This window comes from Myxine glutinosa, chromosome 5 (assembly GCF_964187855.1).
Source record: "Myxine glutinosa chromosome 5, kmMyxGlut1.1, whole genome shotgun sequence".
NCBI classification, from domain to species: domain Eukaryota; kingdom Metazoa; phylum Chordata; class Myxini; order Myxiniformes; family Myxinidae; genus Myxine; species Myxine glutinosa.
This window is the reverse complement of record NC_136265.1, coordinates 91368071-91512249: the sequence shown is the minus strand read 5'-3', so window position 1 is coordinate 91512249 and position 144179 is coordinate 91368071. Positions and strand designations below refer to the sequence as shown.

General features: G+C 44.8%; 1 protein-coding gene across 1 annotated transcript; it reads right to left on the bottom strand.

Moving 5' to 3' along the window:
* Nucleotides 1–36904: 36904 nt before the first annotated feature.
* Nucleotides 36905–133214, bottom strand: LOC144891973 (uncharacterized). The gene is made up of 2 exons (XM_078777092.1): nucleotides 133085–133214; nucleotides 36905–37940 (listed from the first exon to the last, which is right to left on the bottom strand). The coding sequence occupies exons 1-2, from the start codon at nucleotides 133212–133214 to the stop codon at nucleotides 37027–37029; spliced, it is 1044 nt and encodes a 347-aa protein (XP_078633218.1). The 3' UTR covers nucleotides 36905–37026.
* Nucleotides 133215–144179: the final 10965 nt, after the last annotated feature.

The following is a 144179-nucleotide window of genomic DNA, read 5'->3' as shown; positions in this document are numbered from 1 at the left end:
CATATCGTTTCCGAATTATCCACATCCCGGGAAAACGACACTGCGTACCAGATGCGATTTCACGACATCCGTCGGGTGCCAGACCATCGGAACGACTGCCACTGGTGGATGACATTTCCTCCATTATGGATGTGGCCACATCGACTACACTAAGACAGCACACCTTGACTGGGCTGTGGACCACAGATGACGACTCTGGCATGGAAATGGCTATTTCTATGGCAGCCATCAAGACACTCGATTCTGTGCGGTCCGTCACTTGGGACGATGTTCGGGACGAAACAGCAAGTGACACTCAGATGCTGCAGTTACTCAATTCTATTGAGCAGGGTCTACCTGCCAGTCGGGACGATTTCCCTGTGTCCATTTTGGAATACTTTCCCTTCCGTGAACACCTCTACACTATTGATGGCATAGTGGTCTACAAGGGGAGGATTATCATCCCACCGAAGCTACGGAAGCTTGTCCTTGAGAATCTTCATGCTGCTCACCAAGGAGTCACGGCTATGACCACCCGGGCCAGCAGCTCGATCTTTTGGCCTGGAATCACTCCCCAGATTCATGAGATGCGCAATCGCTGCTCACACTGCAATCGGATGGCCCCATCGCACCCAAGTGCTCCACCTACAGCCTCAGCTGAACCTGCCTACCCTTTCCAGTACGTTTGTTCAGATTACTTTCATCACAAGGGTCGGAGTTATTTGGTCACCGTTGATCGTTACTCTAATTGGCCAATCATTCAGCTAACTACTGGCGGGGCACAAGGCCTAGTGAAATGTCTGCGGTCGAACTTCGCCACTTATGGTATCCCCGACGAATTGGCATCTGACTGTGGGCCAGAATTCACGGCACATGACACCCAAGACTTCTTGCGTCGGTGGGGCGTTAACCATCGGTTGTCATCCACTGCCTTCCCACACAGCAACTGTCGTGCCGAGATCGCAGTCAAAACATCGAAAAGAATGATCACCGATAACACTGGTTCCAATGGTGAACTAGACACTGATCGGTTCCAACGTGCAATACTCCAGTACCGGAATGCACCGGATCAGGACACTAGGTTGTCTCCAGCCATGATCATCTTCAAGAGGCCAGTCAAGGACTTCATACCCATCATCCCAGGCAGATACTTGCCATCGGACACCTGGCGGGAAACACGCAACAATCGTGAGGAAGCTTTGCGCATTCGGCATGCCAGGGAGATCGAAAGACTCTCTGAACACACGACAAAACTACCTCCACTGGCCGTCGGGGACCATGTCCGGATCCAGAACCAGACCGGCCTGGAACCACGAAAATGGGACCGGACCGGAACCGTGATTGAGGTAAAACAATTCGATCAATACGTTGTCAAGGTGGATGGCTCCGGAAGAATCACTCTCCGGAATCGTAAGTTCCTGCGACGTTTTACGCCTTTCAGCATGACAACTCCCACTACGACTGGCAAAAGTGGCATGCTGCCAACCGTTATGCCAAGTGTTATGCCAATCGTACCGAAATACTTAATGTCTGGTACCCAACCCATCGCCGCTCCAAGAGTCTGTCTCAATCCTGTTACCACTCCCCAGAAGGGTGAACCCCAACATGTCATTGCGCCGGGCTTACCATCACAGACACTCCGCTCCACCACCGCGATGACACCACCCGCGAGAGTCGCTAACCAACCACATGTGCAGACCACCGCCACACCTCCACGGTCACTGCCTATTTCTGCCCCCTTGACGGTTCGGGTGATGATGGACCAGCTGGAGGGGACTCCGGCGTCGGACAGGGCGATAGTGAACCACCCACCGGAGACTCCCACAATGGACCAGGAAATTACGAACTGCCCTCAGAGGACTCCGACGATTGATCGGGTGGTGACGGGCCGCCCGAAGCGAATTATCAAACCACCAGCCCGATTCAATTCAGTAGAATATCAATTATAAACTCATGTGATCCTTTTTCTCGGTCTCCAGTTTCGTTCTATTCTGTGTCACAATTGAACGTTTTTGGGAAAGGGAGATAGACAACTCTTGTATGGTGCTGTTCTCTATTGCGTTCTCATCTTGTGTAATACTGCGCATTGTTATTTGCATATTCTGTATCTATTATCTTATTCTAATATCTACCATCGCTTTCTTTGTCTTGCAGATTGATTGTTCATCGTTGTTGCTAATAAACCTGCATTCAATTGATACATTCTTGTTTACCAGCAGCAACAGCAGCAACAAAAATTCCCTCGATGACGTAGCCAGTCACATGAGCAATCAAATCGCCGTTTTTTGGGTGGCGGGGGCCAATCAAGTGATATTTATTCACAAAAAAGGACGATTAAGTGTTAAGTGAAGCAATATCTATTAATGAAACCAAACATGATTTTCTGTGTCTGTGGCCCTTTAAACTTTCATGAAACACAAACACACACCATGTGACACCCCCAAAAAGAAAGTGTACATGGTGCAGATTCTTAAGACAACACTCTGATTGTATTACATGTTGATGTGAATGTTGATTTAGCCAAATATAAAACGATGTAAAATGAGAACAATGCGATTGTGTCACCAATATGCCTCCGCATTGTCCCACAGCGTGTATATGCCCTCGTTCACTGTCGTAAAAATAAACAAATTTGATTGAAATCCCTTCAGCTGTTTTCACATATCACATTTTCACCAGCCATGACAAGTTTCACATCGATTGGTGAAGCACTTTCAGAGAAGGGAATTTTTTAAATATTGGCTTTAAGCCTAAGATGGCTGCCATACCACGTGACATATGACCTTAAATTGTACACTCTGCATATGTGTGGGTCGGGGATAACGTTTGTGAAGTTTCATATTGAACGGATAAGGTGCGTTTTTCTATCCAAGATGGCTGCCAAATCACGTGACCTACGACATCATTTTCAAACTATGTGCGACAATGGTGTTAGATGATATCTGTTAAATTTCACATCAATGGGGTAAGCAGTTTCAGAGATGTAATTCTTTTATATTTTCCTTCAATCCAATATGGCTGCCACACCATTTGACCAATGATGTTTTCGTGATCATCTTTTAATCGCCATGCCCAGTCAATGACACACAAAAAGCCTTGTGTCAATCGATCTGGTGGTTTGGGAGAAGATGTTTTGTTCAGGTTTTAGGTTCAATCCAATAAAGCTGCCAAACCATGTGACCTATGATGTCATAAATTTAATATTTCAATACAAATGGCTCACAGATCATGTGCATGCAATTTCAGATTTTTCGGATAAGGAATTCGAATAAAATATTTTTGGCTGGTATACCACTTCACCAATGATGTCATCATTATCACACTTTTGTTTCCCTTTGGGAGGACCTGACAATGTGTGAAGTTTCAAATTTTTCCATTCTGCGGTAAATAATTTTTTAATTATTTGCTTTGAATCCAAGATGGCTGCCATACCACATGACCTATGACATCACAATTATCACAAAAATATTCTGCATGGGTGTCACTCCTACCCTGAAAGTTTCGTCTCAATCGGACATGTGGTTGCTGAGAAAAACGAGGTTTAGACCACACGGACGGACAACCCGAAAACATAATAGGATGAAATAAATAATAAAATAATAGAAATAAGATAAATAATAAAATCGGATGGAACAAAAACATTCCTCTGGGACATGTCCATGGGAATTCAGTTCAAGATCATCACACTGGGAAGTAGGACTGACTCACCTGTATTAAAGATTTTTAGGAAGAGCATTTGTGAAGTTCGATATTTTGAACGCTGTGGGAAAGTTAAGTTTTTTGGAAATGCAATGTGGAAAAATGCATAATTTATTATTATTATTAAATGCAGTATATTTTCTCAGGAAATAGGAAGAATAATTCTTCTCCTCGTCCTCTTCCCGTTGTAAGGGGGGAGGTCCAATGGCTCCAAGCTTCTGCCCTACCTTGACCACGATACACCTCCACTTCACTCTGTTATGTTCTACGCCAACTCTCTCCACTCCCCAGCAACTCCCACGTTACGGGTGGTGGTGGTTCATATGCAGTCTGTGGTTGCTGAGCTGCACATCACTTTCTGTGGGTGCGTTTGTACCACTGATGCAACACCCCCCATTACCAGTAGGCTGGTACTCATTTTGTGAACTTTAGAAGGATGACAGGCCCGCATGGTGATAATCCAATGCCATGACAGATGCTTGAACTCGGGACCATAAAGACCATCAAGCCAACCACCTTAACTGAAAGCCAACACCAGGCTCACACACCTTATTGATATACCGCTTCACACAATCCTCCCATCTCAACCGAAGTCTATCTCTTTTCCTCTTACCTTGCCCAGTCAACCTATCCGCTATCTTTGCGAGTCTCTCTTCCCCCATCAACACCACGTGTCCAGCCCAACTCTGCCGGCATTTCACCAATCTCCCCGTCAAACTCATCTGCACACCAATCTCCTCCCTCAGTTCATCCATCCTCTTTCTATCCACCCTCTTCACTCCCGCAATCCTCCTCACCGAGTTGTTCTTACAAACCTGCAGCCTCTGTTGTTGTCCCTCTGCCAGTGCCACCGTTTCCAGAACATGAAGGTAGGCTGGCATGACACACGGCATCAGAACTTTCCCTTTCAAACTCATTGACATCTTTCTGTCTGTCATTACTCCCTCTACCCTCATAAACACATTCACACCCACCTGGGTCCTCCTGTGCACCTATGCTTCCAACCCACCATCACTGGTAAGCCTGGTGTTGCCTTAATGGTTAAAGTGGCTGGCTTGAGATCTTAGGGTCGTGAATACAAGCCCCTGTCAGCCGTTGAATTAACACCAAGTGGGTTGACTCAGCCTGTCATCCTTCCGACGTCGGCAAAATGAGTACCAGCTGAATGGTAACGGGGGCATTGTATCAGCGGTACAGCCACACCCCAGAAAATGATGCAGCCAAGCAGCCGGAGGCACCACCACCACCATGTCCTGGTCACTGTTCCCCAGGTAATCAAACATATTTCCCCGTCTGATTTCCTTCCCCTCTAACCTGATATTCATTTCTTTTCTCTGCTGTTCTACCCACGTGACCTCAGTCCTCTCCATACTCATCTTCAGCTCATGTTTCTCAAATACCTTCCAATCCCCCAGGACTACCTGCATCTCCCGCCTTACATCCTCACGAGATCGTCCACATACAACATCCTTCCAATAATACCTGTCATGTTTCCCTTCCTGCTTACCAGCTCCATCACCATGATAAACATGAGTGGGGTGAGAGAGCATCTCTGCCTCAAACCGATGTTCACACTGAATTCTTCCGACATTCCATGACTAATCAAAACTCTTCCTTTCGTTCCCATGTACATCCTTTCACCAACCTAACTTCTGCTTCCGACACTCCCATCCATCTCACCATCTCTCTCGCTGTCCACTCATACAGGTAATCTTGTGGCTCTCCCGCTTTTGAAAGAATGACCCTGCTTTGGCCAACCTATTCCTCGATTCCAGCTCTACCAGCTCTTGAACCTCTTTATTTCTCATTTCCCAACCAAACTTCCCACACATTCCTCTTTACCCAGCTCCACAACTTCCACGTGCACGTTACAGTCTCTTGCAATGCACAGCATCGACTGCAGGTCAACCATTCCCATCATCCTCTGCAATGCGTCCCTTAATTGCACCTTCTCTGCCCCAGTCCTTCATGTTTGTGACCCACACAGTGATATAACACACACCATTTGCCTCTGTATCACCACCCATGCCATAACTATCTGTCTCTCCTATCTTTCCACTCTGACCACATCCTTGTTAATCTCTTCCGTTACTATTATTCCAAGGCAATTCCACCTGCCATCGTAACCCGCATTCAAGAACTTGCACCCTCCTCCCAACCTCCTCCCTCCGGTGGAGCTTAAAAAATTAAGAAAAACTAAAGTTTTATTTTCGAAAGTCTTACCCCCTTAATCTGTTCCATATAATATAGAAACACTGTATAAAAAGTTTGAGCACTACATTATTATGTTTAGGGGTACCTCAAGGGCCGCAAAGATTATGAAAATTATAAAAATTCAACGAATTACGAGTATATCAGACTATATCTTAATTTCTTTTAAACAACACACTTGAACACAGTATTTATTTTTGAACACATTAATAGTGAATTCTTTGTTCAGTTTCTGACAGAGTTCATAGTATCAGTCTGACAATGTCCAGCAAACCCCAAATTTATTATTTTCATGGCATCCCGGACAGTGTATGTTTTCTGCTATCAGGGTACATTCTGCGATGGTCCTCGACAACTTGCAGCAGGAATTGCAGCTGAGTTTCATCGCGGGTTATCAACCCACTGTACTCCTGAATGAGTGCCACTCCACGTTCAGCGTAGTCATTGACAACTTTTAGAGAGTTGACTGTTTCTGCAGCCTGCTTGTAGTCGTCTCTGTCATCCCACAAGTCCGGATCAACCGCGAGAAATCCATCTGGAAGTTCCATCATTCGCAGAAGTTTCATTGACCTTGCTGTGATGAAATCTTCCAAGTTCTTGTCCTTGAATGAATCAAGAGCAAAAGTGATTCGCTTGGAATGATCCTGATCTTGGTCTTCTTCATTCTTCATGGCACTCACCATCAGTCTCTTGGTTGCCGAACTGACCCGACTGTCGAAGAAAGCCAAGCTAACAAGTTCCTGTGACAAGTACCACACGTGATTGGAAAACTTGCGTGATGTTGACTTTGAGATGGCTGGATGGATTGATGAGTATTCAAGCAGTGACCTCAGCAGCAGCAGGTCACTGCAAGGAGCACCTAATGCTTGAGGTGCAGAGATCCAGGCTGTCAGGTAGACACGTACTGTGAATACACACACATCACGTAATCCTCTCTTTTCTGCAGGAGTCAGTTTGAATTGAGCCTTGAACATCCAGATCTTGAGACAGTATATTACTTTGGACATCCAGCGGGCGTGGTGCATTGCTCCGGGTGACATGAATCACACTCCTCTGGCAGGAGCAGCACCGAGAAAGACAATCACAAGTTCCAAGAATTCTTTATAATCATCTCTCGGCTGACTCTGTTCAAGATGCTTGTTGGCATAATCGATAGTGCCTTGCTTTATGTCTTCCACTAGACTTGCCACGTCATCAGCTGCAATCCCTGGTTCATACTTGACCGTGTCTATGAATCCCCAGTATTCCTGGAAGCGTTTGAAGAGTGGAACCTCGGGAGAAGATTTGGCTCCCAATCCCATACACACTTGGAACACTGCACCAATTATCAATGCCATAATGTGATGCCTGCAAGCTAGTGACAAGAGCTCCTTCTCAAGCTTCTGCTCTAGGAGGACACAGGCACTAGCGATCCAACCAGTGTTTGAGCTGGTCGTGTCAAAACACATAGCTCGGATGCTGTCGGCTACGCCCCAGTCTTCAATGGCTCCAAAGACAGCAGCAGCCTGAGCCTCGCCTGTTCCAGATGGAAGCTTGGCAACTGTGAGTAGCTGAGAAACTCCTTTCCCTGAAACCAATACTGGCAGGCGATCAACCTTCTCTTTTCCAATTAGATCAAGGATCAGTTTGCCGTCCCAGTGAACAACAAGGGGAACGTTTCCCTGAAACTCCGCCTTTATATTTGCAGATCTCTGGACTCGGTGTTGTACTCTTTGTCGGCGAATTGAGTCTCTGTTTAGAGCAAGTTCATCAATGTTCTGTCCCAAGCTTTTGGCAGTTTCTGCTATAACAAAAACGGCTTTGCGGTCTGACACTTTTGTGCGATCTAGAGCGGCTGCGAGTTCTTCAGTAACGACAGTTTTTCGCCCCCTCTTTCTTTTTCGTGTCTGAAATGTGATGCCTCCAGCAGCTCCCTCACTTGCATTGTCCCCAGTTTCCATCTTTTCACTATCTTCTGCTGAGCTGTTTTCAGATTCAGAACCAGATGAAATCAGTTCAGCTGTAGAAGCTGCTAACTGTTTCATTTGCTCCATTCGCTGTCGCCTGGCAAGCATTTCCTCCTCTCTTTTGGACGCCGTTTTCTCCTTCGCAGCAAGCTTTACATCTACTCCAGCCAGCGACCCCCTTCTTCCCTTTTCTCGCTGGGCTAACAAGAAATCCTTGTCTTCTTGTAATATTGACGTATTGGTCAGAGCATCAGCGTGAGCAACATCAAAAAGGTCTTCAAGCCTGGAAACAAAAGCCGACTCTCTCGCGAGTTGAGTTGGTGACGTTCGCGCTTTGTTCTTTTTCAGAAGACGCCATTCTTCAAATGTCTGCTCAAGCTTGGTTTGGCAGTTTTGATGAGCTCTCATCGGGATTCTAGCTTTCTTCCAAAAGTTAGCTATTTCCGTGATGGTAACATCTGACGATTGTCTTACGGTCTCCTTCAGATCGAGATGGTGATGTAGGAAGAATCCAAGAGCCATACGCAATGATGGCAACTTGCTGCCACTTAATTCAGTCACAGAGTCGCCAAGGAGATACAACTTGGTTTGAGATCTTGTTGCTTTTTCCACAGATGACATTTTCAATCAGATATGAATCTGAAAGAAATAGAACATAGCATTAAGAAATTAAGAATCAAGAAAATTCAAACAGTTCTATTAATAACTGAGCAGTGAGCACAATGCCTCAAGCAATTACACAAACATACTGCTGCAACAGTGTTGCAGCTGTTGCTTAGTCAGCATAGTCAGTCCATTGAGTCCAAACAGTAAACAAGTCTGAACATGTCTGGAATATAAATTCATGGAAAATTTGCATTATCAATTTATCAGAAAAACAATGGGATTCGGATGATTGGTTGGATAATAGATATGAACCAGTTGAACCACAATGATTATGCTTCTATAATCTGTGATAATATTATACCATGTTTATACACCCATTGTGTCTGTGATTCTCTGCAAAGCCTGTGATAACTTCGTTTTTATTTTCAAATAGTGTTCTGTGATACACCTATGTACAGTGTTTACTTTTAGATACTATGGTGATAAGCGTTCCCAGGTCAGCGCTACATCTCATTTTAGCATTTATTGTCTAGCAGACTCTAGCTCAACAAACATTTTACTCTTTTATTATAACAGATATTGTGTATGTACAATGTACATATTACTACTGTAATTATTTATTTAATGGAGCACAGAGTTTTATAACTTAAAGGTTTTATCTGTGTTCCCAGTAATTAATTTTACCACAATGATTGCATGTTGTGTGTATGATGATAGGAGAGAGTGTCAATTTACTTAGTAGTTAAATTTGGGTTCTTAATTTATCAACAGAATTAATCTATTATCAGTAGTATGCAAAATAAAAGGGCGGCCGCAGCTTTGGGGTATCAGAAACTTTACCATCATTGAGCTACCCCTAAATATTGTTCATTTGTGCTCATACTTTGCCTGAATTCTTATTTCATATATAGGAACACATTGAGAGGGTAAGAAGATCATATTTCAAAAGTTCAAAAATAAGCTCCACCCTGCTCCTCCCCTTGCCTCCTTTCCATTTGCTCTCCTGCACACACAACACTTTCAACCTCCTTCTCTGCATCTTCTCCATCATGTCCACCACCTCAACTCTTCTCCAACCCCCATTGATCCCACATTCAAACTACCAAGCCGACCTCACTTCAAAACCACTGCCTGACTGACAGCGATAGTGCCATCTTAAATAATTTGGGGGCATTCAGGTCATCAATCAGCAGCCCTGACCTGGCCGATCTACTGTCCCCATCATGCGTGCACACACTCACACCCACTTCCTATACCACTCACCCAACCCCTTCCCTCCCCCCCCCCCCCACCTCATTGTTGTCATTTTCACCCTCCACTCGATGTGCTCCACTCCTCCCTCACCACACCCACTTCTCCCTCACCTGACTCTCTCCTTCCTCACCAGACTCACTTCTCCCTCGTCTGACTCTCTCCTTCTTCACTCGACTCACTTCTTCTATGGCAAAATTTTCAAAGTAAACACAGTAAATGCTTTTCCCCGCCACTCAGTTCAACCCTTGATTCCATCGCGCAATCCTCCTAACCTCCCTCACGCAACCATCCTCCTTTTCCTCACACAGTCCTTGTTCAGAGTCTCTGCCAAACCTCACACTCTCGGTCCACAATTCCGAACCGTGCAGGGCCAACCCACAAAGGAAAACTGAACATAAGTCCACAGGCCCAAGGGTGAAACTCAACCTGCCCCAACACACACTTCACATCACCGCCAGTCAAGCTGAATCCACAGGCTCAAAGCCGAAACGCATCCCACCCACCCCGAACCACTCTACTGCACCTACTGTTTTTGTATAGAGCCAAGCCCACAAGCACAAAAATGAATTGAATGTTGTAAACAAACAAAAAATGAATGAATGATCGTTTTAAGGCCATTTTCACAAGCAGAGCGGGAGTTAGCCTTGCGGGCCCCATGACCTCATGGTTCCCTGTTTGAGGCAATGTTTTTATGGCTGGATGCCCTTCTTGACACCAACCCTCAGTCGCCTCTTACGATGCGCAGGGATACGGTGTACCTATTCTAAATCGAGGTACACACCGGGATCATTCATCCCAGCAAGCTGGTACTCAATTTGCCGACCTCGGAAGGATGGCGGGCTGAGTCAACCCCCCTGGCGTTATTTCAGCGATCGACCGGGATTGGATGGATCCCAAGGATCCCAAGCCAGCACCCTAACCGCTGAGCCAACACCAGGCTAAAAAAAATTAAAAAGACCAAGCCGAGTCCTCAAGGAAAAAGATGAAACTCAGCCCGGTCCAGCGAACCACTCCACTGCTCTGGGAGCTCAGATGAGTCCACAAGCACAAAGATGAAATTCAGTCTGATCTGCTGCACCACTCCACTGTTATGAGCGCTGGGCCGAGTCCAGATGCACAAAGATGAAACTCAGCCTGATCCACTGCACCACTCCACTGTCATTCAAATCATTGTCAAGAAAGAAGAATTATCAAAACCCAAAATTCTAAATGTTCAGTAACAGACAAATGGGCAGGATTGTGAGATTTTAACATTCATTTTAACATTTCTATCACCCAAAAATACCCCTCAGACACCAAAACTTTCTTGAAACACTTAATGACCCAGAAACCTTCGGGTCCCTTCTTGAAACAAAGCAAAACATCCCTCAGACACCTATCTTGCATCCAAGTACATTTTAGTCTGCTCGTGTCACTGCTATAAATTATAAACAACAACGGCCCTACTGATCTGTGAGGAACTCCATTACTTATAACTTTCCAGTCTGACATTGTCCCACGACCAACAACCCTTTTCTTCCTTTCCCCAATCCAGTTCTTGCTCCATTTAGCCTCTGTACTCAATGGTGGATTAACGCATGGGCACACAGGGCAAGTGCCCAGGGCTCCCAAATTCAATGAGGTCATGCAACCAATGCAACCCGAGATCACGAGAGCTGAGAGATAATGAGAGAGCTGTCTGTCTGTACGTTTGTTTGTCTGTGACCGCTGTTTCTCGACAACCACGGGTCCGATATACTTTTAACTTGCCAGGTATATTGCTGGGGACCCGAGGATGTGCCTTTTCAAGGTTTCATATTAATCGGACAATTACTTACCGAGCTATGTCCAAAAAACGATTCAACCAATCAGAGAGCAGCGAACGATCGCGTGTGCCGAACGTGGCGGGCACACTCTGCCTCGGATGGCACATTTGAGAGCGTATTCATTTATTTCACGTTTGCAAACTATGTTGGCGTTAAACTATGTTTTACAACTAATAAAAACGAATTTGCGATTCATTCGCTTTCCTGCGCGTTTGTGCACGCGATGGCGATTTCTTTACCAAACTCCGGAAGCCGTTCGCTTTGGACCAAACCATTGCATGTAAATAGAGGGGGGGGATTGTCACCACTCGCAAGCCGTTCGCTTTGGACCAAACCATTTCATGTAAATAGAGGGGGGGGGATATAATTTTAGATATAGATATAGTACGGGCATGCCCTAGTCCCAAAGAAAGAAAGCACTGTCACATGATGAATCAATGGGAATAACAAAGTTTCCCCTGATGTTTAACGAGACAGGACAATTAGAAAATTATGACGTGAGTTTTGTTTTCGTAGAAAAATCATGTTAAGTGAAATAACAACTCATTTAATGTGAACAAATTCAACAATAATCACAATAAAAATCATCTATTTCTTAAAGTTCTTGAAGTATTTACGTCAAGTAAATATTGTACGATCATAAAACAACTCTCATTAGTAAATGGAATAACATGTGAGTGTAAGTAAGTAAGTGTGAGTGACGTAAGTGGACCATTGCGCTTTTTAAAATCAAAGCACCTGTCCCAAGGATGAAACAAAACTACCCCAACGATGTGGAAAAGCAAAACAGAGCTCAACGAGGACTACACTCGGTGGAGATCATACCTCCACCAGGTGAACTGTTTGTGTCTTGTTTGGTTTTTGCAAATCTTTGCCGGTGTGTGCCCCGGTTTCGAATAGGTACACCGTATCCCTTCGTGTAAGAGGGGACTAAAGGGTTGGCGTCAGGAAGGGCATCTGGCCATCATAAACATTGCCTCAAAAAGGGAACCATGATGATTGTCATGGGGCGTGCAAGGCTAATCCCCGATCCCACAGAGTAAATGGCCTTAAAAAAGGGAATTTTAAAAAGGGAATTTGGTGAGACACTGATAGGTTGGTCTGGATTTGACTTGAACCAAAATCGAATCGCTTGTTCTAATCACTTACCCAACTCATAAACCAAGTTTCGTCCGAATCTGTCCAAAACTTTTTGAGATATCATGCCTTAAATATTGCTACGGTTTTGAGATTTGCACATTGGACTCATTAAAGGTTAAAGGTTGCCCCCCATAGTTAGTTCCACGAGCAACACGTAGGCCCCCTTGTAGTATAGTTATTTCTTAGTATGTGTAAGTATAGGCCATTTCCCCTATTAATATCTGCGTTGTGTAAAGACATGAGATTAGGTCCCATTCATTTGACGTCCACTGTCCACCCTCCCCCAACAGGCGCAATCGGTAAGGTGCAGTGGGGGACGGTAAGGGTCACCAACCAATCAGGGCTCGAGCGGCATGGCGTGACAGGGCGTGGCAGAGAACGGCTGGTGAGTTAGAGAAGGTTCGCAAGGCGGGGCTATACAAGCCCACCCACAAAGCCTTCGAAAGGACTAGCGCGGGAGGACTGGCACCAGTGGCACGTTACGAAGGACTGGGAGAGAATAAGCGCGTTGTGAAGGACTTGCTGGAATAGTGAGCACTTATATGGAGGGCATCGAAAGGACTCGTGGAGAGCACTTCGTGGCAATAGCGCTTTGAGGCTTTGAACTGTAAACTCGCCATATTACATACGCGCCAGAGGGGAAGAAGAAGAAGCGTTAGCGGTACGAGTATGCGGCCACAGCCAAACACGCCGGTGGCTAATAGCGCCTATTCCAGCCACGCGAGTAAACGCGGCAATAGCCGCCAGTGAGTTACCGTCAGCCGCGCCAAAGTCCGCCCCCCCCCCCCCCCCCACCGTGCGCCCGTCATAACCTTTGCGTCCAAATGGCACATTACGAGCTCCTGCCTGTCTTCTGTTCCATCCATCTTTGCGGGACGTGCCGGGGACCAGAGGAAGCTGCACGGGAGCCATCCCTGGACGAGCCACCGACCATCATCCTGCACCTGCAATCCCCGTGTGAGTGTGTGTGTCAGACGGGCCCGTGTCCTTGGGTATTAAGTTAAGACTGTTCTTAAGGATTGCTCTGTGTCCCTGCTCCTCTTCATTGTATCGTGTAAATAAACCATTTGTTCTTCCTGTCTTTCCTGATTCGATCGTACCTGTGATTTCTCCATTGACTAAGCGTGGTACGAATAAGACCACTTGAATCGGGTTCCACCAGCAACTAAACGGCTCGGATCACGTGTATGCTACCGCTCGGCGCATCCACCAACACACGTGGTTCGGGTGAAGCTTATCTCCTCGTTTCAGGGCAGCTCTAGTACTTAGGTAACAGCGAATTTGGTCCTGCAACCCTATTTAGCGCTGTCCGGAAATGACGTGATAGGTCTCGGATCGCGCCTGGTCAGTCAAAGACAAGGGGACTAACCCCCCCTTGGTATGGGGAGAAGGCCGGTGACAGATCCGCAACATTTGGTGTCAGGAGAGGGATTTGGAACCTGGGACCAAATTTGTTAGACAAAATTTTGGACACCAATTGTACATATTGGCCGCAACAATTGGTGTTGGGGAGTGGGATTTGGAACCCAACCAAATTTTTTTTGGACAAATTTGGCCAAAATTAAGAGCGACCAAAATTTAGTATTAAAACAAAATTGTATTCGTACCATGGATAGCCAAGACGGTTGAATGCCGGTGGGGGTAGAAGAGGAGGTATCTGATGAGTTAGAATCAACAACCCAGGACCGAGAAGGACAGCTAGAAGTGGAGGAGGACATTAATGAGGGTACAGCAGTAGAGGTAACAGGGGAAGAAAATGGCGGCGCCTCGCACGTGGCGGCGAGAGCCGAGCCCGTGGTGCCAGGGGACTGGGGTCTTTTTATGATTCAATTCGCGGCAAGCTTCGAGAAACTGAATGATAAATTGGACACCCAAAAGGACGAGATGAAAGCTCAGGGTGAGCGATTGGAAAGCAAAATGGGCGGCCAATTGAAAGAAATGGGGGACAAATCAATCCGGGAATTAGAGGAGGCAAAAAATGAATTGGGAAGAAAAATGGGTGACCAATATTGGAAGAGGTGAAAAACGGGTTGGAGAGCAAAATGGACACCCAAAAGAACGAATTGGTAAAAATGAGAATGGCGTCTAAGAAAGAAATAAAAGAAGCAGGGAAGGACATAAGGCGCAAGTTGAGCGAAGACGTCGCATTGGGACACGACGAGGTAACGCGGTGTGGGGAACGCGTGTGGAGCGAGGTAGAGCAGGGCACAGCTAAATTGACCGAGGGAATGGAAATCGCGACACGGGGTGTAGAAAAGCCGACGGCCGTCGAATTGGAAAAGCAAATTTCATGTGCGCCGGCGGTTGTCGAGGAAAAAGAAAAAGAGGTGGTTATAGTTGAAATTGGGGTCGAAGAGACGGCAGAGTTAGAAATTGAATCGCCAGAAAAAGAGATGGAATGTACTCAAAGTCTGCATTTGCATCGTGATGTCGGGCTGCCTAACCCCAATGAAAGTTTGCAGGTGGTGGTGCAGGAGAAGAGGATCCCGAAGGTGAGTAGGACCGTGTATGGCGCGAAAATGTTTGGCACGAAAAGATTTTTGGCGTGCTTGGGATCCCGACGAAGCCCGGGCGCTCGTGGAAGGTCCTTTGTGAGGTGTACGAGGGTGAATGACGCGTGTGTGCGAAAAAAGTGTGCACCGCAGCGAGATTGTGTTTCAGAGTGCGTTACGGAGAGTGAGGAAGAATGCACACCGGAATGTGTGTGGGAAGAGTGTGTCGAAGACGAGTGTGTTACCGAGTGTGCGATGGCCAAGGAGAGTGAGAGAGGATGCACACCAGAGCGCGTGATTGGGTGTGTACCAGAGGAGTGCACACCCATGGGTAAGTGTGCGCTGATTGGGTGTGTACCAGAAGAGTGTACGCGAGGGTGTGCGGTACAGGAGTGTGTGAAGGAAAAGTGTGTAACGGAGTGTGTGAGTGGTATGAGTGTGCCAGGATGTGCGCGAGGGAGTCTGATAATGGAGTGTGCGAACGGCGTGAGTGCGCCTGAGTGGTGTGAACCTGAGTGTGCAAGAGGACAGAATGCACGGAGAGAAAGTGCAGTAACGGAATGCAGGGAGTGTATGAGAGGCGCTGGAGCGCCGCGTTGTGTGAGTGAGGAACGGGTCGCGAGGTGCGAGAATGCGACTCGGGCATCGACGCAGACCGGGGGAGTAGTGTCTAGCGCGACGTATAGCCGACGCAAGTCCTCGGTGCATGGTGTGCTTTGTGTGCTGCGGGGGCCGGCGGGGATCGCTGCCGCGGCGGTTTCACAAGAACAGCCGTGCACGATTCGTGCCGGGCCCCGCCCTGTATGGTCAGTGCCGCGCCTTGGTGGAAAAGGCGATCGGCACGGTTCAAGGGGAGGTAGGAGAGTTCGGAACCGCGCCCCCTTGCGGCTGTGATGCTCCGACCGGGGCTGGTTGGGCCATCGTGCGTGGGACCGGAAGGCTCCACATCGAGATGGCGCCTTGAACCTTGGCCCGAGCATGCCTCCTCCACTGAATCGAAAATGCTGGACGGATCCAACCAACAGGAGACCAACCACCCGCATGCATCGCTCGGCTTTTCGAAGCCGAGCTGTGACGAAAATGTATTTCCGCACCAAGAGGCTCCAATGTCGTGGACGGATAGCAATGGCGTTGGCGAATGGTACCCGGTGTAGAGGGATGGTAGCTTCGCCATCCCTCACTTGGGGCAAAGGAGCGCTAGATTATGGGGTGGCAGTGAAAACTAGCCAGGGTGGGCTAGGGTAATTGTTAGGGATTTAGAGATGACAGTAGATGACAAGATTTAAGTAGTGACTTTGGTGCAGGTAAAGGGGACGTCGAGAGATTAGAAGGATGATAATGACGAGGGATGTGCTTAGTGTAAGGGAAAACGGGGAAGCACAAGTATTAGGGGGGAAAGCAGCTCAAGCTAGATGATGCTGTCTGTATGTGTGAGAATCTGCATGTCGGAGACGGTGGGAGGGTGTCGGAGACGGTGAGCAAATGAGCAATTGGTTGGGGATAACCAGAGGTGGTGTATTGATGTGAATGGAATTGTGTGGAAGTGTATTGACTTGCATGGTGTGCAAGTGGAAAAAGGAATGAGAGCACAAGAGGTGTGCCGGGAATAATTGGTGTGTGAAATAAATGGTGTGGAATGAGTGGTGCGGAATGCTTGGTGTGAAGTCAAAGGTGTGGAATGCATGGTGCGAAGGAGTGAATGGGGGAGATGGACCCATTCACGAATACCCGGGGTGGGTAGTTTAAAGTCAGGTAGAGGGTTCAGGTAAATTTTTGGATATTGACACCTGTGGTGCAGGTAGTAGCAAAGAAGTGCTTGGATGGGTGCATGAGTCTGTGGAAATGGCTGGGCGTGTGGGCCTGTTGGTGCGTATGGTTATTGGGGCACTCCGCCACTGGTAGTCTGTCGGCCAGGTGAGGCCGCAGTTAGGCTCTGGGAGCCAGTCAGAGAAGTATTCAGTGGGGCCTGAGGATCCAGGAGAAGGACCAGGGTAGCCCAATGCCAGAGAGGGCATCAGAGGGGTGAGAGAGCCAGGAGGGGCCTTCCCCAGTTCGGTAGTCGCAAGGAGCAAGGTAAGCTCGGGTGGCGACCTCAGTGGTGGAGGTGCGCAGGTAGGTAGACCTGCTGGTGGAGCCACAGGACCCAGCCCCGAAATTGTGCGAAGGCACAGAAAGAGAAATTGGGGAGTGAGACCCAAATTTGGATGGCATCACAGGATGGTCAATGGGAATTGGTTTTTAGAACCACATAGAGTAAAGATGGCCAATTGGATTGGCAGGGCAAGACCCCGGGTAGTGTAAAAGAGTTAAAGTCATTATAGGATAGTTTGGAATTGAGAAGTCTCTTCGCACCATCCACATCCACTCACCAAGGTGACAAAACTCCACACCAGAACCATGTGAACGATTTGAGTAAATGTGAGATGCATCACGACGTAAAGTGACATTGTGTGTGATTCCATCTCTTCCTTCTTGGGAGGGATTGGATGACGAATTTGGCAGAGAGGGGGATATGGGAGACAAGACGTAGCGACGAATTCGGTCTTTCGCTTATGCACGCACGTCCGCACGCACGGACGGACGGACGCACACACAGACAGAGGGGAAAACCATAGTCACCCTTTCGCTCAGCGGTGCGACGGGGGACAAAAACGTCGTGCATAATCCACCCCCAATGCCCCCAAAGAAAGTTGCCATGGAGACATCAAATTATCAATTTCATGAAGATTTAAATTGACAATCTTAATCAGAGCTCGCATCAATCAGATGAAAATTGATTTTCAGATGAAAATTTATGATTTTGAAGTTTTGAGTTGTCCTTCAACCTTTTGACCTCAAAAAAAGTTGATTTCCCAGTTCAGTGACTCAATATGCAAATGCTGTTCAACTTTCATCGCAATCAGATAAAGAATGACAATTTCATTAAATTTGACCTCAAGATGACCTTCAACCTCAAAATCAATGGGCTTCTCAGTTGTGACGACCTTTACAACTTGCTTATGTTTCATGGCGATTGAGTTTAGAATTGCTATCTGTAGACGAATGACATACAAACAAACAGACCAACCTGACAAACAAACAGACAGGATGAAAAATCAGTCAGACACCGAGGACTTGCCAGACTTTTACTTTTTTATTGGACATTTAGGACAAATATGGCGGCCGAACCACGTGACCGATGACGTTATCATTGACAAATTTTATTCCCCATGGAGTTCTTTTCAATGACCCATGTCTCAATTTTTTCTATTCAGCACTTTCGGAGATATGGAGGTGCAAAGTTTATCCGTTTTTCCGAGATGGCGGCCGAACCACGTGATCGATGTCGTCATCATGAACATATTTCATTCCCCATGGAGAGTTCTTTACAATGAGCCAGCTTTGGAGGCCAGCTTGGAAATGTGGTTTTCCCAGGAAAGATCATGACAGATAGTGAGACCCAAGAGCTTGAGTGACAGAACTTCTTGGAGAGGATTGTTGAGAAAGTAGATGGGAGGGTTGTCCATATGGTCTTTTCGGAGAGACATCGTGAGAGTGTGAGATTTGTCGGGATTGAAAGACATGTTCCACTTGTTTGACCAGTCTGTGATTTTGTCCAGGTCTGCAAAGAGTGCGGAGGCTGCAGACTGCCAATCTGAGGGACGAGGTATGGAGTGGCAGAGTGGAGTCATCAACAGAGAGAAAGAGAGGATTTTCCAGAGAGTCGGACAGATCATTGATGAAGACCAGAAAAAGCACTGGGCCCAGAACACTGCTTTGGGGAACTCCAGCCTGAACAGGAAGGGGGAGATGAGAGAAATCCATTCAGGGGCACATGTTAACTAGGATCAGAGAGGAAGTCCGCAAGCCATGCGTGGAGATTTCCATGGATATCATAGGAGGAGAGTTTGGTGAGCAGAGCGGGGTGCCAGACCGTATCGAAGGCACGTGATATGTCAAGGGAGACAGCTCTGATTTCCTGTTTGATATTGAGGACCTCCATCCATTGTTGAGACAACAGAAGCAGCATGTCCAGAGTAGAATGACGTGGTCTGAATCCAAATTGATGATCAGAGATCAAGCCATTGGAGAAGAGGAAGGATTTGATGTCAGAAGCGATGATGGATCCCATGACCTTGCTGATAATTGGGAGCCGGCTGATTGGTCTGTAGATGCAAGGATCTGTTTTTGCCCCTTTTTTGTGTAAAGCTGTGATGTTGGCTGATGTCCAAGCTGATGGCAGATGACCTTGCGCAAAAGCGAGGGTGAAGAGAACAGAGAAAGGGTGTGAAAGAGCGGCAGAGCAGGATTTTAGGACCCGTGGGCTGATGCCTTCTCGTCCAGTTGCAGAATCAGAGTCGAGGATTGACAGAAACTTCTCCATCTTGTCAGGAGAGAAGGACATAGAGTCCAGGAGCAGCTGGGTACGACTTGTTACGGTGGGCAGAGAGACAGACGGGTTTGGGACACAAGATTTTGAAGGAAACACACACAGAGTTGAGGCATTCAGCTTTGTCACGTGCAGTGTCAGCTGTGTAGCCATTTTAAGAAAGGGACGGGATGGCGGCGGAGCAAACACCAGAAACAAATTTGACCAGATACCACCAGGATTTCGAAGAGGGAGAGAGGTTTGAGAATTCACTCTTGAGAGTGGAGAGATATTGTTTCCTGGTTCTCCTGAGGGTGACACACACTTGTTCCGGGCTTTGTGAAAGGAAATTAGATTGCCTTCCGTTGGCTTTGCCTTCCAGGAGGCAAAGGCAAGTTGTTTCAGGGCAATTGCCTCACCCCAAATATTCCGTGTACCATGGACGGGAGGAGGGGTGTGACAACTGAAGATGAGATGGGATAAATCTGTGCATGAGAGAGAGCAGTTTGATTTGGAAGAATTTCCAGGAAGAATTGATGTCAGAGGCAGTAGAGATGGGAGACAAGTCCAGATGATTTATGGTTGCTTGAGTCCCGAGCCAGTTGTCTTGAGTGAAATGCCAGACTCGTCGATGCTGAGGAGGCTCTCTGAGAATGGCCAGAGAGATGTCCACTTTAACAAGCATATGGTCAGATGAACCGATTGGAGCAGAAGAGCAGCAGACATTTGCAGGGAAGTTTGTCATAACCAAGTGTAGAAGACAAAATAACTGCAGTCAAGCGCTTCCTATTGCCACAAATGAGCTTCCTACACCTCCCTACTGGCAGTTTGGCTCACTCTTCTTGGGCAATTTGCTCTAGTTCTCCTCGATTTTAAGGGTGTCTTCTCCCAACTGCTGTTTTCAGATCTCCCCACAGGTGTTCAATGGGTTTAGATCTGGACTCATTTCTGGCCACTTCAGAACAGTCCAGCATTTTGTCTTGAACCACTCCTGGGTGCTTTTTGAAGTGTTTGGGGACATTGTCCTGCTGCAAGACCCATGACCTTCAACGGAGACACAGCTTTCTGACACTGGGTTGAAAATTGCGCTCCAAAATGCCTTGGTAATCTCCTGATTTAATGATGGCACGCACACATTCAAGGCACCCCATGCCAGAGGCAGCACAGCAACCCCAAAACATCATTGAACCTCCTCCACATTTAACTGTAGGGAAGGTTTTTTTTTCCTTGAAGGCTTCATTTTGCTTTCTGTAAACATGGAGGTGGTGTGCTTTACCAAAAAGCTGTAATTTGGTCTCATCTATCCACAGGACATTCTCCCAGAAGGATTTTGGCTTGTTCAGGTGTGTTTTGGAAACCTCCAGTCAGGCTTTCTTATGTCTCTCTCTCAGCAGTGGGGTCCTCTTGCATCTCCTACCAAAGAACCTCTTTTCATTGAGTTGGTGATGGATGGTGCGAGTTGAAACTGTCATACCCTGTGTCTGAAGGTCAGATTGAATCTGTTTGGCAGTTGATCGAGGTGCTTTCTCCATCAGTCAAACAATCCTCCGCTGCAATCTTCAATCAAGTTTTCTCTTGCGGCCACGTCCAGGGAGGCTGGCTACAGTGCCATGGGCCTTAAAACTCCTGATAACATCGCGTACGGTGGACACAGGAACATCAAGGTCTCTGGAGATGGACTTGTAGCCTTGAGATTGTCCATGCTTGGCTACAATCTTGTGTCTGACCTCTTCAGACAATTCTCTCGTTTTATTTCTTTTCTCCCGACTCAATGCGGTGCACGCAGTGACACAAAACAGCAGAATGACTCCTTTTCTCTTTTCAAACTGGTTGAATGAGTGATTTTTATATTGCAGGCACCCGCAACTCACCTTGGGTCAGTTAAATTACAAAGTTAAGGAGAATCACCTGCTTTAATTCTAATTATTTATCACAACTTCCAAAAGGTTCCAATAATATTGACCGGCCCATTTTAGGATTTCTGTGTGGAATAAGCTAAGATTTCGTAATTTTTTCAGCCTTTTTAATTTTGTTCCACTGCAAACCAAAGAAATACATATGTGGACACCAAAATATTTTTTAATTTCAACTATTTTCCGGAACAAATGGTGTATGATTTGAAAAAAGTGCAAGGGTGCAAATATTTTTGGCCACAACTGTAAATGTAAAGGATAAGTTCCACAATAAATTTTGACACAGGAGACAACTTACTGCCTTTGCCCATCATGCCTCTGCTGTATTAACCCCACATTGATTGAATATACTGAAATCATTTTGATGGGAGATACAGAAAGAATAACAGCACAGAGACATGAGCAGGGTTTATATTGTGCGAAATATATTTCCGACATCGTGATTATGGGCTGGCAGCATTTATGTCTATTTATATATATATATTTAATTTTAAAGGAAAAACTATAACACTTCGTTGGAATTTGTTTTGAAAGCCATTAACTAGACCTATTGGCCGATGTATATTCCAAGTTTCAGCTAGTTTCAATTTATAGCCCTTGAGATATGAGCGCCAACACATTTTTGGCAGACAGACGGACAGACACCAACGTGATTTTGAGGGTTTTCTTAATAAAACTCAAGAATGCAGAAACAGACATTGGTGAAATTTGGAACATATTACCTCAACGAACAAAGCATTTACTTCTGAATTTTTTTTTTTTTTTTGTATGCTGAATCGAGGCTCGTGAAAGAGCTAACATTTATTTCACAAACAAATCAACCAGACAAACAAAATATACAAAAAGAGGGAGCGGAAGACAAGATGGGGAGAGAAGGGGAAGCACACAACCACAACATTTGAGAGCAGGGAGAAGTGTGGGAGGGAGAGGGCTTGGGGGCAGGAGGCGTGGGAAGGGGAGGGGGGCGGGGAGAGGTATAAAACACAAGGGGACCGAAATTAGCAGGGGTAGAAAATATCAAGGTTTTGGATGGGGGAGGATAAGAGATGGTGGTGAACAGCTGTTTTAAAGACCTGGAGGGTGGAGTGGGATTGAAGAGGGTGAGGGAGTTTGTTCCAGAGTTGGGAGAAAAGAGGAATGAAGGAGTGAAGGTGAGCAGAAAGTCTTGATTTTGGCAGTTTAACCATAAGAGGGTTGCAGGCAGATCTTGTGCGACCTGTAGGAATATTTGGGGGACAGAGCCGAGAGACGGCTGGGGGGGGGCAAGGCCAGAGAGGAGTCGGTAGAAGACGGAAAGATCACCAACCTGCCTGCGGTGAGTGAGTGAAAGGCCCTTGGAGTTAGCTTCATCGCGGGAGATTCCAATGATTCTGAACGCTTTGGTTTCAACAGCGTGAAAACGGGCTAGGTGTGAGGCAGGAGCACCAGACCAGAGGGGAGAGCAGTATTCCATAGACCTGCGGATGAAAGCCTTGTATGTGGTGAGGAGCTCAGTTGTGCCAAGGAAGGACTTCGCACGACGGAGGATGCCCAGTCGGCGACTGGCTTTGGAGGCCAGATTTGAAATGTGGTTTTCCCAGGAAAGATCATGGCAAATAGTGAGACCCAAAAGCTTGAGTGACAGAACTTCTTGGAGAGGATTATTCAGAAAGTGGATGGGAGGGTTTTCCAGTCTGTCTTTTCGGCGAGACATCGTAAGAGTGTGAGATTTATCAGGATTGAAAGACATGTTCCATTTGTTTGCCCAGTCTGTGATTTTGTCCAGGTCTGCAGAGAGTGAGGAGGCTGCAGACTGCCGATCTGAGGGATGAGGAATGGAGCGACAGAGAGTAGAGTGATCAGCAAAGAGATAGAGAGGATTTTCAAGAGAGTCAGAGAGATCATTGATGAAGACCAGAAAAAGCACAGGGCCCAGAACACTACCTTAGGGAACTCCAGCCTGAACAGGAAGAGGAGATGAGAGAAACCCATTCAGGGCCACACGTTGACTACGACCAGAGAGGAAGTCCGCCAGCCATGCGTGGAGATTTCCATGGATACCAAAGGAGGAGAGTTTGGTGAGCAGAGCAGGGTGCCAGACCGTATCGAAGGCACGTGAAATGTCATGGGAGACAGCTCTAATTTCCTGTTTGGCGTTGAGGACCTCCATCCATTGTTGAGAAAGCAGAAGCAACATGTCCAGAGTAGAGTGACCAGGTCTGAAACCAAATTGATGATCAGAGATCAAGCCATTGGAGAAGAGGAAAGATTTCATATCTGAAGCAATGATGGATTCCATGACTTTGCTGATAATTGGGAGAAGGCTGATTGGTCTGTAGTTGCTGGGATCTGTTTTTGCACCTTTGGTAAAAAGGTATTTGGAACATATTACCTCAACGAACAAAGCATTTACTTCTGAAATTTGGAACATATTACCTCAACGAACAAAGCATTTACTTCTGAAATTTGGAACATATTACCTCAACGAACGAAGCATTTACTTCTGAAATTTGGAAGATATCACCTCAACGAACAAAGCATTTACTTCTGAAATTTGCAGCCAATTTCGACCAGTCGAAGCCAAGAAACGAATTTCCAGTCCCCATGTTAAAGATGCATACAGAGAAACGATCCCATATAAAGGCAGGGGAGGTTTGTGCTTCCTTTGATTTCATTATGATCTCAAAAAGATCTGATGATTGCAAAAATAATAAACTAAAACAACACTCTTTGACGTCATCAAAAAAGGAAATATACACCATAATCCCTTGTGGGCGACGCCATCCTCCCCTACAGACACGAGTTTGAGTGGAAAGTGATTTATGCAATTCGGCAAAATAACAGGATTCAAGTTGAAATGTCACTTCTTCAGGTTGAGGTAAAAAGGTACTTTTATTACTCCTCCGTTCGGTCTCCCGTTGCTGTGGAAGTCTCAGACCTCAGATCTGTTGTTGGGCCATGGGCTGGTGTTATGAAATGTCTGATGTTACCATGTTAACCCTTGATATGACTTTCATGGGGGTGGATGTGCTTCTTTTTCTCCTTGGAGCGATATGAAGCCGGTTGCGAAGCAAGATCCTGTTGCTCGACAACAGAACCCTAAAACAGCCCTCACACGTAGTAGGATCCAGGATACCGACCGATCTCACAGTGAAGATTATGGTCCCAGGTTACTTTGTGAAAAATGTCATCTTTTTATCCCAAAATGTAATTAAAATAATAACAAGTACAGATACATTCAAAGTACACCGCCCCATGCAAAATAATTAAATATGCTGCAGCGCGGCATTGCCGGGGCGCCTCAGGCGCCCGGCAATACCGCAGTGCAGCTCATTGAGGCTGCATTGGGAGGGAGAGGTGTACACTAATTGATTGATTAATTGTATAATTAAAATCAATAAAAGATTATCACAAAATATTTTCATAATCAATTGGCTAATCGCATAACTAAACCACTAGTGCTTCATCCGAAGATGTATCTTTTAGAAATTTAATTAAATAAGTCATTTATAAAAAATTAAATAATTAATTGATTACTCAATAAATAATTAATCGATTAATCAATAAATAATTAATAGATGAAATGATTAATCAATAAATCAAAAGTATCCTTGATAGCCACATCACTTGGTCACTCATGTCCAAATATTAGCTTCCCAGCTCAAAAGGTGCCTGAGATATTGGCCAAATGAGAAAGAAAATAAATAAATGATTAATAATGAAAATAAATAAATAATAATCATAAAAAAAATTAAATTATTAATCAATTTGGTCAGAGAACACATAAACTACCACTATTTCATCAGAATCTGTAACTTAAAAAAACAAACATTTTTTGTAATTAATCGAATAATTAAATAATTAATCGATTAATTGATTAATTAATAAATCAAAAATATCCTTTGCAGCCAAATCACCTGGTCATTGGCATGTCCAAATATCAGCTTCCTAACTCAAAAGGTGCCTGAGTTGATGGTCAGAAGAGAAAGGAAATTTGATTAATTAAATAAGTACTTAATTAATCGCTAATAATTAAATAACTCCTCAATTTATTGATTAATCAAAAAAAAAAACTACAGTTTTTGACAAAGGACTTGCTCACTACTGTGCCAAAATTTCAGCTTCCTAGCTCAAAGGATGGCTGAGATATCGCCCGGACAAACAAGAAACAAGAAACCAGAGTGAAAACTGAGTACTCTCTTTCAGCGTGCGTCACTGCCGAGCCCCCTTCGGTGCCCAGCAATGACGATTTGCAATGCCTGGAGATGGCATAGGAAAGGAGCGGTGTACAATTCTTCTGTATCCTTGTACTTGGTTTTAACTGCCCCATTAAAAGCCCCCACTGAGCTACCAATGGTACACGCGACCTCTAAATGAAATAGACCGCCAATAGTCACGTGGTGAGGTGGTTCGAAAACATCGTCATCGCGGACCAAGTCACGAGCTCAACCTTCGCGATCGCTGATATCGAGTGAAGAAACAAGTTAAAATCTATCAGAACGGTATCTTTAGCGCAACTCACGAATGTGTTTAAAACACCAAATCTCCACAACATTTCCTCACCTCACAACTCGCTTTGGATAAAATGTTTCTTTCGCTGCTCGTTTCTTGGGAACTGCATCAATGCACGGATCTTCTTCTTCTTTATCGTAATAAATGATAGTATTAAAGCGCAGCGTTACGCGCGCTGCTTGCGAGCAAGGAGGAAGCGGACAAGCGGTAACTTATAAGCGTCTTTATTTCAGGAGCTCACTGTAACACTGGCGCGCTCCGGGCTGCGCGCCCGGTGTATATCATGAGGCCACGCCTACCCCTCGGGCGTGGCCACCGCCCACTTGGTGCGCGGAATGATGTCACCACGCCAGTGGGCTTTTGTGTCCGCCACACGCGCCCCCCCAGAATTCCCGAGCACCTGGAGGGCCAGTTTGCGGGGCAGACGAATGACCCGGCCGAAGCGCCCCGTGGCGATCGGCGGCGTCCGGGGTGCAGGGATGCCAGGTGGGATGCCCCTGGCTGCCCCTGGGATGGGTGCAGGACCCGGGGGGCGGCGTGGCTGGGCGGTGCCGGGGGTCTGCCCGCAGGGGGGCGGCCCCGACGTGGGGGTCGGGCCACTGGCGGTGGATGGTCCACGTCGAGGTGGGCCGGCTTGAGGCGGTCTACCGAAACGCGGTCAGGAGTACCGCCGATGTCCAGGGTGAAGTGCTTCGCCCCGGTCTCCAGCACGCGGAAAGGCCCGTCGTACGGGGGCCGCAGTGGTGTCCGGTGGGCATCGTGGCGGACGAAGACGTACTCCGCCGTGCGAAGCTCCGGGGCGACGTGCGTCGGTGGGTGCCCGTGGCATGCCGTTGGCACCGGGGCGAACCTCTGGGAGGTCTCTTGCAGAGCGGAGCACTGCTGTGCCGCGGACCATGGTGCCGTGGAGTCGGGGAGGAACTCGCCCGACACCCGCAGCGGTTGCCCGAAGACCAACTCCGCCGCGGATGCGCGCAGGTCCTCCTTGGGCGCCGTCCGGAGGCCCAGCAGGACCCAGGGAGCCTGTCGACCCAGCCGCCGTCGCGGAGGGTGGCCCGGAGCGCGGCCTTCAATGAGCGGTGAAATCGCTCACACAGGCCGTTAGCCTGGGGGTGGTAGGCCGTGGTTCGGTGCAGCCGGACCCCGAGCCCCTGCGCGACCGCCCCCCAGAGCTCCGAGGTGAACTGGGGGCCGCGGTCGGACGAGATGTCTGAGGGGGCGCCGAACCGGGCGACCCAGGTGGCGATGAAAGCCTGCGCGACATCGGCCGCCGTTGTCGACGCCTAGGGCACGGCCTCCGGCCACCGGGTGGTGCGGTCCACCATGGTGAGGACGCAGGTGAAACCCCGCGAGGGGGGCAGAGGTCCCACCAGGTCCACGTGGACGTGGTCAAACCGGCGTTCTGGCACCGTGAACGGGGCCAACGGGGCCTGGGTGTGCCGGTGCACCTTGGTGCGCTGGCATGCGAGGCACGTCCTGGCCCAGCCGCGGACGGCCTTCCGGAGGCCATGCCAGACGAACTTGTCGGCGATCAGCCTTTGGGAGGCCCTCGCGCCCGGGTGGGACAGGCCGTGGATGGCGTCAAACACCTGGCGCTGCCAGCCCGCGGGCACGATGGGGCGAGGACGCCCGAGGGAGACGTCGCACAAGAGGGCCGCGCCCGCGCCGTCGAACTCCACCTCGGTGACGCGGAGGCCCGTGACGGCGGTCCGCAAGGCCTGGACGTCGGGGTCAGCGGCCTGGTCCGCTGCCATCCGGGCATAGTCGATGCCGAGGTGGACTGCGTGGGCGACGGCCCGGGAAAGGCAATCCGCCACCGGGTTGTCCTTCCCCGCGACGTGCTGGATGTCCGTCGTGTACTCGGACATGGCCGAGAGGTGACGCTACTGCCGGGCCGACCACGGCTCGGTGACCTTGCCCATCGCGAAGATCAGCGGCTTGTGGTCGACGAAGGCAGTGAACGCACGGCCCTCGAGCAGATGGCGGAAGTGCCTGACCGCCAAGTGAAGCCCGAGCAACTCGCGGTCGAAGGTACTGTAACGGCATTCAGGCGGGCGAAGCTGCCGGCTAAAGAATGCCATTGGTTGCCAAGCTCCACCCAACCATTGCTCGTGCACCGCGCCCACCGCGTAGTCCGAGGCATCGGTGGTGAGGGCGATCGGTGCATCGGGCGCCGGGTGCGCAAGCATGGTGGCGTTAGCCAAGGCGAGCTTCGCGCCCGTGAACGCCGTGTCCATCTGCTCGGTCCAGGTAACGTCGCCTTTGCCCGGCTTACCTCGGAGAGCTTCGTGCAGGGGGCGCAGGAGCTGGGTGATACGGGGCAGGAACCGATGGTAAAAGTTCACCATGCCCAGGAACTCCTGCAGCCCTCTGATCGTGCGGGGGCGCGGAAACCCCTTCACCGCCTCCACCTTGGCCGGCAGGGGGACGGCTCCGTGCCTGGTGACACGGTGCCCCAGAAAATCGATTATGGTGGCGCCGAACCGGCACTTTGCGGGGTTCACAATCAGGCCATGCTGGCCCAGGCGTTCGAAGAGCGTGCGGAGGTGGCGTAGGTGCTCTTCGCGGGACGCGCTGGCGACGAGGATATCGTCCAGGTAGACGTAGACAAAATCCAAGTCACGAAGGTCGCTGTCCATCAGTCGCTGGAATGCCTGAGCCGCATTCTTCAGAGTTCAGACCGAAGGGCATGCGCAGGAACTCGAAGAGTCCGAATGGCGTGATGACCGCCGTCTTTGGGACGTCCTCTGGCCTGACGGGGACCTGATGGTAGCCGCGTATGAGGTCCACCTTCGAGAAGAAGGACATGCCCGCCAAACGGGCGGAAAAGTCCTGAATGTGGGGGACGGGGTAGCGGTCGGGAGTCGTGGCGTCATTGAGACGGCGATAGTCCCCGCACGGTCGCCATCCCCCGCCGGGCTTCGGCACGATGTGCAGCGGCGACGCCCAAGCGCTCTCTGAGCGCCGAACGATGCCGAGTCGCTCCAGGGTAGCGAACACCGCTTTTGCCACCGCCAGCTTCGTTGGCTCGAGGCGGCGTGCCCGGGCATAGACCGGTGGCCCGACGGTGGGGATGTGATGGGCCACCCCGTGTTTGACGGCCCCCACCGAGAAGGTGGGCCGCGTGAGGGCCAGGAAGCCGGCGAGGAGGCGGGTGAATGCGTCCGCTGCCGGAAGCGTACAGACCAACGTGGCCGGAACCGAACCGTTCGGCAAACCGCTTGGCAAGCCGCTCGTTGAGCTGGGCAACGCACAAGCGAGCGAGCTGAACGTCTCGGCCTGGACAAGACGTCTGCGCTTGACGTCGACCAGGAGCCCATTAGCGCACAGGACGTCCGTGCCAAGCAGTGCCATGGGCACGTCGGCGGTGACGAACGTCCATCGGAAAACCTGCCCTCCGAACCGCAGAGAGAGGCAGCGTTTTCCGTACGTACGGATGGGCGTCCCGTTCGCGGCAAGCAGCACGGGGCCCCCACCCGCGGCGTGCTTGTCTGACGTGCCGGCGGGAACGACACTCACCTGCGCTCCCGTGTCGCACAGGTAACAGCGCCCGGAGAAGGTGTCCATTATGAACAGCAGGCTGCTCGAACGGCCGGCGCTCATCGCCACTATTGAGCACCGGCCCAGGCGTTTCCCGACCTGTTGAAGGAGCATGGCGGATGACACTGCCGAGCTTCGCGGCCGAACTTGGCGTGGAACCAGCACCAGGTGGTGGAGCTGGAGGAGCGCGGCTGGCTCCGCCAGGCCGGTGGAGTTGGCGGGTTTCCCCGCGGTGGCGGTTTTCGCCGCGGCGGTGGGCGGGGCGTGGCGGCGGTCACGAGGTGCGTATCAGCATGCTGCGTATGCTGTATAAGCTGATGCTGTGGATCAGCAGCATCAGCAGCAGCATCAGCAGCATCAGCCACGAGGGCCGTGACGGCCACGCCGACTCTCGCCCACGTGTCCGAAGCGGCGAAGTACTTGTCCGCCTCGGCTGCCAATGCTCGGGGTTCCGTTAGCCCGGTCCCGGCCAACGCGAGGCGAACCTGCACTGGAAGTTGGCGACGGAAAAGCGCCCGGAATAGAGAACCGGGGGCTTCGTCGCCCAACAGTGACAGCATATGGTCCATTCGGACCGACGGGCGCGTGTCACCGAGCTCGGGGAGATCCAGGAGGCGGTCGGCCCGTGCGTCGTCCGTGAGGCCGAACGTGGCTAGGAGTAGCTGCTTGAGTGCCTCGTACTTGTGGCCGTCCGGTGGGTGGCGAAGGACGGATACAACTCGAGCGGCCGTGCCGGGCCCGAGGGAGGCGACGACGTGGCAATAGCGCGTGTCATCGCCGGTGAGGCGCCGAAGCTGAAATTGGGCTTCGGCCTGGACGAACCAGACTTCGGCCTGAGCCTCCCAAAATTCGGGAAGTTTGATGAAGTTGGCCATGGCAATGGCGTCGCGTGTGAAAGGATCGCTCCGGCAGATCCAACGTCAAGGGGGTCACCAGTAAAGCGCGGCATTACGCGCGCTGCTTGCGAGCAAGGAGGAAGCGGCCAAGCGGTAACTTATAAGCGTCTTTATTTCAGGAGCTCACTGTAACACTGGCGCGCTCCGGGCTGTGCGCCCGGTGTATATCATGAGGCCACGCCTACCCCTCGGGCGTGGCCACCGCCCACTTGGTGCGCGGAATGATGTCACCACGCCAGTGGGCTTTTGTGTCCGCCACAGTATGATACTTCCTTCGAATCCCGTTCTATCATTATCTCACCCCCAACAGCGTCTATTATGAGATCATTGTTTCCAGTATTTAATGTTGTTAAAATGTATTTCACACAAAAATATCCATTGTTGAAAGAAAAAGAGGAAAAAGAAGGTTCGACAAGCCACGCTGGAATATACACCCCTGTTGGATAATGCAAAAACCCTTTGGTGTTACACATGACGTATTATGTAACCTGTTTCCGTTTCCGGGTAGGCGGAGTCAGTTGCTCGATGATGCCGAATAGCGGAAGGTTTGCGTGTTCGGTCACTGTGTTGTTTGAATAAACTCACATGTTCATTTCTGCTTCCTTGAACTTTTAACATGGCGGAGTCGGGAAAAGGAGCATTGTGCGCAGCTCTGGGTGTGATCATCGGTTCCCACTTCCAATCCACGCTGATAACGGTGGATGGCAGCGGATTGACTTTCGATTCCGTCCGTCGTCATCGGTCACGGGAAGGGGATTTCTCACGTTAATGTCTGTTTCGTTGGTGTTTTCAGAGTGCGACGTCACTGAAAGGTTGTTGTTGTTTATTTGTGGTGCCCGTTTGTTCGAGGACCAGAAACCTTTCAACTGTTCCGCATTCCAGGGGTGTGTTGTTACCAAGCCGCTAACTATCGCTTGCCAAACCAGACGTTCCTTATCAACGGTATCAAATGGTGTGGTTTAGCCACTTGGTGAACATTCTCGAAGAAACTTGGTAACTGAACCCACCTCTTGGTAACTGAAGCCACCTCTTGGTAACTGAAGCCACCTCTTGGTAACTGAAGCCACTTCTTGGTAACTGAAGCCACCTCTTGGTAACTGAAGCCACCTCTTGGTAACTGAAGCCACCTCTTGGTAACTGAAGCCACCTATCCTGGAGAAACTTAAAGTCCCACAAGGCACGGTGGACATTTGGGGACAGGAAGAGTTTTACAGAAGGTTATCGGGTGGGTGAAAAAGAGATAGAAAGGAAGATTGTGAAGGGAAAAGAGCGGGAAAGAAAGGAACGAGATCGGGATTGGCAGAGTTGGAGTGAGAGAGTCGTGGAGTCCGACAAACACGTGACGAGACAGTAGAGATCCACACATTAAATAACGACAAAATAATAAAATATAAACATAAGACATGGGTACCATTTGAGAAAACATCGCTGCAAGTAATAATTGATAACAGTTGGATGAGACAAATACAAAATGGCTGCCTTAGCATTGAAAGTTTTTCTTTTGGAGCAAAAAGGAAATCAGAACACAAACAAAACCAGAACCACAAGTTCAGGATGAGCACGCGACATTTCCAGGATAGAATCCTTTTGAAGTGGGAAGATGACAATGTGAGAATTTCTTGGCTGTGGAGAACTCAAACTTTATAGGGGATTGGAGATGAAAGGACACTCATCACCAAGTACCATTCTCTATCTCCACACAGAGTGTCGGGGATTACAATCCTGGGTATGTCAACACCATCAGGTTACGAGATAGAATGAGCAGGTATTTGCAAGTTGTCCATGGTGTCCGTAATAACTCACTCATACTTCGTGAAAGACACCATGGCATGTTTAACATTCACTAACTAATGCTAAGAGACAGGACCCCCAGCGTAACCTCCATACGAGAAATGGTGCACATATTGATGTATTTCCTGTATGTAAAAAACCAGGATGGCAGTTTGTAGCTGGGCTGAGATTGAAACAAAGGTGAGATAGCTCAGAGCCGTGTGCACACATCCAGGGTGTCCCAGCAGCCCAAAAGGATGGTGATTGGAGGAAAATGATGATTGCATACCCGGAGAACATCAGTGAGACAGAAAATAATGTGGCTTCGTGTTCAGACACAGACCCTTTTTTTTTTTTTTGTATGCTGAATCGAGGCTCGTGAAAGAGCTAACATTTACTTCACAAACAAATCAACCAGACAAACAAAATATATAAAAAGAGGGAGCGGAAGACAAGATGGGGAGAGAAGGGGAAGCACACAAACACTTGAGAGCAGGGAGATGTGTGGGAGGGAGAGGGCTTGGGGGGAGGAGGCGTGGGAAAGGGGTGGGGGTAGGAGAAGTATAAAACACAAGGATTCCAAGACAGAAGTTGGTATTTCAAAAAAGTGGAATTGGGGTGAAATTAGCAGGGATAGAAAAGATCAAGGTTTTGGATGGGGGAAGATAAGAGATGGTGGTGAACAGCTGTTTTAAAGACCTGGAGGGTGGAGTGGGATTGAAGAGGGTGAGGGAGTTTGTTCCAGAGGCGGGAGAAAAGAGGAATGAAGGAGTGAAGGTGAGCAGAGAGTCTTGATTTTGGGAGTTTAACCATAAGAGGGTTGCAGGCAGATCTTCTGCGACCTGTGGGAATATTTGCGGGACAGAGCCCAGAGAGAGCTGGGGGGGGGAGGGGGGCAAGGCCAGAGAGTAGTCGGTAGAAGACGGAAAGACCACCAACCTGCCTGCGGTGAGTGAGTGAGAGGCCCTTGGAGTTAGCTTCATCGCGGGAGATTCCAATGATTCTGAATGCTTTGGTTTCAACAGCGTGAAGACGAGCTAGGTGTGAGGCAGGAGCACCAGCCCAGAGGGGAGAGCAGTATTCCATTGAGCTGCAGATGAAAGCCTTGTATGTGGTGAGGAGCTCAGGTGTTCCAAGGAAGGACTTCGCACGACGGAGGATGCCCAGTCGGCGACTGGCTTTGGAGGCCAGATTTGAAATGTGGTTTTCCCAGGAAAGATCATGGCAGATCGTGAGACCCAAAACCTTGAGTGACAGAACTTCTTGGAGAGGATTATTCAGAAAGTGGATGGGAGGGTTGTCCAGTCTGTCTTTTCGGAGAGACATCGTAAGAGTGTGAGATTTGTCAGGATTGAAAGACATGTTCCACTTGTTTGCCCAGTCTGTGATTTTGTCCAGGTCTGCCGAGAGTGAGGAGGCTGCAGACTGCCGATCTGAGGGATGAAGAATGGAGCGACAGAGAGTAGAGTCATCAGCAAAGAGATAGAGAGGATTTTCAAGAGAGTCAGAGAGATCATTGATGAAGACCAGAAAAAGAACAGGGCCCAGAACACTGCCTTGGGGAACTCCAGCCTAACAGGAAGGGGAGATGAGAGAAACCCATTCAGGGCCACACGTTGACTACGACTAGAGAGGAAGTCCGCCAGCCATGCATGGAGATTTCCATGGATACCAAAAGAGGAGAGTTTGGTGAGCAGAGCGGGGTGCCAGACCGTATCGAAGGCACGTGATATATCAAGGGAGACAGCTCTAATTTCCTGTTTGGCATTGAGGACCTCCATCCATTGTTGAGAAAGCAGAAGCAGCATGTCCAGAGTAGAGTGACCCGGTCTGAAACCAAATTGATGATCAGAGATCAAGCCATTGGCCTTGGACCAATGAAATATGACCTTGGAGAAACTATAGCAATTCCATCCTTTCCCAAACATCAATTTCCTTACCATTCTTGGGATCATTGCTCATCCCAGGTACGCACAATTACCAAACCACCAACACATGAATGAAAGGCCAACTTTTTAAATAAAGGTATCACGGGATATTCAACAACCATAACCGAAATTAAAATGTGGCAGGAAACTCTGAAATGCACCTCTCCTTGCTGACACAGTACATCAGAGTTACACGTGTTATCAGATTTGTTCCTTCAGTAATCAAACCAAAGACTGGTGATGAATCGTGAACACGACACCAACTAACATATCCTGCGACTCTTGTACACATTTTACTCTTATTTAAATAAACCAGTGTGGACATGGCTGCAAGCCGTCACTTTATTCAAACAGGTATTTTCATGACAATTCAATATCTTGATGAAAATATTTCTCAATTGAAGGGATCTATGTCCCTTTTTGCACTTCTTGGTAAGTCTGCGTTCATAAGTATGTCCTCCACAAAAGAGGGTTCACCATAATTGGGAAATCTTTGGTTGCAGCCAATCACGTGGCTTACCCCATGGGATGCTGGTTTCTTGATAGGGGTTAATGATATCACTCAGTGGAGTTGTGTCAATCATCATCAAACTATAATGGGGATATGGCCGATGTTTCATGTATAGAGGTACATATGTGTATATACGTAGACGAAACTCATTTCCTAAGTTAGAATTGCACATTTCCTGAGTTAAGATTTCACATTTCCTAAGTTGAAAGGAGATTTCATATCAACTGTTATGATGGATTCCATGACCTCTGAAGAGTGGAAGCGGCTGTGGTGTCATTTGAAGAGAACGATAGCGGAGGACCACACTCCTGAGAAAGACTAACAAGGCACCATCAGGTTTTCAAGAAGGGAGACAAGTTTGAAAGTTCATTCTTGAGGTTGGACAGATGTAATTTTCTGCGTATTCCTGAGAGTGGAACCCAATAAAAAGCATTTCACACAATGTACATTTCCACGGGTGTTTTCCATTGTGAATTTTTAAATCTATTTCGATGTCGCACAAATAAGTGGATGATTTGCTCAAACTGTGCATTTGTATGAATGTTCTTGTTGGTTATTATCTCCATAATTTGGGTTTGAGAAGGGAGAACAGAGCCTTCCCAGGTCTCAAAGTGTCCACCTCCACGTGTGTGTGTGCATACGTGTGTGTGTGTGTGTGTGTGTGTGTGTGTGTGTGTGTGTGTGTGTGTGTGTGTGTGTGTGTGTGTGTGTGTGTGTACATGTGTGTGCCTGTATATACATGTATGTTTGTATGTAAGTAGTTGTTGGTTGTTGCTATCTCCACATGTTGGTGGGCTTCAAGAGATGGAGCAGAAACCAAACAGTTCTCAAAGTATGCACCTCCATTGTGTTTGTGTGCTTATGTGGTATTTGTGTGTCTAATATGTAAAATATTGTAACGGTTTTGAGAAGTGGATAACGAATTTGAGAAGTGTAACGGTTTTTGAGAGGTGTAACAATTTTGGAGGAAGTGTAACGAATGTAAAAAGTATGGTTTTGTTATGTGTAACACCCTCGTAATGTAAATAATGGTCGCAGCCGTCCTCCTAGTTAATTCCATGAAACTTACACGCAGGCCACGATATATCTTTTTAAATAGTGTATTTCCTTATTCTATGTAGGCTAAATATGTGTTTCCCACTAGATTGACTTTGCATTGTATCAAACAAAATAGGCGTAGGCCCTTGCAATTTCCCCAAACATCTCCGCTCTCCAACGTTCCTTTTAAAAAGGGGTGCGAGTGGTGTTCAATCCCGCAAGCCGCCATTGCCCATGTGCTAACCTCGGAGAAGAAAGGCGTGTCTCCACCTCGTCATAGAGGGGAGGAGTGAGCCAACCCCACTTGGCCAACCAGCACCGCGGTTAGCGACCCGGTAGGCGTGCCCTCGCAGCCGGCGGCTTGATTCCGCCCGGAGTGATTCCGCCCGGACGGGAAGGGACTGCTTCAACAGATGACCTGGGAGATGAGCGAAGAGGCGACACCGAAAGGAGCGGTGAGCGGTGAGATGCGAGACGCTCCAAGCCAAAGAGGAGAGGTACTCGGAGAGGAAACCAGCTTTGGAGAGACGCGCTGAAAGGAGGGAGACGGCTCCACCAGAAGGAGAGGAGCAGGTGTGCCGAGCCAGCGCGTGATGTCTACAGCAGCGGATACGCGACGGAGGGTTTTCCCGCCAAAAGCGCGAGGAATTGAGAGCTGCTGCCTCCGACCCTGCCTCCCCCCTCCAGCAATCCACCTCAAGCCCTACCTGCCTGCAATATCCCCCGAGTAAGTGTGAACGTCGTCTGTCCTACTCGTTGTCTTGGGGTTAAGTAAAATGAATAGTATAAGCTAACGATGCACTGTGTGACTGCTTTTTCCATCCATTGCTTGTAAATAATTTTGGTCGTTCTTTCTTTTTGCTTGTGTGTGTATAATAAATCTGTTCTTCCTCCGTACTCTGTCTTCTTCTCTTTTCCTTCTCTTTCGGTCGCTTTAGAGGTTTCCCGATTGAATATCTGCGGTGCGATCTGGTCAACGTCGGGTGGAATCGGGTTCTAATCGGGGAGTAACTGTTCGGACGCGGTAATACCAACCGCTCGGTAAAATAACATCTTTAACCGCGTCTGTAACAATATATATATATATATATACCAACCCCATCCCCACTTTTTAGGCTTATCCCCCTTTTCTAGACTCGTGCTGCACCCTGCGGCTAATGCTCATGTGCCCCAATCTCTCATTGTGTATTCCCATGTGCATTTTAAGGGTGGATAGATGAATGAGAGACTTTCCACAAATTGTGCGTTTCTCCAGGCGTTCTCCATTTTCAATTGTCATGTGCATTATATTTAAGGGGAGGAGACTCGTTAAAAAATTTTTTCCAGTAATTGTGCACATACATACATGCATACAGGTGTTCTCCCGTTCGTTGTCATCTCCATTTGCGGGTTTTAGAAGGTGAGGAAGTTCTCTCAGAACTCAAAATGTCCCCCTCCTTTTTCGGTAAAGGATCGTTATTCAGGAACGTCCATTGTGAATCATCATGTGCCTTTTAAGGTGAGATGACTGATTAAAAGAATTTCCACAAATTGTGCATTTGAATTGGCGTTCACCATTGTGAATTCTCATGTGTTTTTTAAGGGTGGATGATCGATTAAAAGACTTTCCACAACTTGAGCAACTGTATGGGCGTTCATCATTGTGAATCATCATGTGTTGTTTAAGGGTGGATGATTGATTAAAAGAATTTCCACAACTTGTGCATTTGTATGGGCGTTCACCACTGTGAATTGTCATGTGTGATTTAAGGGTGGATGGCCGTATAAAAGATTTTCCACAACTTGTGCATTGGTATGGGCGTTCACCACTGTGAATTGTCATGTGTGATTTAAGGGTGGATGGCCGTATAAAAGATTTTCCACAACTTGTACATTTGTATGGGCGTTCACCACTGTGAATTGTCATGTGTGATTTAAGGGTGGTTGACAGATTAAAAGATTTTCCACAACTTGTACATTTGTATGGGCGTTCACCACTGTGAATTGTCAAGTGTGATTTAAGGCCGGATGGCCGTTTAAAAGATTTTCCACAACTTGTGCATTTGTATGGGCGTTCACTACTGTGAATTGTCATGTGTTGTTTAAGGCCGGGTGGCCGTTTAAAAGATTTTCCACAACTTGTGCATGTGGACGGGCATTCACCACTGTGAACTCTCATGTGTATTTTCAATTTGTCTGGGCGACGGAAAGATTTTCCACAATTTGTGCATTTGTATTGATGTTCAGATTTCTTTCTTTGGTGAGCGTTGTGAAAATTATTCTGTGCAAACATCTCCACATTCATTTTGTCTTGCTTGTAAAAATTCCTCTTGTTTGTTGCATCTGGTGATGTTGCAGTTGGTGCAGTCTCCCGTGTAGATTCAGTGGATTCACCTGTAAATACAACATCACATGATCTGTAAAAAAAATAAGATTCACATGACCAGACAAATGTGCCGAAACATGTACATCGTATTTGTTCCACTGCAGAAAACTAAAAATATATATATTGTTGTGTATATACAGTAATGTGCAAAAGTTTGGGTTTCCATGATAAATCATACTTTAGGTATCAGAGTTTTGAGTATGCACATGATCTATGACCAATTTGTGTTGAAATATTAAACTTATGACATCATCGGTCACATGGTTTGGCAGCCATATTTGATTTAACCTAAAACTTGAAAAAAACATCTTCGCCCAAAGCACCAAATCGATTGACTCAAAGCTTTACGTGATTCATTGACTCGGCATGGTGATTGAAAGTTTATCATGAAAACAACATTGGTCACATGGTGTGGCAGCCATATTGGATTGAAGGAAAAGATTAAACAATTATATTGTTACGGACGCGGTATAGATGTTACTTTGGGCCGAGCGGATGGTCCACCGCGACCGTTACAGGATCCCCGATTGGCCCGACTCCCCCAACGTTGACCAGATCGCACCACAGTTATTCAATTTGGAAACCTCTAAAGCGACCGAAAGAGAAGGAAGAGAGAAGAAGACAGAGTACGGAGGAATAACAGGATTTATTATACATACAAGCAAAAAGAAGGAGCGATCAAAGTTATTTACAAGCAATGGATGGAAGAAGCAGTCACACAGTGAATCGTTAGCTTATACTAGTCAATTTACTTAACCCCAGGACAACGATTAGGACAGACGACGTTCACACTTACACGGGGGATATTGCAGGCAGGTATGGCTTGAGGATGGATGGTTGTTTTGGGAGGCAATGGAGGGTCCAGCGTGGATTGCTGTCTGGCGCGTCCTTTTCGTGGCCTGCGGCCCCTTAGCTGCCCCCTTAGCTGCAGCGCAGCTGGTCGCACGATGGCTCGCACACACCTGCTCGTTCAGGCGTCTTCCTTCTCCCCAGCAACAACGAGCGACAGCAAGCAAGAGGACGGGGTCAGAGCAAGAGCACGGGGGCAGAGCAAGAGCAAGAGGAGCAAGAGGGTGGAGTGCGTCCCGCGGCGACTTATATTGGTTTCTTCAGCGAACCTTCGCGCACTTTCTCGGGGGTTCCCGCTCCGCCCTCTCTTAGCCAAACCCCTTGTTCTGGGTTGGATGAGCGGGGCCGCCTTACTCCTCCCTCATATGACGAGGGGGGCGACCCGTCTTCTCTAGCCACTCCCCTTGTTCGTAATGGCCGCAAATGGCGAAAACCGGTCAGCAGCTGCAGGTACTGCGCCGTCACGTTGCACAGCAGTTCAGTACTGCAATAAACGTTTGCTGTGAAAGCTCAAGTGGGGGAATCCCTGGCACTTGAGCTGCCATGGATCATCGGAGGGGCCTACGCTTTATTTCGTTTGATGCAATGCAGAGTCAATCTCGTGGGAAACACATATTTAGCCTACATAGAATAAGGAAATAAACTATTTAAAAAGATATATCGTGGCCTGTGTGTAAGTTTCATGGAATTAACTAGGAGGACGGCTGCGACCATTATTTACATTACGAGGGTGTTACACACAACAAAACCATACTTTTCACATTCGTTACACTTCCTCCAAAATTGTTACACTTCTCAAAACCGTTACACTTCTCAAATTCGTTACACTGCACCCTCCTTTCTTCAGGCCCGTCCTCGGGCCCACAAAACTTTAACTTAGTGTGACATGTAGGTGTAATTCCCTCTACAATTAACCTGACCCTGAGTGTGACAATCTTAAAACACAAATAAGTATGTCCCCCTATTGCATTGCACCCTGTCTAACAGACTCAAGCCCACAGCTAACCGAATTACGGAATTGTTCTCAAACTATACATTTACGGTGGGGAGCATTATTTACAGTGACGTTATTTCTTATTTACAACGCAACCCAGGACCTGTGTTTTTTTTTTCTTTTTAGGGAACAAGAAAAAGAAATTCCTGTTGGGAGGGAGGAGACAACACGCATTGCATCGATGCACCAGTACCAATACCACCAAAGCACCCAAAAGCACCACCAATCACCACAAAAGCACCACAAAAGCACCAAAAGCACCACTCGATGCACAGTCACCACTGTTCATAATAAACACAACAAAGCAACTGGTGGTGGTCTTCTCTTTCTCTGCTGGGCCGATGTTCTTCCCGACGTCTTCTGGCTTCATGCGGCCTACTTGGAAATAATAAAAAGCACAACTTGTGTTCATTTTTATTTAGGGCCGCAGGGGCCAACTAAGGGTGGTCCACCTGTTTGGCATAGGTGCCGCCTTACCGAGGTCCGCAAGCAAGATTCCCTGGCCACTATGGCCGGTCTCCAACAGAGGTGCCCTGCCCCAGAACCTGGGGTCCATCAAGTGGTACTTGGCCGCAGAACAGCGGTCCATAAAGTGGTACATCAACGCAATGCATGCTGGTTCTGAGAATCTCGTGCGCACAATGGCCATCTCACGCACGCTCCCCTCGGCACCCAATGGCGCACAGGTCCTCAAGTGGGAGACAAAAGGGGGGAAGACAAATGAGCGAGGGGTAAGGTCACAAGGGTACACGTCAATAAAGGCAATGCAGGGTCAAGTGCGTACGGAGAGCGAAGTGAGAAAAACTCGTCCCTACCGTACGTCACCCCCCCTGTCACCTACACTACCCTTGCCCTTACCCCATATTTACAAGAATTTACACCTTTACAAATTCGTCACTACGTCTTGTCTTCCCCATCTTTCCCTTCTACACCAAATTCGTCTCCAATCCCTCTACTTCAAAATTTGCCATCACCAATTCATCATCAATCCTCATAAGGAGGGAGAGATGGAATTACGCACAATGTCACACCCACGTCATGATGCGTCTCACAATCCAAAACATTTGCATTAATGAAAAATAATAAAACATGGCATGGTGTGGAGTACCTCATCTCAGGTGAGTGGATGCAGATGATGCGAGGAGACTCCAATCCTAACTATCCTCTAAATGACCTTAACACTCTTTACACTACCCGGGGTCTTTCCCTGCCAATCCATTGGCCACTTACACTATGGGTTCTAACAACCAATTCCCATTGACCAAACTGTGGTGCTTCTCAATTTGAGGTCTCACTCCCCCGATTCATCTCCCGGTGCCCTTGCACAATTTCTGGGCTGTGACGTGTAGCTCTCCCAGCAGGTCTACCCACCTGCACACCTCCACCACTGTAGTTGCCACCCGAGCTTACCTAGCTCCTCACCCTAACCTAACTAACTGGGGAAGACCCCTCCTGGCTCTGTCACCCCACTCGGTGCCCTCTGGCACTGGGCTACCCGGGTCCGTCCTCCGGATCCTCGGGCCCCATCCACAACAACTACTACCGGCTCCCAGAGCCCACCTGCGGCCTCACCTGGCCGACATCCTCACAGTGGTGGAGTGCCCAAACCAACTACACACACTAACAGGCTACACGCCCAGCCATTTCCACAACACTAATGCACCCATCCAATCACCATTCTTCCACCCGCACCACAGATGCCAATATCCAACCACAATTTACCTATACCCTCTACCTAACACTTACTCTACCTGCCCCGGGTATCCGTGATGGGGGTCCACTCTTCCCCCCTTCACACCTTCGCACCATCCACTCCACTCCACAATTTCCACCATACTCACTCCAAGACCATCCATTCCAATACTCCATACCATTTATTCCATTCACCTGTTCTCCATTCACCTGTCGTTGCACACCTGTGCAATCATACCTGGTGCCACCTGCACCCTCCTTTCTTCCTGGACCATTTGGTCATCACAATACACATCACCATCACTCACTCATACACTGCTCCATCCACCTGTCCAGTTGCACACCTGTGCAATCACACCTGTTCAATCACACCTGTTCAATCCTCACACGGCATCATCTAAACTACCTGTTGCCCTGCTAACCTAGTGCTCCCCGTCTTCCCTTTAAACTAAGCACATACCACGTCATTATCATCCACTCTAATCTACCTGCGTCCCCACTCCAGGTATCATTGTCACTAACTAATCTTAACGTTACCTAATGTCATCTTCTAGGGCCCTACACACAATATCCTAACCCACCCGGGCTAGTTTTCACTGCCATCAACCCCATAAACTAGTGCTCCTTTGCCCCCCCCCCCCCCCCCGTCTGTGAGGGATGACAGAGTTGCCATCCCACCACGTCGGGGAGGTCCTACTATCAATTTGGCACACCAAATTTCAGCCAATCAAAAATTTTGCCAATCATCTGCCAATCACTCACTGTACCATCATCAAATTTTGCTTTTTTTTTTCTAATTTCGGGGCCAAAACACTATCCTCATCACCCGTCTACTTATTAGATCCTCTCGGTGCGCCAATTCACTTCCACAGCCCGGCTTCGTACAGCCGAGCAATGAACGCGGGTTCTTTGGTGCCGGCGGCTGGATGCGTCCGGCACTCGGTGCAGGGACGGGGGCTTACCCGTGCCGAGATCCCACGCACCACCTCGGCGCGGAGCCATCCAATTGCCCAATCTCGACCTGCCGGAACGTCTCAATAAAAAGTGGTCGCCATGACGACCCTTCCTATCGAGCTGCCCGCTCCGCCTAGTGGAGCACGGACGCGGCTGTTCCAAGCGAGGCCCAGCGTGGATCGCGTACGGCGGTCCTTTCGAACCCGCCGTGGCTCGGATCCCCGCTGGTTCTCGCGGCACGCGAAGCCCGGCACGCACCGAGGGCCCGATTCGGCTAAAAGTCGCTCTAACCGCTAACCCGGTTACCGTCGATGCCTCACCTGCATGCTTACACGCATACGCTACCCCTTTCTTGCTCATACCTCCAGCTGTTCCCATGCTCCTCGTACCTTTCCTTACACACCTCGGTACACTCATTCCGCTCACAGACTTGGTCACACACCTGACCACCGAACACATTGGCACACATTCGTCGCTCGCACACCTCACCAACACACCTCTTCGCGCCCCTTCCTCGGTCACCTCCTCTGTGACAATTACAGGTGTGCTCTCACTCGCACACCCAACCACGTGCCTCACGACCAACTCAAGTGTGCATCCCCACACACGCTCTACAATTCCAGGTGTGCATCCTTCCATGCCAGGTGTACATCCTCGCTCACCTGTCACAACCAACTCACGCTCCGTGTCACTCTCACTACTTTCACCTCCACTCTCGGTCGCGCACTCACCCTTACTCTCGACAGCGCACTCTTTCCTCATGCACCTGTCTGTTACACACCTTTCTCGCGCACACTCTTGCGCACACTCTCCCATTACACCCTCTGTAACACTCACCACAGGCGTGCATTCCCCCTTACTCTTGACAGCGCACTCTTTCCCCATGCACCTGTCCGTTACACCCCTTTCTCGCGCATCCTCTTGCGCACACTCTTTCATTACTTCCTCCGTAACACTTACCACACCGCGCTTCCATGTACCCCTCGCACACGCGCTACGGCCGACTCACTCTCGACAGCACACTCACTGGTCGGCGCGCACTTTTTCCTCACACACCCCATGGTCGGACATTCTCGCACACCTCTTTTTTCGCACACCTGACCTGTCGCACACTTCACCAACGGCCTTTCACGAACACCCGGATTCAACCCAATCCCCAAGCCGACTGAATCTCCCCTCACATCATATACATTGCCACTCACCTCCGTACCTCGTCGTTGCACCTCCTCTGCCACCTGCAAACTTTTTATTTGGTTGGTGAGCACCTCATCATGATTTGAACACAGACCTTGTACATATTCCATTACTTCCCCCTTTATCTCCCTCTTAGTTTCTGTCCGTCCCTTCTTAATTTCACTCACCTCTTCTTCCACTTCCTCTAATTTTTGCTTCACCTCTTTTATTTCCCGGTGCGTCTCCTCAAGTTCGTCCTCTAAGGCTACCGTGACCGTCTCTATGTGCATCCTCACCTGCCGGTCCTTTTTCTCCATTACCTCTGTCACCTCGTCCAACCTCATTGTCAGTCCCTCACGTACCATCTGACATTGCCTCTGTGTCGCTATTAAGTCATTTTTAATTTCTTTTTGTGTCGCCTTTAACCCTCCTAGTACTGCAGTGTTCCTTTGAACCTGCTCCACTAACTCCGCTTGTCCCTCTGTCAGCTGTTCCACCTCCTCCGTCAGATCTTCTATTCCCCCTTGTAACCTCGCCGTATTATTTCTCACCTCTTTCTCCATACGCTTCTCACCTCGCTTTACCTCCTCGCGTAGCCCCGAAACCTCCTCACTTACACCTCGTCGTATCCCCTCTTTCATCTCCTCCATCTCTTTTGTAGATGCCACCCTCATCTGTCCCAATTCATCCCTCTGAGCATCCAGTTTACTTTCTAACCCGATTTTCACCTCCTCTATCTGGTTCCCCATTCGTTTGATTTCCCTGGCAGATTGTTCCCCTATTTCCCGCAATTTGTCCTCCATCCTATTTTCTAACCCCATTAACCCATTTTTCACCTCTTTTATCCCGTTGTCTAACCCCTCAAAATTATTGTCTAACTTCCCAAATTTCTTGTCTAACCCCTCACCGGTACCCCTCGCTTCGTCCCTCATTACCCACAATTGCTCACCCTGAGCATCCATCCGGTTCCCCATTCTGTTTTCCATCCCTTTGAAATTATCGTCTGTTTTTACCATAAAGGCCATAATCTGTTTCATAAACAGGTTCCAATTCATTGGCATCTCGGGTTCGGCTACCGCGACCATGGGCGTGGCTAAATTTGGTGCCGCAACAACCATGTGCGCGAGGACGCCATCTTGTGCGCCCGAAACCTCGTGCGCGAGTGCGCCATTTTGTGCGTCTGATACCCCCTCAACCACATCCTCCATATACATTTCCCCGAGGTCCTGGGTTACCCCAAACCCGTCTATCTCCCCCACCGACATCCGATCGCCTTGATTGTCCATGGCGCGATCTCAAAATTCGGGTTTTATAAAACAAAATTTCGGCAGCACGTAATTTTGACCAAAATTTTTTTTCCTACACGTTTTAAAAATTTGGTTCGGGCCTCGAATCCCACTCCTCGACACCAATTGTTACGGACGCGGTTTAGATGTTACTTTGGGCCGAGCGGATGGTCCACCGCGACCGTTACAGGATCCCCGATTGGCCCGACTCCCCCAACGTTGACCAGATCGCACCACAGATATTCAATTTGGAAACCTCTAAAGCGACCGAAAGAGAAGGAAGAGAGAAGAAGACAGAGTACGGAGGAATAACAGGATTTATTATACACACAAGCAAAAAGAAGGAGCGATCAAAGTTATTTACAAGCAATGGATGGAAGAAGCAGTCACACAGTGAATCGTTAGCTTATCTATCTATAATTCCAGTAATCTCTGTGTGTCTGTGTGTCTGTGTGTTTGTTTGTTTGTCTGTGACCGCTGTTTCTCGACAACCACGGGTCCGATATACTTGAAACTTGCCAGGTATATTGCTGGGGACCCGAGGATGTGCCTTTTCAAGGTTTCATATTAATCGGAGAAGTAGTTACCGAGCTATGTCCAAAAAACGATTCAACCAATCAGAGAGCTATCATGTGTGCCGAACGTGGCGAACAGACTCTGCCTCGGACGGCACATTTGAGAGCGTATTCATTTATTTCACGTTGGCAAACTATGTTGCCGCTATGTTGGCGTTAAACTATGTTTTAAAACTAATTAAAACTAATTTGCGATTCTTTCGCTTTCCTGTGCGTTTGTGCACGCTATGGCGATTTCTTTACCAAACTCCGCAAGCCGTTCGCTTTGGACCAAACCATTTCATGTAAATAGAGGGGGGGGGATTGTCACCGTACTCGCAAGCCGTTCGCTTTGGACCAAACCATTTCATGTAAATAGAGGGGGGGGATTGTCACCGTACTCGCAAGCCGTTCGCTTTGGACCAAACCATTTCATGTAAATAGAGGGGGGGGATTGTCACCGTACTCGCAAGCCGTTCGCTTTGGCTTTGCGAATGGACCAAACCATTTCATGTAAATAGAGGGGGGGGATATAATTTTAGATATATATATAGTACGGGCATGCCCTAGTACTAGTCAATTTACTTAACCCCAGGACAACAATTAGGACAGACGACGTTCACACTTACACGGGGGATATTGCAGGCAGGTATGGATAGGGATGGATGGTTGTTTTGGGAGGCAATGGAGGGTTCAGCGTGGATTGCTGCCTGGCGCGTCCTTTTCGTGGCCTGCGGCCCCTTAGCTGCCCCCTTAGCTGCAGCGCAGCTGGTCGCACGATGGCTCGCACACACCTGCTCGTTCAGGCGTCTTCCTTCTCCCCAGCAACAACGAGCGACAGCAAGCAAGAGGACGGGGTCAGAGCAAGAGCACGGGGGCAGAGCAAGAGCAAGAGGAGCAAGAGGGTGGAGTGCGTCCCGCGGCGACTTATATTGGTTTCCTCACCGAACCTTCGCGCACTTTCTCGGGGGTTCCCGCTCCGCCCTCTCTTAGCCAAACCCCTTGTTCTGGGTTGGATGAGCGGGGCCGCCTTACTCCTCCCCCCTATGACGAGGGGGGCGACCTGTCTTCTCTAGCCACTCCCCTTTTTCGTAATGGCCGCAAATGGCGAAAACCGGTCAGCAGCTGCAGGTACTGCGCCGTCACGTTGCACAGCAGTTCAGTACTGCAATAAACGTTTGCTGTGAAAGCTCAAGTGGGGGAATCCCTGGCACTTGAGCTGCCATGGATCATCGGAGGGGTCTACGCTTTATTTCGTTTGATGCAATGCAGAGTCAATCTAGTGGGAAACACATATTTAGCCGACATAGAATAAGGAAATAAACTATTTAAAAAGATATATCGTGGCCTGTGTGTAAGTTTCATGGAATTAACTGGGACGGCTGCGACCATTATTTACATTACGAGGGTGTTACACACAACAAAACCATACTTTTCACATTCGTTACACTTCCTCCAAAATTGTTACACTTCTCAAAACCGTTACACTTCTCAAATTCGTTACAATATCTTTGAAACAGCTTGCACTATTGATGCAAAATTTTACAAATATCATCGAACACCATTGTTGCATTTAATTTGAAAATGATGACATCGTCAGTGATGTGGTTTGGCAGCCATCTTGGATAGAAAAACAAACCTTATCCGATAAACATGAAAATTCACAAAAGCATGATACGCCACCTATACATATGCAGAGTGTACATTTTTTGAGGTCATGTTACGTGGTATGGCAGCAATACTAGATTGAAAGCCGATACACAACAACAACAACAACAACAACAACAACAACAACAACAGGCATTTTAAGGCCATTTTCCCTGCAAGAGCGGGGGTTAGCCTTGCGGGCCCCCTGACAGTCTTCTCCATTTTGCCCTATTTTCTGCATCTCCCCTTGTTAACCCCCTTGCCCGCATTTCTTCTTCCACCACCTTTAGCCAAGTCTTACTCGGTCTTCCCCGTCCTCCACTTCCTTCCACATTCATTTCCATCATTCTTCTCAACCAGTCACTTTCATCCTTGCTCAACACATGACCAAACCATCTCAACCTGTTTCTCTTCACAGCATCCATCACAGGCTCTATTCCAATCATCTTTCACAATTAATCATACTAGGGCATGCCCGTACTATATCTATATCTAAAATTATATCCCCCCCCTCTATTTACATGAAATGGTTTGGTCCAAAGCGAACGGCTTGCGAGTGGTGACAATCCCCCCCCTCTATTTACATGCAATGGTTTGGTCCAAAGCGAACGGCTTCCGGAGTTTGGTAAAGAAATCGCCATCGCGTGCACAAACGCGCAGGAAAGCGAATGAATCGCAAATTCGTTTTTATTAGTTGTAAAACATAGTTTAACGCCAACATAGTTTGCAAACGTGAAATAAATGAATACGCTCTCAAATGTGCCATCCGAGGCAGAGTGTGCCCGCCACGTTCGGCACACGCGATCGTTCGCTGCTCTCTGATTGGTTGAATCGTTTTTTGGACATAGCTCGGTAAGTAATTGTCCGATTAATATGAAACCTTGAAAAGGCACATCCTCGGGTCCCCAGCAATATACCTGGCAAGTTAAAAGTATATCGGACCCGTGGTTGTCGAGAAACAGCGGTCACAGACAAACGTACAGACGTACAGACAGACAGACAGAGATTACTGGAATTATAGATAGATGTCTTCCTCTCTCTCAACGATACTCCAGACATGCACCGAACCATTCGCATTTCCACCCTTTCCAGCCTTCGTTGTTGCTCTACGTTCATTACACATGTCTCGCTCCCATAAATCATAACACTTCTCACACATGCAGCATACACCTTTCCCTTCAGCTTCAACGACACTCCCCTCCTCGTCAGCACGCCACTCAGTTCCCGAAACTTCTTCCATGCACATCTCACTCGAGCAGCCGTTGCCGAGTCTGATCCACCTTCTCCATTCAACACGTCTCCTTGGTAACAAAATGTTTTCACACCTTCCAGCTTCACGCCGTCGCCAAGATCCAACTCAACATTTCCTCCATCTGCAACTCCCTCTGTGCACACCTTACACTTGAATGTAGCTGCCACACTGGTTAATGACCCTCTCAGACCACTACATTTTTGATGAACCCACTCTGCGCACATTGTACATTGAATGGAGTTCACTCCGACACCCTCCCTGCACACCGCACATGGCCATTTCCCAGTTCTTTCCACCTCACCACTTGCTTTACCATTTCCCATCACCCCCATCACCTTCATTTTTCCGATAATCACCTTCAGACCTTTTGTCTCCATACATTCCTTCCACTTGTTCATCTTCTCCTTCAGTCCATCCATACTTTCCGCAATCAACACCAGACCATCTGCATACAACAACTCCCATGGTAAACCCTCCTTTACATTCCGAGCCAGCACCTCCATCACAGCTACAAATAGTAGTGGACTTAGTACTGACCCCTTATGCACTCCCACCTTCACCTCAAACTCACCACTGTTCCCGTCCTTCGTCCTTACAGCTCTGCGCGCTCTTTCGTACATTGCCATCACTACTCTGATCAACCATTCCTCCACTCTTAACTTCCTCAATGCCCATGTCACCACTTCGTGTGGAATCCTATCAAATGCTTTCTCCAGATCAACAAACCCAAGAAACCACTTCTTCCTCTTCAGCATGTACTTCAGCAACTGCCTTGCAATAAAAAGTGTGTCTTCTTGTGTCCTTCCTCTTCCTTGCATAAATCCAAACTGCATTTCGTCAATCTTCACTTTCTTCCTTATCCTCCTCTCCAACAACCCTTTCCAATACCTTCATTCCATGCTCCAATAACTTTATCGCTCGAGACGAGCGACAGTCCAGAGGGTCACCTTTCCCCTTGTATAGAGGGACGAGGGTACTCAGTTCCCAATTCACTGGAATGCGGCCTTTACTTCTTTCACCACCAGATTGCAGATCTCTGTCATTCTCTTCACACCCCAACTTCCTGCTGCCTTCAACATATCTCCCACAACTCCCGTCGGCCCTCCCGCTTTTCTGCTCTTCATTGCTTTAATCGCTTCCTCAACTTCCTTCTCAGTTATCTTCTCTGTCGGTCCTAAAACTGGGTTACTCTCTATGTTGCCGTCCCATTTATTCTCTGCATTCAACAGCATTTCCATGTATCTCTGCCATCTTCCTTTAATTCCATCTGGGTCCACAACGATTTGTCCCACTTCATCCTTCAAGCTACTCACCTCCATCACATCACACCTCTCTTTCGCTATCTGCTTTGCAATCCTGAATACCGCTCTCTGACCCTCTTCCGAATCCAAGCGTTCTCCGAACATTTTCCTGCATACCTCCTGCGCCTTTGCTACCTCTTTCTTTGCAGCCTTCTTGGCTGCCTTATAACTTTCATGCTCTGCTTTTTCTGCCCCCGTACCCTTCGTCTTCTGCCACTCCTTGAACTTCTTCCTCTTCTCGTCAATCCTCTTTCCAACTTCATCATCACACCACCATGTTTCCGAGTGCCTCGGTGGTCCTTTTGTCCATCCACATACCTCACCAACGGCTCCCAACAGACTATCTTTCATTGACATCCAACCACTTTCAAGCTCAACCACATCAACCTCTCTTTTAATGCTTCCCTCACCGTCACCTCTTTCAACCTCCACACCTTTATTCTCGGTTGGTACTTCACCCGCCGAGCTCTCCTCACACCTTTCACCCTTAAATCGCATACAACCAAGTGGTGCTGCGAAACAGCCTCCTCCCCCGGGATCACCTTTGTGTCCCGGAGGTGCCCCCTATCTCGCCAACGCACCATTAGGCAGTCAACGGTTGTCGTCGACCCACCTGACGTGTATGTAACAAGCTTATTATCCTCTTTCTGGAACTGAGTATTACAAATCAACAAACCAGCTCCATCAGCAAAATCCAAAATCCTTTCACCTTCTCCATTCCTCACACCATATCCATAACCCCCATGAACTCCCTCAAAACCATCTAGACTCCTTCCCACATGTCCATTTTGGTCTCCGCCTACCACAACAACTTCCTCATCTTTCACGTTTTCCATCAGCTTCTCTATTGCACACCAGAACTTGTCCTTCTATTCATCGCTCCGACCGACCTGCGGAGCATACCCCGAGATGACGTTAACCAAGAGCTTTCCTATCATCATTTTCACCATCATCAACCTTTCACTCACTCTAGTCACACTCACCACACTGTCTACAAACCCCTCAGAAAACAGGACACCAACACCATTCACGCCCTCCAGGCACCCTTGCCACACAAACTTGTATTTCGGTCCCTGCCTACCCTTCACCATTCTCACACCATTTCCCTTCCATCTCGTCTCCTGCACACAACATATGTCCACTCTTCTTCTGACCAATACTTCCACCACTTCTCCTGATCTCCCTGCCATTGTCCCTACATTCCATGTCCCAAACCTCAGAAACCGATATCCACGTGGGGCATCAGACGTTTCGTCATCATAAATGGAGTGATTTCTACCCTTGCTTCGATCGGGTTCCCCACCTCGATTTTTGACGAGAGGGAGTGAGGTCCCTCACGGGGTACTTCGAGCTGTACCCTGCCCATATGTAGTTGTAATTGTCATGGTTCCCTTTTGGAGGCAATATTTTATGTCCGGATGCCCTTCCTGACACCAATTTTTTTTTTTTTTTTTTTTTTGTATACAAGATCGAGGCTCGTGAAAGAGCGAACATTAATCACACAGAAAGACAAACAGACACACAAAACAAATAACATCGGGAGCGGTAGACAAGATGGGGAGAGAGGGGGAAGGACACAAACACAACATTTGAGAGCAGGGACCGAGAGACATGGAGACATCGAGAGAACTGTGGGAGGGAGAGAGCTTTGGGGGGGAGGCATGGGAAGGGGGGGGGGGGGGATAGGTATAAAACATATGGACAATGCCAAGACTTCCAGGAAAGAAGTTGGAATTTCAAACAAGGTGGATCTGGGGTGAATTAGTGGGGGTAGAAAAGATCAAGGTTTTGGATGGGGGAAGATAAGAGATGGTGGTGAACAGCTGTTTTGAAGACCTGGAGGGAGGAGTGTGATTGAAGTGAGTGTGGGAGTTTGTTCCAGAGGCGGGAGAAAAGAGGAATGAAAGAGTGAAGGTGAGCAGAGAGCCGAGATTTCGGCAGTTTAACCATCAGAGGGTGGCTGGCAGATCTTATGCGACCTGTAGGAATATTTGGGGGACAGAGCACAGAGAGAGCTGGGGGAGCAAGGCCGGAGAGGAGTCGGTAGAAGACAGAAAGACCACCTACCTGCCTGTGGTGAGTGAGTGAAAGGCCCTCAGAGATAGCTTCATCGCGGGAGATTCCAATGATTCTGAAAGCTTTGGATTCAACAGCGTGAAGCCGAGCCAGGTGTGAGGCAGGAGCACCAGCCCATAGGGGATCCACCGTTCTACATACTTTTAGTCGCCTCTTACGACACACAGGGATACGGTGTACCTATTTTAAACCAGGGTACACACCCCGGTACTCCGGGACAGGTGCTGATATTGAAAGCCGATATTGAAACAAAATCCCTTCTCCGAAACCGCTTCACCGATTGATGTGAAACCTGTCCTGTCTGGTGAAAATGGGATATTTGAAAACAGCTGAAAGGATTTAAATCACCAGCTGTTAAATCACCAGGTATTTAAAACAGCTGTTCACCACCATCTCTTATCTTCCCCCATCCAAAACCTTGATCTTTTCTACCCCCACTAATTCACCCCAGATCCACCTTGTTTGAAATTCAACTTCTTTCCTGGAAGTCCTGGCAGTGTCCATATGTTTTATACCTCTCCCCCCCCCCCCCCCCCCCCCCGCCAAAGCCCTCTCCCTCCCATAGATCTCTCGATGTCTCCATGTCTCTCGGTCCCTGCTCTCAACTGTTGTGTTTGTGTCGTTCCCCCTCTCTCCCCATCTTGTCTACCCCTCCCGATGTTATATGTTTTATGTGTCAGTTTGTCTTTCTGTGTGATTAATGTTCGCTCTTTCACGAGCCTCGATCTTGTATACAAAACAAAAACAAAAAAACACTTGTTTCTTTTTAGGACAGCGAACTACGGCATCTACCCTGACATGCGGATGCATATTGGCGCAGAGTCGCATTGCTCTAGCTTTTTAGCTCAACTGGAACGGGGAGCTTATCAGATGGTGCGTTGTCCGTCTGTCAGTCTGTCCGTACCGTCTGTCCGTAAACACTTGAAACTTCTTCTCTGAAAACTGCTGATGGATTGCGCCCAAATTTGGCACAAATGATAGTTCTTGTGTTGTGACTAAAGTTTGTTCACGGCACTGAAAAAATCGGGGTTTAAGGGGGTTCACCGGGGTCAGAGTGTATCCAAGTTTGACCCCCCCAAAATAGGCTTTTTGCTTTTTTCCTCTGAATCTACATACAGTCATACACTATTTCGATGAAACCTGACCACAACCTTCATCACCCGTGATGTACCGATGTTTGTTCACAGCACGAAGAAAATCAAAGTCTAAGGGCGTCTACGGGGGTCCAGGTTTGACCCCCCCCTAAAATAGGTATTCGCTTTCTTCTCTGAAACTAGACACACAATTTTGATGACAGTTGACCACAACCTTCACCACCCGTGATGTACCGAAGTTTGTTCACGGCATTAAAAAAAATCTGCCCCCTTGGGAAACTAACGGGGGATTTCCCCCCAAAATAGGTATTTGCTTTCTTCTCAGACACGACACACACAATTTTGATAAAACTTCACCACAACCTTCACTACCCATGATGTACAAAAGTCTGTTCACGGCATGAAAAGAAAATGCCCCTTTGGGGGCCACGGGGAGGGTTCCCCCCAAAATAGGTATTTGCTTTTTTCTCAGAAACTACAAACACTATTTCGATGAAACTTCACCTCAACCTTCACAACCCATGATGTACCAAAGTATATTCACTGCATTAAAAAAAATCTGCCCCTTTGGGGATCTATGGAGGGTGGGGGAGGGGGGGGGGGGTTACCCCCAAAATATGTATTTGCTTTCTTCTCAAAAACTACACTTGCAATTTCGATGAAACCTCACCAAACCTTAATCACCATTGATGTACTAATGTTTGTTAGAGGCATAAGAAAAATTGTGGTCTTCGGACGTTTTTGGGGTTCGGGGAGGGGGAGTTGCCCCCCAAAATAGGTATTTTTTTCTTTGTTTGTTTAAAGTTTGATTCTGACTTATGATTATGTTAGTGTGATTGTACATGCTGCCCTGTCTTCTAGCAACCATTGAAATTGGTTTAAAATACCCTTAGTCAGTGCAGTATACTGTTTATTCTACCAGGTATTATTCTACCAGGTACTATACCAGGAGTATTGGCCCTATCTTTCTTAACAGCAGAGTTCATCATCAAACTGTTCAACTCAAAATGTATAGACATTGACAGAAACCTTCATGGGGATGGTTCTTGAAGAAAGAAGCTTCAGCATATTTGGGTTCGGGTCGATCCAGGTGAACATCAATGTCGTGTTCAGTTTTCGCTTCCACTTTCACAAATAAATCTGGAAAAGTAACTTTTATTAAATGCAGGCAGTGTTGCGTTACATGCATAGCTGGTTCCAGACTCTTAAAATAGCTAAATAAATATAAATATTGCATTAAAATCATTGATTTGAGGTCTTAACCCCACCTTTAGAGGCCATTTTTCCCCGCAAAGCAGGGGTTAGCCTTTTTCGGGCACCGTGGTTGTTGTTTTTTGGTCCCCTTTTTGAAGCAATGTTGTACGGCCGGATGCCCTTCCTGACGCCAACCCTTTTTTTCACCTTTTACGACAAACAAGGAATTACCAGTGAACTGGTACTCAATTTGCCGACCTCGGAAGGATGACAGGCTGAGTCAAGCCCCCTGGCGTTAATTCAGCGATCGACCGGGATTCGAACCCAGGATCCTCGGATCCCAAGCTGGTACCCTGACCGCTAAGCCAACACCAGACCTTTTGAGGTCTTACTTGAACAGAGAAAATAAAAACTTTCCCCAAGGGAATAGTGACGTGTCAAAGCATTGTGACATTGTGGGAGAAATTAGTAGCAGAATAATGATTACATCCGTCATCAAAGGTGGATGGAGGTTACGTTTTCACCCCTGTCTATCTGTGCCTGTTTGTTACTTGCCGGAAAAATTTTCCGGCAAGTATGTTGATCTGTTCGTTTGTTACTTGCCGGAAAAGATTCCGGCAAGTATGTTGATCTGTTCGTTTGTTTGTTACTTGCCGGAAAAGATTCCGGCAAGTATGTTGATCTGTTCGTTTGTTACTTGCCGGAAAAATTTTCCGACAAGTATGTTGATCTGTTCGTTTGTTTGTCTGTCTGTCTGTTTGTCTGTCTGTTTGTCTGTCTGTTTGTCTGTTTGCAGCACTGCGTCTACACCGTTGCACGGAGAATCGCCAAACTTTGCACACATAATGGTCTTGCCCTCTAATATACTGTGCCTCAATGATGACGTCATCGGTGACGTGGTTCGGCCGCCATCTTGGAAAAACCGAATAAATTTGCACCTCTATATCTCCGAAAGTACTGAACAGAAAAAATTGAGACATGGCTCATTGTAAAGAACTCTCCATGGGGAATAAAATATGTTAATGATGACGTCATATGTCACGTGGTCGGCCGCCATCTTGGAAAAACGGCAAAAATTTGCACCACTATATCTCCAAAAGTGCTGAACAGAAAAAATTGAGACATGGCTCATTGTAAAGAACTCTCCATGGGGAATAAAATATGTTAATGATGACGTCATCAGTCACGTGGTCGGCCGCCATCTTGGAAAAACCGAAAAACTTAGCACCTCCATATCTCCGAAAGTGCTGAATAGAAAAAATTGAGACATGGCTCATTGTAAAGAACTCTCCATGGGGAACAAAATATGTTAATGATGATGTCATCGGTCACGTGGTTCGGCCGCCATCTTGGAAAAACCGAAAAACTCTGCACCTCCACATCTCCAAAAGTCCTGAATAGAAAAAATTGAGGTATGGCTCATTGTAAAGAACTCTCCATGGGGAATAAAATATGTTAATTATGACGTCATCGGTCACGTGGTTCGGCCGCCCTATTTGTCCTAAATGGCCGATAAAAAAGTACATTCCGGCAAGTCCTCGGTCTCTGACCGATTTTTCATCTGTCTGTTTGTCTGTCTGTCTGTTTGCAGCACTGCATCTACACCGTTGCACGGAGAATCGCCAAACTTTGCACACATATTGGTCTTGCCCTGGAATAGACTGTGCCCAAATGATGACGTCATCGGTGACGTGGTTCGGCCGCCATCTTGGAAAAACCGAAAAACTTTGCACCTCTATATCTCCGAAAGTACTGTACAGAAAAAATTGACACATGGCTCATTGTAAAGAACTCTCCATGGGGAATAAAATATGTAAATGATGACGTCATCAGTCACGTGGTTCGGGCGCCATCTTGGAAAAACGGCAAAACGTTGCGCCACTATATCTCCAAAAGTGCTGAACAGAAAAAATTGAGACATGGCTCATTATAAAGAACTCTCCATGGGGAATAAAATATGTTAATGATGACGTCATATGTCACGTGGTCGGCCGCCATCTTGGAAAAACGGCAAAAATTTGCACCACTATATCTCCAAAAGTGCTGAACAGAAAAAATTGAGACATGGCTCATTGTAAAGAACTCTCCATGGGGAATAAAATATGTTAATGATGACCTCATCAGTCACGTGGTCGGCCGCCATCTTGGAAAAACCGAAAAACTTATCACCTCCATATCTCCGAAAGTGCTGAATAGAAAAAATTGAGACATGGCTCATTGTAAAGAACTCTCCATGGGGAACAAAATATGTTAATGATGATGTCATCGGTCACGTGGTTCGGCCGCCATCTTGGAAAAACCGAAAAACTCTGCACCTCCACATCTCCAACAGTCCTGAATAGAAAAAATTGAGGTATGGCTCATTGTAAAGAACTCTCCATGGGGAATAAAATATGTAAATGATGACGTCATCAGTCACGTGGTTCGGTCGCCATCTTGGAAAAACGGCAAAACATTGCGCCACTATATCTCCAAAAGTGCTGAACAGATAAAATTGAGACATGGCTCATTGTAAAGAACTCTCCATGGGGAATAAAATATGTTGATGATGACGTCATATGTCACGTGGTCGGCCGCCATCTTGGAAAAACGGCAAAACTTTGCACCACTATATCTCCAAAAGTGGTGAACAGAAATAATTGAGACATGGCTCATTGTAAAGAACTCTCCATGGGGAATAAAATATGTTAGTGATGACGTCATCAGTCACGTGGTCGGCCGCCATCTTGGAAAAACGGCAAAACTTTGCACCACTAAATCTCCAAAAGTGCTGAACAGAAAAAATTGAGACATGGCTCATTGTAAAGAACTCTCCATGGGGAATAAAATATGTTAATGATGATGTCATATGTCACGTGGTCGGCCACCATCTTGGAAAAACGGCAAAACTTTGCACCACTATATCTCCAAAAGTGCTGAACAGAAAAAATTGAGACATGGCTCATTGTAAAGAACTCTCCATGGGGAATAAAATTTGTTAATGATGACGTCATATGTCACGTGGTTCGGCCGCCATCTTGGAAAAACCGAAAAATTTTGCACCTCCATATCTCTGAATGTGCTGAATATAAAAAATTGAGACATGGCTCATTGTAAAGAACTCTCCATGGGGAATAAAATGTTAATGATGACGTCATCAGTCACGTGGTTCGGCCGCCATCTTGGAAAAACCGAAAAACTTTGCACCTCTATATCTCCGAAAGTACTGAACAGAAAAAATCGAGACATGGCTCATTGTAAAGAACTCTCCATGGGGAATAAAATGTTAATGATGACGTCATCAGTCACGTGGTTCGGCCGCCATCTTGGAAAAACCGAAAAACTTTGCGCCACTATATCTCCAAAAGTGCTGAACAGAAAAAATTGAGACATGGCTCATTGTAAAGAACTCTCCATGGGGAATAAAATATGTTAATGATGACGTCATATGTCACGTGGTCGGCCGCCATCTTGGAAAAACGGCAAAACTTTGCACCACTATATCTCCAAAAGTGCTGAACAGAAAAAATTGAGACATGGCTCATTGTAAAGAACTCTCCATGGGGAATAAAATATGTTAATGATGACGTCATCAGTCACGTGGTCGGCCGCCATCTTGGAAAAACGGCAAAACGTTGCGCCACTATATCTCCAAAAGTGCTGAACAGAAAAAATTGAGACATGGCTCATTGTAAAGAACTCTCCATGGGGAATAAAATATGTTAATGATGATGTCATATGTCACGTGGTCGGCCGCCATCTTGGAAAAACGGCAAAACTTTGCACCACTATATCTCCAAAAGTGCTGAACAGAAAAAATTGAGACATGGCTCATTGTAAAGAACTCTCCATGGGGAATAAAATTTGTTAATGATGATGTCATATGTCACGTGGTTCGGCCGCCATCTTGGAAAAACCGAAAAACTTAGCACCTCTATGTGTCCAAAAGTGCTGAACAGAAAAAATTGAGACATGGCTCATTGTAAAGAACTCTCCATGGGGAATAAAATATGTTAATGATGATGTCATATGTCACGTGGTCGGCCGCCATCTTGGAAAAACGGCAAAACTTTGCACCACTATATCTCCAAAAGTGCTGAACAGAAAAAATTGAGACATGGCTCATTGTAAAGAACTCTCCATGGGGAATAAAATTTGTTAATGATGACGTCATATGTCACGTGGTTCGGCCGCCATCTTGGAAAAAAATTGCACCTCCATATCTCTGAAAGTGCTGAATAGAAAAAATTGAGACATGGCTCATTGAAAAGAACTCTCCATGAGGAATAAAATAAGTTAATGATGACGTCATCTATCACGTGTTTCGGCCGCCATATTTGTCCTAAATCGCCGACAAAAAGTACATTCCGGCAAGTCCTTAAATCTGACCGATTTTTCATTACTTGCCGGAAAAATTTTCCGGCAAGTATGTTGATCTGTTCGTTTGTTACTTGCCGGAAAAATTTCCGGCAAGTATGTTGATCTGTTCGTTTGTTACTTGCCGGAAATTTTTTTCCGGCAAGTATGTTGATCTGTTCGTTTGTTACTTGCCGGAAAAAATTTTCCGGCAAGTATGTTGATCTGTTCGTTTGTTTGTCTGTTTGTCTGTTTGTCTGTTTGTCTGTTTGTCTGTCTGTTTGTCTGTTTGCAGCACTGCGTCTACACCGTTGCACGGAGAATCGCCAAACTTTGCACACATAATGGTCTTGCCCTCTAATATACTGTGCCTCAATGATGACGTCATCGGTGACGTGGTTCGGCCGCCATCTTGGAAAAACCGAATAAATTTGCACCTCTATATCTCCGAAAGTACTGAACAGAAAAAATTGAGACATGGCTCATTGTAAAGAACTCTCCATGGGGAATAAAATATGTTAATGATGACGTCATATGTCACGTGGTCGGCCGCCATCTTGGAAAAACGGCAAAAATTTGCACCTCCATATCTCCGAAAGTGCTGAATAGAAAAAATTGAGACATGGCTCATTGTAAAGAACTCTCCATGGGGAACAAAATATGTTAATGATGATGTCATCGGTCACGTGGTTCGGCCGCCATCTTGGAAAAACCGAAAAACTCTGCACCTCCACATCTCCAAAAGTCCTGAATAGAAAAAATTGAGGTATGGCTCATTGTGAAGAACTCTCCATGGGGAATAAAATATGTTAATGATGACGTCATCGGTCACGTGGTTCGGCTGCCATATTTGTCCTAAATGGCCGATAAAAAAGTACATTCCGGCAAGTCCTCGGTCTCTGACCGATTTTTCATCTGTTTGTCTGTTTGTCTGTTTGCAGCACTACGTCTACACCGTTGCATGTAGAATCGCCAAACTTGGCACACATATTGGTCTTGCCCTCTAATATACTGTGCCCAAATGATGACGTCATCAGTCACGTGGTTCGGCCGCCATCTTGGAAAAACCGAAAAATTTTGCACCTCGATATCTCAAAGTGCTGAACAGAAAAAATTGAGCCATGGCTCATTGTAAAGAACTCTCCATTGGGAATAAAACATGTTAATGATGACGTCATAGGTCACGTGGTTCGGCCGCCATCTTGGAAAAACGGCAAAACTTTGCACCACTATTACTCCAAAAGTGCTGAACAGAAAAAATTGAGACATGGCTCATTGTAAAGAACTCTCCATGGGGAATAAAATATGTTAATGATGACGTCATATGTCACGTGGTTCGGCCGCCATCTTGGAAAAACCGGAAAACGTTACACCTCCATATCTCCGAAAGTCCTGAATAGAAAAACTTTGGACATGGATCATTGTAAAGAACTCTCCATGGGGAATAAAATATGTTAATGATGACGTCATCAGTCACGTGGTCAGCCGCCATCTTGGAAAAACGGCAAAACTTTGCACCACCATATCTCCAAAAGTGCTGAACAGAAAAAATTGAGACATGGCTCATTGTAAAGAACTCTCCATGGGGAATAAAATATGTTAATGATGACGTCATATGTCACGTGGTCGGCCGCCATCTTGGAAAAACCGCAAAACTTTGCACCACTATATCTCCAAAAGTGCTGAACAGAAAAAATTGAGACATGGATCATTGTAAAGAACTCTCCATGGGGAATAAAATATGTTAATGATGACGTCATCAGTCACGTGGTCAGCCGCCATCTTGGAAAAACGGCAAAACTTTGCACCACCATTTCTCCAAAAGTGCTGAACAGAAAAAATTGAGACATGGCTCATTGTAAAGAACTCTCCATGCGGAATACAACATGTTAATGATGATGTCATCGGTCATGTGGTCCGGCCGCCATCTTGGAAAAACCGAAAAACTTTGCACCTCCAGTGCTGAATAGAAAAAATGAGACATGGCTCATTGGAAAGAACTCTCCATGGGGAATAAAACATGTTTATGATGACGTCATCGGTCACGTGGTTCGGCCGCCATATTTGTCCTAAATGGCCGACAAAAAAGTAAATTCCGGCAAGTCCTCGGTCTCTGACCGATTTTTCATTACTTGCCGGAAAAGATTCCGGCAAGTATGTTGATCTGTTCGTTACTTGCCGGAAAAATTTTCCGGCAAGTATGTTGATCTGTTCGTTTGTTACTTGCCGGAAAAATTTTCCGGCAAGTATGTTGATCTGTTCGTTTGTTACTTGCCGGAAATTTTTTTCCGGCAAGTATGTTGATCTGTTCGTTTGTTTGTCTGTCTGTCTGTTTGTCTGTCTGTTTGTCTGTCTGTTTGTCTGTTTGCAGCACTGCGTCTACACCGTTGCACGGAGAATCGCCAAACTTTGCACACATAATGGTCTTGCCCTCTAATATACTGTGCCTCAATGATGACGTCATCGGTGACGTGGTTCGGCCGCCATCTTGGAAAAACCGAATAAATTTGCACCTCTATATCTCCGAAAGTACTGAACAGAAAAAATTGAGACATGGCTCATTGGAAAGAACTCTCCATGCGGAATAAAATATGTAAATGATGACGTCATCAGTCACGTGGTTCGGTCGCCATCTTGGAAAAACGGCAAAAAGGTTGCGCCACTATATCTCCAAAAGTGCTGAACAGAAAAAATTGAGACATGGCTCATTGGAAAGAACTCTCCATGGGGAATAAAATATGTAAATGATGACGTCATCAGTCACGTGGTTCGGTCGCCATCTTGGAAAAACGGCAAAACGTTGCGCCACTATATCTCCAAAAGTGCTGAACAGAAAAAATTGAGACATGGCTCATTGGAAAGAACTCTCCATGGGGAATAAAATATGTTAATGATGCCATCATATGTCACGTGGTCGGCCGCCATCTTGGAAAAACGGCAAAACTTTGCACCACTATATCTCCAAAAGTGCTGAACAGAAATAATTGAGACATGGCTCATTGTAAAGAACTCTCCATGGGGAATAAAATATGTTAATGATGACGTCATCAGTCACGTGGTCGGCCGCCATCTTGGAAAAACGGCAAAACTTTGCACCACAAAATCTCCAAAAGTGCTGAACAGAAAAAATTGAGACATGGCTCATTGTAAAGAACTCTCCATGGGGAATAAAATATGTTAATGATGACGCCATCGGTCACGTGGTTCGGCCGCCATCTTGGAAAAATGGGAAAACTTTGCACCACTATATCTCCAAAAGTGCAGAATGGAAAAAATTGCGACATGGCTCATTGTAAAGAACTCTCAATGGGGAATAAAATATGTTAATGATGACGTCATATGTCACGTGGTTCGGCCGCCATCTTGGAAAAACCGAAAAATTGTGCACCTCCATATCTCTGAAAGTGCTGAATAGAAAAAATTGAGACATGGCTCATTGTAAAGAACTCTCCATGGGGAATAAAATATGTTAATGATGACATCATAGGTCACGTGGTTCGGCTGCCATCTTGGAAAAACCGAAAAACGTAGCACCTCCATATCTCCAAAAGTGCTGAATAGAAAAAGTTGAGACATGGCTCTTTGTAAAGAACTCTCCATGGGGAATAATATATGTTAATGATGACGTCATCTATCACGTGGTTCGGACGCCATATTTGTCTTAAATGGCCGATAAAAGAGTACATTCCGGCAAGTCCTCGGTCTCTGACCGATTTTTCATCTGTTTGTCTGTTTGTTACTTGCCGGAAATATTTTCCGGCAAGTATGTTGATCTGTTTGTCTGTCTGTTTGTCTGTTTGCAGCACTGCGTCTACACCGTTGCACGTAGAATCGCCAAACTTTGCACACTTATTGGTCTTGCCCTGGAATAGACTGTGCCCAATTGATGACGTCATCGGTGACGTGGTTCGGCCGCCATCTTGGAAAAACTGAAAAACTTTGCACCTCTATATCTCCGAAAGTACTGAACAGAAAAAATTGAGACATGGCTCATTGTAAAGAACTCTCCATGGGGAATAAAATATGTAAATGATGACGTCATCAGTCACGTGGTTCGGTCGCCATCTTGGAAAAACGGCAAAACGTTGCGCCACTATATCTCCAAAAGTGCTGAACAGAAAAAATTGAGACATGGCTCATTGTAAAGAACTCTCCATGGGGAATAAAATATGTTAATGATGACGTCATATGTCACGTGGTCGGCCGCCATCTTGGAAAAACGGCAAAACTTTGCACCACTATATCTCCAAAAGTGCTGAACAGAAAAAATTGAGACATGGCTCATTGTAAAGAACTCTCCATGGGGAATAAAATATGTTAATGATGACGTCATCAGTCACGTGTTCGGCCGCCATCTTGGAAAAACGGCAAAACTGTGCACCACTATATCTCCAAATGTGCTGAACAGAAAAAATTGGGACATGGCTCATTGTAAAGAACTCTCAATGGGGAATAAAATATGTTAATTAGGACGTCATATGTCACGTGGTTCGGCCGCCATCTTGGAAAAACCGAAAAATTTTGCACCTCCATATCTCTGAAAGTGCTGAATAGAAAAAATTGAGACATGGCTCATTGTAAAGAACTCTCCATGGGGAATAAAATATGTTAATGATGACATCATAGGTCACGTGGTTCGGCCGCCATTTTGGAAAAACCGAAAAACGTAGCACCTCCATATCTCCAAAAGTGCTGAATAGAAAAAGTTGAGACATGGCTCTTTGTAAAGAACTCTCCATGGGGAATAATATATGTTAATGATCACGTCATCTATCACATGGTTCGGCCGCCATATTTGTCCTAAATGGCCGATAAAAAAGTACATTCCGGCAAGTCCTCGGTCTCTGACCGATTTTTCATTACTTGCCGGAAATTTTTTTCCGGCAAGTATGTTGATCTGTTCGTTTGTTTGTCTGTCTGTCTGTTTGTCTGTCTGTTTGTCTGTTTGCAGCACTGCGTCTACACCGTTGCACGGAGAATCGCCAAACTTTGCACACATAATGGTCTTGCCCTCTAATATACTGTGCCTCAATGATGACGTCATCGGTGACGTGGTTCGGCCGCCATCTTGGAAAAACCGAATAAATTTGCACCTCTATATCTCCGAAAGTACTGAACAGAAAAAATTGAGACATGGCTCATTGGAAAGAACTCTCCATGCGGAATAAAATATGTAAATGATGACGTCATCAGTCACGTGGTTCGGTCGCCATCTTGGAAAAACGGCAAAAAGGTTGCGCCACTATATCTCCAAAAGTGCTGAACAGAAAAAATTGAGACATGGCTCATTGGAAAGAACTCTCCATGGGGAATAAAATATGTAAATGATGACGTCATCAGTCACGTGGTTCGGTCGCCATCTTGGAAAAACGGCAAAACGTTGCGCCACTATATCTCCAAAAGTGCTGAACAGAAAAAATTGAGACATGGCTCATTGGAAAGAACTCTCCATGGGGAATAAAATATGTTAATGATGCCATCATATGTCACGTGGTCGGCCGCCATCTTGGAAAAACGGCAAAACTTTGCACCACTATATCTCCAAAAGTGCTGAACAGAAATAATTGAGACATGGCTCATTGTAAAGAACTCTCCATGGGGAATAAAATATGTTAATGATGACGTCATCAGTCACGTGGTCGGCCGCCATCTTGGAAAAACGGCAAAACTTTGCACCACAAAATCTCCAAAAGTGCTGAACAGAAAAAATTGAGACATGGCTCATTGTAAAGAACTCTCCATGGGGAATAAAATATGTTAATGATGACGCCATCGGTCACGTGGTTCGGCCGCCATCTTGGAAAAATGGGAAAACTTTGCACCACTATATCTCCAAAAGTGCAGAATGGAAAAAATTGCGACATGGCTCATTGTAAAGAACTCTCAATGGGGAATAAAATATGTTAATGATGACGTCATATGTCACGTGGTTCGGCCGCCATCTTGGAAAAACCGAAAAATTGTGCACCTCCATATCTCTGAAAGTGCTGAATAGAAAAAATTGAGACATGGCTCATTGTAAAGAACTCTCCATGGGGAATGAAATATGTTAATGATGACATCATAGGTCACGTGGTTCGGCTGCCATCTTGGAAAAACCGAAAAACGTAGCACCTCCATATCTCCAAAAGTGCTGAATAGAAAAAGTTGAGACATGGCTCTTTGTAAAGAACTCTCCATGGGGAATAATATATGTTAATGATGACGTCATCTATCACGTGGTTCGGACGCCATATTTGTCTTAAATGGCCGATAAAAGAGTACATTCCGGCAAGTCCTCGGTCTCTGACCGATTTTTCATTTGTTTGTCTGTTTGTTACTTGCCGGAAAAGATTCCGGCAAGTATGTTGATCGGTTGGTTTGTTACTTGCCGGAAAAGATTCCGGCAAGTATGTTGATCGGTTGGTTTGTTACTTGCCGGAAAAGATTCCGGCAAGTATGTTGATCTGTTCGTTACTTGCCGGAAAAGATTCCGGCAAGTATGTTGATCTGTTCGTTTGTTTGTCTGTTTGTTACTTGCCGGAAAAATTTTCCGGCAAGTATGTTGATCTGTTCGTTTGTTTGTCTGTTTGTCTGTTTGTCTGTCTGTTTGTCTGTTTGCAGCACTGCGTCTACACCGTTGCACGGAGAATCGCCAAACTTTGCACACATATTGGTCTTGCCCTGGAATAGACTGTGCCCAATTGATGACGTCATCGGTGACGTGGTTCGGCCGCCATCTTGGAAAAACCGAAAAACTTTGCACTTCTATATCTCCGAAAGTACTGAACAGAAAAAATTGAGACATGGCTCATTGTAAAGAACTCTCCATGGGGAATAAATGATGTTAAGGATGACATCATCGGTCACGTGGTTCGGCCGCCATCTTGGAAAAACCGAAAATCTTTGCACCTCCATATCTCCGAAAGTGCTGAATATAAAAAATTGACATGGCTCATTGTAAAGAACTCTACATGGGGAATAAAATATGTTAATGATGACGTCATCGGTCACGTGATTCGGCCGCCATATTTGTCCTAAATGGCCGATAAAAAAGTACATTCCGGCAAGTCCTCGGTCTCTGACCGATTTTTCATCTGTTTGTCTGTTTGTCTGTCTGTTTGTCTGTCTGTTTGCAGCACTGCGTCTACACCGTTGCACGGAGAATCGCCAAACTTTGCACACATATTGGTCTTGCCCTGGAATAGACTGTGCCCAATTGATGACGTCATCGGTGACGTGGTTCGGCCGCCATCTTGGAAAAACCGAAAAAATTTGCACCTCTATATCTCCGAAAGTACTGTACTGAAAAAATTGAGACATGGCTCATTGTAAAGAACTCTCCATGGGGAATAAAATATGTTAATGATGACGTCATATGTCACGTGGTCGGCCGCCATCTTGGAAAAAAGGCAAAAATTTGCACCACTATATCTCCAAAAGTGCTGAACAGAAAAAATTGAGACATGGCTCATTGTAAAGAACTCTCCATGGGGAATAAAATATGTTAATGATGACGTCATCAGTCACGTGGTCGGCCGCCATCTTGGAAAAACCGAAAAACTTAGCACCTCCATATCTCCGAAAGTGCTGAATAGAAAAAATTGAGACATGGCTCATTGTAAAGAACTCTCCATGGGGAATAAAATATGTTAATGATGATGTCATCGGTCACGTGGTTCGGCCGCCATCTTGGAAAAACCGAAAAATTCTGCACCTCCACATCTCCAAAAGTCCTGAATAGAAAAAATTGAGACATGGCTCATTGTAAAGAACTCTCCATGGGGAATAAAATATGTTAATGATGACGTCATCGGTCACGTGGTTCGGCCGCCATCTTGGAAAAACTTTGCACCTCGATATCTCCGAAAGTGCTGAACAGAAAAAATTGAGACATGGCTCATTGTGAAGAACTCTCCACGGGGAATAAAATATGTTAATGATGACGTCATCGGTCACGTGGTTCAGCCACCATATTTGTCCTAAATGGCCGATAAAAAAGTAAATTCCGGCAAGTCCTCGGTCTCTGACCGATTTTTCATCTGTTTGTCTGTTTGTCTGTTTGTCTGTCTGTCTGTCTGTTTGCAGCACTGCGTCTACACCGTTGCACGTAGAATCGCCAAACTTTGCACACATATTGGTCTTGCCCTGGAATAGACTGTGCCCAATTGATGACGTCATCGGTGACGTGGTTCGGCCGCCATCTTGGAAAAACCGAAAAATTTTGCACCTCTATATCTCCGAAAGTACTGTAGAGAAAAAATTGAGACATGGCTCATTGTAAAGAACTCTCCATGGGGAATAAAATATGTTAATGATGACGTCATCATTCACGTGGTCGGCCGCCATCTTGGAAAAACAGCAAAACTTTGCACCACTATATCTCCAAAAGTGCTGAACAGAAAAAATTGAGACGTGGCTCATTGTAAAGAACTCTCCATGGGGAATAAAATATGTTAATGATGATGTCATATGTCACGTGGTCGGCCGCCATCTTGGAAAAACGGCAAAACTTTGCACCACTATATTTCCAAAAGTGCTGAACAGAAAAAATTGAGACATGGCTCATTGTAAAGAACTCTCCATGGGGAATAAAATATGTTAATGATGACGTCATCAGTCACGTGGTCGGCCGCCATCTTGGAAAAACCGAAAAACCTAGCACCTCCATATCTCCGAAAGTGCTGAATAGAAAAAATTGTGACATGGCTCATTGTAAAGAACTCTATGGGAAATAAAATATGTTAATGATGACGTCATCGGTGACGTGGTTCGGCCGCCATATTTGTCCTAAATGGCCGATAAAGTAAATTCCGGCAAGTTCTCGGTCTCTGACCGATTTTTCATTTGTCTGTCTGTCTGTCTGTCTGTCTGTTTGTCTGTCTGTTTGCAGCACTGCGTCTACACCGTTGCACGTAGAATCGCCAAACTTTGCACACATATTGGTCTTGCCCTGGAATAGACTGTGCCCAATTGATGACGTCATCGGTGACGTGGTTCGGCCGCCATCTTGGAAAAACCGAAAAACTTTGCACCTCTATATCTCCGAAAGTACTGAACAGAAAAAATTGAGACATGGCTCATTGTAAAGAACTCTCCATGGGGAATAAAATATGTAAATGATGACGTCATCAGTCACGTGGTTCGGTCGCCATCTTGGAAAAACGGCAAAACGTTGCGCCACTATATCTCCAAACGTGCTGAACAGAAAAAATTGAGACATGGCTCATTGTAAAGAACTCTCCATGGGGAATAAAATATGTTAATGATGACGTCATATGTCACGTGGTTGGCCGCCATCTTGGAAAAACGGCAAAACTTTGCACCACTATATCTCCAAAAGTGCTGAACAGAAAAAATTGAGACATGGCTCATTGTAAAGAACTCTCCATGGGGAATAAAATATGTTAATGATGACGTCATCAGTCACGTGGTCGGCCGCCATCTTGGAAAAACGGCAAAACTTTGCACCACGAAATCTCCAAAAGTCCTGAACAGAAAAAATTGAGACATGGCTCATTGTAAAGAACTCTCCATGGGGAATAAAATATGTTAATGATGACGTCATCAGTCACGTGGTTCGGCCGCCATCTTGGAAAAACCGAAAAACTCTGCACCTCCACATCTCCAAACGTCCTGAATAGAAAAAATTGAGACATGACTCATTGTAAAGAACTCTCCATGGGGAATAAAATATGTTAATGATGATGTCATAGGTTCCTCCATTATGACGTCATAATTCGCCAAGTACAAAACTTCATCCGATCAAGATGAAATTTCTTGAGCATCATCAAGGAATAAATTAGTTTAGAAAACAAGTAATGATGACTTCATCGGTCACGTGGTTTGGCCGCCATATTTGTCCTAAATGGCCGATAAAAAAGTACATTCCGGCAAGTCCTCGGTCTCTGACCGATTTTTCATTACTTGCCGGAAAAATTTCCGGCAAGTATGTTGATCTGTTCGTTTGTTACTTGCCGGAAAAAATTTTCCGGCAAGTATGTTGATCTGTTCGTTTGTCTGTCTGTCTGTCTGTCTGTCTGTTTGTCTGTTTGTCTGTTTGCAGCACTGCGTCTACACCGTTGCACGGAAAATCGCCAAACTTTGCACACATATTCGTCTTGCCCTGGAATAGACTGTGCCCAATTTATGACGTCATCGGTCACGTGTTTCGGCGGCCATCTTGGAAAAACCGAAATAATTTGCACCGCTATATCTCCGAAAGTACTGAACAGAAAAAATTGAGACATGGCTCATTGTGAAGAACTCTCCATGGGGAATAAAATATGTTAATGATGACGTCATCAGTCACGTGGTCGGCCGCCATCTTGGAAAAACGGCAAAACTTTGCACCTCCATATCTCTGAAAGTACTGAATAGAAAAAATTGAGACATGGCTCATTGTAAAGAACTCTCCATGGGGAATAAAATATGTTAATGATGACGTCATCGGTCACGTGGTTCGGCCGCCATATTTGTCCTAAATGGCGGATAAAAAAGTACATTCCGGCAAGTCCTCGGTCTCTGACCGATTTTTCATTTGTCTGTTTGTCTGTTTGTCTGTTTGTCTGTCTGTTTGCAGCACTGCGTCTACACCGTTGCACGTAGAATCGCCAAACTTTGCACACATATTGGACTTGCCCTGGAATAGACTGTGCCCAATTGATGACGTCATCGGTGACGTGGTTCGGCCGCCATCTTGGAAAAACCGAAAAACTTTGCACCTCTATATCTCCGAAAGTACTGAACAGAAAAAATTGAGACATGGCTCGTTGTAAAGAACTCTCCATGGGGAATAAAATATGTTAATGTTGACGTCATAGGTCACGTGGTTCGGCCGCCATCTTGGAAAAACCGAAAAATTTTGCACCTCCATATCTCCAAAAGTGCTGAATAGAAAAAATTGAGACATGGCTCATTGTGAAGAACTCTCCATGGGGAATAAAATATATTAACGATGACGTCATCGGTCACGTGGTTCGGCCGCCATCTTGGAAAAACTTTGCACCTCGATATCTCCGAAAGTGCTGAACAGAAAAAATTGAGACATGGCTCATTGTAAAGAACTCTCCATGGGGAATAAAATATGTTAATGATGACGTCATCAGTCACGTGGTCGGCCGCCATCTTGGAAAAACGGCAAAACTTTGCACCACTATATCTCCAAAAGTGCTGAACAGAAAAAATTGAGACATGGCTCATTGTAAAGAACTCTCCATGGGGAATAAAATATGTTAATGATGACGTCATATGTCACGTGGTCGGCCGCCATCTTGGAAAAACGGCAAAACTTTGCACCACCATATCTCCAAAAGTACTGAATAGAAAAAATTGAGACATGGCTCATTGTAAAGAACTCTCCATGGGGAATAAAATATGTTAATGATGACGTCATCGGTCACGTGGTTCGGCCGCCATCTTGGAAAAACTTTGCACCTCGATATCTCCGAAAGTGCTGAACAGGAAAAATTGAGACATGGCTCATTGTAAAGAACTCTCCATGGGGAATAAAACATGTTAATGATGACGTCATCGGTCACGTGGTTCTGCCGCCATCTTGGAAAAACGGGCAAACTTTGCACCACCATATCTCCGAAAGTACTGAACAGAAAAAATTGAGACATGGCTCATTGTAAAGAACTCTCCATGGGGAATAAAACATGTTAATGATGACGTCATCGGTCACGTGGTTCGGCCGCCATCTTGGAAAAACCGAAAAACTTAGCACCTCCATATCTCCAAAAGTGCGAAATAGAAAAAATTGAGACATGGTTCTTTGTAAAGAACTCTCAATGCGGAATAAAAAATGTTAATGATGACGTCATCGGTCACGTGGTTCGACCGCCATCTTGGAAAAACCGAAAAACTTTGCACCTCCATATCTCCGAAAGTGCTGAATAGAAAAAATTGAGACATAGCTTATTGTAAAGAACTCTCCATGGGGAATAAAATATGTTAATGATGACGTCATCGTTCACGTAGTTCGGCCGCCATATTTGTCCTAAATAGCCGATAAAAAGTAAATTCCGGCAAGTCCTCGGTCTCTGACCGATTTTTCATTTGTCTGTTTGTTACTTGCCGGAAAAATTTTTCCGGCAAGTATGTTGATCTGTTCGTTTGTCTGTCTGTTTGTCTGTCTGTCTGTCTGTCTGTCTGTCTGTCTGTCTGTTTGCAGCACTGCGTCTACACCGTTGCACGGCGAATCGCCAAACTTTGCACACATATTGGTCTTGCCCTGGAATAGACTGTGCCCAATTGATGACGTCATCGGTGACGTGGTTCGGCCGCCATCTTGGAAAAACTGAAAAACCTTGCACCTCTATATCTCCGAAAGTACTGAACAGAAAAAATTGAGACATGGCTCATTGTAAAGAACTCTCCATGGGGAATAAAATATGTAAATGATGACGTCATCAGTCACGTGGTTCGGTCGCCATCTTGGAAAAACGGCAAAACGTTGCGCCACTATATCTCCAAAAGTGCTGAACAGAAAAAATTGAGACATGGCTCATTGTAAAGAACTCTCCATGGGGAATAAAATATGTTAATGATGACGTCATATGTCACGTGGTCGGCCGCCATCTTGGAAAAACGGCAAAACTTTGCACCACTATATCTCCAAAAGTGCTGAACAGAAAAAATTGAGACATGGCTCATTGTAAAGAACTCTCCATGGGGAATAAAATATGTTAATGATGACGTCATCAGTCGCGTGGTCGGCCGCCATCTTGGAAAAACCGAAAAACCTAGCACCTCCATATCTCCGAAAGTGCTGAATAGAAAAAATTGAGACATGGCTCATTGTCAAGAACTCTCCATGTGGAATAAAATATGTTAATGATGACGTCATCGGTCACGTGGTGCGGCCGCCATCTTGGAAAAACGGGAAAAAAATTCACCTCCATATCTCCGAAAGTGCTGAATAGAAAAAATTGAGACATGGCTCATTGGAAAGAACTCTCCAGGGGGAATAAAATAAGTTAATGATGACGTCATCGGTCACGTGGTTCGGCCGCCATCTTGGAAAATCCGAAAAACGTTGCACCTCTATCTCCAAAAGTGCTGAACAGAAAAAATTGAGACATGGCTCATTGGAAAGAACTCTCCAGGGGGAATAAAATATGTTAATGATGTCGTCATCGGTCACGTGGTTCGGCCGCCATCTTGGAAAATCCGAAAAACGTTGCACCTCTATCTCCAAAAGTGCTGAACAGAAAAAATTGAGACATGGCTCATTGTAAAGAACTCTCCGTGGGGAATAAAATATGTTAATGATGATGTCATCGGTCAGGTGGTTCAGCCGCCATATTTGTCCTAAATGGCCGATAAAAAAGTAAATTCCGGCAAGTCCTCGGTCTCTGACCGATTTTTCATCTGTTTGTCTGTCTGTCTGTCTGTCTGTCTGTTTGCAGCACTGCGTCTACACCGTTGCACGTAGAATCGCCAAACTTTGCACACATATTGGTCTTGCCCTGGAATAGACTGTGCCCAATTGGTGACGTCATCGGTGACGTGGTTCGGCCGCCATCTTGGAAAAAACGAAAAACTTTGCACCTCTATATCTCCGAAAGTACTGAACAGACAAAATTGAGACATGGCTCATTGTAAAGAACTCTCCATGGGGAATAAAATATGTAAATGATGATGTCAGCAGTCACGTGGTTCGGTTGCCATCTTGGAAAAACGGCAAAACGTTGCGCCACGATATCTCCAAAAGTGCTGAACAGAAAAAATTGAGACATGGCTCATTGGAAAGAACTCTCCATGGGGAATAAAATATGTTAATGATGACGTCATATGTCACGTGGTCGGCCGCCATCTTGGAAAAACGGCAAAACTTTGCACCACTATATCTCCAAAAGTGCTGAACAGAAAAATTGAGACATGGCTCATTGTAATGAACTCTCCATGGGGAATAAAATATGTTAATGATGACGTCACCAGTCACGTGGTCGGCTGCCATCTTGGAAAAACGGCAAAACTTTGCACCTCCATATCTCCGAAAGTGCTGAAAAGAAAAAATTGAGACATGGCTCATTGTAAAGAACTCTCCATGGGGAATAAAATATGTTAATGATGATATCATCGGTCACGTGGTTCGGCCGCCATATTTGTCCTAAATGGCTAATAAAAAGTAAATTCCGGCAAGTCCTCGGTCTCTGACCGATTTTTCATCTGTCTGTCTGTCTGTCTGTTTGCAGCACTGCGTCTACACCGTTGCACGGAGAATCGCCAAACTTTGCACACATATTGGTCTTGCCCTGGAATAGACTGTGCCCAATTGATGACGTCATCGGTGTCGTGGTTCGGCCGCCATCTTGGAAAAACCGAAAAAATTTGCACCGCTATATCTCTGAAAGTACTGAACAGAAAAAATTGAGACATGGCTCATTGTGAAGAACTCTCCATGGGGAATAAAATGTGTTAATGATGACGTCATCAGTCACGTGGTCGGCCGCCATCTTGGAAAAACGGCAAAGATTTGCACCACTATATCTCCAAAAGTGCTGAACAGAAAAAATTGAGACATGGCTCATTGTAAACAACTCTCCATGGGGAATAAAATATGTTAATGATGACGTCATATGTCACGTGGTCGGCCGCCATCTTGGAAAAACGGAAAAACTTTGCTCCACGATATCTCCAAAAGTGCTGAACAGAAAAAATTGAGACATGGCTCATTGTAAAGAACTCTCCATGGGGAATAAAACATGTTAATGATGACGTCATCAGTCACATGGTCGGCCGCCATCTTGGAAAAACGGCAAAACTGTTCACCACTATATCTCCAAAAGTGCTGAACAGAAAAAATTGAGACATGGCTCATTGTAAAGAACTATCCATGGGGAATAAAATATGTTAATGATGACGTCATATATCACGTGGTCGGCCGCCATCTTGGAAAAACGGCAAAAATTTGCACCACTATATCTCCAAAAGTGCTGAACAGAAAAAATTGAGACATGGCTCATTGTAAAGAACTCTCCATGGGGAATAAAATATGTTAATGATGACGTCATCGGTCACGTGGTTCGGCCGCCATCTTGGAAAAACTTTGCACCTCGATATCTCCGGAAGTGCTGAATAGAAAAAATTGAGACATGGCTCATTGGAAAGAACTCTCCATGGGGAATAAAATATGTCAATGATGACGTCATCGGTCACGTGTTTCGGCCGCCATCTTGGAAAAACCGAAAAAAGGTTGCACCTCCATATCTCCGGAAGTGCTGAATAGAAAAAATTGAGACATGGCTCATTGGAAAGAACTCTCCATGGGGAATAAAATATGTTAATGATGACGTCATCAGTCACGTGCTTCGGCCGCCATTTTGGAAAAACGGCAAAACGTTGCACCACCATATCTCCAAAAGTGCTGAATAGAAAAAATTGAGACATGGCTCATTGGAAAGAACTCTCCATGGAGAATAAAATATGTTAATGATGACGTCATCGTTCACGTGTTTCGGCCGCCATCTTGGAAAAACGGCAAAACGTTGCACCACCATTTCTCCAAAAGTGCTGAATAGAAAAAATTGAGACATGGCTCATTGTAAAGAACTCTCCATGGGGAATAAAATATGTTATTGATGACGTCATCGTTCATGTGTTTTGACCGCCATATTTGTCCAAAATGGCCGATAAAAAAGTACGTTCCGGCAAGTCCTCGGTCTCTGACCGATTTTCTGTTTGTCTGTCTGTTTGCAGCACTGCGTCTACACCGTTGCACGTAGAATCGCCAAACTTTGCACACATATTGGTCTTGCCCTGGAATAGACTGTGCCCAATTGATGACGTCATCGGTGACGTGGTTCGGCCGCCATCTTGGAAAAACCGAAAAGCTTTGCACCTCTATATCTCCGAAAGTACTGAACAGAAAAAATTGAGACATGGCTCATTGTAAAGAACTCTCCATGGGGAATAAAATATGTAAATGATGACGTCATCAGTCACGTGGTTCGGTCGCCATCTTGGAAAAACGGCAAAACGTTGCGCCACTATATCTCCAAAAGTGCTGAACAGAAAAAATTGAGACATGGCTCATTGTAAAGAACTCTCGATGGGGAATAAAATATGTTAATGATGACATCATCAGTCACGTGGTCGGCCGCCATCTTGGAAAAACGGCAAAACTTTGCACCACGAAATCTCCAAAAGTGCTGATCAGAAAAAATTGAGACATGGCTCATTGTAAAGAACTCTCCATGGGGAATAAAATTTGTTAATGATGACGTCATATGTCAGGTGGTTCGGCCGCCATCTTGGAAAAACCGAAAAATTTTGCACCTCCATATCTCTGAATGTGCTGAATAGAAAAAATTGAGACATGGCTCATTGTAAAGAACTCTCCATGGGGAATAAAATATGTTAATGATGATGCCATCGGTCACGTGGTCGGCCGCCATCTTGGAAAAACGGCAAAACTTTGCACCACTATATCTCCAAAAGTGCTGAACAGAAAAAATTGAGACATGGCTCATTGTAAAGAACTCTCCATGGGGAATAAAATATGTTAATGATGACGTCACCAGTCACGTGGTTCGGCCGCCATCTTGGAAAAACCGAAAAACTTTGCACCTCCATATCTCCGAAAGTACTGAATAGAAAAAATTGAGACATGGCTCATTGTAAAGAACTCTCCATGGGGAATAAAATATGTTAATGATGATATCATCGGTCACGTGGTTCGGCCGCCATCTTGGAAAAACCGAAAAACTTAGCACCTCTATGTGTCCAAAAGTGCTGAATAGAAAAAATTGAGACATGGCTCATTGTAAAGAATCCTCCATGGGGAATAAAATATGTTAATGATGACGTCATCGGTCACGTGGTTCAGCCGCCATCTTGGAAAAACCAAAAAACCTTGCACCTCGATATCTCCAAAAGTGCTGAATAGAAAAAATTGAGACATGGCTCATTGTAAAGAACTCTCCATGGGGAATAAAATATGTTAACGATGACGTCATCGGTCAGGTGGTTCGGCCGCCATCTTGGAAAAATCGAAAAACTTTGCACCTCCATTTCTCCGAAAGTGCTGAATAGAAAAAATTGAGACATGGCTCATTGTAAAGAACTCTCCATGGGGAATAAAATATGTTAATGATGACGTCATAGGTCACGTGGTTCGGCCGCCATCTTGGAAAAATCGAAAAACTTTGCACCTCCATTTCTCCGAAAGTGCTGAATAGAAAAAATTGAGACATGGCTCATTGTAAAGAACTCTCCATGGGGAATAAAATATATTAATGATGACGTCATAGGTCACGTGGTTCGGCCGCCATCTTGGAAAAACCGAAAAACTTAGCAGCTCTAAATCTCCAAAAGTGCTGAATAGACAAAATTGAGACATGTCTCATTGTAAAGAACTCTCCATGGGGAATAAAATATATTAATGATGACGTCATAGGTCACGTGGTTCGGCCGCCATCTTGGAAAAACCGAAAAACTTAGCAGCTCTAAATCTCCAAAAGTGCTGAATAGACAAAATTGAGACATCGCTCATTGTAAAGAACTCTCCATGGGGAATAAAATATGTTAATGATGACATCATCGGTCACGTGGTTCCGCCACCATAGTTGTCCTAAATGGCCAATAAAAAAGTACATTCCGGCAAGTCCTCGGTCTCTGACCGATTTTTCATTACTTGCCGGAAAAATTTTCCGACAAGTATGTTGATCTGTTCGTTTGTTACTTGCCGGAAAAATTTTCCAGCAAGTATGTTGATCTGTTCGTTTGTTTGTCTGTCTGTCTGTTTGTCTGTCTGTTTGTCTGTCTGTTTGTCTGTTTGCAGCACTGCGTCTACACCGTTGCACGGAGAATCGCCAAACTTTGCACACATAATGGTCTTGCCCTCTAATATACTGTGCCTCAATGATGACGTCATCAGTGACGTGGTTCGGCCGCCATCTTGGATAAACCGAATAAATTTGCACCTCTATATCTCCGAAAGTACTGAACAGAAAAAATTGAGACATGGCTCATTGTAAAGAACTCTCCATGGGGAATAAAATATGTTAATGATGACGTCATATGTCACGTGGTCGGCCGCCATCTTGGAAAAACGGCAAAAATTTGCACCACTATATCTCCAAAAGTGCTGAACAGAAAAAATTGAGACATGGCTCATTGTAAAGAACTCTCCATGGGGAATAAAATACGTTAATGATGACGTCATATGTCACGTGGTCGGCCGCCATCTTGGAAAAACGGCAAAACTTTGCACCACTATATCTCCAAAAGTGCTGAACAGAAAAAATTGAGACATGGCTCATTGTAAAGAACTCTCCATGGGGAATAAAATATGTTAATGATGACGTCATCAGTCACGTGGTCGGCCGCCATCTTGGAAAAACGGCAAAACTTTGCACCACGAAATCTCCAAAAGTGCTGAACAGAAAAAATTGAGACATGGCTCATTGTAAAGAACTCTCCATGGGGAATAAAATATGTTAATGATGATGTCATATGTCACGTGGTCGGCCGCCATCTTGGAAAAATGGCAAAACTTTGCACCACTATATCTCCAAAAGTGCTGAACAGAAAAAATTGAGACATGGCTCATTGTAAAGAACTCTCCATGGGGAATAAAATTTGTTAATGATGACGTCATATGTCACGTGGTTCGGCCGCCATCTTGGAAAAACCGAAAAACTTAGCACCTCTATGTGTCCAAAAGTGCTGAATAGAAAAAATTGAGACATGCCTCATTGTAAAGAACTCTCCATGGGGAATAAAATATGTTAATGATGACGTCATCGGTCACGTGGTTCGGCCGCCATATTTGTCCTAAATGGCGGATAAAAAAGTACATTCCGGCAAGTCCTCGGTCTCTGACCGATTTTTTTTGTCTGTCTGTCTGTTTGTCTGTCTGTTTGTCTGTCTGTTTGTCTGTCTGTTTGTCTGTTTGCAGCACTGCGTCTACACCGTTGCACGGAGAATCGCCAAACTTTGCACACATAATGGTCTTGCCCTCTAATATACTGTGCCTCAATGATGACGTCATCGGTGACGTGGTTCGGCCGCCATCTTGGAAAAACCGAATAAATTTGCACCTCTATATCTCCGAAAGTACTGAACAGAAAAAATTGAGACATGGCTCATTGTAAAGAACTCTCCATGGGGAATAAAATATGTTAATGATGACGTCATATGTCACGTGGTCGGCCGCCATCTTGGAAAAACGGCAAAAATTTGCACCACTATATCTCCAAAAGTGCTGAACAGAAAAAATTGAGACATGGCTCATTGTAAAGAACTCTCCATGGGGAATAAAATATGTTAATGATGACGTCATCAGTCACGTGGTCGGCCGCCATCTTGGAAAAACCGAAAAACTTAGCACCTCCATATCTCCGAAAGTGCTGAATAGAAAAAATTGAGACATGGCTCATTGTAAAGAACTCTCCATGGGGAACAAAATATGTTAATGATGATGTCATCGGTCACGTGGTTCGGCCGCCATCTTGGAAAAACCGAAAAACTCTGCACCTCCACATCTCCAAAAGTCCTGAATAGAAAAAATTGAGGTATGGCTCATTGTAAAGAACTCTCCATGGGGAATAAAATATGTTAATTATGACGTCATCGGTCACGTGGTTCGGCCGCCCTATTTGTCCTAAATGGCCGATAAAAAAGTACATTCCGGCAAGTCCTCGGTCTCTGACCGATTTTTCATCTGTTTGTCTGTCTGTCTGTTTGTCTGTTTGTCTGTCTGTTTGCAGCACTGCGTCTACACCGTTGCACGGAGAATCGCCAAACTTTGCACACATATTCGTCTTGCCCTGGAATAGACTGTGCCCAATTGATGACGTCATCGGTGACGTGGTTCGGCCGCCATCTTGGAAAAACCGAAAAACTTTGCACTTCTATATCTCCGAAAGTACTGAACAGAAAAAATTGAGACATGGCTCATTGTAAAGAACTCTCCATGGGGAATAAAATATGTTAATGATGACATCATCAGTCACGTGGTCGGCCGCCATCTTGGAAAAACGGCAAAACTTTGCACCACGAAATCTCCAAAAGTGCTGAACAGAAAAAATTGAGACATGGCTCATTGTAAAGAACTCTCGATGGGGAATAAAATATGTTAATGATGACGTCATCAGTCACGTGGTCGGCCGCCATCTTGGAAAAACCGAAAAACCTAGCACCTCCATATCTCCGAAAGTGCTGAATAGAAAAAATTGAGACATGGCTCATTGTAAAGAAATCTCCATGTGGAATACAATATGTTAATGATGATGTCATTGGTCACGTGGTTCGGCCGCCATCTTGGAAAAACCGAATAAATTTGCACCTCTATATCTCCGAAAGTACTGAACAGAAAAAATTGAGACATGGCTCATTGTAAAGAACTCTCCATGGGGAATAAAATATGTAAATGATGACGTCATCAGTCACGTGGTTCGGTCGCCATCTTGGAAAAACGGCAAATCGTTGCGCCACTATATCTCCAAAAGTGCTGAACAGAAAAAATTGAGACATGGCTCATTGGAAAGAACTCTCCATGGGGAATAAAATATGTTAATGATGACGTCATATGTCACGTGGTCGGCCGCCATCTTGGAAAAACGGCAAAACTTTGCACCACTATATCTCCAAAAGTGCTGAACAGAAATAATTGAGACATGGCTCATTGTAAAGAACTCTCCATGGGGAATAAAATATGTTAATGATGACGTCATCAGTCACGTGGTCGGCCGCCATCTTGGAAAAACGGCAAAACTTTGCACCACAAAATCTCCAAAAGTGCTGAACAGAAAAAATTGAGACATGGCTCATTGTAAAGAACTCCATGGGGAATAAAATATGTTAATGATGACGCCATCGGTCACGTGGTTCGGCCGCCATCTTGGAAAAATGGGAAAACTTTGCACCACTATATCTCCAAAAGTGCAGAATGGAAAAAATTGAGACATGGCTCATTGTAAAGAACTCTCAATGGGGAATAAAATATGTTAATGATGACGTCATATGTCACGTGGTTCGGCCGCCATCTTGGAAAAACCGAAAAATTGTGCACCGCATATCTCTGAAAGTGCTGAATAGAAAAAATTGAGACATGGCTCATTGTAAAGAACTCTCCATGGGGAATAAAATATGTTAATGATGACATCATAGGTCACGTGGTTCGGCTGCCATCTTGGAAAAACCGAAAAACGTAGCACCTCCATATCTCCAAAAGTGCTGAATAGAAAAAATTGAGACATGGCTCTTTGTGAAGAACTCTCCATGGGGAATAATATATGTTAATGATGACGTCATCTATCACGTGGTTCGGACGCCATATTTGTCTTAAATGGCCGATAAAAGAGTACATTCCGGCAAGTCCTCGGTCTCTGACCGATTTTTCATCTGTTTGTCTGTTTGTCTGTTTGTCTGTTTGCAGCACTACGTCTACACCGTTGCACGTAGAATCACCAAACTTTGCACACGTATTTGTCTTGCCCTCTAATATACTGTGCCCAAATGATGACGTCATCGGTCACATGGTTCGGCCGCCATCTTGGAAAAACCGAAAAATTTTGCACCTCCATATCTCCAAAAGTCCTGAACAGAAAAAATTGAGACATGGCTCATTGTAAAGAACTCTCCATGGGGAATAAAATATGTTAATGATGACGTCATCAGTCACGTGGTCGGCCGCCATCTTGGAAAAACGGCAAAACTTTGCACCACGATATCTCCAAAAGTGCTGAACAGAAAAAATTGAGACATGGCTCATTGTAAAGAACGCTCCATGGGGAATAAAATATGTTAATGATGACGTCATATGTCACGTGGTCGGCCGCCATCTTGGAAAAACGGCAAAACTTTGCACCACTATATCTCCAAAAGTGCTGAACAGAAAAAATTGAGACATTGCTCATTGTAAAGAACTCTCCATGGGGAATAAAATATGATAATGATGACGTCATATGTCACGTGGTTCGGCCGCCATCTTGGAAAAACCGAAAAATTTTGCACCTCCATTTCTCTGAAAGTGCTGAATAGAAACAATTGAGACATGGCTCATTGTGAAGAACTCTCCATGGGCAATAAAATATGTTAATGATGATGCCATCGGTCACGTGGTTCGGCCGCCATCTTGGAAAAACGGGAAAACTTTGCACCACTATATCTCCAAAAGTGCAGAATGGAAAAAATTGAGACATGGCTCATTGTAAAGAACTCTCCATGGGGAATAAAATATGTTAATGATGACGTCATCAGTCACGTGGTTCGGTCGCCATCTTGGAAAAACCGAAAAACTTTGCACCACTATATCTCCAAAAGTGCTGAATAGAAAAAATTGAGACATGGCTCATTGTAAAGAACTCTCCATGGGGAATAAAATATGTTAATGATGATGCCATTGGTCACGTGGTTCGGCCGCCATCTTGGAAAAACGGCAAAACTTTGCACCACTATATCTCCAAAAGTGCAGAATGGAAAAAATTGAGAGATGGCTCATTGTAAAGAACTCTCCATGGGGAATAAAATATGTTAATGATGACGTCATGTATCACGTAGTTCGGCCGCCATATTTGTTCGAAATGGCCGATAAAAAAGTACATTCCGGCAAGTCCTCGGTCTCTGACCGATTTTTCATTACTTGCCGGAAAAGATTCCGGCAAGTATGTTGATCTGTTCGTTTGTTACTTGCCGGAAAAATTTTTCCGGCAAGTATGTTGATCTGTTCGTTTGTTACTTGCCGGAAAAAATTTTCCGGCAAGTATGTTGATCTGTTCGTTTGTCTGTCTGTCTGTCTGTTTGTCTGTTTGTCTGTCTGTCTGTTTGCAGCACTGCGTCTACACCGTTGCACGTAGAATCGCCAAACTTTGCACACATATTGGTCTTGCCCTGGAATAGACTGTGCCCAATTGATGACGTCATCGGTGACGTGGTTCGGCCGCCATCTTGGAAAAACCGAAAAACTTTGCACCTCTATATCTCCGAAAGTACTGAACAGAAAAAATTGAGACATGGCTCATTGTAAAGAACTCTCCATGGGGAATAAAATATGTTAATGATGACGTCATCAGTCACGTGGTCGGCCACCATCTTGGAAAAACAGCAAAACTTTGCACCACTATATCTCCAAAAGTGCTGAACAGAAAAAATTGAGACATGGCTCATTGTAAAGAACTCTCCATGGGGAATAAAATATGTTAATGATGACGTCATCAGTCACGTGGTCGGCCGCCATCTTGGAAAAACCGAAAAACTCTGCACCTTCACATCTCCAAAAGTCCTGAACAGAAAAAATTGAGGTATGGCTCATTGTAAAGAACTCTCCATGGGGAATAAAATATGTTAATGATGACGTCATTGGTCACGTGGTTCGGCCGCCATATTTGTCCTAAATGGCCGATAAAAAAGTACATTCCGGCAAGTCCTCGGTCTCTGACCGATTTTTCATTACTTGCCGGAAAAATTTTTCCGGCAAGTATGTTGATCTGTTCGTTTGTCTGTCTGTCTGTTTGTTACTTGCCGGAAAAGATTCCGGCAAGTATGTTGATCTGTTCGTTTGTTTGTTACTTGCCGGAAAAGATTCCGGCAAGTATGTTGATCTGTTCGTTACTTGCCGGAAAAATTTTCCGGCAAGTATGTTGATCTGTTCGTTTGTTACTTGCCGGAAAAATTTTTCCGGCAAGTATGTTGACCTGTTCGTTTGTCTGTCTGTTTGTCTGTCTGTCTGTCTGTCTGTCTGTCTGTCTGTCTGTCTGTCTGTTTGCAGCACTGCGTCTACACCGTTGCACGGAGAATCGCCAAACTTTGCACACATATTCGTCTTGCCCTGGAATAGACTGTGCCCAATTGATGACGTCATCGGTGACGTGGTTCGGCCGCCATTTTGGAAAAAAACCGAAAAACCTTGCACCTCTATATCTCCGAAAGTACTGAACAGAAAAAATTGAGACATGGCTCATTGTAAAGAACTCTCCATGGGGAATAAAATATGTTAATGATGACGTCATATGTCACGTGGTCGGCCGCCATCTTGGAAAAACGGCAAAACTTTGCACCACTATATCTCCAAAAGTGCTGAACAGAAAAAATTGAGACATGGCTCATTGTAAAGAACTCTCCATGGGGAATAAAATATGTTAATGATGACGTCATATGTCACGTGGTCGGCCGCCATCTTGGAAAAACGGCAAAACTTTGCACCACTTTTTCTCCAAAAGTGCTGAACAGAAAAAATTGAGACATGGCTCATTGTAAAGAACTCTCCATGGGAAATAAAATATGTTAATGATGACGTCATCAGTCACGTGGTCGGCCGCCATCTTGGAAAAACGGCAAAACTTTGCACCACTATATCTCCAAAAGTGCTGAACATAAAAAATTGAGACATGGCTCATTGTAAAGAACTCTGCATGGGGAATAAAATATGTTAATGATGATGTCATATGTCACGTGGTCGGCCGCCATCTTGGAAAAACTGCAAAACTTTGCACCACTATATCTCCAAAAGTGCTGAACAGAAAAAAATCAGACATGGCTCATTGTAAAGAACTCTCCATGGGCAATAAAATATGTTAATGATGACGTCATATGTCACGTGGTCGGCCGCCATCTTGGAAAAACCGAAAACTTTTGCACCACTATATCTCCAAAAGTGCTGAACAGAAAAAATTGAGACATGGCTCATTGTAAAGAACTCTCCATGGGGAATAAAATATGTTAATGATGACGTCAGCAGTCACGTGGTCGGCCGCCATCTTGGAAAAACGGCAAAACTTTGCACCACGAAATCTCCAAAAGTGCTGAACAGAAAAAATTGAGACATGGCTCATTGTAAAGAACTCTCCATGGGGAATAAAATATGTTAATGATGATGTCATATGTCACGTGGTCGGCCGCCATCTTGGAAAAACGGCAAAACTTTGCACCACTATATCTCCAAAAGTGCTGAACAGAAAAAATTGAGACATGGCTCATTGTAAAGAACTCTCCATGGGGAATAAAATTTGTTAATGATGACATCATATGTCACGTGGTTCGGCCGCCATCTTGGAAAAACCGAAAAATTTTGCACCTCCATATCTCTGAATAGAAAAAATTGAGACATGGCTCATTGTAAAGAACTCTCAATGCGGAATAAAACATGTTAATGATGACGTCATCGGTCATGTGGTCCGGCCGCCATCTTGGAAAAACCGAAAAACTTTGCACCTCCAGTGCTGAATAGAAAAAATGAGACATGGCTCATTGGAAAGAACTCTCCATGGGGAATAAAACATGTTAATGATGACGTCATCGGTCACGTGGTTCGGCCGCCATCTTGGAAAAACCAAAAAACTTAGCACCTCGATATATCTCCGGAAGTGCTGAATAGAAAAAATTGAGACGTGGCTCATTGTAAAGAACTCTCCATGGGGAATAAAATATGTTAATGATGATGTCATCGGTCACATGGTTCGGCCGCCATATTTGTCCTAAATGGCCGACAAAAAAGTAAATTCCGGCAAGTCCTCGGTCTCTGACCGATTTTTCATTTGTCTGTTTGTCTGTTTGTCTGTTTGTCTGTTTGTCTGTTTGCAGCACTGCGTCTACACCGTTGCACGGAGAATCGCCAAACTTTGCACACATAATGGTCTTGCCCTCTAATATACTGTGCCTCAATGATGACGTCATCGGTGACGTGGTTCGGCCGCCATCTTGGAAAAACCGAATAAATTTGCACCTCTATATCTCCGAAAGTACTGAACAGAAAAAATTGAGACATGGCTCATTGTAAAGAACTCTCCATGGGGAATAAAATATGTTAATGATGACGTCATCAGTCACGTGGTTCGGCCGCCATCTTGGGAAAACCGAAAAACGTTGCACCTCCATATCTCCAAAAGTGCTGAACAGAAAAAATGGAGACATGGCTTTGTGAAGAACTCTCCATGTGGAATAAAATATGTTAATGATGACGTCATCAGTCACGTGGTTCGGCCGCCATCTTGGGAAAACCGAAAAACGTTGCACCACTATATCTCTGAATGTACTGAACAGAAAAAATTGAGACATGGCTCATTGTAAAGAACTCTCCATGGGGAATAAAATATGTTAATGATGACGTCATATGTCACGTGGTTCGGCCGCCATCTTGGAAAAACCGGAAAACGTTACACCTCCATATCTCCGAAAGTCCTGAATAGAAAAACTTGGGACGTGGCTCAATGTAAAGAACTCCATGGGGAATGAAATATGTTAATGATGACGTCATAGGTCACGTGATTCGGCCGCCATCTTGGAAAAACGGCAAAAAAATTGCACCGCTATATCTCCAAAAGTACTGAACAGAAAAAATTGAGACATGGCTCATTGTAAAGAACTCTCCATGGGGAATAAAATATGTTAATGATGACGTCATATGTCACGTGGTCGGCCGCCATCTTGGAAAAACGGCAAAACTTTGCACCACTTTTTCTCCAAAAGTGCTGAACAGAAAAAATTGAGACATGGCTCATTGTAAAGAACTCTCCATGGGAAATAAAATATGTTAATGATGACGTCATCAGTCACGTGGTCGGCCGCCATCTTGGAAAAACGGCAAAACTTTGCACCACTATATCTCCAAAAGTGCTGAACATAAAAAATTGAGACATGGCTCATTGTAAAGAACTCTGCATGGGGAATAAAATATGTTAATGATGATGTCATATGTCACGTGGTCGGCCGCCATCTTGGAAAAACTGCAAAACTTTGCACCACTATATCTCCAAAAGTGCTGAACAGAAAAAAATCAGACATGGCTCATTGTAAAGAACTCTCCATGGGCAATAAAATATGTTAATGATGACGTCATATGTCACGTGGTCGGCCGCCATCTTGGAAAAACCGAAAACTTTTGCACCACTATATCTCCAAAAGTGCTGAACAGAAAAAATTGAGACATGGCTCATTGTAAAGAACTCTCCATGGGGAATAAAATATGTTAATGATGACGTCAGCAGTCACGTGGTCGGCCGCCATCTTGGAAAAACGGCAAAACTTTGCACCACGAAATCTCCAAAAGTGCTGAACAGAAAAAATTGAGACATGGCTCATTGTAAAGAACTCTCCATGGGGAATAAAATATGTTAATGATGATGTCATATGTCACGTGGTCGGCCGCCATCTTGGAAAAACGGCAAAACTTTGCACCACTATATCTCCAAAAGTGCTGAACAGAAAAAATTGAGACATGGCTCATTGTAAAGAACTCTCCATGGGGAATAAAATTTGTTAATGATGACATCATATGTCACGTGGTTCGGCCGCCATCTTGGAAAAACCGAAAAATTTTGCACCTCCATATCTCTGAATAGAAAAAATTGAGACATGGCTCATTGTAAAGAACTCTCAATGCGGAATAAAACATGTTAATGATGACGTCATCGGTCATGTGGTCCGGCCGCCATCTTGGAAAAACCGAAAAACTTTGCACCTCCAGTGCTGAATAGAAAAAATGAGACATGGCTCATTGGAAAGAACTCTCCATGGGGAATAAAACATGTTAATGATGACGTCATCGGTCACGTGGTTCGGCCGCCATCTTGGAAAAACCAAAAAACTTAGCACCTCGATATATCTCCGGAAGTGCTGAATAGAAAAAATTGAGACGTGGCTCATTGTAAAGAACTCTCCATGGGGAATAAAATATGTTAATGATGATGTCATCGGTCACATGGTTCGGCCGCCATATTTGTCCTAAATGGCCGACAAAAAAGTAAATTCCGGCAAGTCCTCGGTCTCTGACCGATTTTTCATTACTTGCCGGAAAAATTTTCCGGCAAGTATGTTGATCTGTTCGTTTGTTTGTCTGTTTGTCTGTTTGTCTGTCTGTTTGTCTGTTTGCAGCACTGCGTCTACACCGTTGCACGGAGAATCGCCAAACTTTGCACACATATTGGTCTTGCCCTGGAATAGACTGTGCCCAATTGATGACGTCATCGGTGACGTGGTTCGGCCGCCATCTTGGAAAAACCGAAAAACTTTGCACTTCTATATCTCCGAAAGTACTGAACAGAAAAAATTGAGACATGGCTCATTGTAAAGAACTCTCCATGGGGAATAAATGATGTTAAGGATGACATCATCGGTCACGTGGTTCGGCCGCCATCTTGGAAAAACCGAAAATCTTTGCACCTCCATATCTCCGAAAGTGCTGAATATAAAAAATTGACATGGCTCATTGTAAAGAACTCTACATGGGGAATAAAATATGTTAATGATGACGTCATCGGTCACGTGATTCGGCCGCCATATTTGTCCTAAATGGCCGATAAAAAAGTACATTCCGGCAAGTCCTCGGTCTCTGACCGATTTTTCATCTGTTTGTCTGTTTGTTACTTGCCGGAAAAATTTTCCGGCAAGTATGTTGATCTGTTCGTTTGTTTGTCTGTCTGTCTGTTTGTCTGTCTGTTTGTCTGTCTGTTTGTCTGTTTGCAGCACTGCGTCTACACCGTTGCACGGAGAATCGCCAAACTTTGCACACATAATGGTCTTGCCCTCTAATATACTGTGCCTCAATGATGACGTCATCGGTGACGTGGTTCGGCCGCCATCTTGGAAAAACCGAATAAATTTGCACCTCTATATCTCCGAAAGTACTGAACAGAAAAAATTGAGACATGGCTCATTGTAAAGAACTCTCCATGGGGAATAAAATATGTTAATGATGACGTCATATGTCACGTGGTCGGCCGCCATCTTGGAAAAACGGCAAAAATTTGCACCACTATATCTCCAAAAGTGCTGAACAGAAAAAATTGAGACATGGCTCATTGTAAAGAACTCTCCATGGGGAATAAAATATGTTAATGATGACGTCATCAGTCACGTGGTCGGCCGCCATCTTGGAAAAACGGCAAAACTTTGCACCACGATATCTCCAAAAGTGCTGAACAGAAAAAATTGAGACATGGCTCATTGTAAAGAACTATCCATGGGGAATAAAATATGTAAATGATGACGTCATCAGTCACGTGGTTCGGTCGCCATCTTGGAAAAACGGCAAAACGTTGCGCCACTATATCTCCAAAAGTGCTGAACAGAAAAAATTGAGACATGGCTCATTGTAAAGAACTCTCCATGGGGAATAAAATTTGTTAATGATGACGTCATATGTCACGTGGTTCGGCCGCCATCTTGGAAAAACCGAAAAACTTAGCACCTCTATGTGTCCAAAAGTGCTGAATAGAAAAAATTGAGACATGCCTCATTGTAAAGAACTCTCCATGGGGAATAAAATATGTTAATGATGACGTCATCGGTCACGTGGTTCGGCCGCCATATTTGTCCTCAATGGCCAATAAAAAAGTACATTCCGGCAAGTCCTCGGTCTCTGACCGATTTTTCATCTGTTTGTCTGTCTGTCTGTCTGTCTGTTTGCAGCACTGCGTCTACACCGTTGCACGGAGAATCGCCAAACTTTGCACACATATTGGTCTTGCCCTGGAATAGACTGTGCCCAATTGATGACGTCATCGGTGACGTGGTTCGGCCGCCATCTTGGAAAAACCGAAAAACTTTGCACCTCTATATCTCCGAAAGTACTGAACAGAAAAAATTGAGACATGGCTCATTGTAAAGAACTCTCCATGGGGAATAAAATATGTAAATGATGACGTCATCAGTCACGTGGTTCGGGCGCCATCTTGGAAAAACGGCAAAACGTTGCGCCACTATATCTCCAAAAGTGCTGAACAGAAAAAATTGAGACATGGCTCATTGTAAAGAACTCTCCATGGGGAATAAAATATGTTAATGATGACGTCATATGTCACGTGGTCGGCCGCCATCTTGGAAAAACGGCAAAAATTTGCACCACTATATCTCCAAAAGTGCTGAACAGAAAAATTGAGACATGGCTCATTGTAAAGAACTCTCCATGGGGAATAAAATATGTTGATGACGTCATCAGTCACGTGGTCGGCCGCCATCTTGGAAAAACCGAAAAATTAGCACCTCCATATCTCCGAAAGTGCTGAATAGAAAAAATTGAGACATGGCTCATTGTAAAGAACTCTCCATGGGGAATAAAATATGTTAATGATGATGTCATCGGTCACGTGGTTCGGCCGCCATCTTGGAAAAACCGAAAAACTCTGCACCTCCACATCTCCAAAAGTCCTGAATAGAAAAAATTGAGGTATGGCTCATTGTAAAGAACTCTCCATGGGGAATAAAATATGTTAATGATGACGTCATCAGTCACGTGGTTCGGCCGCCATCTTGTAAAAACCGAAAATTTTTGCACCTCCATATCTCCAAAAGCACTTAATAGAAAAAATTGAGACATGGCTCATTGTAAAGAACTCTCCATGGGGAATAAAATATGTTAATGATGACGTCATATGTCACGTGGTCGGCCGCCATCTTGGAAAAACGGCAAAACTTTGCACCACTATATCTCCGAAAGTGCTGAACAGAAAAAATTGAGACATGGCTCATTGTAAAGAACTCTCCATGGGGAATAAAATATGTTAATGATGATGTCATCAGTCACGTGGTTCGGCCTCCATCTTGGAAAAACAGAAAAATTTTGCACCTCCATATCTCCGGAAGTGCTGAATAGAACAAATTGAGACATGGCTCATTGTAAAGAACTCTCCACGGGGAATAAAATATGTTAATGATGACATCATCGGTCACGTGGTTCGGCCGCCATATTTGTCCTAAATGGCCGATAATAAAGTAAATTCCGGCAAGTCCTCGGTCTCTGACCGATTTTTCATCTGTCTGTTTGTCTGTCTGTTTGCAGCACTGCGTCTACACCGTTGCACGGAGAATCGCCAAACTTTGCACACATATTGGTCTTGCCCTGGAATAGACTGTGCCCAATTGATGACGTCATCGGTGACGTGGTTCGGCCGCCATCTTGGAAAAACCGAAAAAATTTGCACCTCTATATCTCCGAAAGTACTGTACTGAAAAAATTGAGACATGGCTCATTGTAAAGAACTCTCCATGGGGAATAAAATATGTTAATGATGACGTCATATGTCACGTGGTCGGCCGCCATCTTGGAAAAAAGGCAAAAATTTGCACCACTATATCTCCAAAAGTGCTGAACAGAAAAAATTGAGACATGGCTCATTGTAAAGAACTCTCCATGGGGAATAAAATATGTTAATGATGACGTCATCAGTCACGTGGTCGGCCGCCATCTTGGAAAAACCGAAAAACTTAGCACCTCCATATCTCCGAAAGTGCTGAATAGAAAAAATTGAGACATGGCTCATTGTAAAGAACTCTCCATGGGGAATAAAATATGTTAATGATGATGTCATCGGTCACGTGGTTCGGCCGCCATCTTGGAAAAACCGAAAAATTCTGCACCTCCACATCTCCAAAAGTCCTGAATAGAAAAAATTGAGACATGGCTCATTGTAAAGAACTCTCCATGGGGAATAAAATATGTTAATGATGACGTCATCGGTCACGTGGTTCGGCCGCCATCTTGGAAAAACTTTGCACCTCGATATCTCCGAAAGTGCTGAACAGAAAAAATTGAGACATGGCTCATTGTGAAGAACTCTCCACGGGGAATAAAATATGTTAATGATGACGTCATCGGTCACGTGGTTCAGCCACCATATTTGTCCTAAATGGCCGATAAAAAAGTAAATTCCGGCAAGTCCTCGGTCTCTGACCGATTTTTCATTTGTCTGTTTGTCTGTTTGTCTGTTTGTCTGTTTGTCTGTTTGCAGCACTGCGTCTACACCGTTGCACGGAGAATCGCCAAACTTTGCACACATAATGGTCTTGCCCTCTAATATACTGTGCCTCAATGATGACGTCATCGGTGACGTGGTTCGGCCGCCATCTTGGAAAAACCGAATAAATTTGCACCTCTATATCTCCGAAAGTACTGAACAGAAAAAATTGAGACATGGCTCATTGTAAAGAACTCTCCATGGGGAATAAAATATGTTAATGATGACGTCATCAGTCACGTGGTTCGGCCGCCATCTTGGGAAAACCGAAAAACGTTGCACCTCCATATCTCCAAAAGTGCTGAACAGAAAAAATGGAGACATGGCTTTGTGAAGAACTCTCCATGTGGAATAAAATATGTTAATGATGACGTCATCAGTCACGTGGTTCGGCCGCCATCTTGGGAAAACCGAAAAACGTTGCACCACTATATCTCTGAATGTACTGAACAGAAAAAATTGAGACATGGCTCATTGTAAAGAACTCTCCATGGGGAATAAAATATGTTAATGATGACGTCATATGTCACGTGGTTCGGCCGCCATCTTGGAAAAACCGGAAAACGTTACACCTCCATATCTCCGAAAGTCCTGAATAGAAAAACTTGGGACGTGGCTCAATGTAAAGAACTCCATGGGGAATGAAATATGTTAATGATGACGTCATAGGTCACGTGATTCGGCCGCCATCTTGGAAAAACGGCAAAAAAATTGCACCGCTATATCTCCAAAAGTACTGAACAGAAAAAATTGAGACATGGCTCATTGTAAAGAACTCTCCATGGGGAATAAAATATCTTAATGATGACGTCATCAGTCACGTGGTCGGCCGCCATCTTTGAAAAACGGCAAAACTTTGCACCACTATATCTCCAAAAGTGCTGAACAGAAAAAATTGAGACATGGCTCATTGTAAAGAACACTCCATGGAGAATAAAATATGTTAATGATGACGTCATCGGTCACGTGGTTCGGCCGCCATCTTGGAAAAATCGAAAAACTTTGCACTTCTATATCTCCGAAAGTACTGAACAGAAAAAATTGAGACATGGCTCATTGTAAAGAACTCTCCATGGGGAATAAGATATGTTAATGATGACATCATCAGTCACGTGGTCGGCCGCCATCTTGGAAAAACGGCAAAACTTTGCACCACGAAATCTCCAAAAGTGCTGAACAGAAAAAATTGAGACATGGCTCATTGTAAAGAACTCTCCATGGGTAATAAAATATGTTAATGATGACGTCATCAGTCACGTGGTTCGGCCGCCATCTTGGAAAATGGCAAAATTTTGCACCACTATATCTCCAAAAGTGCTGAACAGAAAAAATTGAGCTCATTGTAAAGAACTCTCCATGGGGAATAAAATGTTAGTGATGACGTCATTGGTCACGTGGTTCGGCCGCCATCTTGGAAAAAGTTTGCAACTCTATATCTCCGAAAGTGCTGAACAGAAAAAATTGAGACATGGCTCATTGTAAAGAACTCTCCATGGGGAATAAAATATGTTAATGATGACGTCATCAGTCACGTGGTTCGGCTGCCATCTTGGAAAAACCTAAAAACTTTGCACCTCCATATCTCTGAAAGTACTGAATAGAAAAAATTGAGACATGGCTCATTGTAAAGAACTCTTGATGGGGAATAAAATATGTTAATGATGATGTCATCAGTTACGTAGTTCGGCCGCCATCTTTGAAAAACCGAAAAACCTACCACCTCCATATCTCCCAAAGTGCTGAATAGCAAAAATTGAGATGTGACTCATTGTAAAGAACTCTCCATGGGGAATAAAATATGTTAATGATGACGTCATAGGTAACGTGGTTCGGCCGCCATCTTGGAAAAACCGAAAAACGTTGCACCTCCCTATCTCCAAAAATGCTCAATATAAAAAATTGAGACATGGCTCATTGTAAAGAACTCTCCATGGGGAATAAAATATGTTCATGATGACATCATCGGTCACGTGGTTCGGCCGCCATATTTGTCCTAAATGGCCGATAAAAAAGCAAATTCCGGCAAGTCCTCGGTCTCTGACCGATTTTTCATTTGTCTGTCTGTTTGTCTGTCTGTTTGTCTGTCTGTTTGCAGCACTGCGTCTACCCCGTTGCACGGAGAATCGCCAAACTTTGCACACATATTGGTCTTGCCCTGGAATAGACTGTGCCCAATTGATGACGTCATCGGTGACGTGGTTCGGCCGCCATCTTGGAAAAACCGAAAAACTTTGCACCTCCATATCTCCGGAAGTGCTGAATATAAAAAATTGAGACATGGCTCATTGGAAAGAACTCTCCATGGGGAATAAAATATGTTAATGATGACGTCATCGGTCACGTGGTTCGGCCGCCATCTTGGAAAAACCGAAAACTTTGCACCTCAACATCTCCGAAAGTGCTGAACAGAAAAAATTGAGACATGGCTCATTGTAAAGAACTCTCCATGGGGAATAAAATATGTTAATGATGACGTCATATGTCACGTGGTTCGGCCGCCATCTTGGAAAAACCGAAAAAACTAGCACCTGTATGTGTCCAAAAGTGCTGAATAGAAAAAATTGAGACATGGCTCATTGTAAAGAATGCTCCATGGGGAATAAAATATGTTAATGATGACGTCATCGGTCACGTGGTTCAGCCGCCATCTTGGAAAAAACAAAAAACCTTGCACCTCGATATCTCCAAAAGTGCTGAATGGAAAAACTTGAGACATGGCTCATTGTAAAGAACTCTCCATGGGGAATAAAATATGTTAATGATGACGTCATCGGTCACGTGATTCGGCCGCCATCTTGGAAAAACCGAATAAACTAGCACCTCCATATCTCCGAAAGTGCTGAATAGAAAAAATTGAGACATGGCTCATTGTAAAGAACTCTCCATGGGGAATAAAATATGTTAATGATGACGTCATCGGTCACGTGGTTCGGTCGCCGTCTTGGAAAAACCGAAAAACTTTGCACCTCCACATCTCCAAAAGTCCTGAATAGAAAAAATTGAGACATGGCTCATTGTAAAGAACTCTCCATGGGGAATAAAATATGTTAATGATGACCTCATCGGTCACGTGGTTCGGCCGCCATATTTATCCTAAATGGTCGATAAAAAAGTACATTCCGGCAAGTCCTCGGTCTCTGACCGATTTTTCATTACTTGCCGGAAAAAATTTTCCGGCAAGTATGTTGATCTGTTCGTTTGTCTGTCTGTCTGTCTGTTTGTCTGTTTGTTACTTGCCGGAAAAATTTTTCCGGCAAGTATGTTGATCTGTTCGTTTGTCTGTCTGTTTGTCTGTCTGTCTGTCTGTCTGTCTGTCTGTCTGTCTGTTTGCAGCACTGCGTCTACACCGTTGCACGGCGAATCGCCAAACTTTGCACACATATTGGTCTTGCCCTGGAATAGACTGTGCCCAATTGATGACGTCATCGGTGACGTGGTTCGGCCGCCATTTGGAAAAACTGAAAAACCTTGCACCTCTATATCTCCGAAAGTACTGAACAGAAAAAATTGAGACATGGCTCATTGTAAAGAACTCTCCATGGGGAATAAAATATGTAAATGATGACGTCATCAGTCACGTGGTTCGGTCGCCATCTTGGAAAAACGGCAAAACGTTGCGCCACTATATCTCCAAAAGTGCTGAACAGAAAAAATTGAGACATGGCTCATTGTAAAGAACTCTCCATGGGGAATAAAATATGTTAATGATGACGTCATATGTCACGTGGTCGGCCGCCATCTTGGAAAAACGGCAAAACTTTGCACCACTATATCTCCAAAAGTGCTGAACAGAAAAAATTGAGACATGGCTCATTGTAAAGAACTCTCCATGGGGAATAAAATATGTTAATGATGACGTCATCAGTCGCGTGGTCGGCCGCCATCTTGGAAAAACCGAAAAACCTAGCACCTCCATATCTCCGAAAGTGCTGAATAGAAAAAATTCAGACATGGCTCATTGTCAAGAACTCTCCATGTGGAATAAAATATGTTAATGATGACGTCATCGGTCACGTGGTGCGGCCGCCATCTTGGAAAAACGGGAAAAAAATTCACCTCCATATCTCCGAAAGTGCTGAATAGAAAAAATTGAGACATGGCTCATTGGAAAGAACTCTCCAGGGGGAATAAAATAAGTTAATGATGACGTCATCGGTCACGTGGTTCGGCCGCCATCTTGGAAAATCCGAAAAACGTTGCACCTCTATCTCCAAAAGTGCTGAACAGAAAAAATTGAGACATGGCTCATTGGAAAGAACTCTCCAGGGGGAATAAAATATGTTAATGATGTCGTCATCGGTCACGTGGTTCGGCCGCCATCTTGGAAAATCCGAAAAACGTTGCACCTCTATCTCCAAAAGTGCTGAACAGAAAAAATTGAGACATGGCTCATTGTAAAGAACTCTCCGTGGGGAATAAAATATGTTAATGATGATGTCATCGGTCAGGTGGTTCAGCCGCCATATTTGTCCTAAATGGCCGATAAAAAAGTAAATTCCGGCAAGTCCTCGGTCTCTGACCGATTTTTCATCTGTTTGTTACTTGCCGGAAAAATTTTCCGGCAAGTATGTTGATCTGTTCGTTTGTTACTTGCCGGAAAAATTTTCCGGCAAGTATGTTGATCTGTTCGTTTGTTTGTCTGTCTGTCTGTTTGTCTGTCTGTTTGTCTGTCTGTTTGTCTGTTTGCAGCACTGCGTCTACACCGTTGCACGGAGAATCGCCAAACTTTGCACACATAATGGTCTTGCCCTCTAATATACTGTGCCTCAATGATGACGTCATCAGTGACGTGGTTCGGCCGCCATCTTGGAAAAACCGAATAAATTTGCACCTCTATATCTCCGAAAGTACTGAACAGAAAAAATTGAGACATGGCTCATTGTAAAGAACTCTCCATGGGGAATAAAATATGTTAATGATGACGTCATATGTCACGTGGTCGGCCGCCATCTTGGAAAAACGGCAAAAATTTGCACCACTATATCTCCAAAAGTGCTGAACAGAAAAAATTGAGACATGGCTCATTGTAAAGAACTCTCCATGGGGAATAAAATATGTAAATGATGACGTCATCAGTCACGTGGTTCGGTCGCCATCTTGGAAAAACGGCAAATCGTTGCGCCACTATATCTCCAAAAGTGCTGAACAGAAAAAATTGAGACATGGCTCATTGGAAAGAACTCTCCATGGGGAATAAAATATGTTAATGATGACGTCATATGTCACGTGGTCGGCCGCCATCTTGGAAAAACGGCAAAACTTTGCACCACTATATCTCCAAAAGTGCTGAACAGAATAATTGAGACATGGCTCATTGTAAAGAACTCTCCATGGGGAATAAAATATGTTAATGATGACGTCATCAGTCACGTGGTCGGCCGCCATCTTGGAAAAACGGCAAAACTTTGCACCACAAAATCTCCAAAAGTGCTGAACAGAAAAAATTGAGACATGGCTCATTGTAAAGAACTCTCCATGGGGAATAAAATATGTTAATGATGATGTCATATGTCACGTGGTCGGCCGCCATCTTGGAAAAACGGCAAAACTTTGCACCACTATATCTCCAAAAGTGCTGAACAGAAAAAATTGAGACATGGCTCGTAAAGAACTCTCCATGGGGAATAAAATATGTTAATGATGACGCCATCGGTCACGTGGTTCGGCCGCCATCTTGGAAAAACCGAAAAACTTTGCACCTCTTTATCTCCAAAAGTGCTGAACAGAAAAAATTGAGACATGGCTCATTGTAAAGAACTCTCCATGGGGAATAAAATATGTTAATGATGACGTCATATGTCACGTGGTCGGCCGCCATCTTGGAAAAACGGCAAAACTTTGCACCACTATATCGCCAAAAGTGCTGAACAGAAAAAATTGAGACATGGCTCATTGTAAAGAACTCTCCATGGGGAATAAAATATGTTAATGATGACGTCAACAGTCACGTGGTTCCCCCGCCATCTTGGAAAACCGAAAAAATTTGCACCGCTATATCTCCGAAAGTACTGAACAGAAAAAATTGAGACATGGCTCATTGTAAAGAACTCTCCATGGGGAATAAAATATGTTAATGATGACGTCATCTATCACGTGGTTCAGCCGCCATATTTGTTCTAAATGGCCGATAAAAAAGTGCATTCCGGCAAGTCCTCGGTCTCTGACCGATTTTTCATTTGTCTGTTTGTCTGTTTGTCTGTTTGTCTGTCTGTCTGTCTGTTTGCAGCACTGCGTCTACACCGTTGCACGTAGAATCGCCAAACTTTGCACACATATTGGTCTTGCCCTGGAATAGACTGTGCCCAATTGATGACGTCATCGGTGACGTGCTTCGGCCGCCATCTTGGAAAAACCGAAAAACTTTGCACCTCTATATCTCCGAAAGTACTGAACAGAAAAAATTGAGACATGGCTCATTGTAAAGAACTCTCCATGGGGAATAAAATGTGTTACTGATGACGTCATATGTCACGTGGTTCTGCCGCCATCTTGGAAAATCCGAAAAACTTTGCACCTCCATATCTCCGAAGGTGCTGAACAGAAAAAATTGAGACATGGCTCATTGGAAAGAACTCTCCATGGGGAATAAAATATGTTAATGATGACGTCATCGGTCACGTGGTTCGGCCGCCATCTTGGAAAATCCGAAAAACGTTGCACCTCTATCTCCAAAAGTGCTGAACAGAAAAAATTGAGACATGGCTCATTGTAAAGAACTCTCCGTGGGGAATAAAATATGTTGATGATGACGTCATCGGTCAGGTGGTTCAGCCGCCATATTTGTCCTAAATGGCCGATAAAAAAGTAAATTCCGGCAAGTCCTCGGTCTCTGACCGATTTTTCATTTGTCTGTTTGTCTGTTTGTCTGTTTGTCTGTTTGTCTGTTTGCAGCACTGCGGCTACACCGTTGCACGTAGAATCGCCAAACTTTGCACACATATTGGTCTTGCCCTGGAATAGACTGTGCCCAATTGATGACGTCATCGGTGACGTGGTTCGGCCGCCATCTTGGAAAAACCTAAAAACTTCGCACCTCTATATCTCCGAAAGTACTGAACAGAAAAAATTGAGACATGGCTCATTGTAAAGAACTCTCCATGGGGAATAAAATATGTTAATGATGACGTCATCAGTCACGTGGTCGGCCACCATCTTGGAAAAACAGCAAAACTTTGCACCACTATATTTCCAAAAGTGCTGAACAGAAAAAATTGAGACATGGCTCATTGTAAAGAACTCTCCATGGGGAATAAAATATGTTAATGATGAGGTCATATGTCACGTGGTTCGGCCGCCATCTTGGAAAAACCGGAAAACGTTACACCTCCATATCTCCGAAAGTCCTGAATAGAAAAACTTGGGACGTGGCTCAATGTAAAGAACTCTCCATGGGGAATAAAATATGTTAATGATGACGTCATCAGTCACGTGGTTCGGCCGCCATATTTGTCCTAAATGGCCAATAAAAAAGTACATTCCGGCAAGTCCTCGGTCTCTGACCGATTTTTCATCTGTCTGTCTGTCTGTCTGTCTGTCTGTTTGCAGCACTGCGTCTACACCGTTGCACGTAGAATCGCCAAACTTTGCACACATATTGGTCTTGCCCTGGAATAGACTGTGCCCAATTGGTGACGTCATCGGTGACGTGGTTCGGCCGCCATCTTGGAAAAAACGAAAAACTTTGCACCTCTATATCTCCGAAAGTACTGAACAGACAAAATTGAGACATGGCTCATTGTAAAGAACTCTCCATGGGGAATAAAATATGTAAATGATGATGTCAGCAGTCACGTGGTTCGGTTGCCATCTTGGAAAAACGGCAAAACGTTGCGCCACGATATCTCCAAAAGTGCTGAACAGAAAAAATTGAGACATGGCTCATTGGAAAGAACTCTCCATGGGGAATAAAATATGTTAATGATGACGTCATATGTCACGTGGTCGGCCGCCATCTTGGAAAAACGGCAAAACTTTGCACCACTATATCTCCAAAAGTGCTGAACAGAAAAATTGAGACATGGCTCATTGTAATGAACTCTCCATGGGGAATAAAATATGTTAATGATGACGTCACCAGTCACGTGGTCGGCTGCCATCTTGGAAAAACGGCAAAACTTTGCACCTCCATATCTCCGAAAGTGCTGAAAAGAAAAAATTGAGACATGGCTCATTGTAAAGAACTCTCCATGGGGAATAAAATATGTTAATGATGATATCATCGGTCACGTGGTTCGGCCGCCATATTTGTCCTAAATGGCTAAAAAAAAGTAAATTCCGGCAAGTCCTCGGTCTCTGACCGATTTTTCATCTGTCTGTCTGTCTGTCTGTTTGCAGCACTGCGTCTACACCGTTGCACGGAGAATCGCCAAACTTTGCACACATATTGGTCTTGCCCTGGAATAGACTGTGCCCAATTGATGACGTCATCGGTGTCGTGGTTCGGCCGCCATCTTGGAAAAACCGAAAAAATTTGCACCGCTATATCTCTGAAAGTACTGAACAGAAAAAATTGAGACATGGCTCATTGTGAAGAACTCTCCATGGGGAATAAAATGTGTTAATGATGACGTCATCAGTCACGTGGTCGGCCGCCATCTTGGAAAAACGGCAAAGATTTGCACCACTATATCTCCAAAAGTGCTGAACAGAAAAAATTGAGACATGGCTCATTGTAAACAACTCTCCATGGGGAATAAAATATGTTAATGATGACGTCATATGTCACGTGGTCGGCCGCCATCTTGGAAAAACGGAAAAACTTTGCTCCACGATATCTCCAAAAGTGCTGAACAGAAAAAATTGAGACATGGCTCATTGTAAAGAACTCTCCATGGGGAATAAAACATGTTAATGATGACGTCATCAGTCACATGGTCGGCCGCCATCTTGGAAAAACGGCAAAACTGTTCACCACTATATCTCCAAAAGTGCTGAACAGAAAAAATTGAGACATGGCTCATTGTAAAGAACTCTCCATGGGGAATAAAATATGTTATTGATGACGTCATCGTTCATGTGTTTTGACCGCCATATTTGTCCAAAATGGCCGATAAAAAAGTACGTTCCGGCAAGTCCTCGGTCTCTGACCGATTTTCTGTTTGTCTGTCTGTTTGCAGCACTGCGTCTACACCGTTGCACGTAGAATCGCCAAACTTTGCACACATATTGGTCTTGCCCTGGAATAGACTGTGCCCAATTGATGACGTCATCGGTGACGTGGTTCGGCCGCCATCTTGGAAAAACCGAAAAGCTTTGCACCTCTATATCTCCGAAAGTACTGAACAGAAAAAATTGAGACATGGCTCATTGTAAAGAACTCTCCATGGGGAATAAAATATGTAAATGATGACGTCATCAGTCACGTGGTTCGGTCGCCATCTTGGAAAAACGGCAAAACGTTGCGCCACTATATCTCCAAAAGTGCTGAACAGAAAAAATTGAGACATGGCTCATTGTAAAGAACTCTCGATGGGGAATAAAATATGTTAATGATGACATCATCAGTCACGTGGTCGGCCGCCATCTTGGAAAAACGGCAAAACTTTGCACCACGAAATCTCCAAAAGTGCTGATCAGAAAAAATTGAGACATGGCTCATTGTAAAGAACTCTCCATGGGGAATAAAATTTGTTAATGATGACGTCATATGTCAGGTGGTTCGGCCGCCATCTTGGAAAAACCGAAAAATTTTGCACCTCCATATCTCTGAATGTGCTGAATAGAAAAAATTGAGACATGGCTCATTGTAAAGAACTCTCCATGGGGAATAAAATATGTTAATGATGATGCCATCGGTCACGTGGTCGGCCGCCATCTTGGAAAAACGGCAAAACTTTGCACCACTATATCTCCAAAAGTGCTGAACAGAAAAAATTGAGACATGGCTCATTGTAAAGAACTCTCCATGGGGAATAAAATATGTTAATGATGACGTCACCAGTCACGTGGTTCGGCCGCCATCTTGGAAAAACCGAAAAACTTTGCACCTCCATATCTCCGAAAGTACTGAATAGAAAAAATTGAGACATGGCTCATTGTAAAGAACTCTCCATGGGGAATAAAATATGTTAATGATGATATCATCGGTCACGTGGTTCGGCCGCCATCTTGGAAAAACCGAAAAACTTAGCACCTCTATGTGTCCAAAAGTGCTGAATAGAAAAAATTGAGACATGGCTCATTGTAAAGAATCCTCCATGGGGAATAAAATATGTTAATGATGACGTCATCGGTCACGTGGTTCAGCCGCCATCTTGGAAAAACCAAAAAACCTTGCACCTCGATATCTCCAAAAGTGCTGAATAGAAAAAATTGAGACATGGCTCATTGTAAAGAACTCTCCATGGGGAATAAAATATGTTAACGATGACGTCATCGGTCAGGTGGTTCGGCCGCCATCTTGGAAAAATCGAAAAACTTTGCACCTCCATTTCTCCGAAAGTGCTGAATAGAAAAAATTGAGACATGGCTCATTGTAAAGAACTCTCCATGGGGAATAAAATATGTTAATGATGACGTCATAGGTCACGTGGTTCGGCCGCCATCTTGGAAAAATCGAAAAACTTTGCACCTCCATTTCTCCGAAAGTGCTGAATAGAAAAAATTGAGACATGGCTCATTGTAAAGAACTCTCCATGGGGAATAAAATATATTAATGATGACGTCATAGGTCACGTGGTTCGGCCGCCATCTTGGAAAAACCGAAAAACTTAGCAGCTCTAAATCTCCAAAAGTGCTGAATAGACAAAATTGAGACATGTCTCATTGTAAAGAACTCTCCATGGGGAATAAAATATATTAATGATGACGTCATAGGTCACGTGGTTCGGCCGCCATCTTGGAAAAACCGAAAAACTTAGCAGCTCTAAATCTCCAAAAGTGCTGAATAGACAAAATTGAGACATCGCTCATTGTAAAGAACTCTCCATGGGGAATAAAATATGTTAATGATGACATCATCGGTCACGTGGTTCCGCCACCATAGTTGTCCTAAATGGCCAATAAAAAAGTACATTCCGGCAAGTCCTCGGTCTCTGACCGATTTTTCATCTGTCTGTCTGTTTGCAGCACTGCGTCTACACCGTTGCACGTGGAATCGCCAAACTTTGCACACATATTGTTCTTGCCCTGGAATAGACTGTGCCCAATTGATGACGTCATCGGTGACGTGGTTCGGCCGCCATCTTGGAAAAACCGAAAAACTTTGCACCTCTATATCTCCGAAAGTACTGAACAGAAAAAATTGAGACATGGCTCATTGTAAAGAACTCTCCATGGGGAATAAAATATGTAAATGATGACGTCATCAGTCACGTGGTTCGGTCGCCATCTTGGAAAAACGGCAAAACGTTGCGCCACTATATCTCCAAAAGTGCTGAACAGAAAAAATTGAGACATGGCTCATTGTAAAGAACTCTCCATGGGGAATAAAATATGTTAATGATGACGTCATCTGTCACGTGGTTCTGCCGCCATCTTGGAAAATCCGAAAAACTTTGCACCTCCATATCTCCGAAAGTGCTGAATAGAAAAAATTGAGACATGGCTCATTGGAAAGAACTCTCCATGGGGAATAAAATATGTTAATGATGACGTCATCGGTCACGTGGTTCGGCCGCCATCTTGGAAAAACTTTGCACCTCAATATCTCCGAAAGTGCTGAACAGAAAAAATTGAGACATGGCTCATTGTGAAGAACTCTCCATGGGGAATAAAATATGTTAATGATGACGTCATCTGTCACGTGGTTCTGCCGCCATCTTGGAAAATCCGAAAAACTTTGCACCTCCATATCTCCGAAAGTGCTGAATAGAAAAAATTGAGACATGGCTCATTGGAAAGAACTCTCCATGGGGAATAAAATATGTTAATGATGACGTCATCGGTCACGTGGTTCGGCCGCCATCTTGGAAAAACTTTGCACCTCAATATCTCCGAAAGTGCTGAATAGACAAAATTGAGACATCGCTCATTGTAAAGAACTCTCCATGGGGAATAAAATATGTTAATGATGACATCATCGGTCACGTGGTTCCGCCACCATAGTTGTCCTAAATGGCCAATAAAAAAGTAAATTCCGGCAAGTCCTCGGTCTCTGACCGATTTTTCATTTGTCTGTTTGTCTGTTTGTCTGTTTGTCTGTTTGTCTGTTTGCAGCACTACGTCCACACCGTTGCACGTAGAATCGCCAAACTTTGCACACGTATTTGGCTTGCCCTCTAATATACTGTGCCCAAATGATGATGTCATCGGTCACGTGGTTTGGCCGCCATCTTGGAAAAACCGAAAAAATTTGCACCGCTATATCTCCGAAAGTACTGAACAGAAAAAATTGAGACATGGCTCATTGTGCAGAACTCTCCATGGGGAATAAAATGTGTTAATGATGACGTCATCAGTCACGTGGTCGGCCGCCATCTTGGAAAAACGGCAAAACTTTGCACCTCCATATCTCTGAAAGTACTGAATAGAAAAAATTGAGACATGGCTCATTGGAAAGAACTCTCCATGGGGAATAAAATATGTGAATTATGACGTCATCAGTCACGTGGTCGGCCGCCATCTTGGAAAAACGGCAAAACTTTGCACCACTATATCTCCAAAAGTGCTAAATAGAAAAAATTGAGACGTGGCTCATTGGAAAGAACTCTCCATGGGGAATGAAATATGTTGATGATGACGTCATCGGTCACGTGGTTCGGCCGCCATCTTGGAAAAACTGAAAAACCTTGCACCTCCATATCTCCAAAGGTGCTAAATAGAAAAAATTGAGACGTGGCTCATTGGAAAGAACTCTCCATGGGGAATGAAATATGTTGATGACGTCATCGGTCACGTGGTTCGGCCGTCATATTTGTCCTAAGTGGCCGATAAAAAAGTAAATTCCGGCAAGTCCTCGGTCTCTGATCTGTCTGTTTGTCTGTCTGTTTGTTACTTGCCGGAAAAGATTCCGGCAAGTATGTTGATCTGTTCGTTTGTTACTTGCCGGAAAAAATTTTCCGGCAAGTATGTTGAGCTGTTCGTTTGTCTGTTTGTCTGTCTGTCTGTTTGCAGCACTGCGTCTACACCGTTGCACGTAGAATCGCCAAACTTTGCACACATATTGGTCTTGCCCTGGAATAGACTGTGCCCAATTGATGACGTCATCGGTGACGTGGTTCGGCCGCCATCTTGGAAAAACCGAAAAACTTTGCACTTCTATATCTCCGAAAGTACTGAACAGAAAAAATTGAGACATGGCTCATTGTAAAGAACTCTCCATGGGGAATAAAATATGTTAATGATGACATCATCAGTCACGTGGTCGGCCGCCATCTTGGAAAAACGGCAAAACTTTGCACCACGAAATCTCCAAAAGTGCTGAACAGAAAAAATTGAGACATGGCTCATTGTAAAGAACTCTCCATGGGGAATAAAATATGTTAATGATGATGTCATATGTCACGTGGTCGGCCGCCATCTTGGAAAAACCGAAAAATTTTGCACCTCCATATCTCTGAATGTGCTGAATAGAAAAAATTGAGACATGGCTCATTGTACAGAACTCTCCATGGGGAATACAATATGTTAATGATGACGTCATCAGTCACGTGGTTCGGCCGCCATCTTGGAAAATGGCAAAACTTTGCACCACTATATCTCCAAAAGTGCTGAATAGAAAAAATTGAGACATGGCTCATTGTAAAGAACTCTCCATGGGGAATAAAATATGTTAATGATGACGTCATCAGTCACGTGGTTCGGCCGCCATATTTGTCCTAAATGGCCGATAAAAAGTAAATTCCGGCAAGTCCTCGGTCTCTGACCGATTTTTCATTACTTGCCGGAAAAATTTTCCGGCAAGTATGTTGATCTGTTCGTTTGTTTGTTACTTGCCGGAAAAATTTTCCGGCAAGTATGTTGATCTGTTCGTTTGTTTGTCTGTCTGTTTGTCTGTCTGTCTGTCTGTTTGTCTGTCTGTCTGTTTGCAGCACTGCGTCTACACCGTTGCACGTAGAATCGCCAAACTTTGCACACATATTGGTCTTGCCCTGGAATAGACTGTGCCCAATTGATGACGTCATCGGTGACGTGGTTCGGCCGCCATCTTGGAAAAACCGAAAAACTTTGCACCTCTATATCTCCGAAAGTACTGAACAGAAAAAATTGAGACATGGCTCATTGTAAAGAACTCTCCATGGGGAATAAAATATGTAAATGATGACGTCATCAGTCACGTGGTTCGGTCGCCATCTTGGAAAAACGGCAAAACGTTGCGCCACTATATCTCCAAAAGTGCTGAACAGAAAAAATTGAGACATGGCTCATTGTAAAGAACTCTCCATGGGGAATAAAATATGTTAATGATGACGTCATATGTCACGTGGTCGGCCGCCATCTTGGAAAAACGGCAAAACTTTGCACCACTATATTTCCAAAAGTGCTGAACAGAAAAAATTGAGACATGGCTCATTGTAAAGAACTCTCCATGGGGAATAAAATATGTTAATGATGACGTCATATGTCACGTGGTCGGCCGCCATCTTGGAAAAACGGCAAAACTTTGCACCACTATATTTCCAAAAGTGCTGAACAGAAAAAATTGAGACATGGCTCATTGTAAAGAACTCTCCATGTGGAATAAAATATGTTCATGATGACGTCATCGGTCACGTGGTTCAGCCGCCATCTTGGAAAAACTGAAAAGCGTTGCACCTCCACATCTCCGAAAGTGCTGAATAGAAAAAATTGAGACATGGCTCATTGTAAAGAACTCTCCATGGGGAATAAAATATGTTAATGATGACGTCATCGGTCACGTGGTTCGACCGCCATATTTGTCCGAAATGGCCGATATAAAAGTAAATTCCGGCAAGTCCTCGGTCTCTGACCGATTTTTCATTACTTGCCGGAAAAATTTTTCCGGCAAGTATGTTGATCTGTTCGTTTATCTGTCTGTTTGTCTGTCTGTCTGTCTGTCTGTCTGTCTGTCTGTCTGTCTGTCTGTCTGTTTGCAGCACTGCGTCTACACCGTTGCACGGCGAATCGCCAAACTTTGCACACATATTGGTCTTGCCCTGGAATAGACTGTGCCCAATTGATGACGTCATCGGTGACGTGGTTCGGCCGCCATCTTGGAAAAACTGAAAAACCTTGCACCTCTATATCTCCGAAAGTACTGAACAGAAAAAATTGAGACATGGCTCATTGTAAAGAACTCTCCATGGGGAATAAAATATGTAAATGATGACGTCATCAGTCACGTGGTTCGGTCGCCATCTTGGAAAAACGGCAAAACGTTGCGCCACTATATCTCCAAAAGTGCTGAACAGAAAAAATTGAGACATGGCTCATTGTAAAGAACTCTCCATGGGGAATAAAATATGTTAATGATGACGTCATATGTCACGTGGTCGGCCGCCATCTTGGAAAAACGGCAAAACTTTGCACCACTATATCTCCAAAAGTGCTGAACAGAAAAAATTGAGACATGGCTCATTGTAAAGAACTCTCCATGGGGAATAAAATATGTTAATGATGACGTCATCAGTCGCGTGGTCGGCCGCCATCTTGGAAAAACCGAAAAACCTAGCACCTCCATATCTCCGAAAGTGCTGAATAGAAAAAATTGAGACATGGCTCATTGTCAAGAACTCTCCATGTGGAATAAAATATGTTAATGATGACGTCATCGGTCACGTGGTGCGGCCGCCATCTTGGAAAAACGGGAAAAAAATTCACCTCCATATCTCCGAAAGTGCTGAATAGAAAAAATTGAGACATGGCTCATTGGAAAGAACTCTCCAGGGGGAATAAAATAAGTTAATGATGACGTCATCGGTCACGTGGTTCGGCCGCCATCTTGGAAAATCCGAAAAACGTTGCACCTCTATCTCCAAAAGTGCTGAACAGAAAAAATTGAGACATGGCTCATTGGAAAGAACTCTCCAGGGGGAATAAAATATGTTAATGATGTCGTCATCGGTCACGTGGTTCGGCCGCCATCTTGGAAAATCCGAAAAACGTTGCACCTCTATCTCCAAAAGTGCTGAACAGAAAAAATTGAGACATGGCTCATTGTAAAGAACTCTCCGTGGGGAATAAAATATGTTAATGATGATGTCATCGGTCAGGTGGTTCAGCCGCCATATTTGTCCTAAATGGCCGATAAAAAAGTAAATTCCGGCAAGTCCTCGGTCTCTGACCGATTTTTCATCTGTTTGTCTGTCTGTCTGTCTGTCTGTCTGTCTGTCTGTTTGCAGCACTGCGTCTACACCGTTGCACGTAGAATCGCCAAACTTTGCACACATATTGGTCTTGCCCTGGAATAGACTGTGCCCAATTGGTGACGTCATCGGTGACGTGGTTCGGCCGCCATCTTGGAAAAAACGAAAAACTTTGCACCTCTATATCTCCGAAAGTACTGAACAGACAAAATTGAGACATGGCTCATTGTAAAGAACTCTCCATGGGGAATAAAATATGTAAATGATGATGTCAGCAGTCACGTGGTTCGGTTGCCATCTTGGAAAAACGGCAAAACGTTGCGCCACGATATCTCCAAAAGTGCTGAACAGAAAAAATTGAGACATGGCTCATTGGAAAGAACTCTCCATGGGGAATAAAATATGTTAATGATGACGTCATATGTCACGTGGTCGGCCGCCATCTTGGAAAAACGGCAAAACTTTGCACCACTATATCTCCAAAAGTGCTGAACAGAAAAATTGAGACATGGCTCATTGTAATGAACTCTCCATGGGGAATAAAATATGTTAATGATGACGTCACCAGTCACGTGGTCGGCTGCCATCTTGGAAAAACGGCAAAACTTTGCACCTCCATATCTCCGAAAGTGCTGAAAAGAAAAAATTGAGACATGGCTCATTGTAAAGAACTCTCCATGGGGAATAAAATATGTTAATGATGATATCATCGGTCACGTGGTTCGGCCGCCATATTTGTCCTAAATGGCTAATAAAAAGTAAATTCCGGCAAGTCCTCGGTCTCTGACCGATTTTTCATTTGTCTGTTTGTCTGTTTGTCTGTTTGTCTGTTTGTCTGTTTGCAGCACTACGTCTACACCGTTGCACGTAGAATCACCAAACTTTGCACACGTATTGGTCTTGCCCTCTAATATACTGTGCCCAAATGATGACGTCATCAGTCACGTGGTTCGGCCGACATCTTGGAAAAACCGAAAAATTTTGCACCTCGATATCTCAAAGTGCTGAACAGAAAAAATTGAGCCATGGCTCATTGTAAAGAACTCTCCATTGGGAATAAAACATGTTAATGATGACGTCATAGGTCACGTGGTTCGGCCGCCATCTTGGAAAAACGGCAAAACTTTGCACCACTATATCTCCAAAAGTGCTGAACAGAAAAAATTGAGACATGGCTCATTGTAAAGAACTCTCCATGGGGAATAAAATATGTTAATGATGTCATATGTCACGTGGTCGGCCGCCATCTTGGAAAAACGGCAAAACTTTGCACCACGAAATCTCCCAAAGTGCTGAACAGAAAAAATTGAGACATGGCTCATTGTAAAGAACTCTCCATGGGGAATAAAATATGTTAATGATGACGTCATATGTCACGTGGTCGGCCGCCATCTTGGAAAAACGGGAAAACTTTGAACCACTATATCTCCAAAAGTGCAGAATGGAAAAAATTGAGAGATGGCTCATTGTAAAGAACTCTCCATGGGGAATAAAATATGTTAATTATGACGTCATCGGTCACGTGGTTCAGCCGCCATATTTGTCCTAAATGACCGATAAAAAAGTACATTCCGGCAAGTCCTCGGTCTCTGACCGATTTTTCATTACTTGCCGGAAAAATTTTCCGGCAAGTATGTTGATCTGTTCGTTTGTTACTTGCCGGAAAAATTTTCCGGCAAGTATGTTGATCTGTTCGTTTGTTACTTTCCGGCAAGTATGTTGATCTGTTCGTTTGTCTGTCTGTTTGTCTGTCTGTCTGTCTGTCTGTCTGTCTGTCTGTCTGTTTGCAGCACTGCGTCTACACCGTTGCACGGCGAATCGCCAAACTTTGCACACATATTGGTCTTGCCCTGGAATAGACTGTGCCCAATTGATGACGTCATCGGTGACGTGGTTCGGCCGCCATCTTGGAAAAACTGAAAAACCTTGCACCTCTATATCTCCGAAAGTACTGAACAGAAAAAATTGAGACATGGCTCATTGTAAAGAACTCTCCATGGGGAATAAAATATGTAAATGATGACGTCATCAGTCACGTGGTTCGGTCGCCATCTTGGAAAAACGGCAAAACGTTGCGCCACTATATCTCCAAAAGTGCTGAACAGAAAAAATTGAGACATGGCTCATTGTAAAGAACTCTCCATGGGGAATAAAATATGTTAATGATGACGTCATATGTCACGTGGTCGGCCGCCATCTTGGAAAACGGCAAAACTTTGCACCACTATATCTCCAAAAGTGCTGAACAGAAAAAATTGAGACATGGCTCATTGTAAAGAACTCTCCATGGGGAATAAAATATGTTAATGATGACGTCATCAGTCGCGTGGTCGGCCGCCATCTTGGAAAAACCGAAAAACCTAGCACCTCCATATCTCCGAAAGTGCTGAATAGAAAAAATTGAGACATGGCTCATTGTCAAGAACTCTCCATGTGGAATAAAATATGTTAATGATGACGTCATCTGTCACGTGGTGCGGCCGCCATCTTGGAAAAACGGGAAAAAAATACACCTCCATATCTCCGAAAGTGCTGAATAGAAAAAATTGAGACATGGCTCATTGGAAAGAACTCTCCAGGGGGAATAAAATAAGTTAATGATGACGTCATCGGTCACGTGGTTCGGCCGCCATCTTGGAAAATCCGAAAAACGTTGCACCTCTATCTCCAAAAGTGCTGAACAGAAAAAATTGAGACATGGCTCATTGGAAAGAACTCTCCAGGGGGAATAAAATATGTTAATGATGTCGTCATCGGTCACGTGGTTCGGCCGCCATCTTGGAAAATCCGAAAAACGTTGCACCTCTATCTCCAAAAGTGCTGAACAGAAAAAATTGAGACATGGCTCATTGTAAAGAACTCTCCGTGGGGAATAAAATATGTTAATGATGATGTCATCGGTCAGGTGGTTCAGCCGCCATATTTGTCCTAAATGGCCGATAAAAAAGTAAATTCCGGCAAGTCCTCGGTCTCTGACCGATTTTTCATCTGTTTGTCTGTCTGTCTGTCTGTCTGTTTGCAGCACTGCGTCTACACCGTTGCACGTAGAATCGCCAAACTTTGCACACATATTGGTCTTGCCCTGGAATCGACTGTGCCCAATTGATGACGTCATCGGTCACGTGGTTCGGCCGCCATCTTGGAAAAACCGAAAAACTCTGCACCTCCACATCTCCGAAAGTGCTGAACAGAAAAAATTGAGACATGGCTCATTGTAAAGAACTCTCCATGCGGAATAAAATATGTAAATGATGACGTCATCAGTCACGTGGTTCGGTCGCCATCTTGGAAAAACGGCAAAACGTTGCGCCACGATATCTCCAAAAGTGCTGAACAGAAAAAATTGAGACATGGCTCATTGTAAAGAACTCTCCATGGGGAATAAAATATGTTAATGATGACGTCATCAGTCACGTGGTCGGCCGCCATCTTGGAAAAACTGCAAAACTTTGCACTTCGAAATCTCCAAAAGTGCTGAACAGAAAAAATGGAGACATGGCTCATTGTAAAAAACTCTCCATGGGGAATAAAATATGTTAATGATGTCATATGTCACGTGGTCGGCCGCCATCTTGGAAAAACCAAAAAACTCTGCACCTCCACATCTCCAAAAGTCCTGAATAGAAAAAATTGAGGCATGGCTCATTGTAAAGAACTCTCCATGGGGAATAAAATATGTTAATGATGACGTCATTGGTCACGTGGTTCGGCCGCCATATTTGTCCTAAATGGCGGATAAAAAAGTACATTCCGGCAAGTCCTCGGTCTCTGACCGATTTTTCATCTGTTTGTCTGTCTGTTTGTCTGTCTGTCTGTCTGTCTGTTTGCAGCACTGCGTCTACACTGTTGCACGTAGAATCGCCAAACTTTGCACACATATTGGTCTTGCCCTGGAATAGACTGTGCCCAATTGATGACGTCATCGGTGACGTGGTTCGGCCGCCATCTTGGAAAAACCGAAAAACTTTGCACCTCTATATCTCCGAAAGTACTGAACAGAAAAAATTGAGACATGGCTCATTGTAAAGAACTCTCCATGGGGAATAAAATATGTTATTGATGACGTCATCAGTCACGTGGTTCGGTCGCCATCTTGGAAAAACGGCAAAACGTTGCGCCACTATATCTCCAAAAGTGCTGAACAGAAAAAATTGAGACATGGCTCATTGTGAAGAACTCTCCATGGGGAATTAAATATGTTAATGATGACGTCATATGTCACGTGGTCGGCCGCCATCTTGGAAAAACGGCAAAACTTTGCACCACTATATCTCCAAAAGTGCTGAACAGAAAAAATTGAGACATGGCTCATTGTAAAGAACTCTCCATGGGGAATAAAATATGTTAATGATGACGTCATCAGTCACGTGGTCGGCCGCCATCTTGGAAAAACGGCAAAACTTTGCACCACGAAATCTCCAAAAGTGCTGAACAGAAAAAATTGAGACATGGCTCATTGTAAAGAACTCTCCATGGGGAATAAAATATGTTAATGATGATGTCATATGTCACGTGGTCGGCCGCCATCTTGGAAAAACGGCAAAACTTTGCACCACTATATCTCCAAAAGTGCTGAACAGAAAAAATTGAGACATGGCTCATTGTAAAGAACTCTCCATGGGGAATAAAATATGTTTATGATGACGTCATCGGTCACGTGGTTCGGCCGCCATATTTGTCCTCAATGGCCAATAAAAAAGTACATTCCGGCAAGTCCTCGGTCTCTGACCGATTTTTCATTTGTCTGTCTGTCTGTCTGTCTGTCTGTTTGTCTGTCTGTTTGCAGCACTGCGTCTACACCGTTGCACGTAGAATCGCCAAACTTTGCACACATATTGGTCTTGCCCTGGAATAGACTGTGCCCAATTGATGACGTCATCGGTGACGTGGTTCGGCCGCCATCTTGGAAAAACCGAAAAACTTTGCACCTCTATATCTCCGAAAGTACTGAACAGAAAAAATTGAGACATGGCTCATTGTAAAGAACTCTCCATGGGGAATAAAATATGTAAATGATGACGTCATCAGTCACGTGGTTCGGTCGCCATCTTGGAAAAACGGCAAAACGTTGCGCCACTATATCTCCAAAAGTGCTGAACAGAAAAAATTGAGACATGGCTCATTGTAAAGAACTCTCCATGGGGAATAAAATATGTTAATGATGACGTCATATGTCACGTGGTCGGCCGCCATCTTGGAAAAACGGCAAAATTTTGCACCACTATATCTCCAAAAGTGCTGAACAGAAAAAATTGAGACATGGCTCATTGTAAAGAACTCTCCATGGGGAATAAAATATGTTAATGATGACGTCATCAGTCACGTGGTCGGCCGCCATCTTGGAAAAACGGCAAAACTTTGCACCACAAAATCTCCAAAAGTGCTGAACAGAAAAAATTGAGACATGGCTCATTGTAAAGAACTCTCCATGGGGAATAAAATATGTTAATGATGATGTCATATGTCACGTGGTCGGCCGCCATCTTGGAAAAATGGCATAACTTTGCACCACTATATCTCCAAAAGTGCTGAACAGAAAAAATTGAGACATGGCTCATTGTAAAGAACTCTCCATGGGGAATAAAATATGTTAATGATGATGTCATATGTCACGTGGTCGGCCGCCATCTTGGAAAAACGGCAAAAATTTGCACCACTATATCTCCAAAAGTGCTGAACAGAAAAAATTGAGACATGGCTCATTGTAAAGAACTCTCCATGGGGAATAAAATATGTTAATGATGATATTATCGGTCACGTGGTTCGGCCGCCATATTTGTTCTAAATGGCCGATAAAAAGTACATTCCGGCAAGTCCTCGGTCTCTGACCGATTTTTCATTACTTGCCGGAAAAGATTCCGGCAAGTATGTTGATCTGTTCGTTTGTTTGTCTGTCTGTCTGTCTGTCTGTTTGCAGCACTACGTCTACATCGTTGCACGTAGAATCGCCAAACTTTGCACACATATTGGTCTTGCACCGGAATAGACTGTGCCCAATTGATGACGTCATCGGTCACGTGGTTCGGCCGCCATCTTGGAAAAACCGAAAAAAAATTCACCTCTATTTCTCCGAAAGTACTGAACAGAAAAAATTGAGACATGGCTCATTGTAAAGAACTCCATGGGGAATAAAATATGTTAATGATGACGTCATAGGCCACGTGGTTCGGCCGCCATCTTGGAAAAACCGAAAAACGTAGCACCTCCATATCTCCAAAAGTGCTGAATAGAAATAATTGAGACATGGCTCATTGTAAAGAACTCTCCATGGGGAATAAAATATGTTAATGATGACGTCATCGGTCACGTGGTTCGGCCGCCATATTTGTCCTAAATGGCCGATAAAAAAGTAAATTCCGGCAAGTCCTCGGTCTCTGACCGATTTTTCATTATCTGTTTGTCTGTTTGTCTGTCTGTCTGTTTGCAGCACTGCGTCTACACCGTTGCACGTAGAATCGCCAAACTTTGCACACATATTGGTCTTGCCCTGGAATAGACTGTGCCCAATTGATGACGTCATCGGTGACGTGGTTCGGCCGCCATCTTGGAAAAACCGAAAAACTTTGCACCTCTATATCTCCAAAAGTACTGAACAGAAAAAATTGAGACATGGCTCATTGTAAAGAACTCTCCATGGGGAATAAAATATGTTAATGATGACGTCATCAGTCACGTGGTCGGCCGCCATCTTGGAAAAACAGCAAAACTTTGCACCACTATATCTCCAAAAGTGCTGAACAGAAAAAATTGAGACGTGGCTCATTGTAAAGAACTCTCCATGGGGAATAAAATATGTTAATGATGATGTCATATGTCACGTGGTCGGCCGCCATCTTGGAAAAACGGCAAAACTTTGCACCACTATATTTCCAAAAGTGCTGAACAGAAAAAATTGAGACATGGCTCATTGTAAAGAACTCTCCATGGGGAATAAAATATGTTAACTAGAACGGGCACTCGGTAGAGCGCATACCTTCGCCGCAGCTACTGTTCTGTACTTGGCATGGGAGTGTAGGGAACAGAACAACAAAAATACGATTTTGACCTTTTCGTGACCTTGACCTTGACCTTTGACCCGATTGCTCCCAAAATCTAATCAAATGTGTCCCGTATAATAACCAATCATCCCACCAAATTTCATGCAATTCGGTTGAATACTTTTTGAGTTATGCGAATAACATACACACACACACACACACAGACATACAAATAAATACACAGCGATCAAAACATAACCTTCCGCTTTTGCGAAGGTAATTATGACGTCACCGGTCACGTGGTTCAGCCGCCATATTTGTCCTAAATGACCGATAAAAAAGTACATTCCGGCAAGTCCTCGGTCTCTGACCGATTTTTCATTACTTGCCGGAAAAATTTCCGGCAAGTATGTTGATCTGTTCGTTTGTTACTTGCCGGAAAAATTTTTCCGGCAAGTATGTTGATCTGTTCGTTTGTCTGTTTGTTACTTGCCGGAAAAATTTTCTGGCAAGTATGTTGATCTGTTCGTTTGTCTGTCTGTTTGTCTGTCTGTCTGTCTGTCTGTCTGTCTGTCTGTCTGTCTGTTTGCAGCACTGCGTCTACACCGTTGCACGTAGAATCGCCAAACTTTGCACACTTATTGGTCTTGCCCTGGAATAGACTGTGCCCAATTGATGACGTCATCGGTGACGTGGTTCGGCCGCCATCTTGGAAAAACCAAAAAACTTTGCACCTCTTTATCTCCGAAAGTACTGAACAGAAAAAATTGAGAAATCGCTCATTGTAAAGAACTCTCCATGGGGAATAAAATATGTAAATGATGACGTCATCAGTCACGTGGTTCGGTCGCCATCTTGGAAAAACGGCAAAACGTTGCGCCACTGTATCTCCAAAAGTGCTCAACAGAAAAAATTGAGACATGGCTCATTGTAAAGAACTCTCCATGGGGAATAAAATATGTTAATGATGACGTCATCGGTCACGTGGTCGGCCGCCATCTTGGAAAAACGGCAAAACTTTGCACCACGAAATCTCCAAAAGTGCTGAACAGAAAAAATTGAGACATGCCTCATTGTAAAGAACTCTCCATGGGGAATAAAATATGTTAATGATGACGTCATAGGTCACGTCGTTCGGCCGCCATCTTGGAAAAACGGCAAAACTTTGCACCTCCATATCTCCAAAAGTGCTGAATAGAAAAAATTGAGACATGGCTCATTGTAAAGAACTCTCCATGGGGAATAAAACATGTTGATGACGTCATCTGTCACGTGGTTCGGCCGCCATCTTGGAAAAACCGAAAAACTTTGCACCTCCATATCTCCAAAAGTGCTGAATAGAAAAAATTGAGACATGGCTCATTGTAAAGAACTCTCCATGGGGAATAAAATTTGTTAATGATGACGTCATCAGTCAGGTGGTTCGGCCGCCATCTTGGAAAAACCGAAAAACTTTGCACCTCTATATCTCCGAAAGTACTGAACAGAAAAAATTTAGACATGGCTCATTGTAAAGAACTCTCCATGGGGAATAAAATATGTAAATGATGACGTTATCAGTCACGTGGTTCGGTCGCCATCTTGGAAAAACGGCAAAACGTTGCGCCACTATATCTCCAAAAGTGCTGAACAGAAAAAATTGAGACGTGGCTCATTGTAAAGAACTCTCCATGGGGAATAAAATATGTTAATGATGACGTCATATGTCACGTGGTCGGCCGCCATCTTCGAAAAACGGCAAAACTTTGCACCACTATATCTCCAAAAGTGCTGAACAGAAAAAATTGAAACATGGCTCATTGTAAAGAACTCTCCATGGGGAATAAAATATGTTAATGATGACGTCATCAGTCACGTGGTCGGCCGCCATCTTGGAAAAACGGCAAACTTTGCACCACGAAATCTCCAAAAGTGCTGAACAGAAAAAATTGAGACATGGCTCATTGTAAAGAACTCTCCATGGGGAATAAAATATGTTAATAATGACGTCATCGGTCACGTGGTTCGGCCGCCATCTTGGAAAAACCAAAAAACTTAGCACCTCGATATATCTCCGGTAGTGCTGAACAGAAAAAATTGAGACATGGCTCATTGTAAAGAACTCTCCATGGGGAATAAAATATGTTAATGATGATGTCATCGGTCACATGGTTCGGCCGCCATATTTGTCCTAAATGGCCGACAAAAAAGTAAATTCCGGCAAGTCCTCGGTCTCTGACCGATTTTTCATCTGTTTGTCTGTTTGTCTGTTTGTCTGTTTGCAGCACTGCGTCTACACCGTTGCACGGAGAATCGCCAAACTTTGCACACATATTGGTCTTGCCCTGGAATAGACTGTGCCCAATTGATGACGTCATCGGTGACGTGGTTCGGCCGCCATCTTGGAAAAACCGAAAAACTTGGCACCTCTATATCTCCGAAAGTACTGTACAGAAAAAATTGAGACATGGCTCATTGTAAAGAACTCTCCATGGGGAATAAAATATGTTACTGATGACGTCATATGTCACGTGGTTCTGCCGCCATCTTGGAAAATCCGAAAAACTTTGCACCTCCATATCTCCGAAGGTGCTGAACAGAAAAAATTGAGACATGGCTCATTGGAAAGAACTCTCCATGGGGAATAAAATATGTTAATGATGAGGTCATCGGTCACGTGGTTCGGCCGCCATCTTGGAAAATCCGAAAAACGTTGCACCTCTATCTCCAAAAGTGCTGAACAGAAAAAATTGAGACATGGCTCATTGTAAAGAACTCTCCGTGGGGAATAAAATATGTTAGTGATGACGTCATCGGTCAGGTGGTTCAGCCGCCATATTTGTCCTAAATGGCCGATAAAAAAGTAAATTCCGGCAAGTCCTCGGTCTCTGACCGATTTTTCATTTGTCTGTTTGTCTGTTTGTCTGTCTGTTTGTCTGTCTGTCTGTCTGTCTGTTTGCAGCACTGCGTCTACACCGTTGCACGTAGAATCGCCAAACTTTGCACACATATTGGACTTGCCCTGGAATAGACTGTGCCCAATTGATGACGTCATCGGTGACGTGGTTCGGCCGCCATCTTGGAAAAACCGAAAAACTTTGCACCTCTATATCTCCGAAAGTACTGAACAGAAAAAATTGAGACATGGCTCATTGTAAAGAACTCTCCATGGGGAATAAAATATGTAAATGATGACGTCATCAGTCACGTGGTTCGGTCGCCATCTTGGAAAAACGGCAAAACGTTGCGCCACTATATCTCCAAAAGTGCTGAACAGAAAAAATTGAGACATGGCTCATTGTAAAGAACTCTCCATGGGGAATAAAATATGTTAATGATGACGTCATATGTCACGTGGTCGGCCGCCATCTTGGAAAAACGGCAAAACTTTGCACCACTATATCTCCAAAGGTGCTGAACAGAAAAAATTGAGACATGGCTCATTGTAAAGAACTCTCCATGGGGAATAAAATATGTTAATGATGACGTCATCAGTCACGTGGTCGGCCGCCATCTTGGAAAAACCGCAAAACGTTGCGCCACGAAATCTCCAAAAGTGCTGAACAGAAAAAATTGAGACATGGCTCATTGTAAAGAACTCTCCATGGGGAATAAAATATGTTAATGATGACGTCATCAGTCACGTGGTTCGACCGCCATGTTGGAAAAACCGAAAAAATTTGCACCTCCATATCTCCAAAAGTGCTGAATAGAAAAAATTGAGACATGGCTCATTGTAAAGAACTCTCCATGGGGAATAAAATGTTAGTGATGACGCCATCGGTCACGTGGTTCGGCCGCCATCTTGGAAAAACCCAAAAACTTTGCACCTCCATATCTCCGAAAGTGCTGAATAGAAAAAATTGAGACATGGCTCATTGTAAAGAACTCTCCATGGGGAATAAAATATGTTAATGATGACGTCATCGGTCACGTTGTTCGACCGCCATATTTGTGCGAAATGGCCGATAAAAAAGTAAATTGCGGCAAGTCCTCGGTCTCTGACCGATTTTTCATTACTTGCCGGAAAAATTTCCGGCAAGTATGTTGATCTGTTCGTTTGTTACTTGCCGGAAAAATTTTTCCGGCAAGTATGTTGATCTGTTCGTTTGTTACTTGCCGGAAAAGATTCCGGCAAGTATGTTGATCTGTTCGTTTGTTTGTCTGTCTGTCTGTTTGTCTGTCTGTTTGCAGCACTGCGTCTACACCGTTGCACGGAGAATCGCCAAACTTTGCACACATATTCGTCTTGCCCTGGAATAGACTGTGCCCAATTGATGACGTCATTGGTGACGTGGTTCGGCCGCCATCTTGGAAAAACCGAAAAATTTGCACCTCTATATCTCCAAAAGTACTGTACAGATAAAATTGAGACATGGCTCATTGTAAAGAACTCTCCATGGGGAATAAAATATGTTAATGATGACGTCATCAGTCACGTGGTCGGCCGCCATCTTGGAAAAACCGAAAAACTTAGCACCTCCATATCTCCAAAAGTGCTGAACAGAAAAAATTGAGACATGACTCATTGTAAAGAACTCCCCATGGGGAATAAAATATGTTAATGATGACGTCATCAGTCACGTGGTCGGCTGCAATCTTGGAAAAACGGCAAAACTTTGCACCACTAAATCTCCAAAAGTGCTGAACAGAAAAAATTGAGACATGGCTCAATGTAAAGAACTCTCCATGGGGAATAAAATATGTTAATGATGATGTCATATGTCACGTGGTCGGCCGCCATCTTGGAAAAACGACAAAACTTTGCACCACTATATCTCCAAAAGTGCTGAACAGAAAATATTGAGACATGGCTCATTGTAAAGAACTCTCCATGGGGAATAAAATATGTTAATGATGACGTCATATGTCAGGTGGTCGGCCGCCATCTTGGAAAAACGGCAAAACTTTGCACCACTATATCTCCAAAAGTGCTGAATAGAAAAAATTGAGACATGGCTCATTGCAAAGAACTCTCCATGGGGAATAAAATATGTTAATGATGACGTCATCGGTCACGTGGTTCGGCCGCCATCTTGGAAAAAACGAAAAACTTTGCACCTCCATATCCCCGAAAGTGCTGAATAGAAAAAATTGAGACATGGCTCATTGTAAAGAACTCTCCATGGGGAATCAAATATGTTCATCATGACGTCATTGGTCACGTGTTTCGGCTGCCATATTTGTCCTAAATGGCCAATAAAAAAGTACATTCCGGCAAGTCCTCGGTCTCTGACCGATTTTTCATTACTTGCCGGAAAAATTTTCCGGCAAGTATGTTGACCTGTTCGTTTGTCTGTCTGTTTGTCTGTCTGTCTGTCTGTCTGTCTGTTTGCAGCACTGCGTCTACACCGTTGCACGTAGAATCGCCAAACTTTGCACACATATTGGTCTTGCGCTGGAATAGACTGTGCCCAATTGATGACGTCATCGGTGACGTGGTTCGGCCGCCATCTTGGAAAAACCGAAAAATTTGCACCTCTATATCTCCGAAAGTACTGAACAGAAAAAATTGAGACATGGCTCATTGTAAAGAACTCTCCATGGGGAATAAAATATGTAAATGATGACGTCATCAGTCATGTGCTTCGGTCGCCATCTTGGAAAAACGGCAAAACGTTGCGCCACTATATCTCCAAAAGTGCTGAACAGAAAAAATTGAGACATGGCTCATTGTAAAGAACTCTCCATGGGGAATAAAATATGTAAATGATGACGTCATCAGTCACGTGGTTCGGTCGCCATCTTGGAAAAACGGCAAAACGTTGCGCCACTATATCTCCAAAAGTACTGAACAGAAAAAATTGAGACATGGCTCATTGTAAAGAACTCTCCATGGGGAATAAAATATGTTAATGATGACGTCATATGTCACGTGGTCGGCCGCCATCTTGGAAAAACGGCAAAACTTTGCACCACTATATCTCCAAAAGTGCTGAACAGAAAAAATTGAGACATGGCTCATTGTAAAGAACTCTCCATGGGGAATAAAATATGTTAATGATGACGTCATCGGTCACGTGGTCGGCCGCCATCTTGGAAAAACCGAAAAACTCTGCACCTCCACATCTCCAAAAGTCCTGTATAGAAAAAATTGAGGTATGGCTCATTGTAAAGAACTCTCCATGGGGAATAAAATATGTTAATGATGACGTCATCGGTCACGTGGTTCGGCCGCCATATTTGTCCTAAATGGCCGATAAAAAAGTACAATCCGGCAAGTCCTCGGTCTCTGACCGATTTTTCATCTGTCTGTTTGTCTGTCTGTCTGTCTGTCTGTTTGCAGCACTGCGTCTACACCGTTGCACGGAGAATCGCCAAACTTTGCACACATATTGGTCTTGCCCTGGAATAGACTGTGCCCAATTGATGACGTCATCGGTGACGTGGTTCGGCCGCCATCTTGGAAAAACCGAAAAACTTTGCACTTCTATATCTCCGAAAGTACTGAACAGAAAAAATTGAGACATGGCTCATTGTAAAGAACTCTCCATGGGGAATAAAATATGTTAATGATGACATCATCAGTCACGTGGTCGGCCGCCATCTTGGAAAAACGGCAAAACTTTGCACCACAAAATCTCCAAAAGTGCTGAACAGAAAAAATTGAGACATGGCTCATTGTAAAGAACTCTCCATGCGGAATAAAATATGTTAATGATGACGTCATATGTCACGTGGTCGGCCGCCATCTTGGAAAAACGGCAAAGATTTGCACCACTATATCTCCAAAAGTGCTGAACAGAAAAAATTGAGACATGGCTCATTGTAAAGAACTCTCCATGGGGAATAAAATATGTTAATGATGACGTCATATGTCACGTGGTCGGCCGCCATCTTGGAAAAACCGAAAAACTTTGCTCCACTATATCTCCAAAAGTGCTGAACAGAAAAAATTGAGACATGGCTCATTGTAAAGAACTCTCCATGGGGAATAAAATATGTTAATGATGACGTCATCAGTCACGTGGTTCGGCCGCCATCTTGGAAAATGGCAAAACTTTGCACCACTATATCTCCAAAAGTGCTGAACAGAAAAAATTGAGCTCATTGTAAAGAACTCTCCATGGGGAATAAAATGTTAGTGATGACGTCATCGGTCACGTGGTTCGGCCGCCATCTTGGAAAAAGCCAAAAACTTTGCACCTCCATATCTCCGAAAGTGCTGAATAGAAAAAATTGAGACATGGCTCATTGTAAAGAACTCTCCATGGGGAATAAAATATGTTAATGATGACGTCATCGGTCACGTGGTTCGACCGCCATATTTCTGCGAAATGGCCGATAAAAAAGTAAATTCCGGCAAGTCCTCGGTCTCTGACCGATTTTTCATTTGTCTGTTTGTCTGTTTGTCTGTTTGTCTGTCTGTCTGTTTGCAGCACTGCGTCTACACCGTTGCACGTAGAATCGCCAAACTTTGCACACATATTGGTCTTGCCCTGGAATAGACTGTGCCCAATTGATGACGTCATCGGTGACGTGGTTCGGCCGCCATCTTGGAAAAACCGAAAAACTTTGCACTTCTATATCTCCGAAAGTACTGAACAGAAAAAATTGAGACATGGCTCATTGTAAAGAACTCTCCATGGGGAATAAAATATGTTAATGATGACGTCATCAGTCACGTGGTCGGCCGCCATCTTGGAAAAACAGCAAAACTTTGCACCACTATATCTCCAAAAGTGCTGAACAGAAAAAATTGAGACGTGGCTCATTGTAAAGAACTCTCCATGGGGAATAAAATATGTTAATGATGATGTCATATGTCACGTGGTCGGCCGCCATCTTGGAAAAACGGCAAAACTTTGCACCACTATATTTCCAAAAGTGCTGAACAGAAAAAATTGAGACATGGCTCATTGTAAAGAACTCTCCATGGGGAATAAAATATGTTAATTATGACGTCATCGGTCACGTGGTTCAGCCGCCATATTTGTCCTAAATGACCGATAAAAAAGTACATTCCGGCAAGTCCTCGGTCTCTGACCGATTTTTCATCTGTTTGTCTGTCTGTCTGTTTGTTACTTGCCGGAAAAGATTCCGGCAAGTATGTTGATCTGTTCGTTTGTTACTTGCCGGAAATTTTTTTCCGGCAAGTATGTTGATCTGTTCGTTTGTTTGTCTGTCTGTCTGTTTGTCTGTCTGTTTGTCTGTCTGTTTGTCTGTTTGCAGCACTGCGTCTACACCGTTGCACGGAGAATCGCCAAACTTTGCACACATAATGGTCTTGCCCTCTAATATACTGTGCCTCAATGATGACGTCATCGGTGACGTGGTTCGGCCGCCATCTTGGAAAAACCGAATAAATTTGCACCTCTATATCTCCGAAAGTACTTAACAGAAAAAATTGAGACATGGCTCATTGGAAAGAACTCTCCATGCGGAATAAAATATGTAAATGATGACGTCATCAGTCACGTGGTTCGGTCGCCATCTTGGAAAAACGGCAAAAAGGTTGCGCCACTATATCTCCAAAAGTGCTGAACAGAAAAAATTGAGACATGGCTCATTGGAAAGACCTCTCCATGGGGAATAAAATATGTAAATGATGACGTCATCAGTCACGTGGTTCGGTCGCCATCTTGGAAAAACGGCAAAACGTTGCGCCACTATATCTCCAAAAGTGCTGAACAGAAAAAATTGAGACATGGCTCATTGGAAAGAACTCTCCATGGGGAATAAAATATGTTAATGATGCCATCATATGTCACGTGGTCGGCCGCCATCTTGGAAAAACGGCAAAACTTTGCACCACTATATCTCCAAAAGTGCTGAACAGAAATAATTGAGACATGGCTCATTGTAAAGAACTCTCCATGGGGAATAAAATATGTTAATGATGACGTCATCAGTCACGTGGTCGGCCGCCATCTTGGAAAAACGGCAAAACTTTGCACCACAAAATCTCCAAAAGTGCTGAACAGAAAAAATTGAGACATGGCTCATTGTAAAGAACTCTCCATGGGGAATAAAATATGTTAATGATGACGCCATCGGTCACGTGGTTCGGCCGCCATCTTGGAAAAATGGGAAAACTTTGCACCACTATATCTCCAAAAGTGCAGAATGGAAAAAATTGCGACATGGCTCATTGTAAAGAACTCTCAATGGGGAATAAAATATGTTAATGATGACGTCATATGTCACGTGGTTCGGCCGCCATCTTGGAAAAACCGAAAAATTGTGCACCTCCATATCTCTGAAAGTGCTGAATAGAAAAAATTGAGACATGGCTCATTGTAAAGAACTCTCCATGGGGAATAAAATATGTTAATGATGACATCATAGGTCACGTGGTTCGGCTGCCATCTTGGAAAAACCGAAAAACGTAGCACCTCCATATCTCCAAAAGTGCTGAATAGAAAAAGTTGAGACATGGCTCTTTGTAAAGAACTCTCCATGGGGAATAATATATGTTAATGATGACGTCATCTATCACGTGGTTCGGACGCCATATTTGTCTTAAATGGCCGATAAAAGAGTACATTCCGGCAAGTCCTCGGTCTCTGACCGATTTTTCATTTGTCTGTTTGTCTGTTTGTCTGTTTGTCTGTTTGTCTGTTTGCAGCACTACGTCTACACCGTTGCACGTAGAATCACCAAACTTTGCACACGTATTTGTCTTGCCCTCTAATATACTGTGCCCAAATGATGACGTCATCGGTCACGTGGTTCGGCCGCCATCTTGGAAAAACCGAAAAATTTTGCACCTCGATATCTCAAAGTGCTGAACAGAAAAAATTGAGACATGGCTCATTGTAAAGAACTCTCCATGGGGAATAAAATATGTTAATGATGACGTCATCGGTCACGTGGTTCGGCCGCCATCTTGGAAAAAACGAAAATTTTTGCACCTCCATATCTCCGAAAGTCCTGAACAGAAAAAATTGAGACATGGCTCATTGTAAAGAACTCACCATGGGGAATAAAATATGTTAATGATGACGTCATCGTTCACGTGATTCGGCCGCCATCTTGGAAAATCCGAAAAACTTTGCACCTCCATATCTCCGAAAGTGCTGAATAGAAAAAATTGAGACATGGCTCATTGTAAATAACTCTCCATGGGGAATAAAATATGTTAATGATGACGTCATATGTCACGTGGTCGGCCGCCATCTTGGAAAAACGGCAAAACTTTGCACCACTATATCTCCAAAAGTGCTGAACAGAAAAAATTGAGACATGGCTCATTGGAAAGAACTCTCCATGGGGAATAAAATATGTTAATGATGACGTCATATGTCACGTGGTTCGGCCGCCATCTTGGAAAAAAATTGCACCTCCATATCTCTGAAAGTGCTGAATATAAAAAATTGAGACATGGCTCATTGAAAAGAACTCTCCATGGGGAATAAAATAAGTTACTGATGACGTCATCTATCACGTGTTTCGGCCACCATATTTGTCCTAAATGGCCGATAAAAAAGTACATTCCGGCAAGTCCTCGGTCTCTGACCGATTTTTCATCTGTTTGTCTGTCTGTTTGCAGCACTGCGTCTACACCGTTGCACGGAGAATCGCCAAACTTTGCACACATATTGGTCTTGCCCTGGAATAGACTGTGCCCAATTGATGACGTCATCGGTGACGTGGTTCGGCCGCCATCTTGGAAAAACCGAAAAACTTTGCACCTCTATATCTCCGAAAGTACTGAACAGAAAAAATGGAGACATGGCTCATTGTAAAGAACTCTCCATGGGGAATAAAATATGTTAATGATGACGTCATATGTCACGTGGTCGGCCGCCATCTTGGAAAAACGGCAAAAATTTGCACCACTATATCTCCAAAAGTGCTGAACAGAAAAAATTGAGACATGGCTCATTGTAAAGAACTCTCCATGGGGAATAAAATATGTTAACGATGACGTCATATGTCACGTGGTCGGCCGCCATCTTTGAAAAACGGTAAAACTTTGCACCACTATATCTCCAAAAGTGCTGAACAGAAAAAATTGAGACATGGCTCATTGTAAAGAACTCTCCATGGGGAATAAAATATGTTAATGATGACGTCATCAGTCGCGTGGTCGGCCGCCATCTTGGAAAAACGGCAAAACTGTGCACCTCCATTTCTCTGAAAGTGCTGAACAGAAAAAATTGAGACATGGCTCATTGTAAAGAACTCTCCATGGGGAATAAAATATGTTAATGATGACATCATCAGTCACGTGGTTCGGTCGCCATCTTGGAAAAACGGCAAAACGTTGCGCCACTATATCTCCAAAAGTGCTGAACAGAAAAAATTGAGACATGGCTCATTGTAAAGAACTCTCCATGGGGAATAAAATATGTTAATGATGACGTCATATGTCACGTGGTCGGCCGCCATCTTGGAAAAACGGCAAAACTTTGCACCACTATGTCTCCAAAAGTGCTGAACAGAAAAAATTGAGACATGGCTCATTGTAAAGAACTCTCCATGTGGAATAAAATATGTTAATAATGACGTCATAGGTCACGTGGTTCGGCCGCCATCTTGGAAAAACCGAAAAACCTAGCACCTCCATATCTCTGAAAGTGCTGAATAGAAAAAATTGAGACATGGCTCATTGTAAAGAACTCTCCATGGGGAATAAAATATGTTAATAATGACGTCATCGGTCACGTGGTTTAGCCGCCATCTTGGAAAAACCTAGCACCTCCATATCTCCGAAAGTGCTGAATAGAAAAAATTGAGACATGACTCATTGTAAAGAACTCTCCATGGGGAATAAAATATGTTAATGATGACGTCATCGGTCACGTGGTTCAGCCGCCATATTTGTCCTAAATGGCCGATAAAAAAGTAAACTACGGCAAGTCCTCGGTCTCTGACCGATTTTTCATTTGTCTGTTTGTCTGTTTGTCTGTTTGTCTGTTTGTCTGTCTGTTTGTCTGTCTGTTTGTCTGTCTGTTTGCAGCACTGCGTCTACACCGTTGCACGGAGAATCGCCAAACTTTGCACACATATTGGTCTTGCCCTGGAATAGACTGTGCCCAATTGATGACGTCATCGGTGACGTGGTTCGGCCGCCATCTTGGAAAAACCGAAAAACTTTGCACTTCTATATCTCCGAAAGTACTGAACAGAAAAAATTGAGACATGGCTCATTGTAAAGAACTCTAGATGGGGAATAAAATATGTTAATGATGACGTCATTGGTCACGTGGTTCGGCCGCCATCTTGGAAAAACCGCAAAACTTTCTATATGTAGAATCTTTCTATACATAGAATAGCCAAACTTTGCACACTTATTTGGCTTGCCCTCTAATATACTGTGCCCAAATGATGACGTCATCGGTCACGTGGTTCGGCCGCCATCTTTGAAAAAATTTGCACCTCCATATCTCCGAAAGTGCTGAATAGAAAAAATTGAGACATGGCTCATTGTAAAGAACGGTCCATGGGGAATAAAATATGTTAATGATGACGTCATCAGTCACGTGGTTCGGCGGCCATCTTGGAAAAACCGAAAAAAAATTGCACCTCTATATCTCCGAAAGTACTGAACAGAAAAAATTGCTACATGGCTCATTGTAAAGAACTCTCCATGGGGAATAAAATAAGTAAATGATGACGTCATCAGTCACGTGGTTCGGTCGCCATCTTGGAAAAACGGCAAAACGTTGCGCCACTATATCTCCAAAAGTGCTGAACAGAAAAAATTGAGACATGGCTCATTGTAAAGAACTCTCCATGGGGAATAAAATATGTTAATGATGACATCATCAGTTACGTGGTCGGCCGCCATCTTGGAAAAACGGCAAAACTTTGCACCACGAAATCTCCAAAAGTGCTGAACAGAAAAAATTGAGACATGGCTCATTGTAAAGAACTCTCCATGCAGAATAAAATAGGTTAATGATGACGTCATATGTCACGTGGTCGGCCGCCATCTTGGAAAAACGGCAAAACTTTGCACCTCCATATCTCTGAAAGTACTGAATAGAAAAAATTGAGACACGGCTCATTGTAATGAACTCTCCATGGGGAATAAAATATGTTAATGATGACGTCACCGGTCACGTGGTGGGCTGCCATCTTGGAAAAACGGCAAAACTTTGCACCACGAAATCTCCAAAAGTGCTGAACAGAAAAAATTGAGACATGGCTCATTGTAAAGAACTCCCCATGGGGAATAAAATATGTTAATGATGATGTCATATGTCACGTGGTTCGGCCGCCATCTTGGAAAAACGGCAAAACTTTGCACCTCCATATCTCTGAAAGTACTGAATAGAAAAAATTGAGACATGGCTCATTGTAAAGAACTCTCCATGTGGAATAAAAAATGTTAATGATGACGTCATCGGTCACGTGGTTCGGCCGCCATCTTGGAAAAGCTTTGCACCTCTATATCTCCGAAAGTGCTGAACAGAAAAAATTGAGACATGGCTCATTGGAAAGAAATGTCCATGGGGCATAAAATATGTTAATGATGACGTCATAGGTCACGTGGTTCGGCCGCCATCTTGGAAAAACCGAAAAACTTTACACCTCCATATCTCCGAAAGTGCTGAACAGAAAAAATTGAGACATGGCTCATTGTAAATATCTCTCCATGGGGAATAAAATATGTTACTGATGACGTCATCAGTCACGTGGTTCGGCCGCCATCTTGGAAAAACCGAAAAACTTTGCACCTCCATATCTCCGAAAGTGCTGAATAGAAAAAATTGAGACATGGCTCATTGTAAAGAACTCTCCATGGGGAATAAAATATGTTAATGATGATATCATCGGTCACGTGGTTCGGCCGCCATCTTGGAAAAACCGAAAAACTTAGCACCTCTATGTGTCCAAAAGTGCTGAATAGAAAAAATTGAGACATGGCTCATTGTAAAGAATCCTCCATGGGGAATAAAATATGTTAATGATGACGTCATCGGTCACGTGGTTCGGCCGCCATCTTGGAAAAACCGAAAAACTCTGCACCTCCACATCTCCAAAAGTCCTGAATAGAAAAAATTGAGGCATGGCTCATTGTAAAGAACTCTCCATGTGGAATAAAAAATGTTAATGATGACGTCATCGGTCACGTGGTTCGGCCGCCATCTTGGAAAAGCTTTGCACCTCTATATCTCCGAAAGTGCTGAACAGAAAAAATTGAGACATGGCTCATTGGAAAGAAATGTCCATGGGAAATAAAATATGTTAATGATGACGTCATAGGTCACGTGGTTCGGCCGCCATCTTGGAAAAGCTTTGCACCTCTATATCTCCGAAAGTGCTGAACAGAAAAAATTGAGACATGGCTCATTGGAAAGAAATGTCCATGGGGAATAAAATATGTTAATGATGACGTCAGATGTCACGTGGTTCGGCCGCCATCTTGGAAAAACGGCAAAACTTTGCACCTCTATATCTCCAAAAGTGCTGAGCAGAAAAAATTGAGACATGGCTCATTGTAAAGAACTCTCCATGGGGAATAAAATATGTTAATGATGACATCATCTATCACGTGGTTCAGCCGCCATATTTGTTCTAAATGGCCGATAAAAAAGTACACTCCGGCAAGTCCTCGGTCTCTGACCGATTTTTCATTTGTCTGTTTGTCTGTCCGTTTATGAATAAAATATCTCAAAATGTTGTGGACGGATTCGGACAAAATTTGGTAGAGATGTAGCGTATGTGATCAGAACGAAATTATTACATTTTGGTGAAGATCCGGATTCGGATCGAAATTCTTACATTTTGGTGAAGATCCGGATTCGGATCTGGCTACTAAAAATTTTTAAGCGATTCTTCACCATTGGGAGATTGGGCGAAAAACTATACATGGCAGGATATCTCAATAAGTTATGGATGGATTTGGACGAAACTTATTGGACAGGTTGTGTGTGTGACAAAGAAGAATCAATTCAATAATGGTGAAGATCCGGATCTGGATCCAGCTAGAATAATTTTCTTCGTGATTCTTCACCATTGAGTGATATGGTCAACCAGGCGGAGGTATGCTCTCCACAAAGTGCCCTTCTCGTTACCCTCGCCAGAGGAGAGGGTATTGCATTTTATTCTATAATGTTTTCTGATTGTAAAAACAAATCAAGTGCTTTTCGTGAAGAGTAGATAAATCATCGCCGGCATCCCAACTGAATTTCTTTGTTTAAATTCATTTCTCAGGATAGGGAAAAGTGTAACTCCAACAGAGGCAATGTTGTACAACCTCTTGTCATGGTTCCTTAGGAACCAAGGCAATGATAAACCATTTGATGTTATCTTCTATTTTGTAATTATGTCATATGAATGAAGGGAACTGATTGAGTACATGTATGTTATTGTGCTTTGACATTTCAGCATGATGTTTGGGCAAAGTCTTCTCGGTGGTGGGTTTATTGGGGTCCTGTTACATACATGATAAATTGAATCTTGTAACATATTAAACACGAGCATAAAGGCCATCAAAAATGATGGGTTGGAACAGTTTTTTGGGTCTTTTTTGTCTTTGGGGTCTTTTCGGTCTTCTGGGTATTTAAGGGTCTTTGGAGTCTTTGGATCTTCAAGGTATTTTGGGTCTTTGAGGTATTTTTGTCTTTGTGGGTCTTTGGGGTATGTTGGGTCTTGGTTGTGTTTTGGGTATTTGAGGGTCTTGGGGTCTTTTCAGTATTTTGGGTCTTCATGCGGTTTTAAGGGTCTTGGGGTCTATTCAGTGTTTTGGGTCTTTGGGAAGTTTTGGGTTTTCAGGGCCTTTTGGGTTTTTGTTGTCTTTTGGGTCTTTAAGGTTTTTGCAGTATTTGTGGTATTTTGGGGTCCTTTGGGTCTTTTTGGTCTTTGGGTTATTTTGAGTCTTCAGAGTCCTTGGGGTCTTCTGAGTCATTAGGGTTCTTTTTGTAATTTGGATCCTTGGGGTTGTTTGGGTCTTTTGGATCCTTGGGGTCTTTTGGGCCTTTGGGGTCCATTGGGTCTTTTCAGTCTTTGGGGTATTTTGGGTCTTCAAAGTCCTTGGGGTCTTCTAGGTCTTCATTATCTTTTGTGTCTTTAACATTCGACAGAGCATTTTGGGTCTTCAGGTATTTTGGGTCTATTGGGTCTTCTGGGTCCTTGAGGTCTTTTAGGTCTTAGGGATTTTTGGGTCTTACCAAAATTTTGCATCTTTGGGGTCCATTTCTTTCTTTCACGGTCTTTTCATTCTATTGGGTCTTTTGGGTCTTTGGGGTATTTTGGGTTCATTGGGTCTTTTTGGTCTTTGGGGTATTTTGGATCTTCAGAGTACTTGGGGTTCTTCTGAGTTCTTGGGGTCTTTTGGGTCCTTTTTGTCATTTGGGTCCTTGGGGTTGTTTGGGTCTTTTGGGTCTTCAGGGTCCATTGGTTGTGCTCAGTCTTTGGGGTCCTTTGGGTATTTGGGGTCCTTTGGGTCTTTGGGGTATTTTGGGTCTTCAGAGTCCTTGGGGTCTTCTGGGTCATTGGGTCTTCTAACAGGCGGACACACAGTAATTGCCCCTTAACCCCCCCGCCCCCCACGCCCCACTCAAATCCCACCGAAAGCACTACACAAAGCCTATAAAACCTCGCCTTATGAAGACAGACACACACACACACACACACACACACACACACACACACACACACACACACACACACACACACACACACACACACACGCACGCACACACACACACACACACACACACACACACACACACACACACACACACGCTGTGTAGGGGGTAGGCTAAGAAATTTGGCTAAAACAATGAACGGGGGTGTTTAATCATGGACATATAGTGTAAAAGATGTGGGAAATTGCGATGTTGGAACGTGGTGGTGCCGCCGATGCAGTGCCCCTATTCTTGTAACTTGCTGCGCATTTTGTAAACCTTGAAGGATTATGGGTGGATTCAGTCTGCCTGGTGCTATTTAGCTGCACAATGGAGGTCCAGGCTCAGGAAACAATTTGGAGGGTAAATACAAGTTGGGTTGGTGCATTTTTTTTTATCAAAAGGTGAAACAAATTAATCTGGAGCATAAAAATAAACATGTTTTGAAATCGAGGAAGTAGCATTGTGGAAAATATTGATGAGTTGGAGACATATTTTGATGATTATGTTATCGGAATAAAAAGTAAAAGATACTGAATTGTTCTTTCTTTGTGTGCACGTCCCGAGCACGAGTCCACCCCCCTTTCCTATGAGGGAGCCGGCGACAATGGGAACGGATCCGATGGATTTCCAGGCCATGTGCAAATGGTTAATGGGAATGGATGCTCGGAGCGAACAAATGAATGAAAAAATGGATGCCCATACTGAACGAATGATATCCATCATGGATGTAACATTAGCTGAAATAAAAGCCCGAAGAGAACAAACGAACAAATTCATGGAGGAAATAGAGAATGAATTGAAGGGACAAATCAATGGAATGGAAAAAACAAAATTGCTACAATTGTGGCACAGGAGGGGAAATGTTTCATTAAAGATGGCCTGAGTGAACAAATTAATGCTCAGAATGAGCGTGGGGAACAATTGGAAGGCAAAATTGATGTAATGGAGGGAAGGAATGAACAAAAGGAAGAAAAATGGAGGGAAGGAATGAACAAAAGGAAGAAAAATGGAGGGAACAACACAAGAACTCGGGGAATGCATTGACAAAGTAGCAGGGGAAGAGATTGTATTGGGAATAAAAGAATGAATGAAAGAGGGTGCAACCCAAGCTGATACACTTGGGGCGCAGGAGACGGCATGTTTGGAGGTAAATGAGGAGTGTCTAGAGGTAAATGGGGGAAACTCAAATTTAAATGGGGAATGTTGGACTGGAAATGACCTGGAAGGCTGTCGGGCTGGTGTGGACGTCACAATGCAACAACAGGGAGAGGAATTGGAACTTGTGGAGCACCAGATCTTTGGTGCAGAGCAACAGGGGGTAAAGATATTGGAGGTCCGTGTAACAGAACCAGACCAGGTGTGTATAGATGAATACATGTTGGGGCCAGAAGTGATTGGGGATGATAATGTCAATGAATTTGACCGGAGCGGCCGAGCACCTTGGACCGTGTCATCAGGAAGGGGATTGATCGAGTCAAAGAGAGTCTGGGCGATGAGGTGAGTCGGCCCATGGCATGTCCCCAGGATGAGATTAAAGTGACCGAGGAGACCCTCACCACAAACAACAATTGGGTACAAAAGGCTCCGAAATTGAAAACCCAGCAGTGGCGGGGGAGAGGTGTTTTGGCTCCAAGCTGGATTCGGACATGGAATAGTCGGGAGATAGAGCCTCGGAAGAACTGGTCCCCATCGAAAATTTGGAACAACTGCAGGGAGAGGCATAGCAACCTTAGAAAGGGGTCGTTACCTGCAGCTGCCGTTTGGACACAAGGGGCAAAAAAATTTCAAAGAAAATTTAAAATTCAATTTAAATGGAAGTTTGGTTTGGCACCGCCTTGGAGGGAATTGGTCCCCGGGGTGCGGAATTCGGACCAGGAGATGTCGTTGAAGTCGGCCTCAGGGAAAAGTTGCCCCTTTCAAAATCTGATTATGCCAGCCAGCTGGGGGGCCTGTGCTGGTGAGATTGGGACGTGGGGTCTGACCATAGGTGTCATGGTACGAACTGGGCCCCACAGGGGGTAGGGTGAAGTGTGGCTTCCCTTGTTCATCGGGGCGCCGTCCAAGTGATTGTCTCGGGCTGGCAGGGTCACCGGATCCTGGTGCGGGTTAAGACCTCCGGGTGTCTGAAGTGGTTTCTCACAGGTACCTAGGATGGTGTATTATGAGGACCACTCGCGGGAGGTGTTGTGGCCCGCGCTTTGGTGAAGGCACCACAGACGGCCAACAAGGGCCTGATGTGGTGACCGCCCGGGCATGCGGCCTGGCTGCCTCTCCCTGAGACTCTGGGACAGACAGCATGTGATGAATTGCCATTTCACCACGTGGTCATTTCAATGTGCGCAGTTGACCGAATGAGAGAAATCTTCTTATGATGGAGGACGGAGCCACAACTCAAAATGCACAGCAAATGTGTGAAATGTTCAGATTCACACCCAGTGACTCCACAACAAACAACAACAACAGGCATTTTAAGGCCATTTTCCCTGCTGGAGCGGGGTTAGCCTTGCGGGCCCCATGACAATGTTATTCATTTTACCCTATTTTCTGCATCTCCCCTTGTTAACCCCCTTGCCCGCATTTCTTCTTCGACCATCTTTAGCCACGTCTTTCTCAGTCTTCCCCATCCTCTACTGCCTTCTACATTCATTTCCATCAGTCTTCTCAACCAGTCACTTTCGTCCTTCCTCAACACATGACCAAACCATCTCAACCTGTTTCTCTTCACAGCATCCATCACAGGCTCTATTCCCATCATCTTTTGCAATTCATCATTTGTCTTCCTCTCTCTCAACGATACTCCGCACACCCACCAAACCATTCACATTTCCACCCTTTCCAGTGACTCTACCATGAACGTTATTCTTCTGCTCTCTCAAAAATGGATGGAGGCCTTCAATGTCACACATGAGATCAGGGTTTTCTCCCCAGACATGTGTTAAGCTTAAATCTCAATGGAATCCTCTCATCTTCTCTCCCTGTCGAGGTTGTATTGTCCTCAGGCAGTGTGGTAGGTCAAGTCCTTTTTTCCATCAACCATCTCTCTGACTTTTGGGAAAATCCTCCATCTCTTTGCTGATGCCCCAACGTCTGCTGTTGTTGCTGTTTAGTGCACTCATTTATGATCATTTACCATTTAGATGCCGAAGTCGGAAGGATGACAGGCTGAGTCAACCCACCTGGTGTTATTTCAATGGAACGACAGGGGGTCGTGGCTATGAAGCAAACACCAGGCTTTCCTTTTGCCATGACATGCCTCATTCTTCAGAGAAGCAGCAGCCTCTTCCCTCTCTTCAGACATTTATAGAATTACAAGTAGCTCAAACACTTGGAATATGTCATCAATTCTTACAAACCTCACCCTCTCACTCTCTCTCTGTGAAAAGGATCATCTGGCAAACCCTCCAACCTCCTTTCTTTTCAATCCTCATGAAGAAGTTCAGTAACTCCAACTTTTGGGTCTCATCATCAGCGATGATCTTTATTGGGGAAACAACATTTCTCAGTTGGCCTTCAAAGCAAGAGTGAGCATCCTCCATTGCGCAAAGTCCTTCCTCAACACACTTGATCTGTTATCCAAGAACAAGGACTTCATCAACAGCTTCATCAACATTAAAACTGCTCCCCCCTCTTGCCTGGCTCTTTTGCCTCATCTTTCTCAGCTTCATTCCATGGAAATCAAGGCCTCAAGACAATTGGAATCTCCCTCGATGAAGCTGAGTCTGCGGGCCCATGACGTTCACACCACAGACAGGTTGGTGGTGTCTCTTATTCTGCCTTCTTTCTGGTCTCCCCTTTTCATGCTTTGTCCCACCCTTCCAGGTTTCTGCGGTAACACGTTCACCAGCAAACACCTTCTGGTGAAATTCTCAAAATCTAGAATCACTGCTCACCTCCACTTATCCATTCCTCTGTTTTACCACCTGTGGAAACATGTTCCACATTCTCTTCAATGTCATTCTTCCCTCCAGGTCTTCAAGACACCTGCTTGTCACCATCTCACATAATCCCCAATCCAACCATTATCTTTTCCACCACAAATTACTCCATTCCAAAGCACTCCCTTTTTCCAGGTCATTGTCATTTCCCCCCTCTCCCTCATCTCTTTTCATTTGTTCATTGGTTGTTGTTTGGTTTGTTACTTTTCTGTTTCATCTCCGCCTTCCCCTTCTCCTTCTCCTTCTTGTGTTTCATTCAAATTGTTTGCAGCTTGTTCACCTGCATGTGTGCTTCTCCTTTCTTCCTTCCCCTTCCCTTCATTTCACTCTCACATTGACTCTGCAAATTACAATTACCGGGACAATTACAACTACATATGGGCAGGGTACAGCCCGAAGTGGAGATCGGTTTCTGAGGTTTGGGACATGGAATGGAGGGACAATGACAGCGAGATCAGGAGAAGTGGCGGAAGTATTGGTCAGAAGAAGAGTGGACATATGTTGTGTGCAAGAGACGAGATGGAAGGGAAGTGTTGTGAGAATGGTGAAGGGTAGGCAGGGACAGAAATACAAGTTTGCGTGGCAAGGGTGCCCGGAGGGCGTGAATGGTGTTGGTGTCCTGTTTTCTGAGGAGTTTGTAGACATTGTGGTGAGTGTGACTACAGTGAGTGATAGGTTGATGATGGTGAAAATGATGATTGGAAAGGTCTTGGTGAACGTCATCTCGGGATATGCTCCGCAGGGTGGGAGGAGCGATGAAGAGAAGGACAAGTTCTGGTGTGCGATAAAGAAGCTGATGGAAAACGTGAAAGATGACGAAGTTGTTGTGGTAGGAGGAGACCTAAATGGACATGTGGGAAGGAGTATGGACGGTTTTGAGGGAGTTCATGGGGGTTACGGATATGGTGTGAGAAATGGAGAAGGTGAAAAGATTTTGGAGTTTGATAACGTTGCTGATTTGTTGATTTGTAACACTCAGTTCCAGAAAGGGGATAATAAGCTTGTTACATACACGTCAGGTGGGTCGACGACAACCGTTGACTACGTGATGGTGCGTAGGCGAGATAGGGGGCACCTGCGGGACACAAAGGTGATCCCGGGGGAGGAGGCTGTTTCACAGCACCACTTGGTTGTCTGCGACATGAGGGAGAAAGGTGCGAGGAGAGCTCGGCGGGTGAAGTACCAACCGAGAATGAAGGTGTGGAGGTTGAAAGAGGTGACAGTAAGGGAGGCATTAAAAGAGAGCCTGAGTAGGGTAGAGGATGATGTGGTTGAGCTTGAATGTGGTTGGATGTCAATGAAAGATAGTCTTTTGGGAGCCGTTGGTGAGGTATGTGGATGGACAAAAGGACCACCGAGGCACTCGGAAACATGGTGGTGGGATGACGAAGTTGGAAAGAGGATTGACCAGAAGAGGAAGAAGTTCAAGGAGTGGCAGAAGGCGAAGGGTACGGGAGCAGAAAAAGCAGAGCCTGAAAGTTATAAGGCAGCCAAGAAGGCTGCAAAAAAAGAGGTAGCAAAGGCGCAGGAGGCATGTAGGAAAATGTTCGAAGAACGCTTGGATTCGGAAGACGGTCAGAGAGCGGTATTCAGGAATGCAAAGCAGATAGCGAAAGAGAGGTGTGATGTGATGGGGGTGAGTTGCTTGAAGGATGAAGTGGGACAAATCGTTGTGGACCCAGATGGAATTAAAGGAAGATGGAAAAGATATATGGAAATGCTGTTGAATACACAGAATGAATGGGATGGCAACATAGAGAGTAACCCAGTTTTAGGACCGGCAGAGAAGATAACCAAGAAGGAAGTTGAGGAAGCGATAAAAGCAATGAAGAGTAGAAAAGCGGGAGGGCCGACGGGAGTTGTGGGAGATATGTTGAAGGCAGCAGGAAGTTGGGGTGTGAAGAGAATGACAGAGATCTGTAATCTGGTGGTGAAAGAAGGCCGCGTTCCAGTGGATTGGGAACTGAGTACCCTCGTCCCTCTATACAAGGGGAAAGGTGACCCTCGGGAGTGTGGCTCGTACCGAGCGATAAAGTTATTGGAGCATGGAATGAAGGTATTGGAAAGGGTGTTGGAGAGGAGGATAAGGAAGAAGGTGAAGATCGACGAAATGCAGTTTGGATTCATGCCAGGAAGAGGAACGACAGATGCGCTTTTCATTGTGAGGCAGTTGCAGGAGAAGTACATGGAGAAGAGGAAGAAGTTGTTTCTTGGGTTTGTTCATCTGGAGAAAGCATTCGATAGGGTTCCACACGAAGTATTGACATGGGCATTGAGGAAGTTAGAAGTGGAGGAATGGTTGATCAAAGTAGTGATGGCAATGTACAAAAGAGCACGCACAGCTGAAAGGACAAAGGACGGGAACAGCGGTGAGTTTGAGGTGAAGGTGGGAGTGCATCAGGGGTCGGAACCAAGTCCACTACCATTTGTAGCTGTGATGGAGGTGCTGGCTCAGAACGTAAAGGAGGGTTTACCGTGGGAGTTGTTGTATGCAGATGATCTGGTGTTGATTGCGGAAAGTATGGATGGACTGAAGGAAAAGATGAACAAGTCGAAGGAATGTATGGAGACAAAAGGTCTGAAGGTGAATATAGGAAAGACGAAGGTGATGGCAAGTGGTAAAGCATGTGGTGAGGTGGAAAGAACTGGGAAGTGGCCATGTGCTGTGTGCAGGAAGGGTGTCGGAGTGAACTCCATTCAATGTACAATGTGCGCTGAGTGGGTTCATCAAAAATGTAGTGGTCTGAGAGGGTCATTAACCAGTGTGGCAGCTACATTCAAATGCAAGGTGTGCACAGAGGGAGCTGCAGATGGAGGAAATGTTGAGTTGGATCTGGGAGACGGCGTGAAGCTGGAAGGTGTGAAAACATTTTGCTACCTCGGAGACATGCTGAATGGAGAAGGTGGATCAGACACGGCAACGGTTGCTCGAGTGAGATATGCACGGAAGAAGTTTCGGGAACTGAGTGGCGTGCTGATGAGGAGGGGAGTGTCATTGAAGTTGAAGGGAAAGGTGTATGCTGTATGTGTGAGAAAGTGTTATGATTTATGGGAGCGAGACATGGGTCATGAATGTAGAGCAGCAACGAAGGCTGGAAAGGGTGGAAATGCGAATGGTTCGGTGGATGTGCGGAGTATCGTTGAGAGAGAGGAAGACAAATGATGAATTGCGAAAGATGATGGGAATAGAGCCTGTGATTGATGCTGTGAAGAGGAACAGGTTGAGATGGTTTGGTCATGTGTTGAGGAAGGATGAAAGTGACTGGTTGAGAAGAGTGATGGAAATGAATGTAGAAGGAAGTAGAGGACCGGAAAGACCGAGAAAGATGGTGGAAGAAGAAATGCGGGCAAGGGGGTTAACAAGGAGAGAGGCAGAAAATAGGGCAAAATGGAGAAGATTGTCATGTGGACCGCAAGGCTAACCCCAGCTCTAGCAGGGAAAATGGCCTTAAAATGCATGTTGTTGTGTTTGTTGTGTTGACTCTGCAAATTGTTGTTTTCTCTTCTCCATATCATTCCCTTCCATTCTGTTCCATTTCTTCCACGAGCCTCCATCATGTACATAAAAAACTTGACAATAACCAAACACAGATCCCGTCAGAAGTCATGTCGATCACACAACTCACCATTCGGCTGGTCGCTTTGCTCCTCTTCCACGCCAAAGGAGTTCACATCCTCTATTTTTATCTGCACAATCTCAGGAAATCCTTCCAGATTCTCAACCTTCATTCCACACGCAAGCACAGCCGGCTGTTCCGATTTCAGCTGCACACGATAGGAATCCTTCCAACAGCCAACTTGAGCATACATGGTCGGTGAACCTTGAGAGGGGCAAGAAACATACCACTCTTCCTGATGTTTGCTCCACTCTGAGTACTTTGATCTGATAAAGTACCTACATGTGAAGTACCTCTGTACTTGAGACATTATCCTCTCCCAACATCAGTTACAGCAAGCACTTAAAGGGCCACAGACACAGAAAATCATGCTTGGTTTAATTAATAGATATTGCTTCACTTAACACTTAATCGTCCTTTTTTTTGAATAAATATCACTCGATTGGCCCCCGCCACCCAAAAAACGGCGATTTGATTGCTCATGTGACTGGCTACGTCATCGAGGGAATTTTTGTTGCTGCTGGTAGTTTTTAATAATGATTTTGACTATCAGAAGATTCTTGGTCAGGCAGTTATCATTGCGTGCTGAGAAACCTTTCCCTCGATTACATCACACAGGTGACATCATGAATGAACATCACGATTTTAGGGGCGGGACTCCACTACCAGCTAAAAACTACCAGCAGCAACAAAAATTCCCTCGATGACGTAGCCAGTCACATGAGCAATCAAATCGCCGTTTTTTGGGTGGCGGGGGCCAATCGAGTGATATTTATTCAAAAAAAAGGACGATTAAGTGTTAAGTGAAGCAATATCTATTAATTAAACCAAGCATGATTTTCTGTGTCTGTGGCCCTTTAAACTTTCATGAAACACAAACACACACCATGTGACACCCCCAAAAAGAAAGTGTACATGGTGCAGATTCTTAAGACAACACTCTGATTGTATTACATGTTGATGTGAATGTTGATTTAGCCAAATATAAAACTATGTAAAATGAGAACAATGCGATTGTGTCACCAATATGCCTCCGCATTGTCCCACAGCGTGTATATGCCCTCGTTCACTGTCGTAAAAATAAACAAGTTTGATTGAAATCCCTTCAGCTGTTTTCACATATCACATTTTCACCAGCCATGACAAGTTTCACATCGATTGGTGAAGCACTTTCAGAGAAGGGAATTTTTTAAATATTGGCTTTAAGCCTAAGATGGCTGCCATACCACGTGACATATGACCTTAAAAAAATTGTACACTCTGCATATGTGTGGGTCGGGGATAACGTTTGTGAAGTTTCATATTGAACGGATAAGGTGCGTTTTTCTATCCAAGATGGCTGCCAAACCACGTGACCTACGACATCATTTTCAAACTATGTGCGACAATGGTGTTAGATAATATCTGTTAAATTTCACATCAATGGGGTAAGCAGTTTCAGAGATGTAATTCTTTTATATTTTCCTTCAATCCAATATGGCTGCCACACCATTTGACCAATGATGTTTTCGTGATCATCTTTTAATCGCCATGACCAGTCAATGACACACAAAAAGCCTTGTGTCAATCGATCTGGTGGTTTGGGAGAAGATGTTTTGTTCAGGTTTTAGGTTCAATCCAATAAGGCTGCCAAACCATGTGACCTATGATGTCATAAATTTAATATTTCAATACAAATGGGTCACAGATCATGTGCATGCAATCTCAGATTTTTCGGATAAGGAATTCGAATAAAATATTTTTGGCTGGTATACCACTTCACCAATGATGTCATCATTATCACACTTTTGTTTCCCTTTGGGAGGACCTGACAATGTGTGAAGTTTCAAATTTTTCCATTCTGCGGTAAATAATTTTTTAATTATTTGCTTTGAATCCAAGATGGCTGCCATACCACATGACCTATGACATCACAATTATCACAAAAATATTGTGCATGGGTGTCACTCCTACCCTGAAAGTTTCGTCTCAATCGGACATGTGGTTGCTGAGAAAAACGAGGTTTAGATCGCACGGACGGACAACCCGAAAACATAATAGGATGAAATAAATAATAAAATAATAGAAATAAGATAAATAATAAAATCGGATGGAACAACAACATTCCTCTGGGACATGTCCATGGGAATTCAGTTCAAGATCATCACACTGGGAAGTAGGACTGACTCACCTGTATTAAAGATTTTTCGGAAGAGCATTTGTAAAGTTCGATATTTTGAACGCTGTGGGAAAGTTACGTTTTTTGGAAATGCAATGTGGAAAAATGCATAATTTTTTATTATTATTGAATGCAGTATATTTTCTCAGGAAATAGGAAGAATAATTCTTCTCCTCGTCCTCTTCCCGTTGTAAGGGGGGAGGTCCAATGGCTCCAAGCTTCTGCCCTACCTTGACCACGATACACCTCCACTTCACTCTGTTATGTTCTACGCCACCTCTCTCCACTCCCCAGCAACTCCCACGTTACGGGTGGGGGTGGTTCATATGCAGTCTGTGGTTGCTGAGCTGCACATCACTTTCTGTGGGTGCGTTTGTACCACTGATGCAACACCCCCCATTACCAGTAGGCTGGTACTCATTTTGTGAACTTTAGAAGGACTAGGGCATGCCCGTACTATATATATGCCCGTACTATATATCTATCTAAAATTATATCCCCCCCCTCTATTTACATGAAATGGTTTGGTCCATTCGCAACGCCAAAGCGAACGGCGAACGGCTTGCGAGTACAGTGACAATCCCCCCCCTCTATTTACATGAAATGGTTTCGTCCATTCGCAACGACCACAGAACCCCCCCCTCTATTTACATGGAATGGTTTGGTCCATTCGCAACGCCGGCACACGCGATCGTTCGCTGCTCTCTGATTGGTTGAATCGTTTTTTGGACATAGCTCGGTAAGTAATTGTCCGATTAATATGAAACCTTGAAAAGGCACATCCTCGGGTCCCCAGCAATATACCTGGCAAGTTAAAAGTATATCGGACCCGTGGTTGTCGAGAAACAGCGGTCACAGACAAACAAACGTACAGACAGAGATTACTGGAATTATAGATAGATGACAGGCCCGCATGGTGATAATCCAATGCCATGACAGATGCTTGAACTCGGGACCATAAAGACCATCAAGCCAACCACCTTAACTGAAAGCCAACACCAGGCTCACACACCTTATTGATATACCGCTTCACACAATCCTCCCATCTCAACGGTAACCTATCTCTTTTCCTCTTACCTTGCCCAGTCAACCTATCCGCTATCTTTGCGAGTCTCTCTTCCCCCATCAACACCACGTGTCCAGCCCAACTCTGCCGGCATTTCACCAATCTCCCCGTCAAACTCATCTGCACACCAATCTCCTCCCTCAGTTCATCCATCCTCTTTCTATCCACCCTCTTCACTCCCGCAATCCTCCTCACCGAGTTGTACTTACAAACCAGCAGCCTCTGTTGTTGTCCCTCTGCCAGTGCCACCGTTTCCAGAACATGAAGGTAGGCTGGCATGACACACGGCATCAGAACTTTCCCTTTCAAACTCATTGACATCTTTCTGTCTGTCATTACTCCCTCTACCCTCATAAACACATTCACACCCACCTGGGTCCTCCTGTGCACCTATGCTTCCAACCCACCATCACTGGTAAGCCTGGTGTTGCCTTAATGGTTAAAGTGGCTGGCTTGAGATCTTAGGGTCGTGAATACAAGCCCCTGTCAGCCGTTGAATTAACACCAGGTGGGTTGACTCAGCCTGTCATCCTTCCGACGTCAGCAAAATGAGTACCAGCTGAATGGTAACGGGGGCATTGTATCAGCGGCACAGCCACACCCCAGAAAATGATGCAGCCAAGCAGCCGAAGGCTGCACATGAACCACCACCACCATGTCCTGGTCACTGTTCCCCAGGTAATCAAACATATTTCCCCGTCTGATCTCCTTCCCCTCTAACCTGATATTCATTTCTTTTCTCTGCTGTTCTACCCACGTGACCTCAGTCCTCCCCATACTCATCTTCAGCTCATGTTTCTCAAATACCTTCCAATCCCCCAGGACTACCTGCATCTCCCACCTTACATCCTCACGAGATCGTCCACATTCAACATCCTCCCAATAATACCTGTCATGTTTACCTTCCTGCTTACCAGCTCCATCACCATGATAAACATGAGTGGGGTGAGAGAGCATCTCTGCCTCAAACCGATGTTCACACTGAATTCTTCCGACATTCCATGACTTATCCAAAACTCTTCCTTTCGTTCCCATGTACATCCTTTCACCAACCTAACTTCTGCTTCCGACACTCCCATCCATCTCACCATCGCTATCACCATCTCTCTCGCTGTCCACTCATACAGGTAATCTTGTGGCTCTCCCGCTTTTGAAAGAATGACCCTGCTTTGGCCAACCTATTCCTCGATTCCAGCTCTACCAGCTCTTGAACCTCTTTATTCCTCATTTCCCAACCAAACTTCCCACACATTCCTCTTTACCCAGCTCCACAACTTCCACGTGCACGTTACAGTCTCTTGCAATGCACAGCATCGACTGCAGGTCAACCATTCCCATCATCCTCTACAATGCGTCCCTGAATTCCACCTTCTCTGCCCAATTCCTTCATGTTTGTGACCCACACAGTGATATAACACACACCATTTGCCTCTGTATCACCACCCATGCCATAACTATCCGTCTCTCCTATCTTTCCACTCTGACCACATCCTTGTTAATCTCTTCCGTTACTATTATTCCAAGGCAATTCCACCTGCCATCGTAACCCGCATTCAAAAACTTGCACCCTCCTCCCAACCTCCTCCCCCGGCCTCCTTTCCATTTGCTCTCCTGCACACACAACACTTTCAACCTCCTTCTCTGCATCTTCTCCATCATGTCCACCACCTCAACCCTTCTCCAACCCCCATTGATCCCACATTCAAACTACCAAGCCGACCTTACTTCAAAACCACTGCCTGACTGACAGCGATAGAGCCATCTTAAATAATTTAGGGGCGTTCAGGTCATCAATCAGCAGCCCTGACCTGGCCGATCTACTGTCCCCATCATGCGTGCACACACTCACACCCACTTCCTATACCACTCACCCAACCCCTTCCCTCCCCCCCCCCACCTCATTGTTGTAATTTTCACCCTCCACTCGATGTGCTCCACTCCTCCCTCACCACACCCACTTCTCCCTCACCTGACTCTCTCCTTCCTCACCAGACTCACTTCTCCCTCGTCTGACTCTCTCCTTCTTCACTCGACTCACTTCTCCTATGGCAAAATTTTCAAAGTAAACACAGTAAATGCTTTTCCCCGCCACTCAGTTCAACCCTCGATTCCATTGCGCAATCCTCCTAACCTCCCTCACGCAACCATCCTCCTTTTCCTCACACAGTCCTTGTTCAGAGTCTCTGCCAAACCTCACACTCTCGGTCCACAATTCCGAACCGTGCAGGGCCAACCCACAAAGGAAAACTGAACATAAGTCCACAGGCCCAAGGGTGAAACTCAACCTGCCCCAACACACACTTCACATCACCGCCAGTCAAGCTGAATCCACAGGCTCAAAGCCGAAACGCATCCCACCCACCCCGAACCACTCTACTGCACCTTGTATAGAGCCAAGCCCACAAGCACAGAAATGAATTGAATGTTGTAAACAAACAAAAAATGAATGGATGATCGTTTAAAGGCCATTTTCACCAGCAGAGCGGGAGTTAGCCTTGTGGGCCCCATGACCTCATGGTTCCCTGTTTGAGGCAATGTTTTTATGGCTGGATGCCCTTCTTGACACCAACCCTCAGTCGCCTCTGATGATGCGCAGGGATACGGTGTACCTATTCTAAATCGAGGTACACACCGAGATCATTCATCCCAGCAAGCTGGTACTCAATTTGCCGACCTCGGAAGGATGACGGGCTGAGTCAACCCCCCTGGCGTTAATTCAGCGATCGACCGGGATTGGCTGGATCCCAAGGATCCCAAGCCAGCACCCTAACCGCTGAGCCAACACCAGGCTAAAATAAAAATAAAAAGACCAAGCCGAGTCCTCAAGGAAAAAGATGAAACTCAGCCCGGTCCAGCGAACCACTCCACTGCTCTGGGAGCTGAGATGAGTCCACAAGCACAAAGATGAAATTCAGTCTGATCTGCTGCACCACTCCACTGTTATGAGCACTGAGCCGAGTCCAGATGCACAAAGATGAAACTCAGGCTGATCCACTGCACCACTCCACTGTCATTCAAATCATTGTCAAGCAAGAAGAATTATCAAAAGCCAAAATTCTAAATGTTCAGTAACAGACAAATGGGCAGGATTGTGAGATTTTAACATTCAATTTAACATTTCTATCACCCAAATACCCCTCAGACACCAAAACTTTCTTGAAACACTTATTGACCCAGAAACCTTCGGATCCCTTCTTGAAACAAAGCAAAACATCCCTCAGACACCTATCTTGCATCCAAGTACATTTATTCTGCTCGTGTCACTGCTATAAATTATAAACAATAATGGCCCTACTGATCTGTGAGGAACTCCATTACTTATAACTTTCCAGTCTGACATTGTCCCACGACCAACCACCCTTTTCTTCCTTTCCCCAATCCAGTTCTTGCTCCATTTAGCCTCTGTACTCAATGGTGGATTAACGCATGGGCACACAGGGCAAGTGCCCAGGGCTCCCAAATTCAATGAGGTCATGCAACCAATGCAACCCGAGATCACGAGAGAGCGATCGTGGTCCACAATCTTTCGATATGAGATCGAGCGTGGGTCTCACTTTGCTGACAAACATATCACCTTGTGAGTGGTGATAAGCACAGCGTAAAGGGAATGCTCCATCCCAAAGAAAGAAAGCACTGTCACGTGATGAATCAATGGGAATAACAAAGTTTCCCCTGATGTTTAACGAGACAGGACAATTAGAAAATTATGACGTGAGTTTTGTATT

Excerpts from the sequence above, each read along its gene's own strand:
- LOC144891973 (XM_078777092.1), bottom strand. The coding sequence starts at position 133,214 with ATGGAGGATGCTCACTCTTGCTTTGAAGGCCAACTGAGAAATGTTGTT. Across the intron at positions 37,941-133,084 it reads GAGGATTGAAAAGAAAGGAG|GTGAATCCACTGAATCTACA; the intron begins GTTGGAGGGTTT and ends TTGTATTTACAG.